Here is a 144,179-nt window from a genome sequence, read left to right as displayed (position 1 = left end):
AGAAGGGGGATAGAAGGACCAAATCATGGAAGACATAATAAACCACGTTTGAGAGTTTGGACTTTATTGTGGTAACACAGAAAAGTCATTGAAAGAGTTAAAGCAGAGAAAAAAATAAATAATTTAATTTTCTAAAAATGACTCTGGTGGCAATGTGAAGAGTAGATTGAGGGGGAGCAAGACTATGGGAAGAAACCAGGAAAGAGATGATGGACTTTACTAGGATAGCAGAGATGGACATGGAGTAATGGTTATATTTAAGAGATATTTAGCAACTAGAATCATCAGGGCTTAATGACTGATTCGATGATGAGGGGAAAGGTAGGAGGAGTCAGGGAGCACCCTTGGGTCTCTGATTTGGGCAATTTGAAACAGATCGTTGCCATTTACTGTGCCAGAAAAAGACTGGAAGGAGAAATGAATCAGGATGCTCAAGAGTTCACTTTTGCACATTTGAGGTTGACATACCTCAAATGTCACAGGGGGAGGAGGTAGAGATTCAGTAGCAATTGGACTTTAGAGATGCACATTAAAGTCATGTGAAAGAATGAGATTGCCCAGGGAAAGTTTGAAGACCAAAAGGGTTGGAGGCTTAGGATAGAGCCACGAGGAAAACCAATGTTTCAGGGTTGAGTAGTGAAAAAAAAGTCACAGATGCATTTGAGAAAGAGCAAAAAAAGAGGTATTAAGAAAACGAGGTGAATTTGTCTAGTAGAGATTGTTCACTGAGCACCAACCTGCTTACTTTTCTTTCTAGATTGTATTTCCCAGCCCCCGAGGCAGTTAGGTATTGCTATACAACTGAACTCTAATGGAATGAGAGCAACAGTGATAAATGTCACTCTCAAAGCTGATGCATAAGACCTTCCCATAACAATTGCTCTCTTCTTCATCTAGTCTGTTCATGTCAGCCTCCAAAAGAAGCCAGAAAACTGCCCCATCCCCTGGGGAAAAACACTTTTGGACTCAACATGACTGAGAAATAAACATGTTAAGCCACCAAGTGAAGCCACCTTCATGTACACAATGTTAAAGCACAGAAGCCAAGAGAAGAAGCTATTTCAAAAAGGAGTATTCAGCAGTGTCAAAAGGCTGCTTAGAAGTCAAACTACTACTGAAAACAGTCTTAGCATGGTCCTATGTGTATCAATACATAGGACAGTCTTACACTTAGCATGGTCCTATGTGTATCAATATTTAATTCAGAGGTTTCCTCTTCTGAAACTAAAGATTTTAGGATAAGTCTAAACCTATCTATGATCTTGCTGGTAGTGTTAGTCTTAAGATTATTTCTGCACTCATAAGTCAATTCGACTGTCTTGGCAAACTTTGTATATAGGTTGTTTACAATGTCATTTTTCAGTCAAACAAGACCTCTGAGATTGGTTGCACACTGGACTTTGATTTGTTGACCTGGTGCTCAGTCTTCAACTGACCAAGTAGATTATTTGACTCTCTTCATTTGGATTAAGAAATAAAGTCGGTCCAATCAGAAAAAAACTTGAGATCTGTAGTAACTAATCAATCAATGGCTTTTTTGCCTGGCTGCAATAACTATACCTATTGTAAATTCTCTGAATTTTCTAAATCAGTGATTTAAACCCAAATTTTACACACACAAAACTTTAGTATGTGTAAAAGCCATAAGAACTTTGTTAAAAATGTTCAGGTCTAGACCTCCACATCCAAATATTGTAATTTAGTAAATAGGACTGTGGTTTAAGAATTTATGTTTTTTTAACAAGCACTTGGGATGATTCTGAGAGACACAATCCTTAGCCTACATTTTGCTAAACACTAAACACTAATCTGTAACTACTGGGATCCCTTAAAGTCCAAATTTGTTCTCAAAAGAAGAGTGCAGCTAACCCTCAGGTTCTTGGCAGTATAACTAACACTCGGGTACTTGGCACCAAATGGAAAATTTTTAAATAAATCAGAAAAGCATCTTGTTACAAAGAATGAAACAGAGAATTGTAAAATACAATGTCATATTTTTCTTTCTTTGTAAATTCACATGCATTATTTTCCTATTTTTATGCATTCTCGCTTCATTATGAAGTGTCAAATAAAATGGTAATTCAATGATGGAATTTTCTTTTTCCAGAGTCCCAGAATACAATCAAAAAGTGATATGGTAAACCCTTGTCATTCTTTGTTGCATTATGAACTCATTATGGAAACAAGAATGGTTTTCAATAATCTTCAGATTCACAGAAAGGCAGCTGAGGATAATACGACCTACCATATTCTGCTTGCTGGTGCCTGAAGCCTGTACCATACACAGCTCACAAACAATGTCTGTTTACCATTAAAATTTCATTTACTCCCATTAAATCAATTTCTGAAAGAATTTCTTTATAAGCAGCAATTTCATATGTAGAAAAGCAAGCAAGTGAGCCTTTTAGAAGCTTACGTGCAAGAGATTTATGGGGTCTCCATATTCCATATCTGGCCTGACTTTGTGCTAAGCCAATCTCAGTAGATAATCTAACTTAGAGGCTAAAAAGGAAGGAATAGAAGGAGGGAGGAAAGGGATTTGCAGTTAATTAACTCCAAGTTACCATAATAACCAGTTTTAGAGATGAATTTGTGCAATCACTGTAGTTCATCACACATAGCACTACTTCATATAGAATACCTACTGACAACTTGATGAAAAGCTTGAAAAGAGTAATAAGTGCCTCATTGAATTAAAAAGGAAATGGCTTGTGCATCTAAACATATGTGGCAAAGCGTAAAAACCAGTTATCATCAAATGAGGTTGTATGCTACCTTCTACATGATAGTCTCATTCGAATGAAATCTTATTTCCCAATAAACTCACCTTTTAAGATAGCCCTCCCATGGGCATAACTTAAAGAATGGAACCTCCTCCTCCCGCCCATCCAGATCCACATCCTTTTAAAACATTCATTCTTTTGCTGCTCATTTATTCTCCCCAGGCCATATTTTTCCCATTCGTAAAAAAGAAGAGTAATAGAACCAACCTCATTAAATTGTTTTGAGGATTAAGTTAGTTAATGTATATAAAGTATTTTGAAAAATGTCTGGCATTTAGTGAGGGTTAAGCAAATGTTTAAGAAAAATTCTAGGCACAGGTTTTTATCCCATATCTATCTATCTATCTATCTATGCATTCTCACATTTTTTAAAAAAAATCATACATTAAATGTAGTAGGTTTCATGGGGAAAAGCTGTGTTGGAAACGGATCCCTGAAAACCTACAGCACTGTTCCACCAGGGTGCTAACAGAAGCAATGGCAATCCTAAGGCAAATACTAGCAGAGTTAAATCTCCACTTGCCTTTGCCTAGAACCTGAGTCAGTTTACTCTCTGGCGTCTAAAGCTTTCTCCTTGGAAATGGAGGTCTTTAAAAACAGTTGCTTTAGTACAGGCCAGTTACATCCAGAATAAAAATGTGATTCAGGAATGTATTTTGTTGTTGTTGTCATTTTGTTTTATCACAGGGAAATGTCTTTCCAGGTTCTAATCCTCATTTACACTACCCTCAGATAGTCTGGCACAATGGACAGCACAGCAGGTCTTAAAGCCATTAACCAGCTGCTATGTTAGACTAAACAGAAGACATTTTGAGACTTTTCAACTTTTTTTAAGATCTGCAAATATCATTACAGTTTTACTTTATTTAACTGTAAGGAAACTTACCCTTGATCATATCAAGTGAAGAACATACTGGGAAACATCATGTCTGGTTCAATTTGTCTGCCCTGTTATGCTAACATAGTTCCCCTAATTACCAATTGCATGTGAGTTAATTTACCTTTTAAAATACATGTTGTAGCAAAGCAGACTGTAGATGTAATTTTTAGAATCCAGAAGATTTCAGAATTGTGGTATGATAAACAGTGTCTTACAAGTTCGATTCCCTCCAAACAGTCTTTTCAAAAGTGAGTAAGTCTTGACTAGCCCAAATATTAAAGGCTAACAAACCCTGGTGATGTTAGAAGTTTGGAATAGTGTGTGCACTGGTGCACCCTGGTGGTAAGCAAAGGGCAGTTAGACTCCATGTACTTGGCTAATACATCAACCAGAAAAAGCAGCTCTGTGGTTTAAAATGCCCTTATATCTCAGCCAGTAATACACAAATAAAACTCAACTGTGACCTTCCTCAGAGGAAACTCTTTTGTTGCTGTTGCTTTTCTTCCTTTGCTCATTGCTCATTGCTTGATTTATTTTCCCCTTTTCTAATTTCTTCTTCTAAACTGTATTGGAAAAAAGTAAAGATTTCTACTGTTGCTCTGAAGTCAAGAACTGCTTTCTAAAAGAGTTTGGGCCTTGGATCCTTTGAAATGTGGATGTGATATGACAACAGGCAGCGGGTCTCAAGCAGCTTGTGGACCCCCTTAAAGATACCTGCTGCTTCCATGGATTACTTGTCACACCCATTCTTCCTGCTCTTCAGTATCACAGAAGAAAAGGAAAACCAAGGGCAGCTGTGGATAAGGCATCAACAGCTGTGCCAGCCAAAGGAAATGTCCCATTATAGTTTAGGCATTTGTTCTGTTAGATATGCAACCATAGCCTACATGAAGTATCCTCTAGAACCACACTCTGAAGGTCTCAGGGGTAAGAAAATCACAATGCAAAACCTAGCTTACTTCACTCCAGCTTTTCACAGCCTGGTGCCACACTATTTTCTTTAAAAAGTGAAGTTTTCTGAGGTCTCATATCTAATATTTCAATGTATGAACACTACTGAGACTAAAGTGAGGACTTTCTGAGTTTTACTGGTTTGTTTTGGTTTTTGTTTTTAAATTAGAGTTGGGATCTCACTATGTTACCCAGGATGATCTTGAACTCCTGGCCTCAAGCAAGCCATCACACCCAGCCCTTGCTGAGTTTTATGTAGATTAAGTCAATGGAGCATTACCAACATTAGCTGTGGTCATTAATAAAAGAGAAAGCAACACATCTCAGAAGAATGGAGAGAACTCATTCCTCAAATTAGGATAACCTGAGTGGAAGAAAGCTAAGGCCAATCCATCATAACACACTTAGAGAGAGGTGACCCATTTGGACATGCTTTGAATTTTCTCAACCTTGCAGCCATTTTCCATCACCTCAGTTGATAGGAAGTCATCAGTATACATTATACTTTATTTGCCTTATTTCACAGACACTCCATGTAGACTCAGAGCACCTAATAGTAAGTGTAGTGTCTGGATGCTGACATCAGGTTACCTGAGAACCCTTCTTTCTAAAGTCAGAAATAACTGTCAGAACCAATGAATGAAACCAAGTCCCCATCTAGCTGATGTCTCTGCTACCTCTGGCCTGACTGTCGAATCTCACACCCTTCTCCCAGATATGGTCTTCTCCTCATGGCTCTGTCTCACTCTAATTTTCATTCGGATCACATGGCCCTTCATTTCTGCCCTTCTCAGCACATCAGTTCCATTTTCCTATTCACAGACTCAACAAGGCCTGTAGCATTTCTACTGCCCACTTGATTGTGATCCTGGCTTGCCATGAAGCCAGAACTGACCTCATGCATACATAACCATTTGGTTCAGCATACTGTATGGCCAGGTACAGGCATTGATCTTATCTAGTAAGGCAAATGTCTGAGAGAGAAAAACTGCTTGGTCACATTCAAGTCAAAAGATGGACTAGTTGCAGGCCAGGTCTAATCAGTTGGGGGTGAAGGTGGGCATGCTAGCCACTCAGTAGACCCTTTAGGGAACACTGGGTAAATATTAACTGACTGTTGGCTCATGCCATGCGTTCTTCACTCTGTGCCCTCAACCCACAACTGTTGTAGTCCATTATTTATCTCTTATTATTCCCCGCCCTCCCATCAATCCTTTGCTATATTCATAATGGACGTTTTGCCATTTTGGCCTTACTTTCTCATGCTTCTGCAGATGTCATTCTCTTTCTCTGAAATGTTCTCTATTGTTTTCTTGTCTGCAAAATTTGACTTGCAAGTCCCAACTTTACCTTCTGTGGGATAACTTCCCTTACTTTTGTAGGCACTAAGTTCCCATTCACCTTTGCCCTTACTTCTATTTTAGACTTATTGTACCTTGTGGACACTGTGTATTAATATATTTTTCTTCTGTAATAGAATCCTCGTTCTTTGATGTACATGCATATCTCTTAGTAATCATACCCTTTTTGTAAGTGCCTAGGACTGTATTAGGAATGCAGGATTCAATAAAGATTTCCTGAAAAAAATCCATACATAAGTGAGTAAGGAGTTTTAAGTGAAAATGGAAATAGTAAATCAAGGATAAGGAAAGGGGGCAGAAAGGCAATGAAACATATATATATATATAACAGTCATTCTTTAAGGATTCTTTTGGCAAAATAAATACCTGTACTAAGACAAATTTTTACTGCTTAAATTGGCTTCTCTATAAAAGTTAGGGCTACATTTATGGGGAAAGAAATTGAAACTGTAGCTTATACAGTATAAATCACATTAAAATTAACTTTCTTTCTCTAAAATAAAGAAGCTAGATAGCTTTTCTTAATGCTGATATCCCAGATATATTCTTAACATAGCAAAGCTTGAAATTTGCATCATTAAATCTTTCTAACATGTATTCATTTGGGATAAGAGTAGGAGGTCAGCAAAATTTCACTTGTACAAAATGTAAAACTATATACTTTTTCAATAAAGAAGTGTTCCAGTTATTTACTGCTTCATAATAAACTACCGCAAAACTAAATGACCTAAAACAACCATCTTTTATTATATCTCAAGATTTTATCTGACTTGAATTCAAGTGGGACACAGCTGTATAATTTTTCTGCTCCTGGAGGCACTGACTATGGTCACTTTGTGATATTTAGCTAGAAGATGAGCTGTTCTGGAGGGTTCGAGACAGCTTTCTTCACATTCCGAGGGCCAGGGCGGTGGTGGCTGGAAGGCTGGGCTGAGATGGGCCTTGTTCTCTCTACATGTAGTCTAAGTACCTCTTCAGCACTGAAACTGAACTTTATACATGGTGGCTTTTGCCTCTGAGAGACCGAGGCAAAAGCTCTTGTACCCCGAAAGGTCAGTACTCTATTGATTAAAGCAGTTGCTATACTCTATGTTAAAGCAGTGGCAGGGCAGGATTCAAGGATGTGGTGGAATAAGCTTCATCTCTTGGTGAGGGAATAGCACGTAATATAGGCACAGAAGAAAGGAAGGCAGCCATCTTGGGACAGCTACCACATTAATATAATTTTATTACTTTTAAGAAGATAAGAGTAATTTGATTCATGTTTAAATCAATCAGTAAATAGTTACTGAACGTTTCCTGTGTGCCTTACTCTCTCCTCAGTTCTATTGGTCCTGCCTTAAAATCCTTAGAAGGTCTGTTTTTATAAATAAATGTTATTACTGATGATACTTTTTAGAAAAACTCACAATTTGACCTTAAGAAGAAACCAGCCCTCTCTGCATTGGGTATCAGAAGAGGGAGAAGTTTCACTCTAGCTATCTGTGTAACTTTGAAGTTACACAGCAGATCTTTTCAGGTTTCTGTTTCTTTATCTGCAAAATTTATTTAACTAATCTTTATTTAGTAAATATTCTATACCTTTACTGATATAAGCACTGATGATATGAAAAAACATGGACTATTTATGTCCTCAACAAACTTTCAAGGAGGGGACATATTCACAAATAATCATGACATGCAGTGAAGTAAGTGTTGAACACTCACCAGTAAGGTTTCTTTCATGTCTAAAGTTATGTGACTCTATGAGTTTTAATTAGCTCATAAATAATTCATATGTAAATAAGTCTTTGAAGAACTTACTAATATTTACTTAAGAATTTACACTATGCATTGTACAATTTGTTTATATTATTACTTTGTAATTGACCACATTTTAATCTGTTCTCAAAGAGTCATAAAACTCTGGAACTGAAAGTGACTAGGAAGATATTTGATCGTTTCTTTTACGAACAAGGAATCTGGGACACAAAGTGGCTAAGGGATTTGTTCACATCACATGGCAGGCCAGGCCAACATGTTCTGAGTCTCACAGATCTGCCTGCCTAAAAACACATTTTGGTCCAGCATCTCTTTTCCCCCTGAGGTGCTAAAACCCAGAGCCCTGTAAGTATTATTGAATTTTGTTTATCTTCTCCAAAATTCCTGTGCTATTTTAATGAAGAGACCTTACTTCACAAATTAGGCTGTTACATGTTGCTATATACTTCTTTGGGCATGGAGAAAAGTCCCTAACTATATACATACTAAGCATACCACCACAAATTCTATTTGTTTGGTAATTCCTAACTGGAGATTAGCATAGAAAACACAATTGCTCACAAACATAAAAATGTCTTCATTACTTAAACCACAATATTATCTTTATTTTTTATTATGTATAATCAACAGGACATGTACTAAAGACATGGTTTCTACGAGCCTCTCTTCTCTTTCTCTGAACTGTCAGGGAGAAATACAGATTTCCAAAATATTAATGCTGGGAGGAATCCTTAAATATCTCTAAATTAATCTCCATGTTTTACAGATATGAAAACTGAAGTCAGAGGATAGTAGTTTTTTCTAAGGTTCCACAGACAATGACCAGAGCTTAAATCACTCCCAGGCAATACCCATGTCTAAATGAAAGAGCTTAGCCAGAGCATCCTAAGGAAACTGTATTCTCATTTTTGATATAAACAAAAATGCGATTCAAGTCATTCTCTTCCAAAGGGAAGAAATGCCAGTATTTGGCATATATTAGAAAACAGCTTCCAATCCCTATGGGCCTCTTATTCATAAGGACATTTTCTTCTCGAGTGATTCACTTGGTCTACAAAGGTATGCCCTGGATAACAGGTAAACATTTTACTTGTCTTAAAAAAGCAAGACAAAGGGAGTGAGATTTCCATTTTTGCTTCGATAATTTATTGCCAATATCAAAATGGTTTGCTCTAAAAATTCCTTCAGCCATTGTTTTCTGCCCTCAGATGATTTCCTCAAATTTTTTTCAAATTAAGGAACTGCTGACATTATATTTTAAGAATAAATATTTGTGCAAACCAGATTTTCCCTTAACTTCAGCCAAGACTAGTGTGGACATGCTGTAAACCAAAGCAAAAACTACTGGGAGACGGCCACTCATTGCAGCAGTTGTAACTACATTTGTGCTCAGTGGTTGCATATGTGGTCTCTTTGTTACTTCTCTTGATTTAGCCCCAAGAGACCATTACATCTTCCTAAGTCTTATTCTCCTGTTCATTCCTTTTTCTAAACATTTACCTCTTAACTTACCATGGTCTTTCTGACACGTTCTTTCTTGCAAGTATCAGTACAAATCTATTAAAAGACAGAACAATATTCAGGCACCAGAAATGTTTATAGGATAGAAACAAATTATCCAGAGAAAGAGTAAATATTTCACTTTCATTCTCTATGTATTGATGTCATACAGACATAGCTTGACTCTGTGTATTTTTAGTTAGATAGAAAACATTTCATTATTTAAAACATAGGCTCCCAGTGAGTAGAGTTGATCTCTTTTAACCTAATCATGAAGAAACCATCTACACCTTTTAAAAAATATCCTGGGCTAGGGGCAGTGACTCACTCCTGTAATCCCAGCACTCTGGGAGGCTGAGATGGGTGGATCATGAGGTCAGGAGTTCAAGACCAGCCTGGCCAAGATGCTGAAACCCTGTCTCTACTAAAAACCCAAAAATTAGCCGTGCATAGTGGCACATGCCTGACATCACAGCTAATCAGGAGGCTGAGGCAGGAGAATTGCTTAAACCCTGGAGGCAGATGTAGCAGTGAGCCAAGATCACACCACTGTACTCCAGCCTGGGTAACGAGCAAGACTCCATCTAAAATAAAAATTTTAAAAAAAGAAGAAAGAAAGAAAGAAAGAAAGAAAGAAAGAAAGAAAGAAAGAAAGAAATAAAGAAAGAAGAAAGAAAGAAAGAAAGAAAGAAAGAAAGAAAGAAAGAAAGAAAGAAAGAAAGAAGAAAGAAAGAAAGAAAAAGAAAGTGTCCTGATTCTGACACCTAGACACAAATGCTCTTGGATGAAACCTGGCCATTGAGCACAAACCCCTGAGGCTCTCACTCACTCTTGTCAGTGAGATTTGCCGACATTTCCTTCTATTACTAATGTTAGCCTAAACTCATATCTTTAAGACAGTTTTTAAAAAATAAAGCAAAAAGCTAGCCTCAAGAACATAGGCAAACAGAGGTCAGATTTATCCTTTTGGTAGGCTGAGAAATCTCCATTCGGTTGTGGCAGCAGTCTTAATGAAAAGAAAGCCATTAATTAAATACAGCAAACATTGTAGTTTGGCCAGAGAAGGCAGTATAGGCACCAGCACATTAGCCAACTTTTAGGCCTTACTAGGACAGAATTACACATGTTCTAATGACTTGGTTTGGTTCAGCCTATGATAGGCACTTCCTGAGAAAGAACTTCAGAGTCTGTGCCCTTGAACCATCGATCACATCCTGTCATTTGGCTTTATCTAAGAGCCTGAAGTTTACTGTAACATCTTGGTCACATCCTATTCTTCCATAGTAACATGAGGAAGAAAGACAGAACTATCCCAATCTCTAGGTTTTAAGAGATAAATAACAACAACAGTTCTCTTGGCTCTTTTCTTAAATGACTTTTCTTGCTGGCTCTAACTCCAATCCCACCCCCAGTACCTCAATGCCAGCCCAGGGAAGTCAGGACCACCTCACTCTGAGTCCTGTCTTCTGTCCACTACACTCTTCATGGTATACATGGATAAGATGAAAAGCCTTGAATGCTGTTCTTTTTCTATTATCTGGTCCCTAGCACAGCTGTGGTACCTCACTGGACTCTGGCCTAATGGTTTTTATGGAGTCAGATAATTATTCACAGGACTTATCTTCGTTGAACACATGCTGGGGAGAAAAATAATAACAGGATACAGGAAACATTATCTGCTTCAGATTCAAAATTGGCTTCCAACTATTTGATTCTGGTTCATATTATGAAAGGGAAATAAACAGTCTGCTTTCTGTCGCTATTAATGCCTTTGCTGAACCCCATCCCATAACTTCAAAATCATACATCAGAAAAAGCAGGCATTTCATGCTGCTTTTGGGTGATGGGAATGGAAATAGATCCATCTATTAATATATTGCATCTTTTGGTCCTTATTGAGACCAATGGCATCTATTTGTGCCATGATATTGAGGGAGGGGAGTACAGTCTATATTTGAGCTTAAGTGCTCTGGTTCCAGGTGACCTCTATGAAAACATAAGAAAGTTACCTTGACAGGGGACACACACACCAACCTATTGACGCTCTGAAAGAGTACTTCAACAGGTTTGGTTAATATTGGGTAGCCCGAATCCAAAGCCATAAAGAGAAGCAAGATTGTCTGATAGAGGAGGAAACCAGGAAAGATTTCTAAGCAGGTCAGATCTTGTGTGTTGTAAAAATAAGGGCACTATACACTCAGTGGCTGTCACACATGCTCTGAGTACCTAGACAATGTTTAGAGAGAAACAACTGAGAAGTCTAGGAAGAGGGGAACTGCAGGCAAAGTTGAGAGTGATGGTGGTGACAAGAGGTAACGTAAGATGGAACCAAAAGCAATCTTGGCTGAAGCTTACCCTTGTTTGACCTTGAATTTTGAGGAAATCAAATGACCTTAGGAAGGAGTAGACATTGTTCAAATAAATTACTTGAAATTTGTATTTACAGTTCTTTAAAAAAGTCAAATAATCTTAAAAACAGCAAACGTCTTTTACCCAATCTACCTTAAGTTTTGACTCATCCTTCTCACATGGAACAGTCAACCATCTGCCCATAAATTACCTGCACGTGGTCATCTGTCCTATTGGTCACTGCAAAAACTGTCAGTACTTCCCACGGTAAATGCTGGGGAACAAATTCCATGAGATAGCCATGGCTTATATCCCAGTTTGGTCACTTTATACCCTTGTTAATGACGTCATGCTTCAATTCAATCCCAATTACATAAACAAAGACAAAAAATTACTGAGTCATATATTCATATTACAATAGCTTTCTTCCTTTGTAGCCAAGAAAAGATGAAAACACTTTATCGAAATTAAAAAATAAAACTAGTTATTTTACCACCTGATCTAAGAATAAAGAATCAAGTACGTTGAAAATCCCTCTGTTTGAAGGAATGCTTTTCAGATAGCAGGTAAAACTAATTTGTTTTGCAGCCTTCACCTTGTATTGGATGTTCAAACATATTACCAAGTTAATTAAATCTTTTCATAATATCATAATGCTTGTTTGCACAATGACTCCAAACAGTAGTCACGTATGAAGTTTGTCATAACCAAAAGGATGACAGTACACAGAAAAGCAAAATTTCTAATAATCTTAATTTTTCTAAATCAAAGAATGCCTTTCCATGTTTTCAAAGAATGGAAACAAAAGAAAGGGTTGAATTTCATTTCAAAGGTGGGAAATCAGTTATACAAGCCCTATCCATATAGATGTACACAGTCTTAAAAATGAGAATTTTAAGTAAATTAATAAATCTTTTGAATTACCCAGAAGACACAAACTTTCTGCTCACTATGCACACCTACAGGACCTCAAAGAGTTAGAAATAGTGAAATAACAAGACCTTTCTGTGGAGGCAGGAAATAGGAAGCAGCATGTGCAATGAAAAGGCACAGTGGTTTCACATGTTAAATTCCTGCTTGATCCTCACACCACAATGCAAATCTGAGCTCTTCTTCCTCCATTTTAAATTACTTCAAGCAGTGTCTACCATCTTGGAGTGTGACTGCAGTCTTTACCAATTGTTTGCTATAATTTTATACCTCTTTATTTTATCTTTTTATTTTCCCTCTCCTCCCTGCCCACCTTAGTTCTCAATTCCAGTTTTGTAGAACATTCTTCAGGAAAAGTTGATTTTGAGAGTAAAGAAGAAAGGAAAGAAGGGAAACAGGCAGAGAAAGAAAGAAAAGAAAAAAGAATTTTCTTGCTCGCTTTTATATACAAAGGGTTTTTTTCTCTGCCAGCAGTTTATCCTCCAAGGAATATGTCTTGCTTATTATATAATTCAGTACATTTCATTCAATAGAATGTTTTTTATTCATTTTCTGTGTAATCTAAAAGCCTGTCAAAAACATAGAATTTGAAAGTATTTTGAATGCAGAAAAAATTACCACTTCTGATGTACTGACATTGCTATTTCAAAAAGAAAATCAGTCTCATTAAAGATGAAGTCAAAGATAATAATAATAATTTTGGATTAATAAGTGACAATTTTTAAACTACTGTTTTTACCATTAGAAAATTTCAATTAAAAATTGATTTTAAATATTTGAGATGCAACTCTAATCTTTCTGAATTCATGATTTTTAAAAATTGAAATAGAAAGTTTTTACAATGTTTAATTTGTGTAAAAAAAAAGCACTAAAAGATAAAAATAAGCAGAAGATAGGGGTGGGAAGATAAAACAGAACAACACAGTTGTGTCTTGATTTGCATTGAGTCTCTATTACAATTTCTTTTAAAAAGGAAACTAAAATGTAGAGATTTTCAATCTGGTTTAGCATACATAGGAATTTCTCCCTAAAATATGCTCATCTCTCTTAATTTTATATGTCTTCAACTTAACATTCATTAAATTTTATTCTGAAACTGAGTCTTAATAACTGAAATACTTTTAAAGAGAAATGTTTTTAGCTTAAATATTTCGGCATATCATAAGATTCCTGCTGAGAGTTCATAATAAGAAATATGAAACTAGTTACTCTGGACTTGGATTTTGATATGCTGAAGTATCTGCTGGTATTCTTTCAAGGCATAGATGCTTGGTAAGTTTTCTACTTTTTTCTTCTTTTTTTTAATTGGTAGGCAAGCGTATGAGGGTGGTGTTTCTTGAAATGACTGGTTAAAAGATTTCCAGATGAAAGCTTATAAAGGCAGTAGTTCAGTTTTACAGAATATGGTTTTTGGTACATTTGTAATTGTGCTTTTTATAATGTGTAATTGTTGTGTGACAATGTCTTTGTGAAGTCAATGGAGATCTCACATTTGGAAAACAAACCATTGTGTAGTATGTTTTCATTACTAATTGGTGTAATTTTTTCAAATCTATTCATGTTTTCATTTTAATTTATTCTGTTATCCTTATCCACAATATCCATGTATAGGACTAGTGTGTTTAAGACTTGAGAAGTTGCAGCATTTTTATTTGTTTGTTTGTTTTGCGGGGGTGGGTTATTTGTTTTTACTGAACAATTCTGGATTTACTGAAGAGAAGGGATCTGAAAGCACTAATTATGATTTTGATATTATGTGTTTGAAACTCTATGCCTCCAATATTTGCAGTATGTCCTTTTCCTGAAGAAAGTTATGTAACTGAGTCACAAAGGTGGTGTGTGTGTGTGTGTGTGTGTGTGTTATGTGTTTAAGTTACTACGTCATTTGCCTGGGAAAATGAAAATTTAAAAACAGTCAACTTGTGTTTTATACCTTATAATAAGCTTGTAGTAGATGAAAAGCAAAATATTCATCTGAATTACTTTTGAGAAAAAAAAATTAAACTATAGGAAGCTGTGGCTGCAACCCATGAATAACCTAGAAATCATTATCCATAACTAGATAATAAGCAGATACATTGAATAAAGTAGTTCTTTCTCCTCGGAGGTGTTCAGATTTCCAGCTGGGATTGGTTTGTTCTCTAGAGGACATTTGGAAATGTATGGAGGAGGCTTTTAATTGTCAGTGACTGGGGACAGCCCCAGGCTTTTATTGGGTTCAGGCCAGACATGCCAAATAATCCTCAATTTCTATGAGACATTCTGGCTTAAGCAAGAACTGACACAGCATAATGCCAATAGCACCCCTATTAAGAGCTGATGGTGTCCCCATTCTTAATAGGTATGACATATGGGAGATATTAGGAAAACATAATGGATAATTTTCTTTTTTTTTTTTTTTATGTGCAGCCTCGGGCCAATAAAATGAACTAATTAGGAAAGAGAAAGTGCCTCTTCCTAAAACTAGAGTTAATGCCCACTTGTTAGCAATTGGTGATTTAAAGTCTCAATATTTGTGCTAAGGGGTTTATCGTTTTTATGTAAGGAGGTAATGTGCTAAAAACAGTTTAAATCTTATTGTAGGAAAACAGTACTATTATCTCAGAAAACAAAAGATTTTTTTGTAATTTCAAGGGCTCAAACTTGGTACAACTATGCAGTTTTTAATGGCATTGGACCTGACCTGAAAAAATAGAATTTAAAATTTAAATGAAGATTGTCAAGAGCCTGGACATCATTGCTTATACTAACAATGGAATAAAATACAAGAGACTCTAGAAACCCATGTACATACAGCGAGGAATGCAAGGTAAAATAAGCCATGCATTTAGTTCACGCTTTGCCAGTTATTTTCACTCTTTGCTTCTCCATTAAGAGCTAAGGTTAGAGTTCTATCTTTTTTTAAATTTCATCAAATGTTTGACTTAATCATCTTAAATTTGAATAAGTCAATGTTTTCAAGTACATTACAGCAAGATCCCCTAAAGGCAACACCAATTTATTACATTCTCTTTTTTAAAGATTTTAAAATGCAACCTCCCATCTGTGACAGTGACCCAGAGTCCAGTTCATTATTAGTGAACCTAAAATCTATAAACATGCTAGTTGATCTCACTGTATAGGTGACATGGTTTGGCTCTGTGTCCCCACCCAAATCTCACCTTGAATTGTAATCCCCATAATCCCCACAGGACAAGGGTTGGACCAGGTGAAAGTAATTGGATCATGGGGTGGCTCCCCCATGTTGTTCTCATGATAAGTGAATCTCATGAGATCTGATGCTTTTATAAGTGTCTGGCATTTCCCCTACGTGCACTCATTCTCTCTCCTGCCACTCTGTGAACAGGTGCTTTCTGCCGTGATTGTAAGTTTCCTAAGTCTTCCCCAGCTATACAATACTGTGATTCAATTAAACCTCTTTTCTTTATAAAGTACCCAGTCTCTGGTATTTCTTCATAGTAACATGAGAATGGACTAATACAATTTGTATAGATATGGTTACTTTCATTCAACAGGTCTTTCCCTCTAAGACCGGTTCAATGCAATTATTTGAGAGCTTTCAAAAAATAATTTTTGTACTCAAACAGCATCAAAACATTTAAATACTGGGTTTCAAGATCTGACATTTAGAAAAGGGAAGGTCTGCCTTCCAGTTTGAAGCTTTTTCCATTAACATATAACCTTCCTATTTTCATTTAAATGTGGTTGTCTCATATTTCAGCTAATAAAATAATTAAATAAAATTATGAAATTACCACAGTGTAGAGACTTCAGTCAAAAAAAAATTGAGTAAGTGTCAGAATCCTTCTTCACTTCATATAGAATAAAGAAGTTTATAAAATTTGACTTCACAAGTCTCCTTTGGATCTTTAGATCTGTATAGCAATGCAATAATCATGACTTTCAAATGTGTCCTTTCAAACCTTTCCTCACAACACATTAATAAGAACTTTAAACCAAGATTCGGATAATACCAAGACTACGTTATTAGAGAATAATGAGAGAAATTAAAGCTATTTCATTTTTGCTTGCAAGGACTGTGTCTGGTGGGTTTTTTTCTTTGTTTTTAAGTCATAAAAAGTGATTTTATGATTTGGTAGAAAAAAAGGAGTTAGTTATGTAAAAAGATTTTTCCTACGTGAAATTTTAAATTTGATTAAAAATTTTTATGCTGATGGTTGTTAAGCTTATTTCTTTCTTTTAAGTAAATCACATTAAATATATACATGTAGATGGGAACAATTCAGAAAAGCAAGAAAATTTGATAATTAGCCAAAAAATTAAAAGGGAGATATGTTAGAGGAATCTTCCTAATTCAGCATGAGCAGGCTCAGAGGTAGTACATATGTCAGCCTTAGATAGGAGAATAGACTGTTAACAACATGGAGGGCAAAGTATGTGTCCACAAAAGCAGGTAGGTGAGTAGATGTGGTAGAGTTGTTTGTGGCCATTCTATTTTGATAGCTTCTATTTTCATAATGGTAACCCTTTCTTAAGGGTTGTGCTGAGGAGGTAGCCTAGAAGCTTCCTTTTCTAGGGGAAGCAGTGTGGATTCTTTAGTGTGCTCTGATAGCCATGTGTCACTACACACTTTTCTGTCTTTACATCTCCTCCTGTTGCATTTTAAAGCATTTTTATAGTATGTGGTTTTGCCCAATAAAGCATTTTCATAGCAAAAATAAACAAAAGAAGCCTGAAGCCTACTCCCAAACACTTTATTCATATCAAAGTGCAATAACCATTCAACCCAGCAGTCCTATTGCTAGGTATGTACCCAAAAGAATATAAATCATTCTACCAGAAAGATACATGTACTCATATGTTCATCATAGCACTATTTACAATAGCAAGACATGGAGTCAACCTAGATGCCCATTAATGGTGAATTGGATAAAGAAAATGTGGCATATATATATATATATATATATATATATATATATATATATACACCATGAAAACCTATGCAGACATATAAAAAAAGAAATAATGTCTTTGGCAGCAACATGAATGCAGCTAGAGGTCATTACCCTAAGTGAATTAATGCAGGGACACAAAACCAAATACTGCATGCTTTCATTTATAAGTGGAAGCTAAACAGTGGTTACACGTGGACACAAAGACGAGAACAATAGATACCAGAGCCTACTTGAGCAAGGAGGGTGGGAGGAGTGTTAAGGTCAAAAAACTACCTACTGGAGGGTATGCTTATTACCTGGATAACAAAATCATCTGTATACCAAACCCCAGTGAAATGCAATTTACCAATGTAACAAACCTGAACGTGTACTCCCTGAACCTAAAGTAAAAGTTGAAAAACAATAAATAAATAAATAAAAGTTGGAAGTACTCTCTGTGGTATTTTTAGTGTAAATGAAGATGAAAGCCTCATCCAAATTGCAGAAAGTCTACCTCATTCAGACAACAAAACACACCCCATCGGACTTGGGGATGGGGAGTGGGTATGGGAACCTCCCACTGATATTGCACGACAAGGCAACTATTCCTTTACCCATTTGTAAAATGTGCTCCCTTTTATCAAGGAACTGGCTGGCCTTCAACCTCTCTAATAACACTCAATCTGCTTGAAAGATACATGTGTTCAAAAAAAAGAAGGTTGGTTTGGAATATGGCACAGTTGGTGACATTATTGAGGTCATTAGAGGCAGGATATCGTAATACAGAACCAGGCAAGCTTTATGCCAGAGAACTTAAATCCAACATTGAGAAACCCCTCTGTGATATAAACATTAGCTGCCATGAAACCACAAAATTCCCTCAGCAGTTAGGGGGCCCTCTGATTTCAGTCACTGAAAAGGTAACGTTAAGGGAATCTTAGCAGTCTGATGGTGCAATCCAGCCTGAGGCCTGTAGAATCTAAGACTCTTAACCCCAAATTACATCTAACAGGACATTTGCTCTCACTGCACAGCAACCTCATGATACAACTTTTCAAAAGTTGGGAATGCAACTCCCTACTTCCTTTCTGTTAGCACATCTCCACTCACAGATGCTTAGACATCTTTTCACAATGATTTTGCCTTACCTGGGAACTGTTCCCTCTGTAGAGGCTAACACCTATAAAGATAGGCTCTTTACAGTAATATAATTCCTCTTTGGACCACAGGTCAACTCCTGACCAAGCTGGCCACTCATATTCCCTTCTCTGGGAATTAAGAACTGGAACTGCCAAATTAAGTTGTAAAACATTGTCTTCTCTTCATAGACTACACACAGCAGAAGCCAATCAGTGCACATACAAGAATGCATATGGTAGGCAGATAGAAGTGGAGATGTACTCAGGCTTCACAGTTTCCTATTTCCTGATTAGAGTCCCTTCCCAAGGCTTGGCTTCATGACTGCCATGGTTTCCATCAGACACACTTATACTGCTATATACATTTCCTATAAGTAAGCTCTTGCCTCCATAACTTGCAGCCCAAAGAGTCCAGTTTCCCTTCTACCAAGAATAAGAAAGAATGAAAGTGGATTCTGTGGAACCATGTTAAAACTCTTATTAAAAAAAAAAACAAAAAAAAACAGAGTCTCACTCTGTCTCCCAGGTTGGAGTACAGTGGCATGATTGCAGCTCACTGTAACCTCCACCTCCTGAATTCAAGCAATTCTCATGCCTCAGCCTTCCAAGTAGCTGGGATTACAGGCACCCACCACCATGTCTGGCTAATTTTTTTTAACTTTTTGTAGAGACAGCACTTCACCATGTTTGTCAGGCTAGTATTGAACTCCTGACCTCCAGTGATCCTCCTGCCTTGACCTCCCAAAGTGCTGGAATTATAGGCATTAGCCACCATGCCTGGCCAAGACTCTTATCCTTTTTTAAAGGTAATTTCTAGTTGGCCCCTCAAAGAATTTATTCTCTGTGAAGTTGATGTGAATTACCAGGAATCAGACATGAGCACCTGTGCACTATACACCAGGTCTTCACCAATTTCTTGCAAAATTTAAAGTGACACAATCCCTCTATATCTATCTACTCATTTGCAAAATTATCTAGGAGACTAAAATATTTTCACTGAGACCCATAGTAGCAGAAACTACATAAATTCTTGTAGAACTAGTCACTGTGTGCTTCCTATAAATATTGCTTTCTGGATTGCAACTGTTCTTCAGTCAAAAATGTATAAAGATTAAACATTGTCAAATTGATTAAAGTCTATTCAAACACTATTATAATTTCCTTACTAAAGGGAATTTCTTAACATTTACATTGAGCTAAAATACATAGTGGTGATCTCTGATCTATCAGATAATGATTAGAATAATTATGAAGTTTCTGCAAATGGAGTTATCAAAGTTCTCTTCACTCTCCACTTGGTAGCTATATAATGAGGCTGGTGATATAATCTATAAGTAATATTTTAATTACACCTAAGAAGTGGAGGCTATAGATGTAGATACTTCTGTAGAAACTCTATTTTACTAGCTAAGGGAGAGAAAAAAATTATAAAACTATCCTTTCTTTTCTATGTAATAATTGTTTCCTATATATTGCAGCCAGAGACTTACTTTTATACATAAATCATCTCTAGAAACATGTACTATTAATAAATAAGGTCAACCATGTGAAATTTGCCCATATTTGCAACTTTTAAGGTTGGGATCAATACTTAGAACACTTAGAATGTTTTAAAATCCTAAATTACTTATTGCCTTTAGGCACAATTATCAATATATTTTTTCACTGCTGCATACAATGTATTTTTCACAACTCTAAAACACCTTTAGGAAGCACTATCATTTAATTACAGCTTTGGAGAAATAACAACAAAAATACTATATTTTAAAAAACCACTTTGTTGTTGATGTTATTACAAACAATAGCACAAATTATCTGTACGATTACATTCCACTTTGGATCAAGAAGGAGTAACAAGGAACATTCAAAATAACCTAAAAACAAGCTCTATAAAACAATGGTTTTCAGCCATTGGATCCCACACAGGATAGAGCAGTGATTCCTGGAAAAGAGAAAATGAATTTGGCTGGTCCCACAATTGCCCTAGTTTATAGCCTTCATAAAAGTTTTTCCAGCCTCAAGATAAGGAGGAAGAGCCCAAGTGGAGCCTGGACGTCTCCCAGAGTTAAGAAAACAGAGTTGGGATTGTAAGGACGTACAGCCAACTAGAGTTCACAGGGCAGGGTAACAAAGAGGAGAGAGCTACACAGGGAGACGTTTCTGAGATAAAAATTTGGTGAGGGCCCTCCTCTAGCCTTCAGGGGAGTATCAGTCAGCTCACAGGTATGAGGAAACCACCCGAGGCCCATCAAAGAGCCACCCAAGAGGCTGGATTAGAGGGTGCGAACCACAGAACTCAGACACGGTTGGGGATGTTTATATTCCTACCAGCCAGAAAGGAAAAAACCCATGCATGACATAAATGAAGAAAAGTACACCAAGGGACTTCATAATCAAACACTTACAACAATTATATGTCACTCTTAATATATAATTAGATTTCAATTCAAGCCCATGCCTTCTTCCCCCTTCAAAAATATTTGAAGAGGTTTATTCTGAGCCAAATATGACTCAAATATGACTGACCATGGCCTGGACCACAACCTCAAGATGTCCTTCAAACATATGCCTAAGGTGGTTGAGTTACAGCATGGTTTTATACGTTTCAGGGAGACAGAAGTTACAGGCAAAGACATAAATCAATAAATGTGAGGTATACATTGGTTCAGCCCACTCACATGCCAAAGGTGGAATCAAAGGTTTTCTGATTGGCATTTGGTTGAAAAAGTTAAGATGGGGGGATGTGGAAGCCAAGGTTCTTGTTAGGTAGATGAAGTCTCCAGGTAGCAAGCTTCAGAAAGAATACATGGTTAAATGCCCCTTATCAGAATGTAAAGGTATCAAACTTAAATTTCCCCTGCATCAGGAAAAGGCCTGGAAAGGGAAGGAGACTCTCCACAGAAGGTAGAATTCCCCCAAAAGAGATGGCTTTGCAGGGACATTTCAAAATATATCAAAGAATTACATTTTGGGGGTAAAATACTTTTCTTCAGGACCTGCTCTCTGTCATAAGATGCTATATGAGAATTAGGTTGAAGTTGGGTATCTTATTGCTATGAAGAGTCTGTCTGGTCAGCTGATGGTCTTTATTTTAATGTTAATGCTGGTCAGTTGTGCCTCAACTCCAAAGGGAGGGGGTATAATGAGGCATTTTTGACCTCCCCTCCCAATATGGCCTGAACTAGTTTTTCTTTTGAGATCCTCTTGGTCAAGGGGGGCCATCCATGCAAACTGGTGGAAAGCTAAGAATTTAATTTTTGGTTTACATCCCATTGCTAGAATCCCTACCAGCCAAATGCAGTTAACACATTCCTTTGAATACGCAATGCTCATGCTTTCCAGTACTTCAGGGATGCCTATTTATATTAGTTAAAATAGGGCCAAGTTTGAAAGTCAACCACAGAATATTTGCAAACTACCGTTAAATAGTCTTAGGTATCTGAATTTGCATATTACCTTAACAAATCTGTACACACACATGTGGCCCAAGCATCTAGAAAAGACTGCCACACTATACAATCTTTTGCCATAAGGTTTACTTAGGATATGGATTTAGCTTCTTGCCTCTCTGCTTGAGTTTTATGCATTTACAGCCCCTTTATTTCCCAAGCTCATCTTTTCTCTTAGCAGAGACTTTACTTGCTTTTTGCTTCATGTTTCTAACCACAGATACAATTTGCATCTCCCATATACCCAGCCTTGATGCAGAGACTCCAGCCCAGTAAGACCCCTGAGCTACCTAGCATCGCAGAAGGAAAGGAAGGCACACACAGCCTAGTCTGTCCTATATTGTAGCATCAAGAAGAGCATTTACAAAAATATATTTTGTATTTGCCTAGCAATAGTCATTGTTTTAGCTCTCTAGCGCCAGAACCCTGTTCTTAACTTGGGAGAAACCCCTTAGTGTATACATAAAGCTGAAAATGCGAGGACCTAAGTCCTTGACCTAAGATTCAGCTGATCCATACTTTGCTTCTGGGGCAAGGGACACAAAGAAGAGGATATTATGAAGAATTCTCTTTGGTCATGACTACAGGGTTGATGGCAACAAGATAAAAGTTTTCAAGGACAATATGCCTGCCACACTAATAACACTAATAACAGCAACAGCATTTAATATCTAGTGCTAGTGGTGCCAGTGATCCAACCTATTGCATCTGGTCCTTGGTAGAAAAAAAATAAAAACATGGTTCTGGGATGATGTGGGGTACAATTTCAGGCTGCTCCAGGTTTTTCAGCCTGCCTATTGCATATTTGGACTACTAAACTTTTTCTTAAATAAGTTCCTTTTGGCCTGAATCGGCTGTTGTCAATTTATTTAAGAACTTGCATGTAAACCTGATTCAACACATAATAACTAAAATACTTATGCCAGAGGCAGGAGAATAATATATAAGATCAACCTAGAGTTTCAATTCAAAACTCAGAGGTTCTGGATTTGATCACAGTTCTCCCCACTCAACATGGGTGATTTGCGTCCAGTAATAAATCCTCTCTGAGCTTGAAGGTCTTCAGATATAAAGTAGAGAAAACAGCCTGATCAAATGATTGAGAATTAAATAAAATAATGTGTCAAATTATTTTCTTTACACCAAATTGAGATCACTAAAGGCTTTAAACATAGAATGTTTTCACGTTAGACTAAAATTATTTCTGGGAAGATGACAACTCTTTCTTACTAAATTATAAGCTACTGTATTAGTCAGCTTCTGAGGTAGCAAGAAACAACTACACAATCTCAGTGGCTTACAACAGCAAATGTTTGTTCCTTGCTCACAAGTCTGAAGGTTTACTGTGGCTTACTTGGGCTTGCCTGGGGTCATCTGGGCTCAGGCTTGAGTATACTCTATGTGATCTCATTCTGGGGTCCAGCTAGAGGGCCAGTGTCTCTTGGGGATCATTTTGCATAGTGGGTATAAGTGAATAACAGGAGTGCAAGGAGCCAAATCAAACTCTGCCACCAGGACATTTAAATCCTGCTCAGATATGATGTACTTCAGGTCAGTTCACACTACATTGACTAGGCCAATATAAATGTGACAGAGAAGACAGTCAGAGACAATAACTTTCATTTTTCATCTTAGGGTCTCAAATATAACTGGATACAAATTAAGTGTTTAAAGGGTATTTATGGAGTGGAATCATGAATTCTAGGGCCACAGATAGACAATAGCTCTAAAAACGTTCTTAAAAATCATCCAGTCCTTGCAGGTAATTTTAAAGGATGGAAAGCTGAGACCCACAAGGTTATGTGACATATGCAAATTCCTGGAGAGTTTGGTGCCTGTGTTAGTAGTCTTTCTATTGGATTATATAACTTTCTTCTCAAGCCTAGGGTGAGAGCAGAGGTAGAATTTTCCATTCTGGAACATATAGTCTAGTCTGTTAAATAGGGCATGATGCTGTAAAAGTCAAAGACACATTAAATTCCCCTGTTAGTATTAATGGATAATTTGTCCCTGGTTAAAAGCTGCTGACCACAAGGCGAGAAAGAATTGACTCTGCATGCAGCTGAAAAAGTGCAAATCCAACCCCACCTAAAGAATTGAGAGCACATAATTATCTCCATTTAAAAGGGTAGTACATTATTTATTAAAAGCTGTCCATCCATGTTTTTCTTTCTTTCTTTTTCTTTTCTTAAACATGACTCTTTGAAACACATTTTTGTCAGTTTTCTTAAGAGTATTCCTGTAAGTTAGTCATTCTGTCCACAGCATGGATTGAATCTCAGATGGGCGCATTTGCTCTAAGAACTCAGTTAATGAGGAATAATCAATATCCATGGCTCTATTCAGTCTGATTCCTGACTTTCAGATAAAATATACTTTTTCCTCACACGTAAAGTTTCAGCTCATCAGCAAGGGAGAGCTCAAATAAAGCTGAAGGTATGATAGATTGAGCTATGAAAACAAATTAGTCGAGATTCGAAACACGTCTGGCTAATCCCTAACACTAATTTCTCTTATGCTTTGCTGGAGGTTATAGCAGTAAGATTATGGATGGAAGAAAAACTCCACTGTGGCTCTCAAAATTAGAACTTTAAAATTAAAGTTGATTTACTACATCAAAGTAAAGTAGAGGTTGGATATCTATAGGAGCAAATATAAATATAACAGTTCTACTATCATTCTCAGTATTCACAAGCATTTGAATTTTTATTATTTTTAACTATTGGGACAAAAAGAAAAGAAATACTCAGGTATTATTGTTCTATTTTTAAAAACTTGAATTGACTTTTTAAAGTAATTTCAACTTTTATTTTAGATTCAGGGAAAACGTGCCATTTTGTTACCTAGGTATATTGAGTAATGCTAAGGTTTGAGGTACAACTGATACCATCACTCAAGTACTGAGCATAGTACCAATAGTTAGTTTTTCAACCCTTGTCCTGCTACCTCCCTCCCTCTGCTAGTAGTCCCCAGTGTCTATTGTTGCCATCTTTATGTATGTAAGTACTCAATGATTAGCTACCACCTAGAAGTGGGAATATGCAGTATTTAGTTTTCTATTTCTGCATTAATCCTCTTAGAATAATGACCTCTAGCTGTATCTATTTTACTGCAAAGAACATGATTTTGTTCTTTTTTTGTGGCTATGTAGTATTCTACCGTGTACATATGCCAATCCACCATTGATGGCCACCTAGATTCATTCCATGTCTTTGCTATCGTGATAGCACTGCAATAAACCTGTGAGTACATGTGTCTTTTTAGTAGAATGACTTATCTGCTTTGGATATATACCCAGTAATGGGATTGCTGGGTCAAATGGTAGTAGTTCTGCTTTGAGTTCTTTGAGAAATCTCCAAACTGCTTTCCTCTTTAGCCTAACTACTTACATTCCCACCAGTAGTGTATAAGCATCCCTTTTCTCCACAGCTTCTCCAGCATCTGTTGGTTTTTGACTTTTTAATAGTAGCCATTCTGAGTGATGTAAGATGGTATCTTATTGTGGTTTTTATTTGCATTTGTCTGATGATTAGTGATGTGGAGCATTTTTTCATAAGTTTGTTGGCCACTTGCATATCTTCTTCTGAGAAGTTCATGTTCATGTTTTTGCCCATTTCTTAATGAGGTTATTTGTTTTTTGCTTCTTCAATTGTTTAAGTTCCTTATGGATTCTGGATATTATACCTTCGTCAGATACCAGTTTGTAAATATTTACTTACATTCTGCAGATTATCTGGTTACTCTGTTGATAGTTCTTTTGCTGTACAGAAGCTCTTTAGTTTAATTAAGCCCTACTTGTCAATTTTTGTTTCTGTTGCAATTGCTTTTGAAGACTTAGTCATAAATTATTTCCCAAAGCTGATGTCCAGAATGGTGTTTCCTAGGTTTTCTCCTAGGATTCTCAGTTTGAGTTGTTACATTGCAAATTTTAATCTAACTTGAGTTAATATTTATATATGGTGAAAGATACAGGTCCAGTTTCATTATTCTACATATTTTAGCCAGCTATCTTAGCACCATTTATTGAATAAGGAGTCCTTCCCTTATTGCTTATTTTTGTCAAAATTGTTGAAGATTAAATGGCTATAGGTGTGCGATATGGGTTCTCTGCTTTGTTCCATTGGTCTATGTGTCTGTTTTTGTACCTTCTCTGTTTTGTTCCATTGGTCTATGTGTCTGTTTTTGTACCTTCTCTGTTTTGTTCCATTGGTCTATGTGTCTGTTTTTGTACCTTCTCTGTTTTGTTCCATTGGTCTATGTGTCTGTTTTTGTACCAGTATCATGCTTTTTTGGTTACTGTAGGTTTATAATATAATCTGAAGTTAGGTAATATAATAACCTCCAAGCTTTGTTCTTTTTGCTTATTCAGGCTCTTTTTTGGTTTCAATATGAGAGGATGAAATATTTGTCCATTTGTTTGTCTTTGATTTCTTTCAGCAATATGTTGTTTTCACTTGTACAAGTTTTCCTTGTAGAGATCTTTCACTTTCTTGGTTAGATATATTCCTAGATATTTTATTTTTACTTTTTTGTGGCTATTGTAAATTGGATTACATTTTTTATTTGGTTCTCAGCTTGAATATTATTAATGTATAGAAATGTTACTTATTTTGTACGTTGGTTTTGTACCTTAAAATTTTACTGACATCATTTCAGGAGACTTTTGGAGGAATCTTTTGGGTTTTCTAGATACAGAATCATGTTGTTAGTGAGGAGAGATAGTTTGACTTCTTTTCCTATTTGAATGCCTATATTTTTTCTTTGCCTGATTGCTCTACGGCTTCCTTGAATTGGCTTATTTGGAGAGGTAGAATCAGCATAAACCTAGCATAAGCTAGGCCTAATACTGTGCCCAGTCAGCCTAATACTTTATATGGCAGGTAGGCACAAATGAAAGGACGGGTCTTCTCACATTTGATCTAAGTAATGATCAGAGTACAATATCTAACCAAAATTTTTAATATTAATATTTAACTGATATCAGTCATTATTGCATGTATTTAACTCTTTCTAAATCTGGTTTTATAACCATACAAATTTATTATGTTACTTCTAGAGGTAAATTTTTTTATTGAATTACTCCCCAGAAGGTAAAGACATACTGCTTTTATTTATCTCAAGTTCTCCTTTTCAAGCTCAAATACATAGTCATTATTTTAGTCCTCAGCAAATAACTTTGTTTGTCCTGTCCTCTTCTGAAACAAATAGGAATTGCATTTAGCTTCTGGAAGTAGACAGCTAACCACAACAGCATAAACACATAAGAATGTCTTTCTCATGCAAAGAAACAGCCTAGAGTTAGACTGCTCAGGACTGGTTTACGGGCTCCACAGCATCTCCAGGCTTTTTCAAAAATTCTTACTTCGATGCAGCCTGGTCCAATGAGTCACCTATGACTGAGCTGTCAAGCTGATGCAGCTAATGTTGTTTTAAGTGGTATGACTAATTTTTTTTGCACCTGAAGATGACTTTGGACACTCTCTGCCTACACATATGGCAGAGAAGCTTTTATGAGATCAGCACTCCCACTAAGAATAATTAGAATAGTTGGATGCAATTTCAAAAACATCTGTGTGAAGGCATCAGTGAGGATGTGAAAGACCAAGATCTTAGAAAGAAGCAAAGTGTGGAAATGAGTCCAGCATTTGGCCCAGCTTTTAACCTGGAGGCCTCTGTTGATTTACAAGCAATGGCCTAGAAACTGAGAGATCTAACAGCCAAGAAGCCAAGAGGCATGGAATCCAAAAGAAAAGTAGCACCAAGAGCCTGAGAGAGTAGCAGACTTTTAGACTGGGACTAAAATTTGGAGATCATGGCTTGTGAAGTGGAGGCCCTGGTAAACATCATAGGAGTCAAATTTAACCTTGTCAAAGACTAATTCTTCAAATCATCTCTACCTTCGAGGGTACTAAGATGATCTACCTCTACTCTAAATGCCTTCCTAAAGAAAACTTTCTACAGGGGGATAATTCCCTATTCATTTTCGGAGACCAGAATAATTGTGACATCCAAAGTAAAATGGCATTACTTAAAAAAAAGGAAAAGTCATAGGCCAACATCTCTCATGGGCCAACATCTCTCATGAATAAATATCCAAACTCCTAAACAAAATATCATCAAACAAGGATTTGCAATAGTTTAAAAGATAATACATGACAACTAGCCTAGGTTTATGCAGGTTTCCAAGTTTGGTATCACATTTCAAAAAATCAATTAATGTAATTTCCTATATTAATAATATAGAGAGACAATAATATGATTATCTCAACTGATGAAGGAAAAGCATTTGATAGAACTCAATAACTGATTGTGATTATTTTGAAAGCCACTTTGCAAATTAAGGTACAAAAATTGAAATCTTAACTAAAAACTTACCCATAGGAAATAAACCTCAAGGCCCAGATGGATTTACTAGTGAATCTTGTGAATTTTTTTTTTTTTTGAGATGGAATTTCACTCTTGTTGTACAGGCTGAAGTGCAACGGTGCTATCTCAGTTCACTGCAATCTCTGCCTCCCAGGTTCAAGCGATTCTCCTGCCTCAGCCTCCTGTGTAGCTGGGATTATAGGCATGCACCACCACACCCTGCTAATTTTGCATTTTTAGTAGAGACAGGGTTTCACCATGTTGGTCAATCTGGTCTTCAACTCCTAACCTCAGGTAATCTGCCCATCTTGACTTCCAAAATGTTGGGATTACAGGCGTGAGCCACTGCAGTTGGACATTAAATTTTTAAGGAAGAAAAAATGCCAATGTTACATGAACTGTTTCAGAAAAGTAGAGGAAGTGGCAAAACTTCACAACTTACTTTATGTGGTCAGTATTACTGTGATACCAACATAAGAAAAGATACTACAATAAAAGAAAAGCACAGACCACTAAGGAAAGTAGATACAAAAATAATTATAAAAAATGTTAACAAATAGAATTCAGCAAAACACAAAGAGGAAAATAAACCATGAACAGATGCAATAGTGTGAGGTTAGTTTAACATTAAAAAATCAGTCAATAAGATTCGCCATTTTAACTAAAAAAAATGAGAACCATACAATCATTTCATCAGCTGCAGCGAAAGCATTTAGAAAAATTCATTGCTAATTCATAACTCATTCATGATTTAAAACTTTTAGAAAATTAAGAAAATAAGGTAATATCCTGTACCCTTTTTATGTTCACTAGTTGAATTTCATGATATTAACTAAAGTTTAATATGTAGAAGAGGATCACATAAAGAAAAAAAAGTGTTTGATTTTTAATAACTTGGCTTTTAAGTGCTCTCCCTGTGGGACATCTAAGAAGAAATTCCAAGGGGGACAGTGGTTGACAGTTCTTGAGGTCATAGACAAGGCATGGATTAGAATTATAAATTTCAGAGCCATGGCTGTGCAGGTGGTTATTGAAACAACAGTTACAGATTAGATTGCATAGAAGCTGCATAACATGGTATTTATTAGTATGGGCTTTAAATCTCACTGCTTGAGTTAAACCCAGTCTTTACCCTTTGTGATCTATGATCTGGACAAGAAATTCAAAACTTATCACCTTTTCTCTGTATGCCTACCATTATGATACACCTACCAACCATAAAGATGTTATAAGAATTAACAGAATTTTATGTGTAAAATATTTAGAGCATATCCTGGCACATATGAAAAACCATAAAAAGTTTAGCTTTTGCTGCTGTTACTGTCGTTTTGAAAGAAAGAAAATATAATAAAAAGAAGAGAGGAACTTAATTTATTTGGTTTAGAACTTTCATATTTACAACATTGCTTTTGCATATTTATTATGAAACTGTTTATTTTTCATACATTAAGTTCAAAAGTATCTTTTATATAGTTTTGACTCCCTTACAATATTAGATTATGTTTTCTCAAAAGCAGGTCCTGAGTCAGAGAGATAAATGTAGTTTACATAGATGGTGATCCAAAAAACAATGGAGTAGAATGGAAGGTGATAAAATGGAAAAAAAAAATGAAGCCAATATTGTGTGTTATGATCTTGGTTTTTAGTGTAGGCAAATGTGACTTAATTCAACTGTGGCTATTTAGAAGACAATGTAGAACACATCTCAGAGTTACTCCAGCTGAGAAAAAAGAAAGTAGGAGCATTTTTCTACCAACTCCCCAACTGTCCAAGGTTGAGTGCTAATGTGGCATCATTAACTCTCTCTTATTTCTGGATTGCCTTTTACATATGCTAAGAGTTTCCCCAAGGCTATTAAGAAGCCCTCAGGCAGAGAGTAACAGAGACTTCATTAAATAGGCTTTTGGTGTGTAGAAATGAGAGCAAAGAGGATATGACAGACCACCTACAGCTATTGCTACATCCACAGTCTAGGTAGGATATGACAGACCACCTACAGCTATTGCTACATCCACAGTCTAGGTAGGATATACTAAATAATAACAGTCATGTCTAGTTCAGTAACTAGTTTCATTGCTCCCAAAGAAACTTTATAAATCAAAAAGAACTTTTAAAAAATGTGTAAAGCAGTCAATTCAAGAAACTGTGCTCAAAAAGCCTGATGTATTATTACGAAGCACTATGCAAGCTTAAAAGGCCTAGGATAAAAATTTTTTAACATAATGAAATCACTGTGAACAGTTATTTGCAATGCCTGTAATGGCACAAAATAAGAGAAAACAATGCACTCATAAATCATGAGATATGAATGTCAATATAAAAATCACACAATAAAAATTTTAATAGATAATTTATAATGGTATAAATGTATAGAGGTAAAGTGATGTTATGATTTATGAATACAATGTGGAATAATTAAATCAATCTAGTTAATCAATCTAGTTAACATGTCATCTCAAATACTTAATTGTTTGTGATGAGAACATTTGAAACTTAGTCTCTTTGCAATTTTGAAATGAACAATATCCTGTTATTAACTATATTCACCACACTGTACAATATGACTCAAAAGAAAAAAAATTTCTCCCACCTGAGATGTTGTATCCTTTATCCATTATCTTCTCATTCCTCCTCCCATCCCCAGCCTCTGCAATAACCATTCTACTCTCTGCTTCTGTGAGTTCCATTGTTTTAGACTACACATGTAAGTTAAACCACACAGTATTTGTTTTACTGTACCTAGCTTATTTCATTTAGCATAATGTTCTTCAATTCCATTTATGTTGTAAATCACAGAACTTCCTTCTTTTTCAAGGCTCGATAGTATTCCATTGAGTATACGTACATTTTTTTAATCCATTCATCTGTTGACATACTGTTCTGGAGGTGACAGGAAAGCCTAAATGTGGGATTTCTTTCCTCCCCTCCCCTCTCCTCCTCTCCTTTCTGCTCTTTTCTTTCCTTTTGAGATGAAGTTTTGCTCTTGTTGCCCAGGCTGGAATGCAATAACATGGTTTTGGCTCACCATAACCTCCACCTCCTGGGTTCAAGCAATTCTCCTGCCTCAGTCTCCCAAGTAGCTGGAATTACAGGCATGCACCATCATGCCCAGCTACTTTTGTATTATTAGTAGAGACAGGGTTAATTCATGTTGGTTAGGCTGGTCTCGAACTCCCGACCTCAGGTGATCCACCCACCTCAGCCTCCCAAAGTGCTGGGATTACAGGCGTGAGCCACTGTGCCCGGTCAAATGTGGCATTTCTAAGATTGTTAGAAACATGAAACAAAATTGAAAGAAAAATTTTGGCTAGAAATTTATTTTGAAATGAAACATAATTTATATAAAGATTTTTGAGCCGGGCGCGGTGGCTCACGCCTGTAATCCCAGCACTTTGGGAGGCCAAGGCAGGTGGATCACGAGGTCAAGAGATCGAGACCATCCTGGTCAACATGGTGAAACCCCGTCTCTACTAAAAATACAAAAAATTAGCTGGGCATGGTGGCGCGTGCCTGTAATCCCAGCTACTCAGAAGGCTGAGGCAGGAGAATTGCCTGAACCCGGGAGGCGGAGGTTGCGGTGAGCCGAGATCGCGCCATTGCACTCCAGCCTGGGTAACAAGAGCGAAACTCCATCTCCAAAAAAAAAAAAAAAAAAAAAGATTTTTGAAAGGAATTTCTTAATTAAGAAAACATTCTCCTTATAAGTGTGTGCTAACTACAGAGAAATTGAAACTCAGATGTGCCCTAAAATGTAAGTTTTGCTAAAACTCAGATATACATTAGTCTATTTTCATACTGCTATAAAGAACTGCCCAAGACTGGGTAATTTATAAAGGAAAGAGGTTTAATTGACTCACAGTTCCCCATTCCTGGGGAGACCTCAGGAAACTTACAATCATGGTAGAAGGCAAAGGAGAGGCAGGCACCTTCTTCACAGGGCAGTAGGATGGAGTGAGTACAAGCAGGGGAAATGCCAATGCTTATAAGATCTCGTGAGACCGAGTCACTATCATGAGAACACGATGTGGGAAACCACCCCCATGATTCAATTACCTCTGCTCCTTGACACATGGGGATTATAGGAGCTATGGGGATTACAATTCAAGATGAGACTTTGGGTGGAGGGACACAGCCAAACTTCTAAAAATGTAACTTTATTTTATCTGAGTTTTTCTTTCATTCCTTCTCCTATCCCAATTAATAAGGGAAAAAGTCTTAAACATTTCAATTAATATTATTTAAAGTAACTATTTAATAAGCTGGAAACTTAAGCTCCCTATTAGGGCTATTTTTTTTCCCTTATATAGGTTTTTTTATACACTTTAAGTTCTGGGGTACATGTGCAGAATATGCAGGTTGGTTACACAGGTATACATGTGCCATGATGGTTTGCTGCATCCATCACCCCTGTCATCTACATTAGGTATTTCTCCAAATGCTATCCCACCCTTAGCCCCCCACCTGCCACTATCTGTCCCCTAGCCCCCCACCTCCCACTATCTGTCCCCTAGCCCCTCAACCCCAACAGGCCCTGGTGTGTGGTCTTCTCCTTTCCGTGTCCATGTGGTTCTCATTGTTCAATACTCCCTTATGAGTGAGAACATGCAGTGCTTGGTTTCTTGTGTCAGTATGCTGAGAATGATGGTTTCCAGCTTCATCGTCCCTGCAAAGGACATGAACTCATCCTTTTTTGGCTGCATAGTATTCCATGGTGTATATGTGCCACATTTTCTTTATCCACTCTATCAGTGATGGGCATTTGGGTTAGTTCCAAGTCTTTGATATTGTGAACAGTGCCACAATAAACATGTGTGCATGTGTCTTTATAATAGAATTATTTATAATCCTTTGGGTATATACTCAGTAATGGGATTGCTGGGTCCAATGATATTTCTAGTTCTATATCCTTGAGGAATCACCACACTGTCTTCCACAATGGTTGAACTAATTTACACTGCTAGGAACGTGAAAAAGCATTCCTATTTCTCCACCTCCTCTCTAGCATCTGTTGTCTCCTGGTTTTTTAATGTTTGCCATTCTAAATGACATGAAATAGTATCTGAGTGTGGTTTTAACTTGCATTTCTCTAATGACCAGTGATGTTGAGCTTTTTTTCATATGTTTGTTGGCTGCATAAATGTCTTCTTTTGAGAAGTTTCTGTTCATATCCTTCGCCCACTTTTTGATGGGGTTGTTTCTTTCTTGTAAATTTGTTTAAGTTCTTTGTAGATTCTGGATATTAGCCTTTTGTCAGATAGGTAGATTGCAAAAAAATTTTTCCCATTCTGTTGGTTGCCAGTTCAATCTAATGATAGTTTCTTTTGCTGTACAGAAGCTCTTTAGTTTAATTAGATCCCATTTGTCTATTTTGGCTTTTGCTGCCACTGCTTTTGGTGTTTTGGTCATGAAATCCTTGCCCATACTTATGTCCTGAATGGTATTGCCTACATTTTCGTCTAGGGTTTTTATGGTGTTAGGTTGTATGTTTAAATATTTAATACATCTGGAGTTAATTTTTGTATAAGGTGTAAGGAAGGGGTCCAGTTTCAACTTTCTGCATATGGCTAGCCAGTTTTCCCAACACCATTTATTAAAGAGGGAAGCCTTTAAAAGCCTTCTAAAAGAAGCCATTGCTTCTTTTCATCAGGTTTGTCAAAGATCAGATGGTTGTAGATGTGTAGTGTTATTTCCGAAGTCTCTGTTCTATTCCATTATTCTATATATCTGTTTTTGGTACCAGTACTATGCTGTTTTTGTTACTGTAGCCTTATAGTATAGTTTGAAGTCAGGTAGCGTGATGCCTCCAGCTTTGTTTTGTTTTTTGCTTAGGACTGTCTTGGCTATGCAGGCTCTTTTTGGTTCCATATGAAGTTTAAGGTGGTTTATTCCAATTCTGTGAAGAAAGTCAATGGTAGCTTGATGGGGATAGCACTGGATCTATAAATTACTTTGGGCAGTATGGCCATTTTCACAACATTGATTCTTCCTAACCATGAGCATGGAAGGTTTTTCTATCTGTTTGTGTCCTCTCTTATCTCCTTGAGCAGTGATTTGTAGTTTTCCTTGAAGAGGTCTTTCACAACCCTTGTTAGTTTTATTTCTAGGTATTTTATGATCCTTGTAGCAATTGCGAACGGGAGTTCACTCATGATTTGACTCTCTGTTTGTCTATTACTGGTGTATAAGCATGCTTATGATTTTTGCACATTGATTTTGTATCCTGAAACTGCTAAAGTTGCTTATCAGCTTAAGGAGATTTTAGGCTGAGATGATGGGGTCTTCTAAATATACAATCATGTCATCTGCAAATAGAGACAATTTGACTTCCTCCTTTCCTAAGTGAATACCCTTTATTTCTTTTTCTTGCCTGATTGCTTTGGCCAGAACTTCCAATACTACGTTGAATAGAAGTGATGAGAGAGGGCATTCTTGTCTTGTACCAGTTTTCAAAGGGAATGCTTCTAGTTTTTGCCCATTCTGTATGATATTGGCTGTGGGTTTGTCATAAATAGCTCTTCTTATTCTGAGATACATTTTCCATCGATACCTAGTTTATTGAAAGTTTTTAGGATAAAATGCTGTTGAATTTTGTCAAAGGCCTTCTCTGCATCTATATAGATAATTGTGGTTTTTGTCTTTGTTTGTGTTCATGTGATGGATTACATTTATAGATTTGCATTTGTTGAACCAGGCTTGCATCCCAGGAATGAAGCTGACTTGATCATGATGGATAAGCTTTTCAATGTGCTGTTGGATTAGGTTTGCCAGTATTTTATTGAGGATTTTTGCATCAATGTTCATCATGGATATTGGCCTGAAATCTTTTTTAGTTGTGTCTCTGCCAGGTTTTAGTATCAGGATGATGTAGGTCTTATAAAATGAGTTAGTGAGGATTCCCTCTTTTTGTATTATTTGGAATACTTTCAGAAGGATTGGTACCAGCTCCTATTTATACTTCTGGTAGAAACTGGCTGTGAACCAGTATGGTCCTGGACATTTTTTTGTTGGTAGGCTATTAACTGCTGCCTCAATTTCAGACCTTGTTATTGGTCTATTCAGGGATTCAAATTCTTCTTGATTTAGTCTTGGGAGGGTGTAAGTGTCCACGAATTTATTTGTTTCTTCTAGATATACTGGTTTATTTGCATAGAGGTGCTTGTAGTAATCTCTAATGGTAGTTTGTATTTCTGTGGAATCAGTGGTGATATCCCCTTTAACATTTTTTATTCCATCTATTCAATTCTTCATTCTTTTCTTCTTTATTAGTCTGGCTACTGGTCTATGTATTTTATTGATCTTCTCAAAGAACCAGCTCCTGGATTCATTGATTTTTTTGAAGGGTTTTTTGGTGTCTCTATCTCCTTCAGTTCTGCTCTCATCTTAGTTATTTTTTGTCTTCTGCTAGCTTTTGAATATTTTTGATCTTTCTCCTCTAGTTCTTTTAATTGTGATGTTAGGATGTTGATTTTATATCTTTCCTCCTTTCTCTTGTGGGCATTTAGTGCTATAAATTTCCCTCTAGACACTGTTTTAAATATGTCCCAGAGATTCTGGTATGTTGTGTCTTCATTCTCATTGGTTTCAAAGAACATCTTTATTTTTGCCTTCATTTCATTATTTATCTAGTAGTCATTCAGGAGCAGGTTGTTCAGTTTCCATGTAGTTGTGTGGTTTTGAGTGAGTTTCTTAATCCTGAGTTCTAATTTGATTGCACTGTGGTCTGAGGAATGGTTTGTTATGATTTCCTTTCTTTTGCATTCACTGAGGAGTGTTTTACTTACAATTATGTGGTCAATTTTAGAATAAGTGTGATGTGGTGCTGAGAAGATTGTATATTCTGTGGATTTGGGGTGGAGAGTTCCTAGATGTCTATTAGGTCTGCTTGGTCCATATCTGAGTTCAAGTCCTAGATATCCTTGTTAATTTTCTGTCTCATTGATCTGTCTAATATTGACAGTGGGGTGTAAAAGTCTCTCACTATTATTGTGTGGGAGTCTAAGTCTCTTTGTAGGTCATTAAGAACTTGCTTTATGTATTTGGATGCTCCTGTATTAGGTGCGTATATATTTAGGATAGTTAGCTCTTCTTGTAGCATTGATCCCTTTACCATTATGTAATGTCCTCTTTGTCTCTTTTGATCTTTGTTGGTTTAAAGTCTGTTTTATCAGTGACTAGGGTTGCAACCCCTGCTTCCCCACCCCCACCACTGCCCCATTTTCTTAGTAAATCTTTTTCCATCCCTTTATTTTGAGCCTATGTGTGTCTCTGCACATGAGATGGGTCTCCTGAATACAGCACACCAATGGGTCTTGACCCTTTATCCAATTTGCCAGTCTGTGTCTCTTGATAGGGGCATTTAGCCCATTTACATTTAAGGGTAATATTGTTATGTGTGAATTTAACCCTGCCATTTTGATGCTAGCTGGTTGTTTTGTCTGTTAGTTGATGCAGTTTCTTCGTAGTGTCAGTGGTCCTTATAATTTGCTATGTTTTTACAGTGGCTAATACTGGTTGTTCATTTCCATGTTTAGTGCTTCCTTCAGGAGTTCTTGTAAGGCAGGCCTGATGGTGACAAAATCTCTCAGCATTTGCTTGTCCTTAAAAGATTTTATTTCTCCTTCACTTATAAAGCTTAGTATGGCTGGATACAAAATTCTCGGTGGAAAATTATTTTCTTTAAGGATGTTGAATATTGACCCTCACTCTCTTCTGGCTTATAGGGATTCTGCTGAGAGATCCACTATGAGTCTGATGGGCTTCCCTTTGTGGGTAACCTGACCATTCTCTCTCTCTGCCCTTAGCATTTTTTCCTTCATTTCAACCCTGGTGAATCTGATGATTATATGTCTTGGGGTTGCTCTTCTTGAGGAGTATCTTTGTGATGTTCTCTGTATTTCCTGAATTTGAATGCTGGCCTGTCTTGCTAGGTTGGGAAAGTTCTCCTGGATAATATCCTGAAGAGTATTTTCCAACTTGGTTTCATTCTCCCCATTACTTTCAGATACAACGATCAAACATAGATTTGGCCTTTTCACATAATCCCATATTTCTTGGAGGCTTTGTTCATTTCTTTTCACTCTTTTTTTTCTTCTTATCTTGCCTTCTTGCTATAGTTCATTGAGTTGATCTTCAATCTCTGATATCCTTTCTTTCACTTGATCGATTCAGCTTTGAAATTTGTGTATGCTTCACAAAGTTCTCGTGCTGTGTTTTTCAGCTCCATCAAGTCATTTATGTTCTTCTCTATGCTGGTTATTCTAGTTAGCATTTTGTCTAATCTTTTTCAAGGCTCTTAGCTTCCTTGCATTGGGCTAGAACATGCTCCTTTAGCTCAGAGAAGTTTGTTATCTCCCACCTTCTGAAGCCTGCTTCTGTCGATTCATCAAACTCATTCTCTATCCAGTTTTGTTTCCTTGCTGGTGATGAGTTGTGATCCCCTGGAGGAGAAAAGTCATTCTGGTTTTTAGAGATTTCAGCCTTTTTGCTCTGGCTCATCCCATCTTCGTGCATTTATCTACTTTTGGTCTTTGAAGTTGGTGATTTTGGGATTGAGTCTCTGAGTGGACATCCTTTCTGTTGATGTTGAAACTACATCTTTCTGTTTGTTAGTTTTCCTTCTAATAGGCCCCTCTGCTGCAGGTCTGCTGGAGTTTGCTGGAGGTCCACTCCAGACCCTGCTTGCCTAGGAATCACCATCAGGGGCTGCAGAACAGCAAAGATTGCTGCCTGTTCCTTCCTCTGGTAGTTTCATCCCAGAAGGGTACCTGCCAGATGCCAGCCAGAGCTCTCCTGTATGGGGCGTCTGTCAGTCCCTGCTGGGAAGTGTCTCCTAGTCAGGATACATGGGGGTCAGGGAGCCACTTGAAGAGGTAGTCTGTCCCTTATCAGAGTTCAAGTGCTGTGTGGGAGATCTATTTCTTCCTTCAGAGCTGCTGAGCAGGGACGTTTAAATCTGTTGAAGCTGAACCCACAACTGCCTCTTATCCCGGGTACTCTATCCCAGGAAGGTGGAGGTTTTATTTATAAATCCCTGATGGGCTTTTGCCTTTTTTCAGAGGTGTTCTGCCCAGCAAGAAGGGAGTCTAGTGACAGTCTGCCTGCAGAGGCTTTGCTGAACTGCTATGGGCTCCACCCAGTTGCTGTGTAAACTTCCTGGTGACTTTGTTTACACAGGCAAGGTTAAAACCTTCTACCCGAGCCTCAGCATTGGTGGACACTCCTCCCCACACCAAGCTCAAACATCCCAGGTTGAGCTCAGACTACTGTGCTGGCTGTGAGAATTTCAAGTCAGTGGATCTTAGCTTGCTGGTCTTTGTGGGAATGAGACCCGCCGAGCCAGATTACTTGGCTCCCTGGCTTCAGCCCCCTTTTACAGTGGAATGAGCAGTTCTGTCTCACTGGTGTTCCAGACGTCACTGGGGTATAAATTAAAAAAAAAAACTGCTACAGTCAAAATGGCTACCCAGTTTTGTGCTGGAAACCCGGGGCAGTGGTGATGTAGGCACCAAAGGGAATCTCATGGTCTGTGGGTTGTAAAGACTGTAGGAAAAGCGCAGTATCTGAGCCAGAGTTCCAGAGTGTCAGGAAAAGTCCCTAATATCTTCCTTTGGTGAGGAGAGGGAGTTCTCCAGCCCCACCCTGCTTTGGCTTGCCCTCCTTGGGCTGCACCCGCTGTCTAACCAGTCCCAGGGAGATGAACTTGCTACCTCAGTTGGAAATACAGAGATCACCCACTTTCTGCATTGCTCTTGCTAAGAACTGCACACCAGAGCTGTTCCTATTCAGCCATATTGGTGTAAATCAGGCTTTTTTTTGTTTGTTTTATCTTCTTCTTTTCAAGATTCATCCAAATATTCATGGAAGAGGTGGGATTGGGACACTGGTCCACGGTCAGTCATTTCACACTATGCTGGCTGATATTGTGGGTGTTTTGTCCTACCTAAGTACTAAGCATCCTCAAACAATATCATCTCGAACCAGTGTTGCTATCTGGTCTTTTCTTTTCTTTTCTTTTCTTTTTTTTTTTTTAATTTTTTATTTTTTTAAAGACGGGGTTTCACCATGTTGGTCAGGGTGGTCTTGAACTCCCGACCTCAGGTGATTCGCCCGCCTTGGCCTCCAGAGTGCTTGGATTACAGGCGTGAGCCACCACACCCGGCCGCTATCTGGTCTTTTGAGGCTTTATATGTAGTAACATCCACTTTGAAACCCATGTTTCCTATCATGGGGTCTAGTTAAGGTCTCTTTGTTTCATGAATTTTCTCAAAATTTTTTGTCACCCCATCTAGTATACTGAGCTTGTGGATACCACAGGTAGGCTTTATGCAGTTGGAAATATTACCCCAGACTCATTCACTTCTTCCAACTTTGCTGCTTTCTTGCTCTCCAACCATGTTGCTTGTGGTGCCATTCTGAATTCATGGTTTATCTGCAAGACTTGTAAACTCTTCAGTCTATGGCCAGGGAATCACAGTTCAATGTACAATATTTTCGGATTCCTCAAAATTTATTTGGATGTTTTACTGTCTCCCAGGGGTTCAACCCTGGTAAAGAGACTGAAGCCAAGATCCAATGGTGTGCTAGAGCCAGCTCATATAAGCTTGTAAAATTTTATTGCTAGGTTCTTCCCACCCACTATCATTGCTATTGCCACTACCAGAGAGCTGTAGCATGAGCTCCACAGAGCCTTAGAGCCACCTGCCTAGATTGGCTGCTACTGGCAGCAACCCCATCCTAACCCCAGCAGCAGGGTTGCCATGCACTTGTATACATGCTGAAGATAGCCTGCTACTGCTGCGGCTGCTGGGGCATACCAACCAGGACCTGGGAATTGCCCCATTTTGCCCACCACAGCCTGTACCTGTACGTGCCACTGGGGACCTGAGAACAGGCACACCTGGCCTAGCACTACCACCACTCCCCTGAGCACACTGCCCAGGAACCTGGGGAATTTTCCTACCCTGTAAGTCACCGCAGGTGTATACACATAGCATCAGGGGATCTAATAACAGCCCAATAATGCCTGTCACCCAAGCACACAATCTGGAGACCTAAGGACTGCCCTGCAATACCCACTCCTTAAGCCCATGCACACTATGGAGGGGGGACCTAAAGACAAGCCTACCTCACCTGGGATTCCTCACCTGGGTTGCCAGAATGCCACCAAGGGACCTGGGGTATCACTTCACCCCATCGGTCACTCTGGGCACATGTGTGCACCACCAGCGGCCCTAACAACAAGCCCAGAAAACCTGCTGCTGACACTCAAGCATGCTGTCTGAAAGCTAGAAGATTGCCTCACCCTGTCCACCACTATTGGTGCCTGTGCGGTCCTCCCAGGGGCGTGAAGATGGGTCAGCCCAGCTACTGCCACCACCAACATCAGCACCCACGTGTGCCACCTGGGAGCATGGGGAATGGCCCACCCAGCCCATCACAGCCACCACTAATACCAAGGAATGCTGCCTGAAAGCCCAAGAGTTATCCCACCACCCTACTTCAATGGACCATACTATGCATGCTGCTCAGGGGCCCAAGGACTCACCCATCTGCTTGATTCACAGCTGCTCCTACTGGCACCCAAGCAAGCCACTTGGAGGCTCAAGAATTGGTTTGCCTAAACCTGCTAACACCAGTGCCTGTGTATACTGCTCAGGGGTCCAAGAACAGGCACTCTTGGCCCACCACTAACACAAATGTGGCAATAAGACTGGACTGTTGTCCTGTTCCCAGCAAAACCTCACCAGAGCTCCCATTAACAATGCAGCCTGACCAATGAAGATCAATGGCATAGAAAACTTATTTAACAAAATAATAGCGAAAAGCCTTCTCAAGTATAGCAAGAGATTTAGAAATCCAGATACAGGAAGCTCATAGATCCCCAAAAAGTTTTCCTCCCTGACACATTATAGTCAAACTGTCAAAAGTCAAAGACAAAAAGAGAATTCTAAAAACATCAAGAGAAATGTGTCTAGTCACATATAAGAAAACCCCCACAGACTAACAGCAAATTTCTCAACAGACCCTACAGGCCAGGAGAGAATGGAATGATATATACAAAGTGATGAAAGAAAAATTGCCAGGTAAGGATACTATATCCAGCAAAGTTACCTTTCACAAATGAAAGAGAAATAAAGCCTTTCCTAGACAAGTAAAAACAGAGAGAATTTATCATCACTAAACCAGACCTTAAGGACACGCTTCAGGGAGTCCAATACCCACAAGTGAAAGGATGATATCTGCTATTATCAAAACATAGAACAATAAAACTCACTGATATGTGGGAGCTAAAAATCATTGAACTTACAGAGACACATAAAATAACGATCGCTATTAGAGGCTTAGAAGGGTTTGAAGGTGTTTTGAAGGGTTAGGGATGAGGAGAATGGGTATAAACATACAGTTAGATAGAATAAGTTCTAATACCAGAGTAGGGTGACTATAGTTAACAATAATGTATCATGTATTTAATAATAGCTAGAAGAGATGACTTGAAATGTTCCCAACACATAGAAATGATAAATGCTCAGCTGGGTGCTGTGGTTCATGCCTGTAATCCCAGCACTTTGGGAGGCTGAAGCAGGTGGATCACCTGAGGTCAGGAGTTCAAGACCAGCCTGGCCAACATGGCAAAATCCTGTCTGTACTAAAAATACAAAAATTAGTTAGGCATGGTGGTGTGGGCCTGTAATCCCAGCTACTGAGGAGGCTAAGGCAGAAAAATAACTTGAACCCAAGAGGTGGAGGTGTGTGAGCTGACATCACGCCATTTGCACTCCAGCCTGGATGACAGCACAAGATTCCATCTCAGAAAAAAAAAGAAAAAAGAAAGAAAGAAATGATACATGCACAAGATGATGAAGAACCAAAATACCCTGACTTGATAATTACATACTACATGCATGTAACAAAATGTTACATTTGCCTCATAAGAACATTGTGTATCAATAAAAATTTAAACAAGTTGACTTTTAGATTTTTAGGAATGTTGTTTGCCTGCTGTTAACACATAAGTTATTTTAAATTAGATTATATGAACCTACATTTAAATTAATTATATCAAAAACATAAAAACAAAGGTAATATAAACTCTCTTAGCATATTCTAATAATTTTAAAATATTTTTACTAATTTTTACTAACAAAATAGGTTTTACTAATATCTATGCCCTTCAGGTTATTTGCGTATATTGTATCTTTCTAATTCTACATTCAATGACATCAGGCTAGTAACTTGAAATTATTCATGATGTGAGACATCACACCATGAAAATTATCAAATGCTGCAATTGTTAACCATTTGTCAGCACATCACTGCTCATGTCTCACCCCTTGCCCATCACTTCCTGAACCCTTTGTCTCTTCTCTTACTCTTTTCTCCAGTGGTCTAAGGGTTTTATTACTTTCGCTTCAGATGTGAATAGACTTGCCCCATATTCACCTCTTCTTGTGGGTTAAAAAAAAGAAATATATTTATTATTTATTAATAAAGAATGAGAATATAGGACTTGGACTTTCAAAAATATTATCATCGTTTGACAACTAACTTGCTTTTCAAATCTCATCTTCACAATGAATAAGACAAATCTCAGCCAAGATTCCAAATAATCTCAAACTCCAAATTAATAAAGTCTCATTAGTAAGGAAATATTACAGCACCAGGTAAAAATAAATCATCTATCTCGTGTTCTGAATTTTTACAAATGTGCCTTCATATTTACACCTTGTACCTTCATATTTTATCACCTTGGCATTATTGGGTCCTCATATTTTTACATTGTGCCTTCACATTTTATCACCTTGGCACTATTGGCTCCTCATAACTTTCTTAGTTTCTTATGATTATAAAACTGATTTGATTTAACAACTTATTAGTGAACATGACTAATTGTGTTCCCTTGTAATCACCTTAGTACAGCAATCTCAAGGCAGAGGATTTTCTGCTCTTTTGTTTTCCCAAATTGCGCAGAGGAACTAGGTGACTGATTTATTAGTCATTAATAATCACTTATAAAATTGGAGAAACCATAGAGCAATGATATTTCCAGTTTTGTCTAGCTTCTACACTCAGTGCTAGTTCAATTACTTTCTAGATTAAATCTCTATTTTCTCACTCTATTGATTAAATGGCTACTTTGCCAGACAGGATTTACACGACGAAGCATGTAGGAAATATATTTATCGCCAAATTATCTGATGAAATGATTTCCATTCCCTGAGTTATGCAACATCTCCCAAAAAAAAAAAAAAGTTAGAATAACATAGTATCCCACGTTGGAAAATTCTAGGATTCTCCCCTGAACATTATTAGAAAGTGGAATTTCTTTTATGTTACAAGGAATTTAGTTCACCTGGAAGGTATCAATATTTATACATTGCAATTATGTAGTTATTTTCTACTTTTCTCTTTCAAAAGTAGTAATGTGAGGTCTGTCTGGAAAGAACAATCCCTGTGGGAAAGAATTCTGTAGGTAATACTATATAACTTGTTTTGTAAATTCTGTCTACCAAAACCTTGACTATGGTTAAGCAAAGTTCACCCATCTTGGTATCATATATAGCAATACTTGAAGGTTTTTAGTTTAACATTAGAAATTTATTATGGAAACAGAAATATTTGTGGAAATTATTTAAGCAATATTTGATACTATTAATGCTGTTATATATTTATTCTGACCAAAAGAAAATGATAAAAAACTTTGTGAAATAAATAAACTGTAAATATATAGACAGATGGAGTTCTCATATAGCCTGCCAATAATTTAACATGGCTAGAGGAAATAATCAGGTCTTATTTGGATTTTGCTGTTTGTTTCAGTGTTTTTCTTTCAAATCTTCTAAAATGTAATAGCTCTTTTTCGTTCTCAGCTTTTATTAATAACTGCAATTATTTTTTTGCTCATGCACTTACTTAGAGCAACTGAGTGCTTATTACATGTCTACAAATGTGCCTGCCTCCTTCCAAAGTGCTCTACAAAAAGCTTATTGTCTACTTTGCTGTATGAGAATAGCTGTATCTCGTTTTAGCTTTATTTTCTTACACAGTTGTTCCTGACAGTCTTCCCTTTGCCATCATGTAAATATTCTATATGTGAAGAGCTTCTCCATCTATAGTGAAAAAGAATTATGCCTTCCTTAGGGTTCTAAAGTGAATATGGATTTTACATAATATAGCCCATTTACACTTTTTGTAAACTAACCATCAAGAAACAATGGTAACAATAGCTTAAGACAGTATTGCTTAAGCATTTCACATCCAATATCTTTTATGCCACAAGATCCATGAAGATCAACGGTCTCATTTACTTTTGAAAATGACCAGAATGAGTAGTTAGAGCAGTTATCATTTCTCTATTTTACAGATAAGAAAACTGACTGCTAAAAATGTTAATTAAAATTTCCAAAATCAAATAATTGGTGACTGAGCTGATATTAGAAACAACATTTCATATGGATAAATGTTTATAATATGTTGTCAAATTAATTTTAAATATATAAAGTATAGTCATATGCATGAAAATTATATACATAATAGAATATTAGTTCAAAAGATACAAAGCAGAAATAATGGTAGTGACAATTATATAATATATAAATATATATCAAATAATATATAATAAATAAATAATATAAATATATAAATATAAATTACCTGTTATGTTTAAAGCTGTAATAGATACTGGGTTTACAGAAAAAGTAGACATGGTCCTTGCCACAACAAAACTAATAATCTAATGAAAGAGATAAATGCTAATCAAACAAACACAAAAAGAAACATATGACAACACATTATGAGAAAAAAAGAACAAAAAATAAGGTACTATAAATAGCATCTAATTAATATAAATGAGAGTTGATTTGACTCTGAGGAAGTTAATTGAGACTGAAAACAGAAAAATAATTAGAAATTAATCAAGTGAGGATAATGAAGCAAAAATATCATGAATTACTTTAATTTTTTTTTACTTTTCTGCATTTTCAAATTTCTAAGAAAACACACATTACTAATCAGACATAATGCACAGCTGATTTTTAAAAACAACCTTGTTTGATTCTGATTCTGACTAATAGAATACTTATTAGTACTACCATATTTTCTAGCAAAAGCAACTGTAAAAGCTAAAATTAAAAAAAGAATAACCAAGGCAAAAAGTACTTTACTAGTCAAGAAACCTGAAGAAGAAAAGTCCATGTATTTAAGACAACTTCTTTGCCACTTTTCTTTTAAGGAATTTACTAGCTGATAATTGAAGTAGACCAAAAAAGATTTAGCAGAAAGCAGCAGAACAGAGCTTTCCACTATCTCAGAGCAGTGTAGTAGGGAGACAGAAGTGAGTAAGAACTACTAAGACGGCCACAACTCAAGGAATAGGCAGAGGGGGAAACATGCGAAGAAGTAAACTCAGTATTTGATTCAGCTTTTTATCTTCAAATATGTGCTCATTTCTAAAGCGTTAAGAAACACTTCAAGCAGAAAGCAATATATGAAAAAGCTAAGAAGAATTTTTGAAAGTCTCATAGTTCTGGGGTTGCAACAAATACAGCTATGAATTAGGAATCCTAACAAGAACAACAAATTTTTGAGATTCTTAAAAGGTAAAACCCTAAGAAGACAGAAAAAAACAGATATAGTCATCTCCACAGACACTGAAATTCAGTAGAAATTATCCCAATCACTGAGTAAAGCAGTATTATCTGTCACTATTTTAACTGTTCCAGGAAAAATAAACTGTATTAAAGAAAATATATTAAAGAAATTATTATATTAAAGAAAATTATTAATTAGGAACATGTGATTTTTTCATGCACAATGTCTGTCATTTTCTAAAAAAATTACCAGGCAAGACAGGACACAGAACCAAATGTCAAACGAGAGGCAAATAACATGTTAGAAACAGAATCATAGATATACCATATATTGAACTTATCAGCCACTGACTTTAAAATAAGTCTAATTAGTACATTAAAACAATAAATGCCAAAATGGAAAATTTTACCAGAGGAAGAGAATTTATTTTTAAAAAGAATAAAAAATACTTGAAATGAAAAATATAACTTATTAAAAACAAATGATGGTTTTAACAGCATATTAGATTATAGATATTATATGTATTATGATTACATAAGATAATGGAGGAAGCAAAAGTGTAGTTTTTGTATGTGAGCAAAATTAAGCTATCAGTTAAAATTGACTGGTTTTAACTGTCACTGTAAGATGAATTATGTAATTTTAATTGGAACTGTAAGGTGAATTGTAAGCTTCATAATAAGCATAAAGCAAAGCAATATAGTAGGTACACTAAAGAGAAAAAGAAATGAAGCATACCACCATTTAAAAAACCATAAATATCACAAAGACAGTAAGAGGAAGAAACAAAAAATATCTGCAAAATAAGCAATTTTTAAAATGAAACAAGTCCTTATCATTCAATAATTAAACACAAATGGATTAAATTCTCCAATTAAAAGAGTAGCTAAGTGGATAAAAAATACATTTTAAGAAAACAAGATCCAACTGTATGTTGTCTACAAGAGAGTCATTTAGCATTAAAGACACACATAGATTGAAAGTGAAGAAATAGAAAAAGATTTTCCATGCAAATAGTAACCAAAAGTGAGCAGGAATGGCTATACTTAGATAAGACTAAATAGAATTTATTATATAATGAAGTGGTTAATCTCAAGGAGATATAACAACAGTAAATATATATGGAAACAACATCAGAGCACCAAAATATATCAAGCAAATATTAACAGAACTGAAAAAATAAACTGCAATACAATAATAGTATTGAACTGTAACACCCTATTGTTAACAATAACTACATTATCCAGATAGAAAACAAATAAGAAATCAGAAGATCTGAATAACAGTATAGATTAAATGGACCTAAAAGGCATATACAAGACATTCCATCCAACAACAAAATACACATTCTTCTAAAGCACACACTGAACATTATTCAGAATAGATTACATGTTAGGCCATGCACAAAAGTCTTACCACATTAAAAAAGACTGAAATTAAATTGCACCATCTTTTCTGATCACAATGATATGAAACTAGAAATCAATAATGGGGAAATTTTGAAAATTTATAGATATGAGTAAATTAAACACAGTTCTGAACAACTGACAGGTCAAAGAAGAAATCAAAAAGAAAAGTTAAAAATATATTGACACAACGAAAATGGTAACATAGCATACTGAAACTTATGGATGCAGCAAAAAAAGAAGTTCTGAGTGAAGTTTATAGAGATAAACACTTACATTAAAGAAAAAAGAAAGATCACACATAAACAAACTCTTTCCACCTCAAGAAACAAGAAAGAGAAAAACTAAGCCCAAACTTAGTAGAAGAAAGAAAATAACAAATATCAAATATAAACAAAAGAATTAGAAAATAGAAAAAAAATGTTAAAATGATCAACAAAATTAAGAATTGATTTTTTTTTTTTTTTTGAGATGGAGACTTGCTCTGTCACTGAGGCTGGAGTACAGTGGTGCCATCTCAGCTCATTGCAACCGCTGCATCCTGGGTTAAAGCAATTCTTCTGCCTCAGCCTCCCGAGTAGCTGGGACTCCAGACCTATGCCACCACACCCAGCTAATTTTTGTATTTTTAGTAGAGATGGGGTTTCACCATACTGGCCAGGCTGGTCTCGAACCCCTAAACTTGTGATCCACCTGTCTCAGCCTCCCAAAGTGCTGGGATTACAGGCGTGAGCAACTACACCTGGTTCCAAGTGTTGATTTTCTTAAAAGATAAACAAAGTTGACATTTAACTAGACTAGGAAAAACAAAGACTCAAACAAAATTAGAAATGTAAGAGATGACAATACAACTGATGCCACAGAGATAAAAAGAATTGGAAGAGATTACTCCGAATAAGTATATGCCAACAAATTGGATAACCTAGAAAAAATGTTAAATTCCTAAAAACATAAAACTACCAAGACTGAATAATGTAGAAATAGAAAATCTGAGTAGACCAACAAGTAAGGAAATTGAATCAGTAGTTTAAAATCTCCTGAGAAATCAAAGTCCAGGACCAGATGGCTTCACAGATAAATTATATCAAAAATTTAAAGAACTAATACCAATCCTCTTCAAACTATTTCAAGAATTGAAAAAGCAGTAATTCTCCCTAATTCATCCTGCAATGTGAACATTAACCTAAGAGCAAAACCAGACAAAGACACACAAAAAAAGAAAACTACAGGCCAATATTCCTGTTGAACATAGGTACAAAAGTCTTCCATAAATTATCTGCAAACTGAATTCAACAGTGTATTTAAACAATCATTCACCATGATCAAGTGGAAGTTATCCATGGGATGCAAGGATGATTTATCATATGCAAATTGATAAATGTAATACAGTACATTAACATAAGGAAAAACAAAAACCATATTATCATCTCAGTAGATGCAGAAAAAAACATTTGTCAAAATTTAACAAGTTTTCATCATAAAACATTTCAACAAATTAGATATGTAAAGAATGTATCTCAACACAATAAAGGTCATATATGACAAACCCACAGCTAACATCATACTCAGCTGCGTAAGGCTGAAAGCTTTTTCTCTACAATTAGGAATAAGACTAAAATATCCACTTTCTTCTTCTACTTAATGTAGTACTGAGAGTCTCAGCTAGAGCAATTAGGCAAAAGAAAGAAATAAAACATCCAAATGGGAAAGAAAGGTAAATTGTCTCTGCTTCCAGATGACACAATCTTATATGTAGAAAACTCTGAACACTGCACTTAAAATATTATTAGAACTAAGAAACAAATTTGGTAAAGTGGCAGGATATGAAATCAACATTCAAAATATCAGTAGTACTTCCATACACCAATGACAGATGTCCAAAAAAGAAATCAAGAAATATCACATTTTCTTTATCCATTCATCTGTCGATGGACACATAGGTTGATGCCATGTCTTGGCTATTGTGAATAATCCCACAGTGAACATAGGAAAATAATCCCATTTACAAAAACTACCACCATAAAAAGGAATAAAGTTAACCAAGGAGGTTAAAGAGCTGTATACTGAAAAGTATATATTAATTCTGAAAAAAAATTGAAGAAGATACAAGTAAATGGAAACATATCCCATGTCATAAATTAGAAGAATTAATATTGTTAAAATGGCGATACTACCAAAATCAGTCTACAGATTTAATGCAATCTGTATTAAAATTATAACAGCATTTTTCACAGAAAACAGAAAAAAAAAACCCTAAAATGTGTAAGGAACCAAAAACACCTCAAATAGCAAAGTAATCTGGAGCCAAAAGAGCAAAGCTGGAGACATCATATTACCTGATCTCAAAATGAACTACAAAGTAATATATTTCAAGCAGAATGGCACAGGCACAAAAACAAACACATAGACCAATGGGACAAAATAGTGAACCTGTAAATAAATCCATACATTTGAGGTCAACTGATTTTCACAAAGATGCTGAGATCACACAATGGGGAAGGGACAGTCTCTCAAACAAATAGTGTTGGAAAAGATAGATATCCACATAAAAAGAAAGAAATCAGACCCTTATTTCACATTGTATAAAAAATTAACTGAAAAGTTATCAAAGACTTACACATAAGATTTAAAACCATTGGAAGAAAACTCTGAAACTATAAAACTACTGGAAGAAACTAAGGGTTCATCTATGTTGCCCCAAAAGACAGGATTTCCTCATGTTTTAAAGCTAAATTGTATTCTTTTGCATATATATAGCATATTTTCTTTATCCATTCATCTGTCAATGAACACAGAGGTTGATGCCATGTCTTGGCTATTGTGAATAATTCCACAGTGAACAACATAGATGAACCTGGAGGACATTACACTAAATAAAATAAGACAGACAAAGAAAGACAAAGACCATGTGATCTCACTTACGTTCTATTTATGTAGAACCCATAGAAGCAGCACCTAGAATGGTGGTTAGCAGGGGCTGCAGGAAAGAAGGGATATGTTTGTGGGACATAAAATTTCAATTAGACAGAAGGAATAAGTTCATGAGATCTACTGAATAACATGGAGACTACAGTTAATCACAATGTACTATACACTTGAAAACTGCTGAGAGCACATTTAGTGTTCTCACCACAAAAAACAAAATGATAAGTATGTGAGGTATACATATATCAAAACATCATGTTGTACACTGTAAATGTAGACAAATGTGTACAGTTTTTGTCAATTAAAGAAAATGATTGTAATAAATTTATTGATATTATTTCCAGATACAATACTGTCGGACAAATCCAAAGTAAAGAATATTCTAAAAATAATTTGCTTTATTCTTCAAAATTGTCAATGTCTAGAATGACAATGAAAATTTAGGCACTGCTATCTATATTAAAGATATAGAGAGAGACGATAACTAAATGAAATGTGATCTTGGGCTGGATCCTGTACTGGAAAAAGAAAATAAATAATAATATTGAAACAATGTTGAAATATGAACAAAATAAGCCATATCTTGGATAAAACTACTGTATCTGTTGCCAACTTTTCTAAATTTATTGACTATACTTGGTTTAAGAGTATATTGCATAAACTATGAATTTCCTTCAATTACATGTATGTTTGTTGTCTTTCAAACATCTAAGCCTAATGGAACAGTTTTTATTAAAATAAACTGCTTCTCATCCACCTCCAACTTAACCAGTTAGAAAAGATTAACCCACTACAATCACACAAAAGCCCAATTAAGCACATTCCATGATGTCAAGAAAAGTTATTTCATTTTATCCTTTACTGTGGAGTAGGGATAGTAAGATATCATATCCAAGCCAGCTGGTGAGTTTTGCTTGGTTCCCTGGGACCTGAGATTGCCCACCCACCAAACCTATTATGTAATTGTTGTTCCCCACTGGTTTTCTCTTAAATTACTCCAGAGAGAAAAGCAGAAAAGACATTTTTATACAAGTACAGGTTTATTCAACCATCTAGTCCTTGTAGAATAATGAAATCATCACAGTTTTTTTATTCTAATTCTCTGGTGCTTTCTTTCTTTCCTGCCTCCTCTGACATATATTACCCCAGTGCTCAGTGTGGTAACAATACCTGTTAATCCCTAAATGTTAGCTATAGGAGAAACCATAGAAACCAAGCTTTTGTTTATTACAGTGGTACCGAGGTAAGTTCAGCTGCAGGCTGAGTACAAATCTATTCCTCACAATAACTTAAATTATATAATTTAGATCTGCGATCAAAACAAATTGGAAGGTTTTATTTACAATAGAAATTCCAAAGAATTTAAGCATGTTAAAGTTTAAAATGGGTGAGGGGATAGGGAAATTTTCTGGTTAAATGAATACAGTTAAGAGATTAAATTTATTTCCATTTAAAGGCTACATTAATTTCTATTGAACATAGTAATTAGCCATATGGACTTATTCATTACTCTTATTTCATTACTCTCATTACATATTCCATTACTCTTTCAATCCATGAGAAAGAAATAAAATGCTATAATCCCAAAGGACAAGGAGAATAGAGGAGACCACAATAAACATAATGTTTTACAAATTTTGGAAAACAGAAAGCAGTAAAATACTACCTGACTCATCAGAGCAGGGGAAGCTATATGCAAAAAAGTATCAGAAATGGTAAATATAGAGATATTCATAAAAATAAACTTTTTTCTTTTAATTTCTTTGAAAAGATACAGTAGTTTAAATTGAATCTTCAAACTTTTTTCCATTATTTCCCCCCCAAGGAAACTTGTTAAAAACTTTTCCTTGAAATTATTTGTTCCTTCCTTGACATTTTTGTACCCAAGACATGTTGTGCTCTGGTTTATATGATATAGGTATACCTGTGCTTTATACATTGAAATAAAAAATATAAAACTTATTTTTTTGTTTAATGCAAGTTTCAGAATGACTAAATTTTTAAAAGTTTAATGTAATGTTTAAAAATTTAAAAAGCTATTAGCATGTAACAACTTTGTAACTGCATGATTATTGAAAATTTTAATGTAATTTATTCACTTAATTATGCAAGTTAGCAACATATATAAATACACAGTAATAGTTTTCAAAACTATTAGTTTCGAGCAAAAGTAAAATAATTTAAAAAATTAAATTTCTTAAAGTTTATTTTTAGTGAACTTAACTTTTTTTTTTCTTTGAGATGGAGTCCCACTGTCATCCAGACTGGAACACAATGGTGCGATCGTAGCTCACTGCAACCTACACCTCCCAGGTTCAAGCCATTCTCCTGCCTCAGCCTCCCGAGTAGCTGAGATTACAGGCACCAGCCACCATGCCCAGATAATTTTTGTATGGTTTAGTAGAGACAGGGTTTCATCATGTTGGTCAGGCTGGTCTCAAACTCCTGACCTTAGGTGATCCACCTGCCTCAGCCTCCCAAAGTTCTGGGATTACAGGCATGAGCCACCACACCTGGCCAGCGAACTTAACTTTTAACTTTTGCTCAGTATAAGAAAATAACTTTTAACTTAATTAGCTGCCCAATATTCATTTATATATTGTTGATACTTTTTTGTTTTTAGCACCTGTATAATGATAGATTGAATAAATTTTATAGACTTGAATAACTATTGAATAATCATTCCAAATAACTATTGAATAACTATTAAAGTACTATTTTTATTTAATTCTCAAAGCCCAAGTCACACACCAAAACAATGAGGATCAAACATAAACAACATCCATAAGGTGGCCGATGGCAGCCAATAAACTTGAGTAGGCCACTTCTTGCAATCTATTAAGAAAAGAAAGTCATCTACTCACTGTAGCACTGAGCTTATATACATTTTGTGTGTCTTCCATGAACTCAATGTCAGTGCTGTTCAAGGAATAACCAAGAAAATCAAACAAGAGAAATCAAATTCTAAGGAATGAGATTGAGTCAGATAGGGTTGGGCTTTACAAAGTCATACACCATTGTAATAGCTGAGACTATTTCACCAACCCCACCAACAACTGATTTTCATACTCTTGGAGGGAAATATCATCCCTGTTGAGAATGTATAGCTTAAAGCAAAAATCATGACAGTGTATTGTAGAGTTTTCATGAAAACTATAGCATAAATGTCTGGGATCGGATAAATGCAATTACATAGTAGCAAGTACTACAAAATATGGAGAAGAAAAGCAACAAGAAAAGAAAAAACAGCTCTACTTTGAAAGTGACTGGTACTAGAAAGAAAACTGCAGGGCTGGGACAGGGTGGAGTAGTGGCTTTGATTTGCTGCATTGTGTTGTATTTCTTTTCTTTCTTTTTTTTTTTTTTTTTTTTTGTAGCTACGTATATTAGTTTAAAAAGATAATATTTTAATGAAATATTAAAATTAAACTGCCAAGAATGTATATTAGATACTTGCTCTTTTTAAAAAATCTGTTTATAATTGGGCACACATGGACATAACGATGGGAACAATAGACGTTGGGGACTATTGGGTTAGGGGAGAGGGAGGAGGGAAAGGGCTGGAAAACTACCCATCGGGCATTATGCTCACTCCCTGAATAATGAAATCATTTGTACCCCAAACCTCAATGACACACAATATACACATGTAACAAACCTTCATGTGTACCCCCTGAATATAAAATAAAAGTTGAAACTATTTTTTAAAAAATTAGGGATCCAAAGAATAAATATATATGGCCAACAGACACATGAAAAGATACCTAACATCCTTAATCACTAGAGAAATGGAAATCAAAACCGATATGAGATACGACTGCACCCCATTCATATGATTATCATAAAAGAGATGGGCAACAAAAAAATCAAAATAAAAAATAAATCTGGTTTACATAAAGGACTTCTTTCTGATTACACACAAAATCTTAGTAAGTTTGTTGAAGGAAAATAAGCAAAACAGGATGGTTTGAGGGAGCCAGGGAATACTAAAAGATAAAAAAGAACAAGGTAAAACAATTTGCACCAGAGAGCAGAAGACCTCGAATTCCTCTTCTGCCATTTATTTGTTGCATTAATTAGACTAATTGCTTAAGTACCTAGAGCCTTAGATTCTTCTTTTTAAGTAACACATTACCTTCCTAAAAATAAGGGCTGTCCCAAGAAGCTTTCAAAGACCTCTTGGGCTTGAAGAAAACAATTCTTTAATTTTTACTCTTTATCTATTGCCCTGCACTCTACTTAACTAAACTCTTTTTTATCTAATAGGTCTCAGCTTAGATGTTTGTCTTCCATCCTTTCCTCACTTCCAGATCTATTCCCTATACTCTCTCATAATACTCAATAATTTTTATAGCACTTATCAAATTTGTTATTATATACTTTGTGTGTGTGTTTGTTTAATAATATCAGTTTTACCTAATATACAGTAAGTACTCTTATGAGAAGAAGGATTATATATGTTTTATTCACAATTAGGGTTTTCAATGAACCTAAAAGATAGGCTTTCAAAGCACATCTAATTTGAAGGTGGGTTGGGAAATAGTTTGGGTTCATTTTCAGCTCTCTTAAGTTCAAATTTTGATAGATTGGTAAGAAAAAGTAGCTTTTTATCATAAAAAGAATAAACACAGCTAAATGGCCAGCCTCATTTTTGCAAGCGTTTGAAAAACATGGCAAGAAATCAGGAAACTGTTTGTCCTTGTATTACACACTACCCCATGTCAGTAGATGTTGACGTTTTGTTACTGTGAGACTAATTCTTTTCATCATTTATAAAAAAAAAATACAACTATTCATCAGAGTCTGATTATTTTAAAACATGACCTCCTCAAACACTTCTCAATTTGTTCCTGTTCTCTCATTTCCTGCTACTTTGGCCATAATCCTGATAATATGTAGAAAGATGATTGGAAACTGCTGTCTTCCCATGCAGGATTCGATACACAGAACCTGTGATATTAAGGGGATTGTAGGCCTTCAAGCATTTGACAGAGAAAATCTTTCTCCAGGAAGAACTTTTAAAAATTGATATTTATTTGTGCAATTCATGTCTCAAAGAGCAGCCTGTTCTACCTCTCACTGCCTTTCTTCCTTAGATGTTGTTAAAACTTGGAGTTGCTTACATGACTCAACACAGCAAGCCTTTCTTTGCCTTGAAACTACAAACTTAGCTAAGATTTCAATAATCTCTGACCTGGAATTATTTCTCCTTCTTATCATGCTTTAGGTACCGCCCTGTGCCCAGAGGATCACATCACTGCTATCATTAGTTTTTCAGTAGCTTCCCACAACCTCAGAATTAAGAATAAAAATGTTTTCTCAAAGCGCTTTACCAGAGTTATTTCAAGGACTTCGCATTTCCCTTCACTGCTTGCATTGCCTCATTTATTTATAATTCCCACAACCTCAGAATTCAGAATACAAATTTTTTCTCAAAGCACTTTGTCAGAGTTATTTCAAGGACTTCACATTTCCCTTCATTGCTTGCATTGCCTCATTTATTAGCTACTTACACACCAGAGAACAAAGGGTGCTCAATACAGCTCTCCCAAAGCTCTCTCAATAGCTGCATCTGAACATAGAACGGCCTTTCTTTCTCAGACTTCCCCCTTCGATCCTACAGACAAATCTAGATGACCCTACCTCAAAGAAGCTGTCCAGATTTGGAAGCATGATTTCCAGCTTCCTTCCTCTATAACCACCCTAGAATCTTGGTAAATGTTTAACTAATTTATTAATTTCTACAATTGCTGGAGGTTGTGTGACATAATTGTGCACCGGGCTCAGGGCTGACATGAGCCTGCATGCGTGGCTTGAATACACTGTACAGCATTCATTCTGATTAAGCAGTGCCATGCCATACAGTTCTAAAAGTGTTGGAATATCTTCTTTGAAATTGTTTGCAATTGTTTGAAAATCATAAAATACATTTAAGTTAGGATAACTTGTTTGTAAGTAACAAAAATGTATTCAAAGTATTATTTACTAAAAGGAAAAGGTGTACCTTATGAAATGCAAGGGAAGGATTGCAGCTGAGCTTCACAGGGACAATATTTACATTCTCTAGGATCACATGTTCTCACACTTATATTTCTTCAAGTCCTTACCTCATTCTTTTTTCTCTCTACAGAAGCGTTCTCTGCTTCTCCCTGCATACAGCTTAAGCAAGCTTCACATTCTATTTAACTAGTATGTCTGAGTCCCACTCCCCAATCTTGGCACATGAAATCCGACTGACCCATACCCAATCCTGACCTATCACCTTTGTCCAAGGGACAGAATCATGAGATCTGAAACCAGCTCAGTGGGCCCTACAGGACTAAATTTTCTGAGATCAGGCTGGACAGATTTTCTTCAAGAAAGCATAGAGCCAGAAAAAAAAGGAAGTAGAAAAAATGACCTGAATTTTAAGAAGATGCAATAGTTGAATAAATATTAAAGAAATACTTCTTTAAAAACTATATAATTCATGTCTTTATTTTATTTCCTCTCTCCTCTCTTTCTGGAGATCGTAAATCTCACAAAGTCAGGGTCTTTTTTTTCTGTTTTGTTCACTGCTCAAGTGCCTAGAATAGTCCTTGCAGTAAATATTTGCAAAATTAGTGAATAAAAACCTTTGGATAATGACAACAGTGGTAATTACAGTGAATGCAATGAAAAGATAAGAGAATAAGTGACTGCATGAACAAGGGAAGTTATAATTTCTGTGAATAGAAGCATTTCTTATAATTTTTAGTACTTCTTAACATTCATTTTCTTTTCTATCCAACTATTATTACTGTGAGCTGAAGTTCTTAAAAGAACTAACCGAAAGTATTCATCCTTGAGTCTTAAGTCCCAGTATAATGCTGGGTACATAAGCAGTAAATATTTGTGAATTGAGTGAAATGGATGAATCAAGATACTGTTGCTCCTATGGCACTTTGAAGACTGATTTGCAAGCCATAAAATGCTACCCAAATATTAGATTGTGATTTTCATTATAGTAGTGCTTTAGAAAAATAACCTTAGTAACAGTATTTAAGATGTCTGGGACAACTGGAGGGCAAGAAAGAAACTAGAAAGCTGACCCAAGAGTCTAGGTAGGATTCATGACCTCAATCTTCTCTTTTTTTTTTTTTTTTTTTTTTTTTAACTGCCTTTTCCCACAGATCTCTAAATTAGAATCCAATCTAGATTTCTCTATAATTCTAAAAGGAACAAAACTTGCAGAGGTTTGGCTTTATTGGCTCAAACTAGATTTCTATTACTATGTTAGACCAATTTTAGATTTCGAGACTAAATAGTAGTTCATTTTCTTTTCATTCAAAAGAATCACCAAAGAGTTTATTCCATTTAATATCATCATTATGCACTGTTCAACAATTCAAAAAACACATAAATAAAACCAATTCTTAGAGCATTTTGCTACAGGAAAGATTGTTACTTCTTATTGCCAAACACATGAGAATCCACGTAATGGAATTTAGCTAAGGGCACATTTGTAGAGGCATATTCAGCCATTTTCTCACAAACTCTTTGTGTGTCGACAACTCAATTCAATCAATATTGATTTAACTTTTATGTTTATCAAATATAAAGATTAATATTATACAGGCACAGTATAAAGGAACTTTGAATCTATTAGGTGGACTAAGAGTGGGTAATAATAAAGCACACAATGATCATAATATCTGGTAACAGTAGGTGAGTTTCATATGAAAGGTAAAAAGAGATTCATACATTTAAAGGCTGGAGGAATTATGTAGTATCTGATCTAATGTGTGAAAATGATTGTGAAATATAGAAAAGATGTAAGAAGGAAATACATTTGGAATGGCCCCTGAAGAAGAGATACACAATACACTACATTTGGAATTGAGGAAGGAAAAGTTTCAAGGGAAAAATACAATAGCAGGAGAAACTATAGCCCATTTTGCGGATCAGCAAGTTGTCCAATTCAGCTAGATGGTGGATTATGCAAAAGGAAGGAGAGAAAATAAGTCCCAAGGATAATATAGAATAAAGTTGCTCAGGGTTTCAAATATTAGGGACAAACTCTGTAGCCAGCTTGGTAGTTTCCTTAAAAAAATAACACTGAGGGCTGGGCGTGGTGGCTCACGCCTGTAATCCCAGCACTTTGGGAGGCCGAGGCGGGCGGATCACGAGGTCAAGAGATCGAGACCATCCTGGCCAACATGGTGAAACCCCATCTCTACTAAAAATACAAAAAATAGCCGGGCATGGTGGCATGTGCCTGTGGTCCCAGCTACTCGGGAGGCTGAGGCGGGAGAATCGATTGAATCCAGGAGGCGGAGGTTGCAGTAAGCCGAGATTGCGCCATTGCACTCCAGCCTGGTGATAGAGCAAGACTCCGTCTCAAAAAAAATAAATAAAAAATAACACTGAGATTTTGAATAGGATTGTGCCACTGAGAGGTGAACTCTAGAATACCCTTGCAGAGGAGATAAGAAGAAAATACAGGAGGAGTTCTAAAGCTCAGAGACCAGCTAAGCCACTGATGCAATCTTCAAGGTATGGGTTCATAAGGGCTGAAAGTGGAGCTGTAGCCATAGACATGATGGCAAGTTGGAAAAATGAGGAATGCACAGATGAGATACTTCAAAGATAATAGCTAAATAAAAGATAAAATTGCTTCATATATTTAGCATCTAAAAGGATAGGAGGAGTTGGGGAGTGAGGATGTGATCTCTGTGATATGGTGTTTCTATTACCTGTCTGAACATTAGAATACTAAGACAGGTGGACCAGGAAGCAATCGATACAAAGGTGATCAATAAACCCATGGAAGTAGATGAAATCTCAAATGAAAGGGGCTAAGAATAAAATCCTAGATGGACATAGGAAGGGAATCACAGAGGAAGGCAAAAGAGGAATTGCCTAAGTGTTCAGAGAAATACATGCATTATGTTTTGTCCAGGAAGCCAACAGTGGATTGAGAAGAGGTCACTCAGTTTGGCAATTAGGAAGTTAATGGTGGTCATTGCCAGCCGCACTCAGCGGCTTCCGTGTAAGCCGCTCTTATTTATCACATAGATTTTAGAGTGAAGTGAATGAGAAGTAGAAGGCAAAACATTAAATGCAGTCAATTTAGACTATCTTTCTAATAATTTTAGTAGTAAAGAGAAGACATAAAGAACATGGAAGACTGAGATCCAAAATACCTTTTTTTCCCTCCATATTTGAGAGTTTTGATTTATGATTCCCCAAGTGAAATAGTTCAATCTGCCATTTCAATTTATCTACTCACATATTGACTGACAAAGCACACTCTGAAGAGTTTTTGAAATACATGGGGTCATTAGCCTTAGCTTTAATGAGAAATTATAGTACTTTTGCTATAATGATAAGTTGGCATGTGACTATTTAGCATGTGAAAAAACCTTCAGATAACAGCTTCCATTGTTCATTATCTCATATTTGTGGTTATTTTCTTGGCAGAAAATACCATTTGGCTACAAATCTATTATTATTAAAAGAGGAATAATGGTTTTAAACAGAATACATATTCTCCTTCTGGTAAAATGATAATTGCTCCATCTTAACTCTCCATGTCCTGACCTGAAATTTCTTCTGCACTATTCTGTTTCTTTACAATTAAAGGCTTTCTACTGGTCTGTCAATAGCAACTATCTACCTTATGAAAATAGGAGATTTTGTGTGAGAGGGTATTCTGTGTTACCAGCCAAAACTTTAGAAGGTCTGCAGTTGCAGAAGCAACTCAGCCAGTAAACTGCATAGCAGACTTTGTTTTTCAGCAGCACACATCTAAATATTGTTTAGAGAACACCTATATTCTCTGCATGCACAGAGTCAGACCTGAGCACAACTACACACGAGTATTCACTTCCTAGCTCTGAAACAAATCACCTACTTATCAGTCCCAAGTAGACTACTACTACTTCCCGAAGCCACTGGACACTGTGTTCTTTGTATCAGACCAGAAATATCTCCTTCTGGGTTGCAACTATTCCTATAAAGGGCCACACAGTAAATATTTCAGGCTTTTCAGGCTAGTCTCTGTTGTCAGCACTTAACTCTACCACCGTAGTGCAAAAGCAACCACAAACAATGGCCAATTGTATCACTTTATTCCTATACAATGTTATTTACAAAAACAGGCACATACATGCCATGGAATACTATGCAGTCATAAAAAAGGATGAGTTCATATCCTTTGCAGGGACATGGATGAAGCTGGAAACCATCATTCTCAGCAAACTGACACAAGAACAGAAAACCAAACACTGGATGTTCTCACTCATAAGTGGGTGTTGAACAATGAGAACATATGGAAACAGGGAGGGGAACATCACATACCAGGGCCTGTTGGGTGGTAGGGGAACTAGGGGAATGATAGCAGGGGTGGGGAGATTGGGGAGGGATAACATTAGGAGAAATACCTAATGTAGATGACAGGGGGATGGACTCAGCAAACCACCATGGCACGTGTATACCTATGTAACAATCCTGCACAATCTGCACATGTACCCCAGAACTTAAAGTATAATAAAAAAAATTTTAAGTTATCTGAGGAATATTTGTTTTAGTTGTTTTTTCCTGCTTTGAAAAAAGTTTGAAAAACACTTATTTTACAAATGAGGAACCAGTTTTCCAAATAGGTAAAGTGATTTATTGAAGCTCACATAGCTGGTAGCTGCTTAGTGCAGAAACAAGACTAGAATACGAATCCACATTCTCAGTTACTATAGTTTTCTCTTTTCTATTGCACTATTTTGTTCTGCTTAACCTTAGGATGAAATCCATTTTAGTCAATCTCAAGTTATATTGCAACCATTTCAGAGAAGCATAATCATCATCACATATAAAGAGCTCATTTGATCATTATTATTTTAAATCTTTCCAAATTAAATTTTTTGTTTGCTTTTGCTGGCATATAGAAATACTTTATTTTCTATAATAAACTTGTCTTGAGAAATTTTACTAAATTCATTTATTAATTCTAATGTTTGTAGATTTTTACACTTTCTACATATACAATCATATTGTCTACAAATAACATCTATTAGTTACCAATAAATATTCTATAGTCAAAAAAACAAGAATCTATACATTCCTAAGGGGGACATCAATTTTAAGCAATTAAACTAAAAGATTCTTTAAAATGGAAACAGAGATTTCTATGCAGTAGTCCTTGAATTGAAAAATCACTGAAAATTCAGGATTCTGTGTAACATCCAACACCCAGTTTCAGGGTTACTGCCGATTGGCGTAACCATTTGCAAAGTTCAAGGTTCACAGAATGTTTATCTTGGCAACACTATAGATGTTTCTAGGCCTCTGAGATATGACAGCATTACCTTGCGTTAGCTAGCAATAAGAAAAGAAGCTTTGTTTGGATTAACATATATACACTCTTTATTGTGCATATCTATTTTTCCTCATAATTTGCAGGTTAGGTCCCAGGACACTACAAATGCTGCTTAAAGGTGAGTAATATGATGATTTCATTTTCAATCTTAATATTTCAAAATTGTTAATCATGTTTCCAATGAAATTACTGTTTCATGCATAAAAATACATAACTCAGACTATAATCATTTCTTTGTCTTTCTTTTTTGTAATCGCTTTATTTACATCTCAAAAGAATCAGAGGTCATGTTTTTCAAACAAATGTCATTCCAGAGGACATTTCAGATCAGGCTTCTCTATGAGTTAAACCACAGTTTAGAGTAAAGCAAACATATTTGTTAGCAAAGGTCAGTTGTGCGTCTGGACTACCCAGCTTACCTTGGCAATAGTAAATACCTTTTCTTAAGCCTCTGGGCATGCACAGAAAAAAATAATAAGAAATAAGAAATTCAATATTTACATGGAGATGTAAAGGAAGAACATACAGTTTGGGATAAACTAGAGCATCCTCTGAAATCTGTTGGGTAAGATGTGCTGAACTGGCTTGTAGACAAATGGTTCATGTGAGTATAATACATTAGATGGTGACTGGTTAGAATAAGATGGACTTCACTTTAATTGAACTTCTCTAAATGCTCCTAAAGCCATCATCAATGGTTCAATGGAATCACGGATTTTTGGAAAATTCAAGAGGGGATGGCAACTATGAGAAAACTGCAGAATTTCGGCTCTTCTACCATGGCACTGAAGTGGAAGATTTTTTTCCTATCTTCCTCTATTCAGCGAACCTTCTTTTATTCTATGTTTGTATGAAAATTGTATAGTAATGGGTAAAATGCCTGCGTGTAATTTTAGATACCTCCAAAATGCCTAGCAATGTAGAAATAAATAAGAAACCATATAATACAATATGCTAGGCCATCATAACAAAAAAACACAGAAGTAATCACTTTTATTTGAATAAAAATTGTTTTAACATAGAATAATTTTTCCTCCTAACAATAGAATATTAAAAAAAAAGCTACCAATTAGCTCTTTCATTAATACCTCATCAAATAAGTTTTAATTTGATGATATAAATTACCACCTTAATTTATATCAGGCTCCATATTGCCTCAGAACAGTTATAACTTAAAGAGAGATTAAAATATTTTATAAGGGTTCAGTTTTTACACTTTCTGATGATAGTTGAAATAAAATTCACCCATACATTTCAAGTTTTTTGAAGTTAAAAGACTGTCTGCTGAGAACTGAGAACATGTAATCTCTTGCAATTTAACTTCTTCAAATTATTTACATGGAAATCTCACAAGAAGCTTTGTTTTCTCTACAATTGAGAGAAATATTCTGGAAGATATTGGTCTCACCCAACATCTAATAAGAAAAAAAATAAACAACAAAGCATCTGTTTAGTTTTTCTTACTGAAAATGTCCCTGTACGAGAAGATTCTAATTTTGGCAGCGTGGGGGCAAGGGTAAAGGGTATAGGAGGTGGTTTCTCTAGTTTATCTACGGGTTGAAAGGAATGTTTCACATTATTTAGGAGCCTCAGCTCCCAAGGGCCCTGAAGCCAGTGAAACTCCACCCAATCTTAAACTCAGGTTGGATGTGTGGGACTCACATCATATGTCTGATCACAACCTAAATTCCATCTGGCTACTCTTGTCCAATATCCTGTGGTTCTGTGTTGCTGAGGAAAACCAGAAAAGATGAGTTACTTACCAGGAAACTAGAATCAGCTTGCAAGTGTAGTGGGAAAAAAAAGCCCCTTATTTTTATGGCTGAAATAGTCTAGAGCTGTAGCAGCATGAGTTGGACTTACAAGCTTGGTTAAAAAGCATAGGTAGGCCGGGCGCGGTGGCTCAAACCTGTAATCCCAGCACTTTGGGAGGCCGAGGCGGGTGGATCACGAGGTCAAGAGATCGAGACCATCCTGGTCAACATGGTGAAACCCCGTCTCTACTAATACAAAAAATTAGCTGGGCACGGTGGCGCGTGCCTGTAATCCCAGCTACTCAGGAGGCTGAGGCAGGAGAATTGCCTGAACCCAGGAGGCGGAGGTTGCGGTGAGCCGAGATCGCGCCATTGCACTCCAGCCTGGGTATCAAGAGCGAAACTCCGCCTCAAAAAAAAAAAAAAAAAAAAAAGCATAGGTAGTATTTTCAGTTTCTGTCTACTCTCCTAGACAATGATAAAGGCTTCTATTTCTTTGTGTCTCATTCAATGCCTAGCAGCACACAATGAATACCAAAACGTGTGTGGATTCCATTTTAAATTGAAAGACATATTCAGCCATATATCAATGGATTTGGTTACTTTTATTCGGGCATTGTTGTTTGAGCTTGTAGGAGAGTTGAAAAAGCTTACTGATTTATTAACAAGAAATACCCTAGTTTCTGAACATACTGAAGAAACAATTCTTCTATTTGATCTCAAGCTCTTGGCTTAAATCAAGATTTATCGAATAATGAACCCAATTATTTTTACTGAGGTATCCTTACATCAAAACTAAGAAATATAAACAAGCCACATAAAAATATAATCAGAAACTCATCCTCTGAGACATGAAAGAGCCGTATTTCAGCAGGGCAATTTGGAAATATCTATCGAAAATGTATGACCAACAGCTACTATTAAATTTGTAACATTCTTAAAAGTTATTACTAATTTGAAAAGCTAGCATTGAGTGATCATTCTATCCCAAAGACTGTTCTAAGCATTTTACATAAACCTTCTTACTGAATCCTAACAAAAGCCTTATGAGGTAGATATTACCTTTATTTTACAGATAGTGAAACTGAGACAGAAAAATTAGGTGAACGGCATTTGACTTTTTAAAGTAAATGTTACTACTATATTTACAGTAGCATTATTGATATGTACATATATTAATCATGCTGCAAGTTTCATTAGGAATGTAAAGATTAAACTGGCAATAACAGAGGGAAGGCATGATTTTGCAAATAACTCATGGATCCTCAAGACCATAAGTGGGAACCACTGGTCAAAGATTTTGCTGTTCAACCTCTTATGGCCTGGGTGGTGGAGCTCCAGGCATCTTGATGCTCCAGTAACACAGTACTTAGGATTCTTAGAAACTCAGTGAAGGACTATACCTCATTCAAGAAGCCGGGGTGGTGAACTCTTACTTGTCCTGCAGCCTCAACACTATTGCTCTGCCTTGAGCCTCATTTCATCTCCCTAAAATGAAGGAGTTTGATCTGGAGGTTTCAAAGACGCTTTCCAACTCTTATTTATCTGACTCTACAAGGAGTCAGTAAACTTTCTGTGTAGCAGGTTTCCAGCATGTCAGGAAATGAAAAAGAGCTTCCAGAAGAATGATCTAAACTTATTTCCCAGTTCCAGAAAAGTAGGAGCAACTGATATGATCTTGAGGGTATTGCCCACACAAAAGAAGCAGGTATTTTGAGAAGAATAAGATTGTATATATCTAAAATACTTTTAGGAATGAAATGGATTACAAACACATGCTACATACTTTGTCTTGTAGCCTATCACCAACCATTTGAAGAAACTTACTAGTACTGGGGGTTGTGCTATGGTAATCGCCACCCTAAAAATCTTTAAAAATAGGATTTGTACTTATGAGCATGTAAATTTATAGGTGTTGACTGCCTTAAGAAAGGCAGAAAAATGCATATATTTTCTAAAATCACATTTGAATCTGTGACTCAGGATGACCTGTGAAGGTTTACCCTCGAAAAAGCATTTGACATGTGGTATATATTCTTTTATTTTAGGGCCTGGAGGCTCCCGAGGCATGGCCAGACACTCCATCTTGTACTGCATCCTGCTGAGTGCTCTGATCAACAAGGGCCAAGCCTGCTTCTGTGATCACTACCCATGGACTCAGTGGACCAGCTGCTCAAAAACCTGCAATTCTGGAACCCAGAGCAGACAGAGGTAGGTATAAGCTTTGTAGCTTTTCTTTGTGCCCTGGAAGAACTCAAGGATGAAGTCAGCAATATCAGGAGTGCCACACAAAACAATGGGAAAAATGTATATATCTCAAAGTTAAAATTTACACATTTGGATAAAATTTGAAGTCTTTCTCTAATGAGGTTGAAAGGAAATCTACTTTTGTTCTCTCTACAAAAACAAGGGGTTTCAAAGAAATTTAATTAAGAATCTGTGCAACATGTCAGTTGACTAACTTGCTTAGAATCACTACTCAAGCTTTTTTTTCAATCAGCATATAACTCTGCTTGCCTACAGTTAGTGAGTTAATTATAGAGAATTTTCTACTCATTAAACCGAGTCTAACAGGACCTCAATTGAGCAGAACTGCTAGCTATTAGCTTGATTATTGGCTTATACAAAATGGCAACAAAACTATTCATTCTTGATAACATTTAATAATTCAGTCTTTTCACCAATTCAGACTTCTTATCCCCCACAGTTTCTTTAAATCTGTTAAATGTTTCTGTACCACTGAGACGCTCACAAGTTAGAGGAGAAAATCATATACTTAATGTGTTTTAACCATTACAACATTTTTTAGGATCCTTATTTTAGAAAACTATTTTTACATATGTAGTGTGAATCTCATTAAAATTACCAATTGACTTCCCCAATAAACCATCTACTAAGTATGTAAAAACAGATTTGTTTACAATATTCCTCTACTCAAGAGTCCTTCAGTAGCTCCCTGCTACCTACAAAGAACAGCAAATATTCCTGGCCAGTTACACAAGCTCCTCCCTGGAGAGCTACCTGGACATCCTCTCTTCCACTTCAAATCTTTGCACATGTCACTTCCTCTAAATTCCCTTCCTTCTGTGACCTGAAGAATTCATGTGAATTATTCAGGATGTTTCTTTCATGTCACTTTCTCTTTGCATCCTTAGTCCCACAGCACCCTGTGTTGTCCCCCTTTAAGCAATTTGTAGGATCTTTCTCTCCTTTCATCTTTCTTTGCCCTCCAGTCCATTTGAGGAGCTCCAACATGGCTGGCTTCATGGTGTAACATGTGCAGTCACATAGGACCCACACTTAGAAGGGCTTCATGCCCTTAATGATCTGCCATTGCTATCCTGAAGTTCTTAGTTTTGAGCAAGAGGTTTCCCATTTTCATTTTGCACAGGGCCTCACAAAATATGTCTGAGTTCTATTAAGTGGTGAGAACTGCATATATGCCAACCTGCCTAATTTTTCTATGAAAATTTTCTTTCTTTTCTATTTATTGTAGTTAATGCTCAATGATGCAGGATCCATGGTAAATACAATCATTCTAAGCAACTTTTTCTTCACTATTACAGGCAAATAGTAGTAGATAAGTACTATCAGGAAAACTTTTGTGAACAGATTTGCACCAAGCTGGAGACTAGAGAATGTAACTGGCAAGCATGCCCCATCAACTGCCTCCTAGGAGATTTTGGACCATGGTCAGACTGTGACCCTTGTGTTGAAAAACAGGTAGGTGACCATGCGCATGTCCAGGAAATATGGATCACAATAGAGGGCTCGGATTCCCTGACAAGCTTAACAACACAGTAATGCTGAATTACTTCAATTTCTGAAAGTCAATTGTCTCAGCTTCCATTCAGGGAAAATTCCATTTAGCACTTTTTTTGGGTGGAAGAAGGAATGTATTTTATATATTTTACTGTCTTTGATCACAAAAAAGAAATTTTGCTCCCACTATTGGTATTGTACTTACCCAGTTCTGAATTCTACTGCCTGTGCCTTCTGAGAATTCTGAAAGCAAGCAAAAGTGTTTATACAGATTGAGTGATCCTTATCCGAATTGTTGGGATCAGAAGTGCTTTGGATTTTGGATGTTTTTTAGTTCTGAAATATTTGTGTATACATAATGTAGTAGCTTGGGGATGGGACACAGTCTAAACATGAAATTCATTTATGTTTCATATACACCTTATACCCATAGCCCTAAGATAGTTTTATGCAATATTTTAAATCATTTTATTCATGAAACAAATTTATGATAAGTATTTACATACACAATACTCCACTGTGCCATCATGTTGGCACTCAAAAGATTATAGATTTTGGAGCATTTTGGATTTTGGGTTTTCAAACTAAGTAGGCTCAACCTGCACTAAAATAAAATAATAATAATAATAATAATAATAATAATAATAAAAACAGGGTTTCAGTCCAAGGTTTCAAACCAGACAGAAATGAGGGAAATGAATCAAAACCTTGACTCCTTGCCCATCCTCTACATTCCCTCTCTTCACAGCAGTCCCTCAATTTGTTTGTTGTTCCCAATTGCAATATTTACCCACCTCACGCTCATTCCTGTAAGGGGATTGGCCAATGTGAACCACAGTCAGGGCCGTGCTGAGCATCTGCACAGCAGAGAAGAAAAAGAAACTCATGTGTGGAATACCTACTTTCTAAGGGGAACTCTTCTAGGTCCCTTTCATGTGTCACCTTATTCAAACTTCACATTATATTGTGTTTCTCTACCCATTTTACAGATGAGAAAGTTATTGCTTATTTGGGGTTAAGTAATTTGCCCAAGAATATATCCAACAATTAATAAATTGAATTTTTCTGTCTTCAAAGTCAGTACATTTTAGTCCTATTGTATTGCTATTCTCCCTTGACTCACCATTTTACTACTCACCATTTAAAATCTTTTTAAAGTGTAGACTATGTTAGCATTGGTTTTCACAGGGACTTCCTTATGCAAAAGAACCTCAAAATTATTTCACATTTATCCCTTCACACTATCTTTGAGATACAGAAAGGCTGTTATTGCCTGGAGGAATTTACTATACTCAAGAGACTCTCAGCAAACATTTATACATTTTATTTTGAAAATGTATAAACCATCTGGTTTCAGAGTTATAAGAAGCCTTAGAAACCTTTTTGACCCACTTTCTCATTTTACTAGATGGAAAACAGAGGCCCACCGCAGCGATTATTTCCCTAAGGGAGCATAATAATGGAACTGGAAGAATCATTAGTAAAATTTAAGAAACATTACCATAGGAAAAATCACTGTTGTGATTGAGAAGTCCAGTTTTCTCAATACATTTTGACCTTGACCCTGCCTCAGAGTTATATCTTTCTCTTCTTTCTTTTCAGACTAAAGTTAGATCTGTCGTGCGTCCCAGTCAGTTTGGGGGACAGCCATGCACTGAGCCCCTGATGGCCTTTCAACCATGCATTCCATCTAAGCTCTGCAAAATTGAAGAGGCAGACTGCAAGAATAAATTTCGCTGTGACAGTGGTAATGTTTTTTTGTGAAATGCTAAGTCTCCACTAAAAATAACTTGACTAAATCAAAGTTACTCCAATTGACTAACAGTAAAATCCATCACAGAGAAATCCCACCACATCTTAAGCATAGTGGAATGGGAGTGTTATGCTGCCAATTACCACGATATTCCACTGTTAAGTTATGGCTTTCAAGTTAAACCATTTTGACCACTTATCTGATATGCACAACTCTATAATCAGGATAATTTAAAAAGAAAGGATGTATTTTAAAAGATTTTTAATATAATTTATTATGACAAGAATATTAAGATATCATGTTGGAGGATGACTGGAGATGATACAGAAAACTTTCTTGACTGGCTCTAAAATTAATTCCAAAAGACAAAGTCAAAAGCACATACACAAATGAGCATGGCTGTGTTCCAATAAAATTTGCTTTACAGAAACAGATGGCCATAGTTCAAGTTAGTTTTAGCCCACAGGCCATAGTTCACTGACCTCCTATCTAAGGAGTCAACTTGAAGTTACAATAAAACTAAATTTCAGATGAATAAAATCCATCACTTCTTGTACTCTGGGATATCCTGAAAAGTAAAGTAAAGTAAACTAAATAACAAATTCCAATTCCACAGAAAATTGACCCAAGACCTTGGAACCCATGTTTTCCCCTCTTACTCCCTGCTTCCTGCCTTCAGCTTTGCCAACTTTTTCTGAATGTCAGACAGGAATGCTGGGGTCAGGGTTTTCCTCTATCCACTTCCATTCCAAATCTGGAATATGAAGGTGGGATGTAGGTGGGGAGATATACTTTGTGGCTATATGAGTAAGGTCATGTCACAAATGGACAAAAGAGGCAATCAGAGCAAAATCCTGATGACAATGGCGGAGGGTAATACAGACCTGATCATTATATCCATAATGTCAAAATCAAGATCTAGAACTAAAGTATAACTATTTGAAGCTTGAAAGATGGTTTTTTTTACCACCAACAAAGACTCTTTTATTCAGTAGATGATAAATCTATGAAAAATTACAAAAGAGCTGCATTCAGGCCAAAAATACTCAAAGTTTGAGAAGCCTTGAGATGCATCCATAGGTCACCAATTCATAATGAATAATTTTAGAAAAGTTAGCAGTGTAAGCACAGCAGATTGTCAGTTCATCAATAGTTATGTCCATAACCATTGATTTTAAATTAGCTGCATTATAAAGATGTGTCTGTAATGGTTGGTAAGCAGCAGCAACCCTGTCCTCCCTGTGAAACCCATGCCCTGCTTCCCAGAGCCCAAAATCCCTAGATCTTTTCATGATCCAGAAACTGATCGGTAAATCCCTGGCACAGATGTATCTGGCATCCATTCTGACTGGGTGATGCCATAGCCTTTTGGTTGTTAAATATTCCGTTGAAGATGGTATACTATTTTGCTCTCCTAAAAGCATCTACTAATGCCACTGTCAATGGGAATAGGAGGTTGTATGAATGATTGTTTTTCTGACTCGAGATGCTTGAGTTAGTTGTTTGGCCCTCAATTAACGAAGAACTATCTCACCTGAAAAGATTAACCATCTTGCCTTTCCTCCCTTATGACTGAGGTTCAGAGTTTCCCAAGAGTCCTCAAGATGAAATGGATTATTTTGATGTATACATGGATTTTTAAGCATTACCCATTAGGTTAATTCCCATGCAATACACCAACTCTTCTTTCAAAGTCGTAATTTTAAGCATAAAAAACTAGAGAATTTGCAGCTGGTTTTAAAAAATAATACAGCATTTCAGTGACACAAATAGCTTCCAATGGTTAGGAAAAACGTGCGATTTCTGCATGATTGCGTGGTTCCAAGTGTAAATGTATACAGGCATGTGCTGGCTAAGCACGGTGACTCCTGCAAATCCTGCAATATTCAAACTGTCCTTTAATTTCTCATTCTTTCTTTGGTATGGAATATTTTTATGGCTTACAATATCTCTCCCCTTATGCTTTCTATTCCATAGAGTTTTTATGGCCTGGAACCATTCTCACCTTTGTCACATCAGGCCTATTCCTAAACATCACTCAAGAGGTATCCTCTTCCCTTCATCCCTGCCCTTGCTAATAGGCTATGATATTTGTCTAAGTACTAAATAGAGTTTCTTGTATTCTTACAAATCTGGTACTCTGCTCACAAAGCTAAGCTAATGAGAACTATACTCTACATGTGTATCCTTCCTTCTGTCTAATAAAGTGTGATGGAGTTTCTTGTATTCTTACAAATCTGGTACTCTGCTCACAAAGCTAAGCTAATGAGAACTATACTCTACATGTATATCCTTCCTTCTGTCTAATAAAGTGTAATTTTAGTGTAACCATATCAAAAATAAGCCTTTGCTTAAATTTATAAGTGCTAGGTTCAAAACTTTAAAAAAAAAATGTAATATGTATAGATGCGTATTTTAATAAATAGCCTATTTCAAACTAAAATTCCCATTCTGTTCTGCCCTGAAAATGAAACGAAACAAAAAACTAGAAGTACACTGTTTAAAAATAGAGCAGCTTTCAGGTCAAGTCATGGGATGAACAGACATTCAGTTCAATCTGTATTTTCAGTCCTGTGTGATTACAGTGCTTATAGCTATAATTCTTTATAATAATAGTCCTGACATAATGCAAGATGGAAGATGTAATTATTTTAATTACACTCCTACCTTCTAAGTGAAGATTATTAACCAAAAAAGTTGAAACCAAGTACTTTCTTGGGAACTCTCTATTAATTAAAAAAATTTTAATTCAACAGAATGCCCAATCTTCCTGAGCATTTTAGTCAAAATAGTCATGCATAATTGTAGTGAGATACTAATTACATCTTAAAATAGTCAACCAGATAATCTCAAGTAAAACCTTTCATCATTGTCAGTTGGACCTGTACATGCCAGTACAGATGCCAACATCATCAAATACAGGCAAGAAGGTGAAGGGCAAGAGAGGAGATATCTGTCATTGCACGTAGGCATTTCAATTTCTGTAATATATAGTTACACACTGATTTCAAGGATCCTTATGAAATTCAGTGAGTCAAAAATGGAAGGTAATTATTTGAGCACATGAAATTTGTACCATTTTCTAAATTTGCTCACTCAACTTGCTACTGTGGTATCTAGACACTTAACTTGTCCAAAAAATAGATATAGCAAACTATATGCAGTAAAACAATTACATACAGTAATTATATATAGTAAAATATGTAGTATATTTAATAAAATCTGTAATTATAAATAGTAAATATACAGATTCTAATTTTTCACAAATTATACAATCATGTAAACAACCCTATGTCAAGATATAGAAAGTACAGATTTCTATATCAAGATATAGAAAATTCCTATAAACCCAAAAAGTTCCCACCTTCTTTCTAGTTAATTCCCCCTCCTTCTTTCTGGACATCATGTAAAGGAATCACATAACATGACTCATGTGTCTGGCTTTTTTCACCCAACATAAAATTTGAGAGATCCAGCCATGTTATTGTGTGTGTGTGTCTGTGTGTGTGTCTGTAAATTACAGGTTTTTAAATAAAAACAGTAACCTTGATCTCCCATCCTGGATCAAAACAAAATTCTGAACCTCCTGTTAATTTTCTTCTACTGAACATGATCTCTATAGCAGCTCGCTGTAATGGGAATGGTAGTCTAGGATTACTTCTCCTTTTAAAGACAATCAGCAACTAAATAATTCTGTGGTGACCCCTGTAATCTTACAGGTGGAAATATCAGTTTATCACTCCATTTTTATGTGCTCCTAAAACTCTATCAAAAATAGTGAAGACTTGCCTTCAATTTTACCTTGAAATTTAAAGCATTTGTGTTTCAAACTAATAAATACTTTCTAAAATGATAATTTGTTGCAATGATGTTGTTTGCTTTTCTTGACCAGGCCGCTGCATTGCCAGAAAGTTAGAATGCAATGGAGAAAATGACTGTGGAGACAATTCAGATGAAAGGGACTGTGGGAGGACAAAGGCAGTATGCTCACGGAAGTATACTCCCATCCCTAGCATACAGTTGATGGGCAATGGGTATGTAACACTCTTTTTTATCATCTTGGGGAGAACAGGTATCAGAACAAATGAGTCAGAAGGAGCAATGAGATACATCATTGTCCATTTTCCTCATTAACTTCTTACTAGTCCGACCAGCCCTATATCTGATTCTTCCATGTTCAGGAAGCATATGGCCATGATCCTCACTCCTGAGAAGTGAAAGCTAGCGTTTTCACATATAGTTTGTGCCAGGCAATGCTATGGACCCTTCATAAACATGGCTTGTTTTAGTTCTCATGCATCTCTCAGAAAGTTTTGGAATGGATTAGAGCAGAATGGTAGAAAACCCACCAAGCCAGGAATTGCCAGGGTGGGGTCCTGGAGCTAGGCCTTGAATGGTTGAATAACCACTCAGAAATGTCAGAAGCAAATTGAGAAACAGGGTGTCATAAAAAAGTATGCCTATGAAGTCAAAACATTAGACAAAGAAAACCAATCTTCCAGTGTGAGAAGCAAGCCCAGAGTTCAATAATGAGCGATAAGGCCAAAAAGAAAGAAGTTAGGCAAATACAGAGAAAAAGAAAAGGCTAAGCAACAATGAAAACGTAAGAGAGTAAGAGGTGAAGTGAATATAGCTAAGTATTCTCTCCCACAGACTGTGTGATGTGTGAGTAGGTCAGTAGAGCCTAATGGCGGAGGCCAGACCTATATTATTATCCACTCTCAGCTTACAAACTGAGTCTCAGAAAGCTTAAATACCCTTACCAATTCTACCAACTAGCAAATGGTGGAACCAGGATTCAAATCCAGGCTTAACCCAGGCTATTTCCACTATTTCATGCTGATTCCGGACTACATCCACCTTACAAATGAGATAACCTGGAAGAAACCTCAGGAGATCACATAGCTCTTTCTTCTAGTGTCCCTATTTCAGGAATACCCAGTCATGAGCACATTGGGGGTTTCTCAAGAGGTCCTAAATTCATTAAACTGAACCAGTGTTCTTGAACGATATTAGGATATTATGAAAAAAGCGAGCCTTAATTTGAAACATAAGAAAAATCAGTAAAGATAATCTCCTATCCTCTTCCCTTGACATAATAAAGAAACCCCTTTTAAATTTTTGGCCAGAAGGCAAATAGTTTGCTATCAATTTCTGTTCCTTCATATTGGACTTTAAAAAATTAGAATCTTCACTTAATGCTGCCAGAGTTGCATAATATGAAACCTCGAGACACCTAAGACAAACAGCCACAATTGCAAATACAACCTCATTTGATTTAAAATAAAACCCAGAAAATATTGACCCAAACCCAAGGACACCATTAACATGGAAAAACCATTAGTCTGAAAGTAAGAGGAGCTGGGTTCTAAATAACTCAGCTGATTCTAATGTAGAACTAAAACCAGTTCTGCATTATCTCACTACACCACAGCTGAGTTATTTAACAACTCTGGGCCTCAGTTTCCTCATCTATATGTTGGATGACTATAAACTGATGTGAGGTTTTGTCCTAAGAATGTCTAACTAGTGGTGATCTCAATGGAAGTGCTACAACAACATGTTCTTATCCATGTGCAGAAATGGTTTCCTTCTCTTGCTTTGGCTGCAAGAAAACGTCAGCCAAAAACTCCCACTGATAATCCATTTTCTAATGTTCTGATTGATGAAGGGTGACATTTCAAAATCACCTTTTGTTCAGTTGATCTAGACTCGAGTTACAGATGGGGAGGACCACATGCTATGTGTACTTTGGCTGAAGGACTATGTGGCCCTCTGCCAACCAGAGCTGTTGTCCCAAGGATTCTCAGAAATGAGCAAAGCCTGCTGGCTCAGGACAACCAGTCCTGCCTCCCCAGGGACTAAGAGTTTTGAGAATTGCTTAACGTAATCCTGTTCTAATCTGCTGGCCCTAGAATCTCTGCCTCTCCTCTGTGCCCTGCTCCCCAACAGATTTCAAACCACAAGAGAAAAAGCTTCCTGAGTGGCTGTCCTTCTTTGTAAATGATACTTCTCCAAGAAAGAGATAAAATAATTTCTACATTGCCAACATCAGTCACTAGTTCTTAAATATGAAGCAAGAATCAGGCAACAATAGCACGCTATTTGTTTTTTTCTCAGGCTCATTGTGTATACAGATACACACACAGTTGAAAGGACACGTTCATCTATGTGGCGAATAGTGAGACCTGTGAGTAGGGATCACACACGTATATATGTGAAAATTCATGCATACACACAAATACATATTTTTGATTTACATATTTCTAGTTATATTCAAAAAGTTACAAAATATGACACATAAATCAGGTTAGATCAAAGCACTTTAGAAACCTAAAGTATTAAGGGCAACACTGTATGTGAAACACTAAATTATTTTACGTCAATATCAATATCTGAGAAGGGAAAGGAAAGAATAGAACTGAAAATTTCTTCTTAGCTGGCTTAGCCCCTAAAAGATTTCCTGGGCATGGCCTGCTGGAAACACCTCCATAAAATTCTATCTTCAGGCTCTCCACAAATAGCTGTCACCATTATAGATTCCTTGTGACCTAAGAGCCATTTTTCTCAAGCCCTTTTTTGCTTGTGACAAACATAAGTACATAGTACAAAGCAGTATAAGGTGAACAGGTTTGTAGTCTTCACTGTTAGGCTTTCAGCTATTTGAATATAATCTGCATCTTAGGTAACCCACAGAATTCACTCATTTTAAAAAACAGCCTTATTGAGATGTAATTTGCATGCCATACAGTTCACCCATTGAAAGTGTCTAATTCAATCATCTTTAGCATATTCACAGATTTACATAACCATCACCATGATATAATTTTAGAATGTTTTTAATATAACCAAAATAAAACCTTTGCACATATTAGATATTAGGCTTCATTTATTTTCCCCTTCTACCCAACTCCTAGCCCTAGGAAACCGCTAATTCACTTCCTGTTCACGTAAATTTGTATATTCTAGACATTTCATAAAAACGGGATTATACAATATGCAGCCTGTGTCTGCCTTTTTGCACTTACTATAATGTTTTTAAGATTCATCCATATGCTCATAATTGGTAATACAGAAATATAAAGGATCATTAAAGACTATTATAAACAACAATATGCCAACAAATTTGAAAACCTAAAGGAAATGAATAAATTTCTGGATACAAAAAAACTTACCAATATTGAATCAAGAAGAAATAGGAAACAGACCAATTGTGAGTAATGAGATTAAATCAATAATAAAAAGTCTCCCAACAAAGGAAAGCCCAGGACTGGACAGTTTCACTGCAGAATTTCACCAAACTTTTTAAGAACTAATAGGAATTATTATCAAGGTATCCCCAAAAAATCAAAAGGGAACTTTTCCAAACTCATTCTACAAGTCCAGTATAATCCTGATACCAGCCTGGCCAACACAGTGAAACCCTGTCTCTACCAAAAATACAAAAATTAGCCGGGTGTGGTGGTGGGCACATGTAGTCCCAGCTCCTTGGGAGGCTGAGGCAGGAGAATCGCTTGAACCCAGGAGACAGAGGTTGCAGTTAGCTGAGATCACACCACTGCACTCCAGCTTGGGAAACACAGCAAGACTCAGTCTCAAAAAAAAAAAAAAAAAAAAAAAAAAAAAACACACACACACCAAAGGCATCACACTACCACATTTCAAAATGTACGTCTTACATGTGTTACATGTTACAAAGCTATGATAACCCAAGCAGCATATTACTGGCATAAAAACAGACACATAGACGAATGGAACAGAATACAGAACCCAAAAATAAAACCATGTATTTACAACCAACTGATTTTTGACAAAGTTGCCAAGATTATGCACTGGGGAAACAAGAGTTTCTTTAATGGTGCTGAGAAAACTGGATATCCATATGCAGAATAATGAAACTGGACCCCCACCACTCACACTATACAAAAATCAACTCAAAATAGATTAAAGACTGACATGTAAAATTCCAGAACTATTAAACTATTAGAGAAAATTATAGGGGAAAACCCTTAGAACGTTCATGTGAGAAAATATTTTATGAATAAGACCTCAAAAGCAGAAGCAACAAAATCATAAATAGACATATGGGATTATATCAAACTGAAAAGCTTTTTGCACAGCAGAGGAAAGAATAACAAAGTGAAAAGACAACCTATAGAGTGGAAAAAAAGTATTTGCCAATCATTCATCTGACAAGGAGTTAATATCCAGGATATATAAGGAACTCAAACAACTCAACAGCAAAAATAAATAAATAATACAATTTAAAATGCACAAATGAACTTAATAAGACATTTACCAAAAGGAAACATAAAAATATCCAACAAATATGTTTTAAAATGTTCAACATCACTAATCATCAAGGAAATGAAAACCAAAACAGTGAGGTATCATCTTACCACAGCTGGAATGACTATTATCAAAAAGACAAAAAATAACAAATGCTGGCAAGGATGTGGATAAAAGGAAACTCATGCATTGTTGGTGAGAATGTAAACTAGTATAGTTCTTATGAAGACTAGTATGGAGATTCCTCAAAAAACTACAAACAGCACTGCCATATGATCCAGCAATCCCACTACTGGGCATATATCCAAAGCAAAGGAAATTGGTACACCGAACAGATATCTGCACCCCCATATTTACTACAGCACTGTTCACAATAACCAAGATATGGAATTAGTCTAAGTGTCCATCAACAGATAAATGAATAAAGAGAATGTGGTACATATACAAAATGGAATACTATTCACCCATAAAACAGAATGAAACCTTGTCACTAGAGAAACATGGATGAGCCTGGGGGTTATTAAGTGAAATAAGCCAGGAAAAAAAACATAAACACTACATGTTCTCACTCACCTGGAGAAGCTTAAAACGTTGATCTCTTAGAAATAGAGTAGAATAAGGGTAACAAGGGACTGGAAAGGGTAGGGGAAGGGAAGGATAGGAAGAGATTGGCTAAAGGATACAAAATTACAGCCAGATAAGAGGAACAAGTTCTAGTGTTCTATAGCATTGTAGGTGTCTACAGTTAACAATAATTTAGCACATATTTTCAAATACCAAGAAGAGAAAATTCTGACTGTTCCCAACACAAATGATAATGTTTGAAGTGATGAATATGCTAATTACCCTGATTTTATTACTATACATTGTATGTATGAAAACATCAGTATGTACCCCATAAATATGTACAATCATGTGACAAATTTATTTGTTTATTTATTTATTTTGAGAGGGATTCTTGCTCTGTCGCCCAGGCCAGAGTGTAGTGATGCAATCTCAGCTCACTGCAACTCCACCTCCCAGGCTCAAGTGATTCTCCTGCCTCAGCCTCCCAAGTAGCTGGGATTACAACTGCCTGCCACTGCACCAGCTAATTTTTGTATTTTTTGTAGAGATGGGGTTTCACCATCTTGGCTAGGCTGGCCTTGAACTCCTGACCTCATGATCCACCTGCCTCAGCCTCCCAAAGTGCTGGATTACAGGCGTGAGCCACCACACCTGGTGACAATTTTAAAAAACATACTGTTTTAAATCACCCATATAAAGTATATGCTAATACTTCATTCCATTTTATGAGAGAATAACAACCCATTGTATCATTCTATCACCTTGAGTTGATTCATTCATCAGCTAATGGACATTTGGTTTGTTCCTACTTTCTCTAATATGAGCAATGCTGCTATGAACATTCACCTACAAGTTTTTGCATTGATATATATTTTCAGTTATCTTGCATATATACCTAGCAATGGAATTGCAGAGCCTTATGGTAATTATATTTTTAATTTTTGAAGAACTCTCAAGTATTTTCCAAAATGGCTGCACCATTTTTCATTTCCCCCACTTACATATGATTGGAAATTAATTTCTCCTTCCTCAAAACTGTTTTTGTTTACCTTTTGGTTAAAGCTATTCTAATGGCTGTGAAATGGTATCTCATTGCCAGTTTGATTTGTATTTCCTAATGAGTAATAACATCGAGCATTTTTTTACATGCTGATTACTCATTTTCATATTTTTTCAAAGAAATATATATTTAGATACTCATTTGCTCATTAATTAATTTGTTTTTATTATTTAATTCTAAGCATTTTTTGTATATTCTGGGTGTAAGTTTTTCATTAGATATGTGATTTGGAAATATTTTCTCCCATTATGTGAGTTGTATTTTCATTTTTTAGTTGGTGTCCTTTAAAGCACTAAAGATTTTAATTCTGGTGAAGTTTAATATATTTATTTCTTTTGTTGAATGTGCTTTTAATGTCGTATCTAAGAAGGCTTTGCCTTACTGGAGATCACAAATATTTAGTCCTATATTGTCTTCTAAAAGTTCTAGATCTTTAGCTCTTAAATTTAGGTTATATTATCTATTTTGATTAATTTTCTTGCATTATGTAAGAAAGGGGCCCAATTTCATTCATTTGCAATATAACTATCAGGTTGTTACAGCACCATTCATTTAGGACTATTTTCCCCCATTGAATATGGATTTATTTCTAGATACAATTCTGTTCCATTGGTCTATATGTCTATCCTCATGCCAGTACTACTACTCTGTCTTGATTACCCTAATTTTGAAGCAAACTGTGTATCAGGAATGGCAAATTCTTGAACTTTGTCCTTCTTTCTCAAGATTGTCTTGGCTGTTTTAGGTCTTTCGACTTTTAGAATTAGCTTGTGAATTTTTACAAAAAAAGGCAGCTGCAATTTTGATAATTGTCTTGAATCTCTATCTTAACAGTACAAATTCTTCCAATCCATTAATATAGAATGTCTTTCTATTTGTTGAGATTTCACTTAATATCTTTCAACAATTGTTTATACTTTTCAGTGTACAAGTCTTAGACCTGTTGTTAAATAAATTCCTGAGGATTTTATTCTTTGAGAGGCTATTATAAATGGAATTATTTCTTTAATTTTATTTTTGAATTGTTCATTGCTATTGTATGGAAATACATTTGATTTTTTTTATTGATTTTGTTTCTGCAATCAATTACTTTTGAACTTAATATGCAACCTGTTAATAAAATTAAAATTTACTTTTTCTGGTAGAAAAATTGGGAGACTTAATATGTATTGTTTCTTCTAATAGGGCAGGCCAGTCCTGTGCTAATCACTGTTAATTTCCACAACTACTATAAAGAAGCAATTAGCTCCATTTTCAAGTGAAGAAACAATTTCAGAAACTTAAAAGTTGTGTGTGTGTGTGTATGTGTGTGTACTTTTACATTAACACAATTTTATTGGTAGAGAATTTACAGGTATTTATCTTAGCCTTACTTTATTTTCAGTATTTTAACATCACTTTACAATTTTCAAATTATCCTTGCTCCTCTTTGATAGATAAACATTGTGTTCATTGGTTAGAAGAAGTGCCTGCATAATTGATTGAATTTTCTACTTTAAATCCAAATGTCTAATAGCAGATCACGAAAATCTGGCATAGTGAACTGCTTCTTGATTCCCTCACAAATGGATAAGTCTAATTGTCTTTTTTCAGATCTCTGTGATAGTTATGAAATTTAATATTTCAGCTTCTGGTAAAGGTGGTGCCTTTCACGTACATTTTGTCTTGTGAGTTAACACTATAGAAGTACAAGGGAGGCTGGGCGTGGTGGCTCACATCTGTAATCCCAGCACTTTGGGAGGCCAAGGCAAGTAGATCACGAGGTCAGGAGTTCAAGACAGGCCTGGCCAATATGGTGAAACCCCATCTCTGCTAAAACTACAAAAATTAGCCGGGCATATTGGCACACACCTGTAGTCTCAGCTACTTGGGAGGCTGAGGCAGAAGAATCACTTAACTTGGGAGGTGGAGGTTGCAGTGATCCCAGATCGAGCCACTGCACTCCAGCCTGGGCAACACAGTGAGACTCCATCTCAAAAAAAAAAAAAAAAAGGAGTACAAGGGAAACAGACATGTTAGTCGTGGATGACATTTTTGAGGATGTTTAGAGTTCCCTTGAGCCCCCCAAACTATCAGAAAGGATGGGTGTACTGAAGGATCATGAGAAGAGAAAGGGCATGGATGCTATTCCTTCTCCTACATGAATTTTCCAATGATACTCTGTTAGAACTACAGTATATGTTCTATAAAAGACAAACTTATTTGGTCAAATGTATCTGGAGACTGACAATTTATATTTTTTAAGGCTGTGACATGACCTGTAGAAAACAATTTTTATAGTCTATGTAATACAGCATTACCAAACAGTTTGACAATAAAACTACATTTTTCACAGAATACATATCAATATCTCTCAGAATTTGAAAAAGTATTAGCATCTTGGAGAAGTTTTCTTTTTTATCTACAACAAAATAACTTCTTAAATACTTGATTTATGCTAAGGTAATTAATCTCTATGTGCCTCAATATCCTCATTTGTAAAACAGGTATAATAATTATATCTATACTATATGGTTATGATAAATATAAGTTACTATTAGTAAATATTAACTAAGTTAATATTTGTAAAGCACTTACTATTGCTTGGCTTATAGTAAATAGTATGTAAGCATTTTTTAAACAAAATAAATGTTAAATACTATAGTCAGCTATTAGTAAAACTATAATGTTATTACAATTCCATTAAAATATTGCTATTACTATTTATTATGAGCTCTCTATTAGAATTCCACTCAGTAAGAAGTGGACCCAGAATGGCATTTATTATATAATACCTTATTTCATAATCTGTTTCCAAACTTTGCACTGGCTTTGTAAGTCATAAAAAATTATAAATCAAGATTTTATTGTATGTTGAAAGACAAGAACAATTAAGTAAGTGGAATAGGAGAACTGAATAGAGCCAGAGAAGCTGAGTTTGAGCTTTCCAGCTTCCTTGTATGCCTCACCAAGGACTAGAAAAAAAGGCAGGGGTAGCAGGGCTTCCTTCAAGTCATTTGTCTTGAGTCAAAAATGTTTAGAAGAGGAATTCCTTTCTTATAACTAAGGTAATTTTAAAGATTGCTTTACATCTATTGAATTCTTAAAAACTACTTTGTTTCTAGGTTTCATTTTCTGGCAGGAGAGCCCAGAGGAGAAGTTCTTGATAACTCTTTCACTGGAGGTATATGCAATACTGCCAAAAGCAGTAAGACAAGTAATCCATACCGTGTTCCAGCCAATCTGGAAAATGTCGGCTTTGAGGTATGACAGCCTAGCATGGTGGCAACTCCAACATCATCAGTGATTATAAGCTAAATTTCTCATGCAAAATTAGTGATGAATGAAGGGACAGAATGAAAAAATAGTGAACGATTTTAATCACCTGTTATGTGTTTGCATGTTATCCATGCACACCCAATGAGGCCAGTGATATCATCAATTTACAGATGAAAAAACTAAGGTAACAACTTTTCCAGAAGTCAAACAGCTAGCAAGAAGATGATTCAAGATTCAAGGCCAGGTTTTCTTGATTCGAGTTGGTTCCTTCGCCAGTGAATATTCAGCTGTAAAATAGCTCCACACCGATAAACAGTTTGATTTATTCAGAATTTTCTCCTAACCTAGTTAGTTCTCTTAGATAACCACAAAATATAGACTTTTTTTTTTAAGTGCCAAGCTCATAAGAAAAATCATGATGAGTCAGTCTAATCAGATAGTTCTGCTTACTTTTCTTACTATTTTATTAGTTGGTTTGGTTTATTTGTTTGTTTTAGTCAATGATGATAAGCAGCATACTACCTACTCCCAGAATCTAACCCGTGCCTTACAGATAAGTGCTCCACACTCATTGCACTAAAGTACGAGTAATCTACTTTTTCAAATTTGTGATAAGAACAGGAAATATATGATTTTAATGGTGACATTCATGCATACAAATTTGAGAAGATAGAGAGAATTTCAGAAGGTGCAATGATTTCTGAGATCCACTTTATGGGTAAAATGAATTTAGCAAAAAGTCATTTAATCTTTTTTTAAAAAGACCTTTATATACATATAAATACAGGCATTTTTCAATTCAATTCACTCAATTTAAAACCATCTAATATATACAATAGGTGGGGAATGTCTTTGGGAAGTAACTGTCAAATTCAAATACCTCTGGGAAGACTGATAATGCTGCTCTTAAGATGTATTGTATTGAACAGGCTTTGTAGACGGAGCTAAAACCTGAACATTCGTATGTAATACTGTTCTGATGCAAGTTGCTTTCTAGTTCCAAAATAACCAATCCACAAGTTTACTTTCAAAATACAATCATTTCACAAAAGCATATTGCCTGTATCTTCAGTAAGCATCTATTTCATGTAGTTTTACAAGTAACAAATTAAAGGAAGTATATGAGATTGAAGCAAACTGAGGTTTAGGTAACACTTCACACTTATATGACACTTCAGAGTCTTCAAAGTACTTTCATATATTGCCTTACTTGATTCCCCTAACAACCTCCCCGGAAATGTAGAAAATTGTTTACATCAATATTGCTAACAGAAAATTTAGGCTTGACCAGTTGTTGTGGCTCATGCCTGTAATTCCAGCACTTTGGGAAGCCAAGGCGGGTGGATCCTGTGAGGTCAGGAGTCTGAGACCAGCCTGCGGAACATGGTGAAATCCTGTCTCTATTAAAAATACAAAACTTAGCCAGGCATGGTGGTGCACACCTGTAGTCCCAGCTACTCAGGAGGCTGAGGCACAAGAATTGCTTGAACCCAGGAGGCGGAGGCTGCAGTGAGCCGAGATTGTGCCACTGCACTCCAGCCTGGGTGATAGAGTGAGACCCTGTCTCAAAAAAAAAAAAGAAAGAAAGAAAAGAAAATATAGGCTTATTGGTTTATGGAAGTTAAACAACTTCCTCAGTTACAGAGCAAATAAATGGCACAGAAGAATAAGAACTCCTGGATTTTGGCTCCTACAGTCTGGGACTGCCTATGTTAGATGAGACCGTTATAGTGTATCAAGAAAGACAGTAAAACTCGGTGCAGTGGGTTTAAAGTCTGAGCACCTTCACAAACTATCAGTTAAAACGTATCTCTGTGAAGTTAGACAGTGATGTTCTGGAGCAAGCAATATGAATTCACAAGGTCAACCGTTAACTTTTCAGGAATTTTGCAAGCCAATTGCTAAACATAGACTTTTTTTTTCCTTTTTCAACTTTTATTTTAGATTCAGGGGGTACATAGGCACGTTTGTCACCTGGGTTTATTGTGTGATGCTGAGGTTTGGGGTACAAATGATCCCTTCACCCAGGTACTAAGCATAGCACCCCACAGTTTTTCAGCTCTTGCCCCCCTCCCTCTTTTCCCCTCTAGTAGTCCCCAGTGTCTATTCTTGCCATCTTTACATCTATGAGTACTTGATGTTTAGCCCTCACTTATAAACGAAAACATGTCATATTTGTTTTTCTGTTCCTTTGTTAATTTGCCTAGGATAATGGTCTCCAGCTGTACCCATGTTGCTGTGAAGGATATGATTTTGTTCTTTCTTATGGCTGCTGGTATTCCATGGCATATATATACCACATTTTCCTTATCCAATCTACTGCTGATTGGCACCTAGGTTAATTCCATGTCTTTGCTATTACAAATAGTACTATGATGAACATGTGAGTGCATGTGTATTTTTGATAGAACAATTTGTTTTCTTTTGGATATGTACCCAGTAATGGGATTGCAGGGTCAAATGGTAGTTGTTCTATTTTAAGTTCTTTTAGAAATATCCAAACTGCTTTTCGCAGTGGCTGAACTAATTTACATTCCCACCAACAGTGTATTAGCATTCCTTTTTTCCACAGCCTTGCCAACATCTGTTGGGTTTTTTTGACTTTTTAATACTAGCCATCCTGACTGGTGTGAGAAGGTATCTCTTTGTGGCTTTGATTTGCATTTCTCTGATGATTATTGACGATGAGCTTCTTTTTATATATTTGTTGGTCAAAACACAGTCATTATGAAACATCAAATATATTATCTCACAGGTAAACATATTAAAAACAAAGGTTATAATGACTCAAAATTTATCATGTTTCAATTGCGTTGCTACATTTTACCATTATCCATGCTCTTGAGGTTATTTACATCTATTGGATTTGTATTATTAAAACACTTTGCAACTTGCTACCATGCACCTCTTCCCAAGTTTGAATTCAGGGCATCACATAGGTAGCTTGAAATCAGCCATGGTAAGAATATACACACAATGGAAAAGGAAAATGTTATAGTAAATCGAGGCTTTCTTCCCCCTCCCAGAGAGCTAGTTGTTAAATACTTACTAACAGATCACTGGGTTAACCCACAAAGCTTGATAACTCAAGCCTGGATAGCAAGTTACATGAGGAAATATAGCCTGAAAATTCTTAGACAGACTAAACTCATTTCCTTATCAATGTAACTCTAAGACTTGTTCAAGCTTATGAATCTACCTGAGCTAATCTTTAACTATATATCATAGTGGTATGGCTAAAGTCATAGTGATAAGGCTAAACAAGGTCATAGTGGTATTTCTTCAAACAAAAATATGGCAATGACTATAGTCGAGGTCACGAGCTATTGGTTTTCTTTTAACTTATCTCTGCATAACTTCATTCTTTAGGCATACCTTCAGCAGGCAGCTGTGCAAACCTAAGTTATACATTATTGAAAATAACAGAGGAGGAGAAATTCAGCAGCCATCTGACTTCCCTTCTTTTGTAGTATTGTAGCTTACTAAGACAGATGAAATAATGGCTGGCGGGTACACAGAGACTAAAGAGTCACAAAAGGAAGAAAAGGCAAAAGGAAACTGGGCAGGGTGTTAGAATAGAAGATCTTAGAAAAACTACAGGACAGTTTTTGGAATACAGACACCAGACAGCATTTTATCAAGCAGGACAAGTTAGGTTACACTGCAATAACAATTCTAAGACGTCAGTGTCTTAAAACAGTGTCACTCATACTGTATGTTCTACTCATAGTAGTCACTTAGAAACCAAGGGACTTAAGGGATTCTGCTTTGATACATCCTTCCATGATGAATTTCAAAAGAAAAAAAAAAAGGGGGGAAATGGCATATTTCCCATCAACTCTTAAAGTGACAGATACCATTTATATTTTTGTTTTATTGGCCAAAGAGAGTAGGGATATGCATGCTTTTTATGTGCACAGAGAAAGACTAGAGTAGTTATAAACAGTGTAATGACTAACACAAAGGTCAATCAAGAGAAGGTCAGCACTGGGGGCTTTGGTAGCATGCAGTGGGATACCAACCTCAGAAACTGTGATATTGAAGTCAGACTTCAGTCTCTTGAAAAAGTATAAAACAAGGAATACCTGGTTATAAAGAACAAGTCAAGTTGTCAGAACTGAAAAGTATCTTAGTTAGATCACATGCTGCATCAAAATCACAGGCAGACTAAAAATAACCCTCGTTGCTTATCACCCTGTTAAGTCTCAGCTTAGATGGCATTTCCTTGAGGGAGGATTTCCTGATATTGCCTCTCAGGGTCTTATATTTCCTATGGGATCTCATAGGCCATACAATGCTTACTGCATTAAGTGTTTGTGATTATATCTTTCTATAACTAAACTATTAACCCCTCAATGTAGGAAGTAACACTATTCTTTGTTCTCTAGCAAAATGTGTCCTCAATAAATATTGGCTGAGTGCATAAATAAATAAATCGTCATTTCATTAGATATCTAAAAGTCACTCCAGTATTTCCTAAATTATATTTTATTTTACACGGATTTTTCTCCAGGTACAAACTGCAGAAGATGACTTGAAAACAGAGTTCTACAAGGATTTAACTTCTCTTGGACACAATGACAATCAACAAGGCTCATTTTCAAGTGACAGGGGGAGCTCTTTCAGTGTACCAATTTTTTATTCCTCAAAGAAAAGTGAAAAGATCAACCAGAATTCTGCCTTCAAGCAAGCCATTCAAGCTTCTCACAAAAAGGTAACAAAAATGGTTTCCAATCTTTTTCTTCTTTCTTGATAAGTAACACCAATTCTAGCAATCACGCAACAAGAAGGGGAGAGTTTTGATATTGTACCAGTGTAACTGCTAACACACATTTAAGTAATTTTCCCATTTTTTGTTATATCTCACTTTAAAAGTTATAGAAATACTATATATATTAATGCTTCCATTTTGCATGCATTTGACTGTTATTGTTGTTTTTTATCTTTACTTTTTGTTCATATGATTGTAGGTGTGCTTCTTATAAACTCCACAACAGAACTTTGTCCTTTCATGTAATCTTGACAGTCTCAAGTCTTTGCTAGGAAAATTTAGCCAATTTATATTTATTATATTCATGGACATGTTTGATCATATTTTTTCCATCTTTTCTTTTTCTTACTCATTTCACTTTGTTACTGTTTCCTGTTTTCTCTCATTTGCTGTTTGTAATCACATTTCTATCTACTCCTTTTTTCCTTTTGGTGATTTTGAAATTTCTACTATACATTTTTTTTTTTTTTTTTTGAGATGGAGTTTTGCTCTTGTTGCCCAGGCTGGAGTGCAATGGTACAATCTTGGTTCACCACAACCTCCACCTTCCGGGTTCAAGCAATTCTCCTGCCTCAGCCTCCTGAGTAGCTGGGATTACAGGCATGCACCACCATGCCCAACTAATTTTTTATTCTTAGTAGAGATGGAATTTCTCTATGTTGGTCCAGCTGGTCTCGAACTCCCGACTTGAGGTCACCTGCCTGCCTCAGCCTCCCAAAGTGCTGGGATTACAGGCGTGAGCCACTGTCTACTATACTTTTAAGTGCTGCTCATAGTTACTTTTCTCTAGTTAGGAAGCATAATTAGACCTATGTTTTTTCTTTTATCACATAAAATAATATCTGTAACTCCCCCCAAAAGATCTTTTACCTACCTAGTCCCCACATGCCAACCCCTCTATGTCCTTGAGAACATATTTACTTTTCTATTCCCACCATGAGGTTCCAACATCACAGTTTTAGTGAGATAGTTAAAAACCTTTGTGTTCCAAGCTATTCTTAAAGATTGTTTTGTGTATGTTTATATATTTTTTATGTTAGTGTGTATTTTATTCTAACTCCTATCTTTTCTACTTAAAGATTCCTCACATAACACTTATAATTTTCAAGTTCATAGTCTATATTTTATATTTTTGTTATATTTTATATACATATTTGTATGTCTATATATTTGTACACATACACAAATATGTATATAAAATATAAAATGTATAATATTTTGTTATATTTATATTTATACATACATATTTACCTATCTCCCTTTATTTTCCTCTTATTTCCTTTTCTTGAGATCCCTGTTCTCATTCAGTTGCCTTTTTTTTTGTATTTTCCTCATATAGGACATATGCAAGGTATATTCTCTAAATCTTTGCATATGAAACATTGCTTGCCTTTTCCCTGAACAATAAATATAAAGAATACCCGACTGTATAATAATCATTATGTCTTGATAGTAGATGTTATTCAACTGTCTTCTAATTTCCATTGGTATATAAGAAAAATCACATTCAGAGCAAATTTTTTTATTTTCTTTTCCCTGCTTAGAAAGTTACAATTATTTTTTTGCACTTGGAACTTAGGGTATGTCTAAGTATTGTACTTTTCCTGTTAATCTTGCCAGGGACTTATGGAACCCTTTTAATATACAAAGATACAGCTTTCCTTGTTAATCATTCTTCATATGCTCCTTTTTCTCTTATTATTTGCATTTTAAATCTCTTAGATATGTCTCACCGTGCTTAAACAATTTAGGAGACAGATTTCTCTCTGAAATTTTTAGACATTTACCAAGGTCTTTTAAAATAGTGTCTATTGCTCACTATAATCACCACCCTAAGTAGCATTTGCCCTTTCCCAAGAGATGAATGAAGAGAATGAGCCCTGAATCATGGAACTAGAAAGGGAGGAGACAGAGTTACCAATGTCAGAGTTAATGGGATCAGCAACTGGAGGACACCATATTATGCTTGCTCCTACCTTTATCATATTGCTCTTCTACTTTTATTTAGACAGACCTTTATGCACTTATATAAGACCCAACAGCACTGTATGGATAATTTTCCCAAATATTTCATTTATCCTCAAAAGAATTCTCGATTATTAGAGTCAATATCTAAACATCATTTTGCAGATGAATAAATTGAAGTTCATGCATGCAATTTTAATTCAACAAACATTTATCAGATACCTACCATAAGGCAAGCACTAACTAAAGTCCAAGAAGCTGAGAGAATTCCAGTGATCTTACAGTAAATAAATGCCAGAGTTAGGAACTGAATGGCCTGATTTTTATTTACTTTATTTTTTAATTTTTTTATTGTACTTTAAATTCTGGGGTACATGTGTAGCACATGCAGGTTTGTTACATAGTTATACACGTGCCATGGTGGTTTGCTGTACCCGTGAGCACATTATCACATTAGGTATTTCTCCTAATGCTATCCCTCCCCTAGTACCTCAACCCCCAACAGACTCCGGTGTGTGATGCTCCCCTCCCTGTGTGCATGTGTTCTCATTTTTCAACACCCACTTATGAGTGAGAACATGCAGTGTTTGGTTTTCTGCTCTTGTGTTAGTTTGCTGAGAATGATGGTTTCCAGCTTCATCCATGTCCCTGCAAAGACATGAACTCATCATTTTTTGGCTGCATAGTATTCCATGGTGTATATGTGCCACATTTTCTTTATCCACTCTATCATTGATGGGCATTTGGGTTGGTTCCAAGTTGTTGTTATTGTGAACAGTGCTGCAATGAACGTATGTGTGCATGTGTCTTTATAATAGAATGATTTGTAATTCTTTTGGTATATTACCCAGTAATGGTATTGCTGGGTCAAATGGTATTTCCAGTTCTAGATTCTTGAGGAATTACCACACTGTCTTCTGCAATGGTTGAACTAATTTACACACCCACTAACAGTGTAAAAGTGTTCCTATTTCTCCACATCCTCTCCAGCATCTGTTGTCTCCTGTTTTTTTAATGATCACCATTCTAACTGGTGTGAGATGGTATCATTGTAGTTTTGATTTGCATTTCTCTAATGACCAACGATGATGAGCTTTTTTTTGTATATTTATTGGCCACATACATGTCTCCTTTTGAGAACTGTCTGTTCATATCCTTTGCCCACTTTTTGATGGGGTTGCTTTTTTTCTTGTAGATTTAAGTTTTTTGTATATTCTGGATATTTGTCCTTTGTCAGATGGATAGATTGCAAACATTTTCTCCCATTCTATAGGGTGCCTGTTCACTCTAATTATAGTTTCCTTTGCTATGCAGAAGCTCTTAAGTTTAATTAGATACCATTTGTCTATTTTGGTTTTTGTTGCCATTGCTCTTGGTGTTTTAGTCATGAAGTCCTTACCTATGCCTATGTCCTGAATGGTATTGCCTAAGTTTTCTTATAGGGTTTTTATGGTTTTAGGTCTTACGTTTAAATCTTTAATCCATCTTGAGTTAATTTGTGTATAAGGTGTAAGGAAGGGATCCAGTTTTTGCTTTCTGCATATGGCTAGTCATTTTCCCAACACCGTTTATTAAATAGGGAATCCTATTGCATTTCACTTCAAGATATTTGACTTTTTATTCATTTATTTATTTATTCATAATTCTAGCAAATTACAGAAGAACACTGGTCTGGTGATATTGACATGTAAAAAATGACAATGAAATAGATTCATTTTATATATACATAATATATATACATTCATTTTATATATACCTTATATATATGTGTATATATATAAAATTTATATTACTACCTCAGTTTAGAATGGGCTATGGGTCCTACAGTGCCCTCCAAACCTAACAAATTATATTTGTAAGACAAGATAGTATCAGAATTTCTTGTAAGTAAAAATATATATCTCTAGTCCTCTCCCTTAATTACTGATTCAGAATATCTGGGATTGGGCATGGGAATATGGCCTTTTTTATTTTTAGCTCCCTAGCTCAGTATAATGTAGCATGCAGGATTGGAAATAACTGCTTATAGTCAAAGATGAAAGGAGATAGACGTGTTTGAATGAGTTATAGGTATAGTTCTATGTCTTGCTTCACATATGTGATTTATATGTATTTCAAAGATGCTAGAGAACATTTGTAAAACCCTTATATGTAGATAAACAGCTATTGTTTGATCCTCTAATAGTCTGTCCCAAAGTGAAAAAATTTAGAGCTCTTCACAATATCGGATTGGAACATATGAAACTACTGTTATTCAACCATTTTGGTTTACAAAATTGTTAGCCTCATACAGTTTAATCCAACATCATTACTGTCATCTTTCATTAGGTATGAACAGAATTAAGGAATTTCAGTCTAAATAGAAAATGAGGTTGGGCATGGTGGCTCACACCTGTAATCCCAGCACTTTGGGAGGCTGAGGTGGGTGGACCATCTGAGGTCAGGAATTTGAAAACAGCCTGGCCAACATGGTAAAAATTATTTATAGATCCTAAAAAAACTAGATACTCTAGTCTCTTTCTGTGCAAATAAAAATACAAAAATTAGCCAGACATGGTGGCGGGTGCCTGTAGTCCCAGCTACTTGGGAAGCTGAGGCAGGAGAATTGCTTTAACCTGGGAAGCAGAAGTTGCAATGAGCTGAGATGGTGCCACTGCACTCCAGCCTGGGTGACAGAGTGAAACTCGATCTAAAAAAAAAGAAAAGAAAAAGAGAGAAAGAAAAGAAAAGAAAAGAAAATGCTACTGCAGCTTCTCTTAGTCTTCAAGTAGAGAAAACAAGATACCACGAAATTGAAAATCAATCCAAGCCTTTCTGGAGCATAATGCTTTAGTTGTTTTGTCAATCACAGATCAAACTAGACATTTGTTGAGCAAACAGTCTGTTTCCAAGCAAAATATCAGTTAACTCAGTAAGAGTCACTACTTTCCTTATATACTTTACAACATTGAAATCACAAAAATACTATTAAAATAAAGCAAGACCTCATACATTGTTGAAATAGATTATATGTGGTTTAATAACCTATACTAATATATTTTTTAACTCTAAAATAGCCAGTTTCAGTTATCATGAACCAGCAAGCAGAACACCATGGAGGTAATTGTGCTAAGTTGAGCTACCAAAGTTTAACTTGTATTTTCCAGGACTGAGACTTTAAAGCATCCTGGAAATATTGAACCTTCCAGAACAGGCACTGCAGATACTCAGGGAATGAGTGTGCTTCTTATTGAAGGCACAAGGGCTCTCCAACTTTTGAAAACTATGGTTCTATGACAAAATTCAAGTATTATAGTTAAAAATAGAATTAATGAGAACCTACTAAAATGGAATTTCCACAAAGGCATGAACTTTGTCTGCCTTCTTCACTTCTTTTTCTATAGCATCTAAGACAGGTAGGCAATAAATGTATAAAAGTTCAGAAGGTAGAATGAAGGAAGAGAAGGACAGGGAAAAGGAAAGAAAGAAGGGAGATTAATGCTGATTCTTTTTCAATTTTGGGGATTTTTTTTTCTTTTGTATCAGCAGCCATCTTGTGCCATAATTATAGCAAAGAGGAATATGGTTAATAATTAACAGTTACAATAGTTATTTTGCGAAAATATGGTTCTTACTCTGTTTCTATTATTACAATTTATTAAAATTGAGAAATCAGATAAAGTATGTAAAAAATTTTTTCAACAATATACATAAAAACTTATAAACTTCAGTGGCTATATAGAAAGATAATCTGAGGAAATAAGATTTTAAGCATAATATTGATCAGCTAATTCTAAATTAATCTGACATAAAATGAAATGATAAACAAATAGGTTTGTAAACAAAAAAATCTCATATATTTCTGCATATGGGTGAAGGAGAGAGAATATAAATAATTTTACTTAAGTTCACCCCCTAAGTAATTTAGAATCAGCATTTTGGAGTTGAAAGGAGGTGTGAAATGTTTCCAGGTGCAAGCCCTCATCTTATCATTTGACAACTGAATTCTAGAGAATCAAACGCTTTTTTTCAGTTAGTGACAAAGCTGTAACTTGAATCTCAGTTATATAACCTCCATCTCAGTTGCATAACTTCCACTTCAAAATGCACACAATCGTTTTTCAACTATTCACATTAGCAAGCATTCTAAATAAAAACTCAGTAGAAATTCAGCCATGATTGACAATCAAGAAAGCAAGCTGACATTTGTGATCATTGATTTTTTTTCTTTCTTAGAGAGCACATGCCCCCTTTCTTAACTGGTATGATAGCATGCAATACATTTTATCTCTTTTCTATTATTTTAATTATTCTCCTTTGACTTTATTTAGATCCTGAAATGATATGAAGAATGATTTAAAAAACACATATTAAAATAAATAAAACAAAAATAGAAAACTAAGACCAAAAAACAAAGAAAAATAAGTAAGCTTAACCTCTGTGATTTTATGCATCACATTTGTCTCTAAATTTCCTGACATCTGGGAACATCATAAGCTTACACAATAGTGGTTACCCAAAAAGGAAGATGCATGCCAATATCTCAAGGGAAACAAAATTTGTACTGGCACTAAATTCTAAAAGATAATTTATGAATAGCATTTTTATAGGAGATAATTTCATAGAGCAATAATTTATAGCAAATTAAATAGCAATCTTTTACATTATTAAGATAATATTATCTGTTTTGACGTTGAACATTGGTATTGGAAAGTAAAATAAAAATTATAATTTTGTATGTGAGAACATGCAATAGAGAGTGAGAGTTGTAATACTATGGAGGGAATGAAACTAACGATAAATCAATGATATTTAAATGTGTGGTACTTCAAACTTTCATTACCTTTAATCATCTTTTCTTTTTACTTCTTTCTTCCATTTAGGATTCTAGTTTCATTAGGATCCATAAAGTGATGAAAGTCTTAAACTTCACAATGAAAACTAAAGATCTGCACCTTTCTGATGTCTTTTTGAAAGCACTTAACCATCTGCCTCTAGAATACAACTCTGCTTTGTACAGCCGAATATTCGATGACTTTGGGACTCATTATTTCACCTCTGGCTCCCTGGGGGGTGTGTATGACCTCCTCTATCAGTTTAGCAGCGAGGAACTAAAGAATTCAGGTAACTTTCTTCAGTCCTCACTCTTTTTAACTGATATGATAGCATGTAATACATTTTTTCTCTTACTATATTAATTATTTTTCTTTGACTTAAGATCCTGCTTTATTTCCAAAGTGATATATAAAGAATGATTTAAAAAATATATACACATTCAAATAAATAAAACAAAAATAGAAAACTAAGACCAAAAAATAAAGAAAAACAAGTAAGCTTAACCTCTGTGATTTTATGCATCACATTTGTCTCTAAATTTCCTGACATCTGGGAACATCATAAGCTTACACAATAGTGGTTACCCAAAAAGGAAGATGCAGGTCAATATCTCAAGGGAAACAAAGTTTGTACTGGCACTAAATTCTAAAAGATAATTTATGAATAGCATTTTTATAGGAGATCATTTCACAGAGCAATAATTTATAGCAAATTAAATAGCAATCTTTTTCTTGTAATAATTTTAACTAAAAGCCAAGATGAAACCTACGATGAAAGAAAAATTAGAAACTTGACAAGGGACTAAGCTAGAGTGGGCCCCATAAGCACCTACTGGTGATGAAACCTGAAACTAAATTCAAAAGGTTTGTGTTATTGTAGGCTTTCCACACTGCCTGCATGCCTTATGTTTCCTTTCAGTTATCCTTTCCACTGGAGAAATTCTTGCATGATGAATTTGATGTCTTCTGCTACTGCAAATAGTATCAACACCAATGCTGAGCAGAAATAGTTAGGGGAAATCTCTGATCTTTGACTTGGTTTTGTGTCACCCTCAGATGAAATTATTCTGGTCACTGCTGCTATAACTGAGACAATAATTTCCCACTGATGAATATAATCCTCACGCATGCAGAGCCCCTAAATGCTTAGAGATAAGGTCAGTTAAGAACTGGGTGAATCTTTAATCAACTATTCATCCTTTCAAGAGTTAAAGCCCCATAACCAAAATGAAGAGTAATGAGCTCTACTTTCCTACTGAAACATTCTTACATTCCATCTCTTCCTCTGTAGAGGTAGAGACTGACAGTTACATATAATGAAGGAAAGAAAAGGAGTTTGGGATGTGATAGGAAATTCAAAATAAATACCCATGCATATCTATGTATACATGCACACACACAATATATACATACACATGCATACAATGTATATATGTATTGACAGTGTGTCTCTATGTGCTTATGTGTATGTGTATATATATTCAATAAGATGTATTCTGGATATAAGGACAATCTGGCTGTGACATCTGTCAATTCACTGTTTGCCAGAGTTGATTTGGCTGATCTGGCTGGCTAGGTGGGTGTCTCCTTCCTCCCTCACCACTCCATGTGTGTCCCTCCCAAAGCTGCACACTCAGTCAAAGACGACCATCCCCAATAGAGGAGGACTGGTCTTCAGTCAAGGGTATACAAGTAGCTGCACTCTTCTGCTAGAACCTCCAAACAAGCTCTCAATATATGTATTTGATTTTTTTTTTTTTTTTTTTTTTGAGACGGAGTTTCGCTCTTGTTACCCAGGCTGGAGTGCAATGGCGCGATCTTGGCTCACCGCAACCTCCACCTCCTGGGTTCAGGCAATTCTCCTGCCTCAGCCTCCTGAGTAGCTGGGATTACAGGCACGCACCACCATGCTCAGCTAATTTTTTGTATTTTTAGTAGAAACGGAGTTTCACCATGTTGACCAGGATAGTCTCGATCTCTTGACTCGTGATCCACCCGCCTCAGCCTCCCAAAGTGCTGGGATTACAGGCATGAGCCACCGTGCCAGGCCCCTGTATTTGATATTCTTATATTCAGTAAGTTTATCTGTAATAATATATCTGTAAAATCTTAATTGTGGTTAAAATGAAGCACAATCTGACAGAAACAACTTCTCAAGAAAATGAAATTCTCCAGTTCATGTGCTTACCTGGCTTCTCCAGCTCTCTAGATAAATAGATATTCTGGCCTCTTCCCTTTTCTCTCCTCCTATTCTCTCTCCCTTTGCCTCATCATAACATGAAACTAAAGCATAGATTTAATTTTTGCTATGCTTCATTCAATAAGAATTATATCCCTTGTCATTAATTTTTGAAAAATAACTGAATATTTCATAGTACTTTATTTCCCTCAAGAAAAAAAAAATTAAACTGCCTTTTATTTGCATCCCTTGATTTATTTCTCTATTGTTCAATGTTCCACAGTCAAGTTAAAACCTTGAATAAAAGTTGACATTGCTTCAGTATGCTGTGGAAAAGAGTTTCATAAACACAGTGAAAACATCAAACAATAAAAACATCATAATATGCAAGAGGGTAATCTTAAACTCCTTTTGTTGGGAAGTCATCTTCTACTCTGAATTGGAGGTTAAAAGTTATTCACTATGCTACTTATTAATCTGACATTTTCAACTAACACTTGACTTTTGCACATCAGAGTAGCTAAAGACATTACTGAAATACTGATTCCTATGCCACACAGCAGAGGAACACTCAGGTTTAAGAGGTCAGGTACTGCAGTATCAAGTAGTTTCTTAGTTAATGTAGAGAGAGGTCCAGCAGCAAAAAACTGGACATACTGCAGGGAAGAAAAGGGTTGCACAGAAATTCATTGATAAAGTCCAGATATTTTAATCACTGCATGTCCAATGTCATAAAAATATTCATCATTCAAAACTTCAAAGATTCACCTATAGCCTTCAAAAATGAAATTGTTTATAATTAATTTATTATGTTATAGTTAATTAACTGAACACATACAATTTAATTATTACTTATAAATAATAACAGCCTACTGAATGAATAAGAAAAGAATAAGAATTAGGCATATATAAATGCATTACGTTCCCAGTATGGCCTAAATATTTGACTAACCGACTTATAAAAACAATCCTACCAGAAGCAAAATGAACCATATTTATTCAACCAGACTGAAACAATTATCTTTTTGTTAGAATTGAAGATGCAAACTAAACATGAGGGCTTCAAACCAAGAATTTTTTACTTCCAACTAACAATGCATCTCTTCAAATGTATCAAACTGTCACCAAATAATGAGGTAGACAGGCCCAGTTCACATGTACCCAGCCTCATTTCTCAGTGATCTATGCCTCCAGATTTCCATTTCAGTATCACACCTAATCAGAACCTCAAGCTCTGAAAACACCCATCCCTGCCTATTATGACCCACAACCCCAAATACTAGTATTTGATAACCCACTTTGCTTTTAGGTGCTTAAGAGCTGATATTAACAGCTCTATCTCTCATGTGCTCGTATTCTGCAAGGCAAATTTTAACTAAACATCAAAAGACCTGGATTTTAGTTTTGATGTTTCCAGCAGTGAGTCAGGTGGCTTGGAAGCTGTTAAGAAAAAGAAAATGTTGATTTCCCTCAAATTACCCCAGATAGTACTAACTCAGCCTACAAGGATACTAGATCTGTTCCCCTACACTCTTGCACTAACACACAGATTTTGAGGTCATTGAGAATGATCACAGGACTGTGGTGAGTGGGAGTGGTTCAGATGCCCATATCTTCAACAAATGATGCTAGGGAGTTTAGAAAAGGAGAACAGTGAGGACTAAAGGTATTAAAACCAGATGGTCTGAGCCTAGAGTATCAAGGTTTTCACAAGTTATAAGACCATGGGGAGTCATCCAATGAAAGCACCAGTGGGAAACTAGGAAGATATCAATCCCAGCTCCCATACATGAATGGGGTGAGAAAATGGCAGTATCAACTTCTGTTGGAGATGACAGTGGAAACAGTATCAGGCGCAGGCTTGAATTAACATGGGGACATGGAATAGCCAGGGAGGAGTTTGAAAATAATTCATAGGTCAGGAAGTCAGAATTTCTGAGATTACAAAAAAAAGGGATTTGGAGGTAGGGACTGAGTGAGTAGCTGAGTAAGGGAGAAGAAGCCCAGAGAGGTATGAGAATGACTGTTCAGGGAAGAAGCGCTGCCAAGAAGATTTGCATTTTAGATGACACACAGGGAAGCAACTGAAGTGGACTCAGGTCTCACAGAATCAGCAGTGGCCCAGAAACTAGGTCTTAGAATGGAGAACAGATCAGGTATGTCATGGTCTCTTTATTTGCAGGACTACACAGTACAGTGGCCAATAGAAAGGGAAAGCTTAGAGCTCCATTGTGTTAACTGGCAACGAGGGGCAGACAACAGGGACAGGCCATCACCATCCCCAGGAGATGAGCCACACTGGCTCATATGCACTTCTGAGGGTCAGTGTTAAAGGGAGAGATAATATACTTTCAAACATACTCTTCTGTTCAGAACCATCTCTGGGCCCATGCAGGATTGAATCTGTAGGTAAAGCTAACTTGAGCTGTCACTTAAGTTTATGGGGATTGGGGAAGAGAGGGGCTAATATAAAGTATCTGTAGCTCTGAAGTGACCAGAGCATCATGTTCCTCTTTGAATTGTCCATGGTGCATTCTCAGTGGTTTTTGTTTGTATTTAACTTCGCAGGTTTAACCCAGGAAGAAAGCCAACACTGTGTCCGGATTGAAACAAAGAAACGTGTTTTATTTGTTAAGAAAACAAAAGTGGAACATAGGTGCACCACCAACAAGCTTTCAGAGAAACATGAAGGTAACAGTACCCTCTCTTAGCAGCTTATCCAGTGTGCCCTGAGCCTAGCTGTCATTTACAGACCATATTGGACATGACTATGCTATTTTTAGCTTTTCATTTATTTCATTTCTATGCCTCAGAACCCTGTGTGTTGGGGCAGGAGATGCAAATAAAATACCATTAGCATTACCTAAAAAAGGAAATTGTTAAGGTTTTCTTTATCTCATACTTAGGTTGCTTAATACATAATTTATTGATTTTACCGATGGACAGAACTCAATATTAGGCATTGTGAGGTGCATATGGGTGTGAAACAGAACGTTACAAGGTAAAGAAACATACACATTCATTAAAAACACAGATTGACAAAGGTCTAAGAGAGGTATATTTTCTAAAAGGCTATAAGAAGAAAATGGGCAGAAGAAAATCCTGAGATTTAAATACATCAGACTTTGTGAAGAGAATTATTTTGGGGCCATGCTTTAAAAAATGGATGAAGACTTTGGCAAATGGGAAGAGTGAGAAAGAAAATCCAGGCAAAAATACTAAAAATAGAAGATACAAGTTATATTTTGCAGAATGATCTTACTGCTTCCCAATTTTAGCCACTGCTTTCACTTTTCTATCCAAATCTTCAACCCCAATAGGCTTTCACTTTTCTATCCCAATCCCCAACCCAGTTATCCCTTCTGAACTCCAGACACCTACTGTCCACTAAACATCTCTACTGGAATGTCTCTAGGCAGCAATGAGCCACATATTCTCTCGCTGCTGCTGTTGGTTCTCATTCATATCGAATAGCCTTTACTTTATAGCCTGATAGGACTGTTGTGAAAACTAAGTGGCTTGATGTTTATAAGGAGCCTTGCAGAGTGACCAGCAGTGGTTGGCTCCTTTCACCTTTCCTCTCCTTCAGCAGTCCCAGCCTTGATAATGGCATCACTATCAACTAAGTCAACCAAGCCAGAAACCTGGCTGTTGTGTTTGATTCTACCCTCTTTCTAGTGTCTATGTCCAATAAATAACTATGCACAATTCATTCCACCTCCTGAATGTCTCTGCAAGTTGTCTTCACCTTTTTATTTCCATGTATATAAAACTTTCCATGGAAGGCAAACCTTCCATTCATTATTTCCAACGTGGATTATCTCAGAAGTCCCCTAGGTGGTCTCCCTGCTTCTAGTCTGGTTTATTCCAGTCTATTCTACACATTTTTATGAGAGGAATCTTCTCTATGGAAAAAACCTGATTTATGAAACCTTCATACTTGGAACATGTCATGGTTCCACATGGCCTTAAACATAAGTTCCTGTCCTTCTCTGCATAGCTAAACTTTATGCAGCCTCCTAAACAAGTCAGGCTCTCTCCTACACCTTGCCATTATAAATAACTCCTTCCTCTCTGCAAAATTCTATTTCCTTATTTTGCCTGACTGCTCAGATTAAAAGGAAGCAGAATCACAGAAATTCCCAAATTTGAAGATTATCTTCTCATGGGGAAAAGAGACAAAAAAACAAATAAAATATAATATTTACTATAATAATAAATAGATAATTTTAAATACAGTATCAGAAAAGATAGATGGTCTACATATACATGATTTTGTTATGCATAAGCCAAATGAAAGAACTAGCTTGACAATTGCACATTCCCATTATAGCAAAAAAGAAAAAGAGGGCAAAAAGGTATATAGCATGCAAAACAAAGAATCTGGCGATATTAACCAAAATATGAATTCAGATTCTATATCAGTTTATCATGCAGTAGAATAATTTAATGAGTATGAGTTCAATAAATCAAGAACTCAGAGATAAAAAGATTCAATATAAGAATTAATTAAGGATGATCCAAGATGGTTGAACAGGAACAGCTCTGGATTGCAGTTCCCAGCAAAAATGCAGAGGGTGAGTGATCACTGCATTTCCAAATGAAATTCTACTGCCCACAGACCAGGAGATTCCCAGGCAAAAAAGCACCACGAGTCTCCAGTGCAGCTGTTTCAGCCAGCACAGTGGGGCTCCACTCAAAAACTCACACAAATCTAGGCGCCATTTCAACTGTTGACTGGAATGCCTGGGAGACAGAATTGCCGTTCCACTGAAAAAAAAAAGGGGGTTGAAACAGGGAGCCACCTCCACAAAGACCAGCAATCTGAAATGCTCTGGATTGAGAGCTTCACAGCAAACACAGCTGGACCTGGGATGGTCCAGATCTGTCAGGGGAAGGGCGTCTGCCATTACCAAGGCAGTCTGCCATTACTGAGGCAGTCCACCATTATCGAGGCAGTCCGCCTTTACAGAGGCAGTCCGCAATTACGAAGGTAGTTCTAACTATATCCCTAAAAAACAAAACTGAAAGAAAGTTCACACAGCAGCTGGGCAGAGCCCACAGCAGCTCAGCAACACCTCTGCTGGAAGACTGTGACTAGGCTACCTCCTTGCTGGGCAGGGCATCTCTGAAAAAAGGTAGAAGCGTGACAGGAACTTACAAATAAAGCCCCATATTCCAAGGACAGAGCACCTGGGGGAAAAAAAGGCAGTTATGAGTTCCACTGCAGCAGAATTAAACGTACCTGCCCAGCAGCTCTGAACAGAACAATGGCACTCACAGCTCAGGACTTGAGCTCCTATAAGGGACAGACTGTCTCCTCAAGCAGCTCCCCAACCCCCGTATATCCAGAGACACCTCATAAAGGAGAGCTCAGGCTAATATCTGGTGGGTATCCTTCTGGGACGAAGATAACAGAAGAAGAAACTGGCAGCAACCCTTACTGTTCTGCAGCTGCTGTAGGTGACCCCCAGGCAAGCAGGGTCTGGAGTGGACCTCCAGCAGTCCTACAGCAGAAGGGCCTGTTGGAAGAAAAACTAAGAAACAGAAAGAAATAACTTCATCATCAACCAAAAGGATATCCAGAGACCCCACCTGAAAGCCACCAACCACAAAGACCACAGGTAGATAAATCCACAAAGATGGGAAGAAACCAGTGCAAAAAGGATGAAAACAAAACCAGCACACCTCTCCTCCTCCAAGGGATCACAACTCCTCACCAGCAAGGGAATAAGGCTGGATGGATAATGAGTCTGATGAATTGACAGAAACGGGCTTCAGAAGGTGGGTAATAACAAACTTCTCTGAGCTAAAAGAAAATGTTCTAACACAATGCAAAGAAGCTAAGAACCTTGAGAAAAGGATTGACAAAATGCTAACTAGAATAAACAGCTTAGAGAGGAATATAAATGAATTGATGGAGCTGAAAAACACAACATGACAACTTCGTGAAGCATACACAAGTTTCAATAGCCGAATTGACCAAACAGAAGAAAGGATATCAGAGACTGAAGATCAACTCAATGAAATAAAATGAGAAGGCAAGATTAGAAAAAAAAAAGTAAAAAGAAATGAACAAAGTCTCCAAGAAATATGGGATTATATGAAAAGACCTAATCTACTTTTAATGGTATACCTGAATGTGACGGAGAGAATTTATCCAAGCTGGAAAACACTCATCAGGATATTTTCCAGGAAAACTTCCCCAACCTAGCAAGGTAGGTCAATATTCAAGTCCAGGAAATACAGAGAACACCACAAAGATATTCCTCAAGAAGAGCAACCCCAAGGCACATAATCATCAGATTCACCAGGGTTGAAATGAAGGAAAAAATGCCAAGGGCAGCCAGAGAGAAAGGTCAGGTTATTAGATCCATATCCTTTGAACCTTTCTCACAAAGAGGCCATGCCCTTTTTTGTCTACCACTCTTTCTCAAGACTCCCTTACCTTCTTGAGGCTTTAGGAAACCCCTGCCAGTTTTCTATACATCACAGTGAAATGTGAGGGCCTTGAGGCCACCACAGGAACCACTTGCTTGGGTGGCCATGTTGGATATAAAAGATTCTCTATAAGGCTTGCCATTCCCACCCTGCTACTTGAGAAGATTAAACGTACATGAGAGGACTTCAAAAAGTTCACAGGGAACTGGAATTAAAAATAGAAAATAGAAAATATAAACTTTATTTATCAACATAAGTTTCATGAAGCTCAAGACACATTTGTTAGTGATGATACCAGCCATCTAATCCATCCCTAAAGTACTGAGGGTCCTAGGAATTTAATGTTGTCAATTCACATTAATAACTGAAAAAAATGGATGCCTTTTAAAGATATTTTTAAGATTAGAAAACAAAAAGGACTGCAAGGTGGATATCTAATAATTTCCCATCTAAACTCTCACAAAATTGCCCTTGTTTGATTAGAGGAATGAGTAGGAGCATTATCACAGTAGAGAAGGACTCTCTGATAAAGCTTTCCTGGGCATTTTTCTGCTAAAAGTTTGGCTGTCTCAAAACACTCTCACAAGAAGATGTTATTATTCTTTGACCCTTCAGAAAATTAACAAGCAGAATGCCTTGAGCATCCCACAAAACCATTTCCATGACCTTTGACTAGGCCAGTTTTGCTCTGGCTGGCCCACTTCCACCTCTTGGTAGCCATTACTTTGATTGTACTTTGTCTTCAGGATCATAGTGGTAAATCCATTTTTCATCTCTTTTGTACATTTAAAAAAAAAAAATGCTTCAGGATCTGATCCTACATGTTTAAAATTTTTATTGAAAGTTCTGCTCTTGTGTGCAGCTGATCTGGGCACAATAGTTTTGGCAACCATTGAGTGGGAAGTTTGCTCATCATCTTTAATTTTTCAGATTGTGTAAACTGAACTAATTGAGATTTCTACAGTGTTGGCTGTTGTTTGCACTGTTAATCATTACTCCTCTTCAATTAGGGCATGAGCAAGGTAAATTTTTTCCTCATAAATTCATGTAGATGGTCTACTGCTAGGAGTTTTCTCTTCAAAATTATTTCTTCCCCTCCTACAATGAGTTATGACTCTGAAAACTGCTGACTGCCTTGCATTATTGTCCCCATAAACTTCCTAAGGCATCAGTGATTTCACTCTTCTTCCACCAAGCTTTACCATAAATTTGATGTTTTGTCTTACATTTACTTTAGAAGAATTCAAGTTGCTCTGATTAGGTACCCTTTTCAAACTGATGTCTTATCCTTCTTTGTGCTTCAAACTAGATTTTATTTAGCCATGTAATGGTAAGTTATTATGAATTTATTTTTGTGCAAAAAAAATTGAAAGCCATGCATTTTTTTCATAATACACATTTTCCATTAACTTATTGAAGAGACTCTTATGAGTTTCTATCAAATTTCTCTTGTCAAACTGTTCTTTCCAAGATTTTCCCCAAAGTGGTAGAATCTTAGGCCTGCACTAAGGAATCCGCCAAGTCTATATATAGTTACCACATGTCCAATATTCCCCATTCTCCCAGCTGCTCAAAATTTTTTCTACTTTCGAGAAGGAAAATGGCTATTTTATATATTCTTTATCATTTTATGGTCAATGTTACAAATGCTATGATTCTGAATCCCAAAATATTTGACGCTTGATATTTTAGTTCAAGCATTAAGAACTCAAGAATTCTTTTTCTCTCTCAAAAGTCTGGCCCTTGACATTAAAAACCCTAGCCTTCAAATCTATGACTTTTGCTAGCTTTATAAAAGTGTACTTGTGAGCTTAAAAGACAAAATTTTACTCTTTTTCTCTTTCAATTCTTTCCAGTAAATATAGAAAGCCCATGATTCCACTTCAGTTATGAGAGAAATAATAGAGATTAAAAAATATAAAAAGACACACAAAAATTAATATTAAAATATCAATCCAGGTTGGGCGTGGTGGCTCACTCCTGTAATCCCAGCACTTTGGGAGGCCAAGGTGGGCAGATCATGAGGTCAGGAGATCTAGACCATCCTGGCCAACACGGTGAAACCCTGTCTCTACTAAAAATACAAAAAAATAGCTGGGTGTGGTGGCATGCATCTGTAATCCCAGCTACTCGGGAGGCTGAGGCAGGAGAATCACTTGAACCCAGGAGGTGGAGACTGGAGTGAGCTGAGATTGTGCCACTGCAATCCAGACTGGCAACAGAGTGAGACTCCATCTCAATATCTATCTATCTATCTATCTATCTATCTATCTATCTATCTATCTATCTGTCTGTCTGTCTGTCTCTCTATCTCCAATACATAATTAATTAATCCAATACATAAATATAGAGCCCTGGAGTAAAGAAACATAAGCAAAGATGAGGCAATGAGAACTGGATTCATTTAATATATCAAACTAAGACTAAACAACAAGGGGAGTAATTATTGTGTTTTTCTGTGTTGCTTAAGTGTTTATATGCTAAAGGTGTAATAGCTATTTTGAAGTAACAAAATCTTGAAATTGTAATTTTTAGCAGACTGTCCAGGAAGCCTTACCTGGCACCCACCTATATGTACTCACTGCAACCTGCATCCACACCATCATAGCACTCATCACACTGTATTATGTTTGCTTTCTATTTCCTCCACAGTATGCAAATTCAGGACAGTGACATGGTCTTTATGTCCTCAATACTTCGTACCATGTCTAGCACATTATAAATATTTAATAGATGTGCTCAATGAACACATGAATGCTTGAAAGAATAAATGAATGGATAATTAACATTTATTGAACTCTTACTATGCTCTGGGCATTGTCCTAAGTGTTTTGTGTCTGTTAACTTCTAATTATCACAACAACCCCATAAGACTGGTACAAATTATTACCCCCATTTTATAGATGAGGAAATATAGGCACAGAGAGGAAAAGCGTGATTATGTAAATGAATAAATGAGTGTTTCTATTTGACTCGAGCATAAATTTTTTGAAATAAAGCTGAGAAGGTAGGTTTGGTCCATATTAAACAGGGCTTGTGTGCCTTGCTAAAAAATATAGACTTACTCCTAGTAAATATTGTCAGTATCCCACATTTAATCTACAGAATGTTAATAGGTGTTGCATATGAAAAGGGAGTTCCATCTTTAAAGTGAAAAACTTTGAGTATAACAGTGTTAAAGAGAAATTCTCAGAGCTTTTCAAATTATAAAGAGCATTGTGATTCTTTTTAAGAAGCTGAAATAGTATGCAGTTTTCCCCTAAAATACCTTGCCAAGAAATTCACAGACTTAGTATTGAGCAGAACATGCTAATGGATTGATTCAGTGGGAAAACAGTAAAAATTATTAAGCAGGAAAGTAAATGTTATTTATAGAAATTATTTCTAGCTGTGATATATTAAATCCATTGCATATCGACTAAATTTTCAGGCTAGACTATATTCAAGTGTTGGCTCTACCGTTGATCGGCTATGTAATCAACATCAAGAATTTAATCTTTTTTCTTGTAAGTAAAATAAAAATAATAGTATTTACTTCATATGCTTACTGTGAGAATTAAATAAACCATCCATATAAATTGATGAGCACAAAGCCCAGCCTATACTAAATATTCTATTCATGTCTGCTATAATTATTTTGTAGTTGCCCAAGTGGCATGTAGTAAAGACATATAAATAGGAAAATTGTATTTGAAATTGTAAAATAAGCAAAAAAATTGAACAAACATGTCACAAAACAACATATTTAAATAACCAATAAACAAGAAAAGATAATCAAGATAACTGGGAATCCAAAGGATAAAATTAAAACCATAGAATACCACCTAGTGCAAATGGTGAAAAAATTTACATTAACAAGTATTGGCAGTAGAACTTCACAACCTGCCATACATTGCTGGTAGGAGTATAAATTATTAGTACCATTTTGGAAACTATTTGGCAATATCCACTAAAGTGAAACATAAATGCACACACACTTATTTATGACTTAGAAACTCTATTACTATGTGTGCACCAAGAGAAATATGCACAAGCATGGAGCAAAAATAAGAATATTCAAAGCAGTATTATTCATTTATTGGATATAATTCAAATGTCTATCAAGAGTAAAATGGATAAATTATGATATGAATTAACTACTGCTACAAACAAGGTAGATGAATGTCACAAACATAAAACTGAGCAAAAGGAAGCAGCTGCAAAATGGTACATGTTTTAAAACTTGATGTATAAAGTTTAAAATATGCAAATCTAATCTATAGCAACAATAATAAAATTGGCATTTGCATTTGGGGAGGGAATAATGACTGGATGAAAGTATGAAGAAGGCTTTTGGGTGTTTAGCTAGAGTTCTATTTCTAGACATGTGCAGTGATTATATGAGTGTGCTCACTTTTTACAAATAATTGAGCTGTATGCTTAATGATTTGTGTACATTTGTGTCAATATTATACTTCAGCATAAAAGTTTACTTAAAATGTAAGAAAATACTAGGCCCGATCTCGTCTGATCTCAGAAGCTAAGCAGGGTCGGGCCTGGTTAGTACTTGGATGGGAGACTGTCTGGAAATACCAGGTGCTATAGGCTTTAAAAAAATAATAATAATAAATAAAAATTTTTTAAAAAAGAAAATACTGGGCTATAATCAGGGATACTTAGGAAACTGAGTTAATGTAGAGGAATTGACATGAGAAAATGTCAAATATGGACCCCAGTTTTCAGCCTGTAGGAACAAGAGGACAGTGCAAAGTTAGAGACTATTGCAATAGGCTCCAAACTGATTTTTCAAATATCCATTGCTACCCAGCTGACACAATACTGCTAATATTCCTGAATCATTTTAAATCCCCACCTCAAAAACCTTTCATTGTTTCTAGAAAATGCAACTATTTCTAAACCTGAAGAATGAAGTCTAATTTCTTTGGCTTTACATCTAGATTCTCTCAATTTTGCTGTTCGTCCCCCTCCCTGGACCTTCCACTTCAACTCTAACTGATGCTTATATGTACTGTCTCCAGAGCATGGCACATCTGCCCTGACTCCAAGTCCTTGTCCATGGTATGCCCATGGCTTAGAAGGCCATCATCTCCCTGATACTAGGGCCATCATCTCCCTAATAAGTCTCACCTTTCCTTCCAGGAACATGTTAGTCTTCCTTCAGAGCACCATCCTAATTTCCAAAGATGACAGAATTATTTCACTTTCCTAACTAGGTAATCATTGTTTTTACCACTAGGTAATACTTAGCAAAAAACTGTTTTATTGGTCTTCGATTTCCTTTCTTTTCTTCCATTTTCCCTCCCTCTCTACCTCCCTCTCCCCTTTCTACCTTCCTTTCTTCTTTTCCATCCTTTTTTATTTCTCCATAGTCTTGCTAGCATATTTATGTACCTATTCCATATACTCACTGAGAGTCTCAGTTCTTAACATGATATTTTATATTTATCTGGGCCTGGCATATAGAAGATCCTCAAAAAAAATGTTTATTGATAACAATTTGCCTAAAGTCAAAGACACAGACACATTGAAGAGCAAAACACATACAAGAACATAGATTTGCCTATTTCTAACCCTGAGCCAGTTCAATTAAATCATTAGACTTCAAACTTTTCAAATCTGTAATTATATCATTAAAATTTTTTGAGGTACCATGGAAACAACACAGAAAGAAAGAAAAAAGAAAAAAAAATTTTTTTGAGGATATATCACTAATATGTATATTTTTACTAAAGAATTATATAAATGTATCATTCAAAAATGTGCACTAAAATATGCAAATGTAAAAATTGACTTTTTAAAAAATAGTGTATATGAAACAAACAGAATTTTTATCTTCTTCATAGTAGTGGCTACAAACATTTAAAAACAAAGTTCATTGATAAATCCATATGTTACAAAAGCTTCTTGAAATTTTCTGACATGCTTTGATGAGCTTCGGTGTTCATCTTATGATGTGGCTTCTGAGAGGACTGCAGACGTAGAAATATTCATTCTGTCTTTTACTAGTTTTTTTCCTTACATTTGCATTATTGGCATTATCTTTGATCTGCATTTTCTTTCTGGAATCATTTTAAGCCGCTTGTTCACTTGTAAGAGTAAGCTAATGGGACAGTAAACAGATACCCTTTCTTCAGTATCCCATGCCCCCCACAGATAACCCTTACCAGTGTCAGTCCATTTGTGAAATACATGATATCAATCTAAATATGAAATAACATGGCAAAGCCACTGTCAATCTGTACATGATACACTGGCAAATCCTAATTTGTCTTCTACTTTTATATGACAAATAAAACAAAAACCTCTAAAACTTTCATTGTATACCTTTGTTTTATTACACCTTGTACCTGTGTTTTCTTACACCCTTCACTTTAAAAACAGGCATACTATTTTCTTCATAGGAAGAGGATTTCATCCATTCTTCCAATCATTCTAGACTATCTTACTGTAGAAGTTCTGAAGAGTGGGGGCATAGCTAATTCTTACTGGTAGACACCAAATTAATGCTACTAACCATTACCCATATCAGTAGCCTTTGTATTTGCTATTATTTCTTACTACCATTCCTTATTACTCAGTCTCTATCCATGTTAGTTAAAGTTACGATTTGGTTAGTGGAAATTATTTTGGAAATTTGTATGAAAGAATTGTTCTATATACTTTAACAGTAAATGTCATTGTGTCTAAAGAAACATTGTGCCAACTTTTAACCTGATGGTTAATTTTTTTTCTGTGTTACTTGTGCTTTACCTCTGTCTTTAAGTATAAAACCATTCTATCATTTTTTCCCTGTAACTGGAAGTTTCAGTATGACAGTCAATCGACTGGCTACCAGAAACCATGTGATGTAGGTTATTCTGGGCACCCAAAACATATGCTAACATAAATCAGAAGCAGGACAGTTGGCATGAAAGAGTAGGGGGCAGAGTAGTAAAGGACTCGGCGGTATTTGCATCCCAGTTAGTAACTACATGTTCCAGGACAAATTACTTTCAGCTTCAATGTTCATGTTTATAATAATATCTACTTCTCAGGGTTGTCATGAGAATTATATAAGATAATGTGTGTAAAGTGCCTGACATCTACCAGATGCCTAATAAATGGTAGATGTTAGTGCTGTTATTATTATTTCTATTATTAAACTTCCTACAGGGAGGAGTGTTACCTTGCTTTTTCACTTAGCTTACTTAATGTAGTTATATACTGTATCATCTACTTCTTCCTTCTGTGCAAATAGGTTGGTTTTTTAGAATAGGAGTTTGCACTAAAATTAAATGGGTATTTTTATTGAAACACCCTGCAGGTTCATTTTTGCAGGGAGCAGAGAAATCCATATCCCTGATTCGAGGTGGAAGGAGTGAGTATGCAGCAGCTTTGGCATGGGAGAAAGGGAGCTCTGGTCTGGAGGAGAAGACATTTTCTGAGTGGTTAGAATCAGTGAAGGAAAATCCTGTTGTGGTTGACTTTGAGGTAAGAATAAAAATTATTCCAGGTAAGAGACCTAAAGTAGTTCTCAAGCAGCCCAAATTGCACATCACACAATTTATTTTCCATTTTCATTTCGGACAATAAAGGAAATGTCGAAATGTCTTTCTTTAGCATTCATGCACAATGTACCTTTTTTTATTATTATACTTTAAGTTCTGGGGTACATGTGCAGAATGTACAGGATTGCTACATAGGTATACACATGCCATGGTGGTTTGCTGCACCTATCAACCCGTTATCTACATTAGGTATTTCTCCTAATGCTATCCCTCCTCTAGCCCCCCACCCCCCAATAGGCCCCAATGTCTGATGTTCCCCTCTCTCTGTCCATGGGTTCTCATTATTCAACTCCCACTTATGAGCAAGAACATGCGGTGTTTCGTTTTCTCTTCTTGTATTAGTTTGCTGAAAATGATGATTTCCAGTTTCATTCATGTCCCTGCAAAGGACAGGAACTCATCATTTTTATGGCTGCATAGTATTCCATGGTGTATATGTGCCACATTTTCTTTATCCAGTCTATCCTTGATGGGCATTGAGGTTGGTTCCAAGTCTTTGCTATTGTGAACAGAGCTGCAATAAACATACATGTGCATGTGTCTTTATAGTAGGATGATTTATAATCCTTCTATAAATAGAAGTATATATCCAGTAATCAGATTGCTAGGTCAAATGCTATTTCTAGTTCTAGATCCTTGAGGAATCGCCACACTGTCTTCCACAATGGTTGAATTAATTTACACTCCCTCTAACAGTGTAAAAGCATTCCTAATTCTCCACATCCTCTCCAGCATCTCTTTGTTTCTTGACTTTTTAATGATCACCATTCTAACTGGTATGAGATTGGATCTTATTGTGGTTTTGATTTGCATTTCTCTAATGACTAGTGATGATGAGCTTCTTTTAATACGTTTATTGGCTGCATAAATGTCTTCTTTTGAGAAGTGCCTGTTCATATCCTTTGCCTACTTTTTGATAGGGTTATTTGTTTTTGTTTTGTAAATTTGTTTAAGTTCTTTGTAGATTCTGGATATTAGCCCTTAGTTAGATGGATAGATGGCAAAAATTTTCTCCTATTCTGTAGGTTGCGTGTTCATGCTGATGATAGTTTCTTTTGCTGTGCAGAAACTCTTTAGTTTAGTTAGATTCCATTTGTCTATTTTGGCTTTTGTTGCCACTGGTGTTTCAGTCATGAAGTCTTTGTCCTGAATGGTATTGCCTATGCTTTCTTCTACGGTTTTTATGGTTGTAGGTCTTACATTTAAGTCCTTAATCCATCTTGAGTTAATTTTTTTATAAGGTGTAAGGAAGGGATCCAGTTTCAGCTTTCTGCATATGGCTAGCCAGTTTTCCCAATACCATTTATGAAATAAGGAATCCTTTCTCCATTGCTTGTTGTCAGGTTTGTCAAGGATCAGATGGTTGTAGATGTGTGGTGGTATTTCTGAGGCTTCTGTTCTGTTCCATTGGTCTGTATACCTGATGTGGTACCAGTACCATGCCGTTTTGGTTACTGTAGCCTTGTTTGAAGTCACATAACATGATGCCTCCAGTTTTGTTCTTTTTGCTTAGACTTGTCTTGGCTATGTGGGCTCCTTTTTCATTCAATATAAAATTTAAAGTAGTTTTTTTCTAATTCTATGAAGAAAGTCAATGGTAGCTTGATGGGAATAACATTGAATCTATAAATTACTTTGGGCAGTATGGCCATTTTCACAATATTTATTCTTCCTAACCATGAGCATGGAATTTTTTCCGTTTGTTTGTGTCCTCTAATTTCCTTGAGCAGTGGTTTATAGTTCTCCTTGAAGAGGTTCTTCACATCCCTTGTAAGTTGTACTCTTAGGTATTTTATTCTCTTTGTAGCAATTGTGAATGGAAGTTCACTCATGATTTGGCTCTCTATTATTGGTGTATAGGAATGCCTGTGATTTTTGCACATTGATTTTGTATCCTGAGACTTTGCTGAAGTTGCTTATCAGCTTAAGGAGACTCTAGGCTGAGGCGATAGGGTTTTCTAAATATACAATCATGTCATCTGCAAACAGACAATTTGACTTTCTCTTTTCCTAATTGAATACCCTTTATTTCTTTCTCTTGCCTGATTGCCCTGGCCAGAACTTCTTTAAACGTTAAATTGCATGTCCATCACTTCTGCTATTTAAACAAGCATTCTATAGTACGGTATTTAGAATTCCTGGCATGCATGAAGCACCAGGAAATGGAACTTAGTGAATAAAAATGCTCAAACTTGCCTTGGGTAGTACTTTTTATTTTTCCATGTGTACAATAAATCTGGTTTGTATTTTTCTTGCAACTCTTTGATGAACACCCCTAAGTCTTCATTTGTAGCTCTATGAGATAAATGAGATTTTAGATCCATTTGACTTCCTGTTTCTACTACTACTGATTGAATTTACCATTTTTGTATTTGTTGTAATTGCATTAAAAGGTGAGATTTGTTATTTATGGAATACTTTACCCACATATCAGCCATATGTCATTTAGAATCTGTTTTGCCCAAAACATATTCACATTTTTTAAATGGCCTCCAAAGAAGCCATTATGTTCATTTTATTTAAATGAAGATAAAATAGTTCAATCATTATGAAAATAGAATCATTTACATGCAGTGTGAAGATGTATTGAGCTCTACAGGTTGTGGGAGAAAAATGAGACCCAGCTGCCCTTCCGGGTACTTGCAAGTCATATTGCACTAGATGGTCATTTCTTTGAGGTTTTACAATGTTAATAAAATGAGCCATGATTTATCCATTAGCTACATTATTTGTTACTGTAATTCTTCCATTTACCCTACTGGCAAGTTTATTTCTTCATTTTCTCCCACTCCACATTTTCTCATCTAACTCCAACAAAAGCAAAAACTGTCCCTGGAAATAAAGAACATTGAAAGCCTCTCGATTCCTCTCTAGATTTTTGCTGCTTGAATCAAATTTAATGAGGTTTCAGTAGAGCAGTAAAGAGTTAACCTAACGCTTGGTCACCTAGCCCAGTGCTTTGATGCTTACATGGGATACTTAATAAATAACGTGACAGACAACCAAGTAAGCAACACCTCCCATGTAGCTTGCTTCATAGTAAAATTTCAGGGCAGGTAATTGCCATATACATCACACCTGTCCACAAGTAGAAGGCTTTTGCCTGCTAGTTCAACAAGTGGCAACACTATATTCTTCAACAGTCTCTTTGAAGTGTAGAATTTTCAGGCTGTCCCTCTCATTTCATGAGAACTGGGCAGTAATGGCAACCTATTACCAAAGGGGATGTGACTGGACCTCCTCTCTCCCATTTGCTCCTAGCTTGCCCCCATCGTGGACTTGGTAAGAAACATCCCCTGTGCAGTGACAAAACGGAACAACCTCAGGAAAGCTTTCCAGGAGTATGCAGCCAAGTTCGATCCTTGCCAGTGTGCCCCATGCCCTAATAATGGCCAACCCATGCTCTCAGGGACTGAATGTCTGTGTGTGTGTCAGAGCGGCACCTATGGTGAGAACTGTGAGAGACGGTCTCCAGATTATAAATCCAGTAAGTATCAGGAATCTGTGGTGAGGTAGACACGTTTTCCCCTCCAAAGAATATTCTAAGTTGGTCAATTAAAAAGAAACGAAACTTCTATTAGGAGCCTCCACCTTGTACAGGCTCACAAGGAAGATAAACCTGCAAAAAGTGTGAGTCTTAGCTGTAAACTACCAGCTATGTGACCTTGGGAAAGTTACCTAGTTTCCCTATGCCTCGATCTGTTCATCCATAAAATGGGGATAACATCAGTATCTATCTAAGGAATATAAATATATTATATATGTATCTCAAAAATACATGCACAATGCTCATAACATAAAAAATCAAACATAAGTAAAATATGTAATACTGATATTATAAGCCTCTTATGTATTGTAATATAGAAGAAGGATGGCCTTGTAATAAAAGATAAATTAAGTGACAACCAAAGTTTTCATACAGGACTAAGTAATGTTTATAGTTACGTCACATCCTCCTTAGAAACAGGGTAAGGCGTGAGAGTAAGAATATATTCTACCACAATTAAAAATGCAATTTAATATGTATCTATTAAGAAGATGTTCATGTTTATACATATATGAGTGTACATTTTTAAAAGGCCTCCAAAGCAAAGAGTACAGAGGTTAACAGTTGAAAATACTTCATAATGGTTGCCATTTTATTTAGGCTTGTGGGAACAAAGCCTAAAAGGAAATCAGGAAATGTACCAGGCCCCTTCCACAGGCAGTTTCTTTTAATCCTCAGAATAACCCTATCAGATTCCACAAAGGAAGTCACTCAGCTAAAAAGTGAGGAAACCAGGTTGGCCTTGCTTCAAAACCTAAATTCAGCTGCGCCATGATCCATGGGGGTGAGTCTTCCTTTGTTCCAGATGCAGTAGATGGACACTGGGGCTGTTGGTCTTCCTGGAGTACCTGTGATGCTACTTATAAGAGATCGAGAACCCGAGAATGCAATAACCCTGCCCCACAACGAGGAGGGAAACGCTGTGAGGGGGAGAAGCGACAAGAGGAAGACTGCACATTTTCAATCATGGAAAACAAGTAAGGCCGGGTAAGGGGAAAGAATGGGTCATTTCCCCCTAACTCTCACTAACATTGAGAATTCAAATGGCTGTTAGTCTACTGCTAAGTAAAGAAACAATTAGAAGTTTACCTGTGCCAGCACAGAATATTAATGAGGCATTGGGTCTGCTGCTCTGCCTTTTTCTGTATGTAATGTTTTCTGTTTAATACATATATGTATATAGTGTATATATATGTATACTCATAAACATATACACACATGTACATGCATATTTATGTTTCCCTTTTAGTGGACAACCATGTATCAATGATGATGAAGAAATACAAGAGGTCGATCTTCCTGAGATAGATGCAGATTCTGGGTGTCGTCAGCCAGTTCCTCCAGAAAATGGATTTATCCGGGTCAGCATCCTAATCCTCAATTTTGTTTGTAGTTTTAAAAACCTCAAATCGTATAGATTGCCTTTTAATTGGAGTTATTGTTTTCCTATTTGAATAATATCCTGTTGACTTTAAAAGTACAAAATAATATTTAGAAACACTTTGCCACTCTTCCATCTTGAATTTCCTAGAGATGTCTTCATAGCCGGTTGTTAGACTAACGGAAAGCAGATTGCTTAGGTTTCTTGGAAAGAGAAGAGAACTTCAGCGTAATATAAGATTGTATGACTTGTGAGAATTTGCAGGTAAGATCTGGCTATTTCAGAGTCTGAGCAGATACCCTTATCTAAGGAGTGTTTAGAGAAACACACTGTACATTGGCTATAATCATAGGACGTGTTTAGTCTATACTGTCTTATTAGGTTGGAAACCTGTAGAACTCTTTAAGTTTCAACTTTTTTTATTAAGCCACAATATGTTTCTAAGATTTTTTAAAAAGCTGAATACTTTCTGTCAGACAGATCTGTGACTTTAGACATAAAGTTTTCAGGTGATACATGATATCTAAAATTGATCACAGAAGGCATACTTCCTATTTCATCTTACCTTTCTTAAACTTAGTAATATCTTTACATTAATCTTTTCCCAACTATATCATACTTATGATAAAAAATCAATAGCACTCAATTCTCTAAGGCCAACAAATAGTTTTATTCATGGAGTGTAATCTGAGCTAATGTATCTTCCATATTCACTTATCTTCTGCCCATGCATAAGGACAATGTCTAAAAGTTGATGAGGAGGAAATATTTCAGAAGGAGGTAATTTTATTTAGTCTTTACTCTAGAAAAGAGGTTCTCAAACTCAACAAAGCATTGAAGGACCTGTTGAAACACAGATCACTGGGTCTCACTCGAGTTTCTGATCCAGTAGGTCTTGGGAAGCGCACAGAAATGTCCATAGCCAATACGCTCCCAGGTAATACTGATGCTGCTAGTTTAGGAGCCATGCTTTGGGAACCAATTCTTTTGAACAACAGTCAGCAATCTGTGGCCCAAATCCCAAATTTGACCTACCACTTAAAAGAAATAAAGTTTTATTTTGATTGGAACACAGCAACATTCATATGTTTACATATCATCTATGGCTACTTTCATACAATAATGGCAGAGGTGAGTAATTTCAACAGACACCATATGGCCTACAACTGACTATCCAGGCCACTTGTAGAAAAAGCTTGCTGGTCCCTGCCCTAGAACATTATCCTTAAAATCACATATTGGCAGATCCAGATACCAAAATAACTTTTAATCTATTTATGACAGCTGCATACAAACACCATTAAAATTATTGACATTCTCATTTTAAAAACACATGAAGACTTTCAACAGTGATTCATTATCCTTCTAACTCGTTTTATAAGGTTAGATTATATATTCCCATTTTCATGGATAAATTCATTTCTTATTTTACTTTGCTCTTTACCAAATGCCTGGTCTCTGTCTGGCAATAGTTTTCACTCAAATGTAATAAAATTTTAATTTTTCCTGATAAGCACCTTCTGGAATTTCTAGTGGCAAAATGTCCTTTGTATAGATTCAAATAGAAGCAGATATGCCTAATTCCAGGCTACAGCAATGATGTTATTGCACAAAAGCGTATTTATTTAATGAGTAACACACAAGTCCAACCTCTGTAGGCAAGTGACAGGGACTTTTGGCAAGGTTTTCTGTTTAGTCAGTCTACCAGATGTACTTGCCTAAGGTTGATTATTGCAACATATATGTTACAGATTAAAATAAGAAATACAAACAAAATTTTAAGGCAATAATTTCAGAAGAAATGTAAGAAAAAATGTGCAGCCTTTGAATAAAATATCCAAATCATGAGTCCATTTCCCTTGGAAACAAAGCATACCAGTAATAACCAACAGTAGGATAGTAGTTTTGCATCCAGATAATTAAGAATCTTCTAGGAGGCAAGTTTAACTGTACGACCAAGTAACAACATAAGCCGACAATTGAACTTTCACTGTTCTCAAAGTTCCCAACTTCAATTCTCAGACAACTTCCTAGTCAATTCTTGGTACTCTTACCCCTCTCAGTAAAGGAAAATTGTATGCATTACTAGCTCCTTAAGAAGGATAATGCTTTGTGTTATTTCAGCAAAGAATTGAAGCCTGGCTGTGCCAAGATTTATGAGACAGAGATCTGGTTGTGGAGTTGCCACTAAAGGGTCAGGATGGGCTGATAAACATGATAAGCACCATAAAAAACAGAGTTTTGCATGAGTTTCCTTCAGAACTGGAAGGACAGTGTGCCTCATGAAACTAGGGAAGTCAAAGATTTTTGCAAAGGACATTCTATTTGAGCTGGGTCTTGAGAGAAGGGAAGAGAGAAGGTGTTGATGATACATGGAACAGCCAAGTGGAGGCATGAAAGAGAAGTTTATGTTCAAAGAATGGTAGGGTTTTGTTTTGCTAGGGCATAGGTTTTATGGGAGGAAATGGCAGGTGAGGGTGGTAAAGTAAGTTAAAATAAATTATTCCAAACTAAGAAGTATAAGAACCACTTTACCTTGAAAATTTTAGTGAAACCCCTCCCCCCACCAACATGATGATAGTTGTACAATCCATTCATTAATTGGGAAAATATGTAATGACTCAAATTGAGTAACATTTTTAAATGATCTGCACTCAGTCACAATAGCAACTGCATATGTTTGCTTTATATGTAAGACATATTATTTATTCAGTTTATAGTGACTACATGGTGAGTATATGGTTTCTCTGTTCTAGCAAGAGTAGAAGGTCCCGTATATAAAATTTTTTGGTTTCTTCTTCTTTTTTTTTTTTTTTTTTTTGGTGTTTTGTTTGTTGGTTGGTTTTTGTTTTGAGATAGGGTTTCACTCTGTTGCCCTCATGCTGAAGTACAGTGGCACAATCATGGCTCACCACAGCCTCAATCTTCTGGGCTCAAGTAATCCTCCCACCTCAGCCTCCCAAGTTGCTGGGACCATAGGCACATGCCACCACTTCTGGCTAATTTTTTGTATTTTTGTGGAGACAGGGTTTTGCTATGTTTCCCCAGCTGGTCTCAAATTCCTGAACTCAAGTGATCCACCTGCCTCAGCCTCTCAAAGTATTGGGATTATAGGCATGAGCCACCACTCCCAGCAGGGGAGCAAGTTTTCAACTAAACAAACAAACAAAACCCTAATCAATTTAGGGAGATGGATTAGAAGAATGACCGGTTATATAAAGTTGCCCTGGTAAGAAACAATAATTACCATGAAGAAACGCAATGATGGCAATGGGAAGGAGAGGACTTCAGCAGGGTTTTTGGAAGTAGAAATTGAGAGGGGTCAACGGCTGAGGAGATCCAGAAGTGAAGGATAGAGAGGATCAGTGTGAGCCTAAAGGGCGTAGAGAGTGTTATTCATAGCATTAATAATTTCTGGTTTCTGTTTTAATGTAGAATGAAAAGAAACTATACTCGGTTGGAGAAGACGCTGAAATTTCATGCCTTACTGGCTTTGAAACTGTTGGATACCAGTACTTCAGATGCTTACCAGATGGGACCTGGAGACAAGGGGATGTGGAATGCCAACGTGAGAACTGGGCAAACCATTTTGCTTGACTACTTTACAGAATGAATGTGCCCAATATAGAAACAGTAAAATCACACTCTTAGATCAATACATTTTACTAGTTTTTAGTAATTCTAGTGAAAGATTTTGTGAAGCAGAAAATAAAAAGAAGGGCTCGTTTGCTGAAACTGGATTTCCAGATATCTCCATATTTCCATGTTCCTGCTCCTACATATCACTGTCACACACACAGGACTGTGCAGTATGCACTTCAAAAGAAATCCAGAAAATCTGCAAACTATATCCAACCACAGACATCTGCCTTGCCCAATGTTCAAATTAACGCAAATTGTTGAGCTGCAAGATGATATTTACAGTATTTATGTATCAGAAATGGGATTGTGTATAAGATGTTGTTTTCTCGAAGACGCTACTCCTTGGAGCATGTTCACATTCTTTGCTGAGAAAAAGTGAATGAGCTTTTAGGCTCTGCACATATCTGTGCTAGAGTAAAGTAAACAATGAGATTCAAACAAGGCTTGAATGGGGACTCCAAAGACTTATTGTGGGACACCATGAAGCAGAGTTCAGACCAGTGTGAATTAGAATGCCCTGCCTCTGCATCACTCACAGTGTGGTAACTTGCACTGGAAGAAATCCACTGGGGCTAAGAGAAAAGAAAGTTCTTGAAAGGAAAAGGTCCCAATGATTTCATAAAAGTTGGATGTGTGTGGGGTCAGTTCTTTAGCAAGGGAACCTCAGATAATGAAACTAAAGGGAATTTTTCAATGAAATGTCTGAGGGAAAACCTGGGATTCTTATCCCCCAGGTTTTCTGATCAAAAGGAGGTGCCAAAGCTGAACAAATAAAGTGAATCTCATCAAAATCACCTCTTCACTTGCATAAAATTTGCCTATATTTGTTGTTTTTTTCTGTGCCACTAAACACATCTGAAATGTTGCTCTCCTGCAGGGACAGAGTGCATCAAGCCAGTTGTGCAGGAAGTCCTGACAGTTACACCATTTCAGAGATTGTATAGAGTTGGTGAATCCATTGAGCTAACTTGCCCCAAAGGCTTTGTTGTTGCTGGTCCATCAAGATACACATGCCAGGGGAATTCCTGGACACCACCCATTTCAAACTCACTCACCTGTGAAAAAGGTGAGTAGCAGCTCAGTGTTCTGGGGTCTGATAAGGTGGTGTACCCTGAGATTGGTAGTATGGCTTCTACAGCCATGCTATTTCTTAAGCACAGAAATGCTAAATAAGACACAAGTTTAGACAGTGTGGGTCAAACAGGAACTATGCAACAGCTCTGCTAATTTCCCAAGCTCTTTGCCACCCTGCCTCCTTTATTCTCTTCTGGGGTTTTATAATATGTAAAAGAAAGGGGGGAAGTTAATCTTTTGAATAACCTTAAATAAAATTATCCATAAAGAGAGCTCATAGGAATTAAAGAGAACTTCACGTAAGTATTGTGTCTTGGTTTCACTAGACTCCTGATCATAATGATAAATTACAAGGAACCTAAGTGTCAGTGGAATGAATGTATGTGGAAGCCATAGACTTTAGAAAGTTAAGATCTTTTAGACACCGTAGGCAGTATCCTCTTCATAGAGCACATGTGTATACCACACACATGCATGGATGTGCACACATGTGCCCTTAGATAAGAAATTGAAATTATAATCCAAACAAAGAAATAGGAAATGTTCCACAGCCAAAGGAAATAAGTAGCCTATTTCATATACTTTGCCTCCATTAATATTGACAGAAAGACCAATGAGGGGAGTCACAGAGAAAGACAATCATCAATAAAACTGGACATGTGAGGTAAAGACATTTTCAGACAGGGAAACATTATTAGTTCTTTCGATATGAAAAAGCTCTGCTTCATGAAGATGTGAGATGCTACAGTTACTTTTTTCCTTCCTACAAGAATTGGATACCCCCAGTAGCCCTTCAGAGGATCTTCTTGCCCTAAGCACTTTACTGACTGTGTGGAGTATTGTTGCTCAGGTGCTGGGCAGTGTAGGCAGCTGAGTCCCAGCACTGCTTCAACCTGAGTCTGATTGGAAGAGCAAATTCCTTACATAAGATCATTGACAATTGCAAACCTGTAGTGATAGTGCAAGCCTCTGTGCCACTTGATAGCTGATTGATTCTCTTTGGAAATAATGTATACCTTGCTGCTCCTCCCTGGCCTAAATGTAGAACTACAAAGGGCAAAGAGGCATAGGTAGACAAAACCAATCCCACCTCAATATAAACCGTAGTAGCTAAAGCCTAACCAGAACTACAGGTCTCCACGTTCATGAAGGTTCTGGGCCAAGTTTTACCAGATAGAATGCGGATAATGGAAGGAAATGAAAACAGCTGTGAATAAGAAAACCTAGACATTTTTTATATCTTTATTTTTGCTTCTAACACAAACCACCTTTCCTTATCAAATCTTCCACTTCATAGGCTAAGAGGAGAAAGTGTGAGCTGAGCCTCCAGTTCTGCCTTAACAATTAACTTGCTCACAAGGCCATTTTGGTTCTGGGGATGCCTGAATGTCAGATCCGGATCAAAAAAAATTGTTTTATTCAATAGACTCAGGAGTTTGGCTCCAGGTCCAGGTTCTCTAGGTGGGCCTCAACATGAGCAAAGAAACAAAGGTTCCCTCTTTCATAAATATACTCCCAGTTTCGCTCCCTCTATTTTCATCCCCCTCCCTCATCTACACGCTATTCAGGTCCTCATCTTGGTTCAAGCGTCATTTCCTCATGGATCCTTCCTTACTCTTCCCAATTGGGATCTTTATGGTTGTGGGGTCTCCTATAACCATGTTCCTTTTCTTCAGAATACTTGTCTCAGCCCTTAATTATAAATCCATTATTATAAGTATTTGATAGATATGTTTTCTCTTTCATTTTTCCTCTCTTCTCCTTTCCTGTTCTCTCCTCTACTTTCGTCCTCCCATCCTTACTATTTTTCCCACCATAATGTCCTAGTGCCTAGAATGTCATGCAGGGATTAATACCTACATTTAGAAGCTGCATTTCTCCCTTGATTCTTGTAAGAAAATCTGACTTTCAAGTCATTCACATCCATATCATTAAATCTAATGGACATTTTTTTCCTTATCTTCTTTGACCTCTCAGCAACCTTCAGCAATGTTGACCTTCTGCACGTATGTTCTTCCTTGGCTTCATATTCTTGTTTAGCTCCAACATCTCTTGCTGTTGCCCTCTATTTTTGGCAGTGTCCTCCAGTGCTTGGACACTAATCACTGCAGTTTCCCAAGTCTTGGATCTGTCCCCTTGCCTCACACAGCACTCTCCTACTGAAGAATCTCACCCATATGCATAGCTTCAGTGATTTCCCCATAGACTAATAACAGATTTAAATCTTTAGCACAGACTTTGCCACTGAGATTTAGACATGGATATCCAAATTCCTATATATCTACATTGTTTGGATGTCTTAAAGATACCATAAATTCAACATGTACAGAGGAGAACTCTTAAGTTATCACCCTTCGTTCCTAAAACTAAGCATTTTCTAATATTTTCTATTTCAGGTAAGGCACCAATGTACATTTCCTTATTCAAATCAGAAACCCAAGAAACATAATTGACAGCTCTAATAACTTACCCATAATATGTAATATCACTTTTTTTACCTGCTAGATGTGTCTCAAGTTTATCCACCTCTCTCCATTTCCACCTCTGGAATTTTGGTCCAAATTATCAACCTCTTTCACCTGAACTACCACAATCACCTCATAGATTATCTCCCTGGGGCCCTATTGACCACCATGCCTCTTCAAATCCATTCTCTGCATGAAACTAGAATTAATTTCTTTTTCAAAATCCAGGGCTGATTTTGTCACATGATTCCCTGCTTAAAACATCAGAGACTGTCTCCTATTTATAAAATGAGACCCTGTTAGCCCCCTGCACAGCCTACCACACAACCCACCTCTGTGGCCACATCTTGTTCCTTACTCTCCTTTTTCAGCACTTCAACCACACTGGATTCTTTCAATTTCAGGAAACTCACGTGCTGCCTCCTTTTTGAACATTTCCATTCCTTAAGTTTCCTCTGCATTGAACAGCCTAACTTTTCTTTCTTCATTTTACCTTTCCTAATCTTTCTAGCTACATCAATTTTTTATTATATGCTTCTCTTTAATAGCACTAAGAACAACAGCAACAATTCTATATGTATATTAGTGCGCTTGTTTGATTAATGTCTATCTGTACCCACAAGACTGTAAGCTTGGTGAGCACAGGATCTGGGTCAGTTTATGCTCAATCTACTGTCTCCAGAACCTTACAGAGTCCTGGGAATATCATTCATACTCAATAATATTTGAAAAACAAATGAACAGAAGTTTCAACTGTTCCATTTTCTTTAGTTATCTGAACATAATAGCAATTTTAGATTGGAAAATGACACCTCATGTGCACTGGAAAGGACCTTTCAGATGGAATATTTAATGACAACATATTTAGAGAAGCCAAAATGAATGCTGTAACTCCAAGAGATAAATATGAATCCTTTACCACCGCCTCTTCTCTAAATTCAAGCTTACCACTCAAAATCCATGCTGTGCACTTCTTTTCTCCTTTTTTCTTTTGTTTCAGATATTCTGACAAAATTAAAAGGCCACTGTCAGCCGGGACAGAAACAATCAGGATCTGAATGCATTTGTATGTCTCCAGAAGAAGACTGTAGGTAAGAGATACCCTACAGACTGTGTCTGGAAATTGGGAAAACCAGTCTAGTGTAACCAGCTTGATGGAATTGCTGAGCTTCTTGAAGCACAAACATGAAATAAATGAATTTTCCACATAACTGATATTCCTGTGTTCCACTGAATTCTTCCTTCCCCATTGGGTAGCAAGTTTTTTAATTCTCAGTCCAGTTCCCTAAGTTTGCATGGCTTTGTTTATTAAAATAATCTAATTTTGGTTATAAAGACTTAATTTCTGCACACTTAAACACTTTAAATTCAGTTATATCAACACCTTTATTTTCCTCCCACTCAAGCCCAGGGCTTGGAGGGGGGCGGGGAAAACAGGCGAAAGAAAACTTGTTAGTGAGTTAACATACTACATTGGTTACGTGCCCCTGTATTTTTCTGGTCTTCATATGGAAATGCTTGCTTTCCTCTCTTGTACAGCCATTATTCAGAAGATCTCTGTGTGTTTGACACAGACTCTAATGATTACTTTACTTCACCCGCTTGTAAGTTTCTGGCTAAGAAGTGTTTACATAATCAGCAACTCCATTTTCTACATTTTGGTTCCTGCCAAGAAGGCCGCCAGTTAGAATGGGTTCTTGAAAGGGCAAGATTTTCATTCAATAGCACAAAGAAAGAATCCTGTGGCTATGACACCTGCTATGACTGGGAAATATGTTCAGGTAAGTTCCACTGGTGATCATACTAAATGTTCTCACTTAACCTTCATCTCAGCTTATTTGTGTTTATACATCATCTTTCTTAAAAATAACCTATCCTTAGTCAAAAATAATTCCTTTTCATTATAAAAATAATCATTAAATGATTTAAACAGAAAGGAAAATTATAATCACCCAGAAGTAGAAATAACTACTGTAGTAATGTGGATGTATATCTTTCCAATACTTTCTCTGTGCATATTTGGAAATATCTTTTCTCTGTGCATAATCAGTACCACCTGATTATGCATCTGGAAATATTACTACAGTAATGTGGATGTATCTCTTTCCAATCTTTTCTCTGTGCATAATCAGTACCATCCTGAGGCCCCAGTGGGAAGAACACCTGTCCTGATCTCATGCTTCAGGCATCCCTCCCAGTCCCAGCTTTGGAGGGTCTTCACCAGAAGTGTCTAAGTTTTCTTCTGGTGGTTGGGACTGTCTGGGACCAATAGTGCTGTCCAGGTAGGTCTGGATTTTGCAATGCCAAAGCACCTTCCTTAAATTTCTTTAAGTCCTCTTTCAGTGCCTGGGATAAGCCAAGGCTGACAATACTATTCACGTAGGACACCCTGAGCCCAGACAGTGTCCCACATAAACCCAGGCACTGTTACACTTTCTGACTCCCTACTGTTTCTCCTCCCCACCATGCATGGGGTCAGCCAGATGTCCCAAATAGCTCTGGAGCTCACACCTGTGGAGTTATCTGTGGCCCAGAGCTAGACCCTCATTCTCAGAAAACAGCTTGGTGAACAAATTGCTCCTGCTAGCCAGCAGGGCATTCTTGCTCAAGATTACTTGAAATTAGAAAAATAGTATGATGCTGACACACTAATTTGGGGTGACTGCAATTGTTTATAGGTAAGCACCCCATAAAAAATTTTATCCCTGGGACTCAAACATCTCAGGAGTGGCCTTGCATATGATGCAATTTTATATAAAATTGGATCATACTCTACATGTTATTCTATATATTACTGGTTTTCACTTGCTATGTCATGGAACTAATTTCATGTCAACATATATTATTCTGCCACACAATTCTCAATGCCTGTGAAAGTCTATATGGGTATTCTGATTTATTTAATCAATCTTTGGTTGGGCATTTAAATTGTCTCCTGCATTTTGCTATCATTAATAGTGCCTTCATATATAAATCTGTCACAAATCAATCTGTGACCTAAGATTACTTACTTTGGATATAGCCTAGAAAAGGAAATTTCTAGGCAAATATAATTTTTAAATATTAATTTTTTATTGATATAATATATTGGCTCCCTATCCAGAAATGTTTTGCCATATTATATTTCACTCTAGAACATATAATAAAGACTGCACTCCCACACTTGGAGTTACCACTCCTTTGTAACTCTGCCAATTTGATACTTAAGGAGTGGCATTTTATTTCCATTTTCCCTAAGTTTACTGGCCTTAGACATTACATTTGTGAATTGTTTAGAGGCAGGGACTTCAGAGCAGTACTTTTACTCCAAGATGAAGTTTGACCCTGAAATAGCCCAACTAAGCTTTCTATCTTTTACAAAAGCTGGATTGGAGATTACAACTTAACAGGACCCAAATAGGTAGAGATATTTCCTTTGTGGAACATTTTCCAAAAAGGCATCTTAAATTGGGGCATAAAGTATACCAAAGAATCTTTGCTGAAACCACCTTATTTTTGCGAAAGAAAGATAAAAACGATATGTTCCCCTCAAGTAATTTCGACTTTGTGGCCCAGTGGTCTTCAGCTCAGTCCTGGAAAGAGGAGAGATCTTATTACTCAAAACTAGGTCTTTCCTGATCCACGTAAAGTTGATTATCAAGATTCAGCTCCCTTGACAGGCCACAAGATTGAAACCAGAGAGAGGGTAGACACAGCTGGCATCTGATGGTGACAACTCAGGAGCCCAGTGTCTGGGGTTTTCAACCTTCATGCCATGTCTGAACAAGGCAGTTCCACATAAGATACAGCAAACCAGGCCCTGATATGTATGTTGCTTAATTCTAATAACTATTACATAATCTTTTAGACAAAAACTCTATTTTTTTAATGCTTGACCAACGCTATTACCCAACTGATGTCTCTCTTGCAAACAATAATTGTGGTAGAAAAGTGCTGAAAGTATTATACAACATCATTTTCAATTTAAATATAAACTTTTTCTCTGAGAAATATAGTGTAAGAACGTTATTGTCAAAAATACATAGAGAAAATAAAAGAAATTTGGTCATCAGGGAACTAGTCCCTGACTATACTGTAATAGATAAGTCAGGCATTTGGGGCTGTATTTAGTGTTACCTTCCATTCTTCCTTATTTATCATAGAGAAGCAGTCTCTTCTATTGCAAAGAATTTATTTTTTTTTTGCTATTTTTCCACAAATTATTCTTTTCAAATATGCCTGAGTGAAAAATAATCAACAGTTTACAATTTTAACAAAATGCCTGTCTTTACTATTACCCCTTTGCTGTACACATATCTAAATCCTCACGTACTTGAGGAGTCTAAGTTTGTTTTTAAAAAGTACTAACTGTGACTACTTAACCAATATTGTTCAAAATGCTTTGGGTAGTCAAACTAACACATGAACATTTCTTAATAGAATATTATCTAGGCAATTTAAAATATTTTTTGGTTCTGCACACAATCAGGAAACTCAAAGCATTTTTTTCTCCGAAGATGTGATTTGCCTCTGCTAGCTTTCTTTAATTGGTGAGCAAAAGTAAATGCCACAGAGGGTTCTGTTTGGATTAGTACTATAGAAAAGTATCAGTGATGGCATTTATGAAGACAAAGAAAGCTAAAAACGTATTTTATACCCAGGCCACTCATGGCAAGTTGGAATATTAGTAATTTTCAGTTCAATTGAACGTCACTTTCATTAAACTGTGTTCTTGATTAATTGTGCTCTTAGCTACTCTTTTCCTTCTCTATCTGCAATGAAATTTTTTTAAAGTTTAAAATAGAACTTCAAAGTAACATGAAGGTCACTATTCAAAAGTTACAACATGAATGAAATTCCCCTGAAAGCCTATTTTATCAATATTAAGTATTTGATCTAAATTTCAGAAATATCTACCACCAACCAACAGGAAGGGGAAATTTGTTCAGCCAACATCCATTTAGCAGCCAATGTGGAAGTCACTATTCAAGGCATGACGAGGGTTTTTAAATGAGGGACTCTTTTTACCCCTCAAATTTTTAAGGAGTAACATTAGAAAATAATTACATGAATCGCTTTAGTACAAGGTAGAATGTGATAAGAGCTCTAAGAGAGAGAAATATCTTCTGGTCTGGAAAGGTTTCTTAAGCATAGAAGCATGAGAACCGAATGTTAAAGAATGAATTCGTGGAGGTGGTGAGAAGGGCCTTCTGGTGCTGGTAGTCTGAAAATTTAAGCATGGCTATAGCTTAAATGCTCTTTGATTAAGCAAAGAGCATTTAAGTTATACCCATACTAAAAGAGTAGTGACCGTGGCCCTTCCAAAAACCTAAGGAACTGATTTCCTAACCAGAGGTGGAACAGTCACCTGTCTTTCACCAAACTCCATCCCTTCCAACAATGGACAAGAACATTCTTTCCAACAATGAATGACAATTTTCCCTAGCTGTTTGACAGAGAGAATAGTAAGGAAATAAGTTGTTTTTCATAAAATGTTTCCTACCAAGGGCAAGATGCCCAGGCATGTGGTGCATATGAGTATCTCCCTACTTCCTTTCCCTATTTTTTCCCTTCAGTTGAGATAGATGGGAAATAATTAATGTCTGCCTAAAATAAGCAGTTCATTCATGACCTCATTCCTGATACTCATGCTGACTTAGGTATTTTGGCATATGAATTCTTCCAGATCCATTACATAATTTAGTTTTTGTATACTTATACCTGTACCCACAATTCAGAATTTGAAATCACTTGATCCGGAGATTTAACTGAGTACCTTGTTAAGAGCTGAATAGAACACACAGACGGATGAGCTACACTGCTCTCCAAAAAAGCACTTAACAATTGTCTTGGGGAAAAGACATATGAAATGCTAACTAATAAGAATCGTTTTTTAAAAGTCAGATATGGTACTGACAAGTTTACACCGCTGAAGTAAAGATCTGCTTTACTTCAGTCATTGTGGAAAGCAGTGTGGCGATTCCTCAAAGAACTTAGAACAGAATTCCTCGAAAAACTTAAAACATAATTACCATTTTACCCAGCAATCCCATTACTGAGCATATACCCAAAGGAATATAAATCATTCTATCACAGAGACACATAATACACATGTATTTTATTATAGCACCATTCACATTAGCAAAGGCAAACTTAACCTAAATACCCATCAACAATAAACTGGATAAAGAAAATGTGAAAACGTGATACAAATACAACATGAAATACTATGCAGCCATAAAAAACAGTAAGATTATGTCGTTTGCAGCAACATGGATGGAGCTGGAAGCCATTATCCTAATCAAACTAATATAAGAACAGAAAACCAAATGCCACATGTTCTTACTTATAAGCAGGAGCTAAACAATGAGAACATATGGATGCAAAGAAAGGAACAACAGACACCAGGGCCTACTTGAGGGTGGAGAGTGGGAGGAGGAAGAGGATCACAAAACTACCTATCAGGCACTATGCTTATTACCTGGGTGATGAAATAATCTGTACACCAAACCCTTATGACATGCAATTTACCTATATAACAAAGTTACATATGTATCCCTGAACCTAAAAGAAAAAGAAAAAAAGAGAAAATCTGGTCAGACACTGTGGTTCACACCTATAATCCCAGTACTTTGGGACACCAAGGCAGAAGAATCCGTTGAGCCCAGTAGTTTGAGACTAGCCTGGACAACATAATGAGACCTTGTCTCTACAAAGAATAATAGATTAGCTGAGCATGGTTGGGTGCACCTGTAGTCCCAGCTACTTGGGTAGCTAAGGTGGGAGGATCTCTTGAGCCCAGGAGTTCAAGGGTGCAGTAAGCCATGATTGGGACACTGCACCCCAGCCTGGGAGACAGAGTATGACCCTTTCTCAGAAAAAGAAAAGAAAAGATCAAAAGATCTGAGTATGGGTATGTTGCTATGAAATGCTTCATTGAGGAGGCAAGACTTAGAGAAACTGGACACATGGGGAGAAGTAGGAAAGAGCACATCAGTCTGGCAAAAAAGGCAGATGGCATGGGGGAAAGGACAAAAACTAGAACACATTTGGGGTCTTGTTGGAAAAACAGAGTTAATCTACTTGAAATGAAGAAAGTTAAAAAGATAATGTTGGAAATGGAAGTTGAGGCCAAACTGTGGAGGACCTTGACCTTTGACTAAACATTCATATATAATAAATGAGCCTATAAACCTTTGTTCAAAATTGATTTAATATACTCGGCTTTGGTAACTTTATCACTAAATGATTGTTTTAAACCTGTTTCATGAACATAAGACTTAAATGAATTATGAAGTGTTTTCATGATTCCAAAAGCAGGCCTCATAGGAGAATCACCCAATTTAACTATTAAAAATACAGATTCCCAGGTATAGCTCAATAATATTCTTTTTTTCTTTTTCTTTTGAGATGGAGTCTCACTCTGTAGCTCAGGCTGGAGTGCAGTGATGCCATCTCAGCTCACTGCAACATCCAGAGGGTCCCAGTTCAAGCAATTCTCCTACTTCAGCTTCCCAAGTAGCTGAGATTAAAGCTACTTGGAGCCACCATGCCCAGATAATTTTTGTATTTTTTAGTAGGGACAGGGTTTCACCATGTTGGCCAGTCTGGTCTTGAACTCCTGACCTCGTGATCCACCTGCGTCGGCCTCCCAAAGTGCTGGGATTACAGGCGTGAGCCACTGCACCCAGCCCCCAATAATATTCTTGAAAGAAAGAAACAAATATGATATAGTGATATAGATATGGTTACAGATATCATTAAAGAGCTCAGTACTGTGAGTCATGTATTATTTAAATCCTGCTTCTACCGTTTACTAATTGTGTAGCAATAGGCAAAGGGCTTAACTTCTTTGAGCTCAGTTTCCTCTTCTGTAGAATTAGTATGACAGCCTAGTTCATATGTTCGTTGTAAGAGTTCAACAAAGTAAAGCATATAAAGTGCTTGGCATATTGTGTGGCCTCACAGTACACACTCTTCAAATGATAACTATAAGTGTACTTAGGCAATGCCAATGATTAAAAAAAAAAAACAGAAAGGACAAGCTGAAGATAATGGAAAAATGGATTGATAGGACTAGTGCCTGATTGAATGTAGGCAGTGAGTGAGAGTGAGGTGCCAGAGATAGTTCAAATCCTCTCATTGGATGTGGACAGTGAGACAGGGGTAAGTGCCAGAAATAGGCCAGCTCTTTAACCTTACTGGCTTACTAGTGCCCTCTAGTCTCTTACATACAGATCTCTCTATTCAATCACAGTTGGGTCTTTGGGGTCATTGCCTTTGGTGGGATGTTTTGTTGTTTTTAATTCTTATTTTCTAGCTTTCTCATTCATTGGAGAAAGCTTTAGACTAAACTTAACACCATCAAGGAGCTCGACACCCTAGGGATGAGTTGAGCAAAACCAAACCCTAATGTACTGTGGTGAGTCACACTGTCTCTCTCTCTCATTACAGCCTCCACTTCCAAATGTGTCTGCCTGTTGCCCCCACAGTGCTTCAAGGGAGGAAGCCAACTCTACTGTGTCAAAGTGGGATCGTCAACGAGTGAGAAAACATTGAACATCTGTGAAGTGGGAGCTATAAGATGTGCAAACAGGAAGGTGGAAATACTGCATCCTGGAAAGTGTTTGGCCTAGCACAATTACTGCTAGGCCCAGCACAATTAACAGATTCACCATCCAGAAGAAACAACTTCTACCAATGAGAATTCTTGTACAAACAGCAGACTGGCATGCTCAAAGTTACTGACAAAAATTATTTTGTGTTAGTTTGAGATCATTATTCTCCCCGGCCTCTTCTGTTTGGCATATCTTATTCAGTTCCAGCTCATGACACCTTGCAGCATATCTCTAGATACCAACTTCCACAGAAGTCTGGTAAACTCTCCTGTTCACATTGCACAAAAATAATGGGACTCCTGAGGTCCTTAAGAAGCCTGTGACATTAAGCATTTTCACAGTTAGAAATAAGAATAAAACCATAATTGTCTTCAATAAATCAATAAACAGAAACCTCTAGAACCTCTAAAACACATTCTTGAAACCCAACTTTCATGTCTTCATTCAGCAAACAGTTTGATTATGTATACGGGATGTCAAGTACTGACCCAAAGTCCTGAGAACTCAGCAAAAACAGACAAAAGGCTTTGCCTTCATGAAGTATACATTCATCCAGGGGGAGACATACACACAATGAAATAAACAGGTAAAATATGCAGTATGTTTTATGGTGATCATTGTTTTGGAGAAAATACAGCAGGGAAGGGTGAGTCCCATTTTTAATTATCATCTTATGCAAGGAAATATTCCATAACAACAAACATCACTGTAAGGATGATTGAACTCCAGTGGAAATTACTTTAGAGTAGTTAAGAATAAACTTCTGGAGTTCTATTCTCTCAGAAAGTAGAAAAGAGATTCTCTTTGCCTTAACTAAAGTGCATTATAAAGTTTTAGGGTGAAGTGTGTGATGGATGGAAAACTGTCAGAGAATTTTGAAGGAATGGTTTTTTCAGGTAAGTCATATATTTTCATTAGACCATACAAAGCAGAAACCAGTTTATTAGAGAGGCTAGGGTATCAGTTTGAATTGGAGAAGAGAGGCACCTTTGGAGCAGCAGTTCTCAAATACCAGGGTGCATTAGAATCACCTAGAGGGTATATATGTTCAGATAGATGCCTGGAACCACCCGTTTCTAACTCAGTAGTTCTGGGATGCGGCCCGAGAATGTTTCTAACAACATTCCAGGTGGTACTGCTGATAATCATTAGGGCATCACATTTTAAGCACACCGAATTTAGAGAAAGAGTCATCACACAGCTAATCCTGATTAAGTAATTGACCTCAAAACCATAGCCAACCTCCAAACAGGTGAGTGGAAGCAGATTCTCTTTCAGCAAACCTCACAGGGATCCCCACCTCTTGGAAGAAGGCTGTGAGCCACAGCCACTCACCAACCCTCTCCCTAGACCTTATACATGCAGCTCCTTCTCCATCTTATTAATCATAGGATGTCTGCAAAATCTAACATATATCATAATATTAAAGAAGAAAAATGGGGAATGAAAACACCTATAAACTAAAAAACATTTTCCTGGTGTAACAGAGGTTGATTGTGACTTTTCCCTTTCCCAGGAGTCAGTAACCCATCTTTTTCCCAGTCATACCACCCTACTCCCTTCTCACTCTGAGTGGTACAGGCCACTCCTGTAAGCATCATAAGCCTTCAGCACATCCGAGACACCAGCTAAGGGCAAGGAGGTATTAAATACTCCCACATCCTAAGGAGAGCCACTAACAATTGAATCAAGAAACTTTTCGTAAGATTGAATTGGCTCTGTTCGACCCAACTCTCATGCCAGCCCTACAACTTTCCAGGCTATAAAATGGGACTAGATGAGTAGGGAAGGGAGTCATGGGAATCTGCAGCCACAGGAATGCGGAGTTGAGAGTGGGAGTCCTGTTCTTCCCCTAAGTCCATTCTCTCCCTTTGGTGAGGAGGAGGAGGATGCTGAAAATGTCCACTGAAGCCAGGCAACCAAAGACCCAAGACAAGTTGTAGGGTGTGATGAAACCACCTTTGCTGAAATTCTAACAGGGAGGAAATTATGTCCGTAAGAGAGATCTGATTTAACCAACCCCTATCTTGCCTTTAGCCTTCAAACTACTCTTAATTATCCCTGAGCTTGGGCCAAGCTAACTTTGGGAGACAAACATTTAATTTATAGTTTAAATGATAATAGCCCCTCCTCCAAACTCAATGGCCCTTATAAAACTAATGAGAGACCACCACACTAGAAGGACGAGTGGAACCTGAATTCTGCTAAGGTGTAGACATACATGATTACCCACACATTATTCCAGATGCACAAGATGTGCAACTTCCACTAGTTTCTCCTGCATCACTATTGTGGAACCTAAGATTGGCTTTTTGAGATATCTTTTCAGGTTTTTTGCATATGATGACCAATGGCTCCACCTGGATCCGCCAACTGCTCCTGCGGCCCCACCCATAAGTGACTCAGTGAGCAAGAGGACCATTTCCCACACTCCTATAATTGCACTCCAACCAATCAGCAGCAGTACCCATTGCCTAGCTATCTTCCTTCTTCCCCTCAACTATCTTTGAAAAACCCTGGCCTTTGAATTTTAGAGAGACTGATTTGAGTAATAATAAAACTCAGGCCTCTCCTTCAGCTGGCTCTGTCTGAATTAAGCTTCTCTATTGCAATCCCCTGTCTCGATAAATCAGCTCTCTCTGGGCAGTGGGCAAAATGAACTCATTGGCAGTTCCAGTGGTGTTACCTACACAATGGATAGATATATGGTGGTGTCCTAGCTGGCTGGATGCTGTGGAATCATAGCTGCCACTGGCAAGGTTTAAGAGCTAAGACCACTTACTGCCTAGCAAGTGCTGAAGGCAGGATGCTTGCAAGAGGGGTCTGCCCCTGTCTCATAGTTGCAGCCTGACTGGGGAGAATATGGATACAGCCCTTTTCTCCATCTGCATCCCATGGCACAGGGAAGTAATGGAAACTTGGTGGCTTGCGTGGAGCACAGAGAAGAGGAAAGGCCAGCACTGGGACTGGAGGGAAGAAGGAGATGGAATGAAAATCAGATATGAGATTAGGGACTTAAACTGGACCAACTTTCAAAAAACAGAAACTGACTAGAAATCTGTCTGATCTGTGCCAGAGATAAGGAGAATGGAATTTGGCAGACTCTATTGAAAGTAGGAGCTGCCATAACAAAGCCAAACAAACAGAAACTTTTTGTCTCACAATTCTGGTGGCTTGACACCCGAAACCAAGATGTTGGCAGGGCCATGCTCCCTCTGAAACGTGTAAAATAGAATCCTTCCTTGCCTCTCGCAGCTTCTGGTGCTTGCCAGCAATTTTTGGCATTCCTTGGCTTATAGATGCATCACTGCAATTTCTGCCTTCATCACCACGTGGCCCTTTATTGTCTTCCTTCTGTCAATGTCTGCCCAAATTTCCCTTGTCTTACAAGGATGCTAATCTTGTAAATTAGGCCTATGCTAAATGAGGCAGGAGAGTAGGGTCTGGAGATAAGAAACATAAGGATAATTCACAATTCATGCTGACTTCCTAGAACTAAATCAAATAGAAACACTTCAGCTATGACAGGAAATATCCTCTCCATTTACCTAGGGCATACACGGAGTAAATGATTTTGTAACTTTACTTCATCCTCTTCATTTCCATAGGGCATACACCAAGTAACAAATGGAATCCTCTAGAGGGTATTTAAACCCCAGAAAATTCTGTAATGGGGCTCTTGAGCCCCTATCTTGGGCCTGCCCCCACCCAGTGGAGGGTACTTTCAATTTCAATAAATCTCTGCTTTTGTTGCTTCATTCTTTCCTTGTTTTGTTTGTGCATTTTGTCCAATTCTTTGTTCAAGACACCAAGAACATGGACACTCTCCACCAGTAACATAAAGACCTCATCTTAACTTGATTACATCAATGAACACTCTATTTTTAAATAAAGTCACATTCCCAGGTACTGGGGTCAATTTTCAGTGGACAAAACTCAACCCACAACACTGTGATTGGAAAAACATATTTTCTATTTACAGCCAATGGAATAATCAAAGGGTCATACCAGCTATTACATTCATATTGTTTAATTAAAATCAGTCACATTGGCTATAAAGTATTTTATTCTTCATTTGTAGCAATCTTCCTTTCTAATGGTGATTACTTGGTCGTTTTACCACTTCAGCTACTTTTGTTTCAAAGAATTTTTTGAGTGCACTAATCCATTAAAGTTTGCATTAGGCTGATTTGCATACCATTTACCAGTTGAATGTTTACACTCTGATACTGAGATAGCGATTTAGTACAATAAGTGTTAAGAGCTAGTGATAAAATTATCAACATGAAGCAGAGAACAAAACTGAAACAGATTAAATACCTAGAATTTGAACATGATGTCTCCAATTCTGTCCTAGAAGATTTAATAAATTCCAGATCTAAGGTAAAAGTTTTATCTCTTTGGCTATTAGAGATGAATTCTAAGTCTTTATGCTTGCAGCTTAAGTAACTGAAAATCAATTCAAGTCTTTTTAAAATATGGATTTGAATTGTTGATGGTTCTGCAATATACTGACAAAATAAGTGAAACCCCAGCTTAAAGAACTTTATGAATAGGCATGTTATATATTTCTGATGTCCTGGAAGCAAAGACACAAAACAGTTCTTAAGACTATGATTTTAAAATTCCAGTCCTCTGTATATTATGAGACATTCAAGCTTAATGAAAAGTTGCCACTTTGGGGCAGTCTTCAATAAAGCTCACTAAATTTTAGAATATGTTGTTGTTTTTTCTCTTTCTAACAAAGTCTTCAACTCCTACAATCCACACTTCTTAAAAGATTGAGCTCCTCTGTTATTTCCAAAAGAGCACCTATGAGCTACACCTAAACCACATTCCTTCCTAAAATCTAATTCTGAGTAACAAGAATCTGACAGATCATGATGTTTCTGGTTGGTGTTGGGTATGAAACTACCCTGAAGCTTGATTCATTGGATTCTAAATGGCTGGCTCTCGCCAAGGTCACCTTCATTCCTCTGGACATCATGTGTGGAATCAATGAGGCACTAAGCTTCTAACCAAACAAATAGCCTGCAAAATTATAGTTGTATCCAGTCTATTTTATGAACATGAGACAGGCCACTGCTACCCTATTTGTCTTCTTGACAAGTTCTAGCTGCATGGTTTCAGTTCCAAGTGTCAAATATCAGTTAACGGAGGTGTGTGTCACCAACCACGGGACTCCAAGGAACAGATGGTGCACTGAAAGTCATGCTCACAAAGATTTATATAGAAAGATGCTCATCACAACATTATTCATAATAACAAAAAGTGACAGACCCTAACTGTCCAGTAATAAATTATGGCCCCTCAGTATAAAGGAAAGTATGACAAGTATCATTTTAAAATGATTTTAAGGAACATAATGAAAAGTGAAACAACAGACTGCAAAACTGTATGTGATTACAGCTATAATTGTGCGTTTATATAAATGGCTTTAAAAACAATGACTGGGAAAACAGTATTTACTGTCGGAATTTGGAGTGACTTTTATTTATATATCTCTGTATTTCAAGATTTTCTTCAATCAGTATGCAGTTTTTTTTTTTTACATTTGTGTATGAAAAGTCATTTTAAAATGTTTCTCTTCTACATAGGTAAGAAGGGCAGATAGTTAATTCTACTTGTATGGACGCACTGATGGCTTATATAGCAGAGATCTCCCTGGTCTGAACTGGACCACATGGGGAGGTTTGGCAGTTTTCAGTGAAGCTTGTGAACCTCATATGCATCATTCATTCATTCACAAACACTTACTGACTACCTACTGAGTCCCAGGAGTTAGGGCTCTAATCATGCAGAGGTTTTGGAGGCACGTAGAGCATGATGAAAAGTTTATAAAGGTATACTTAAAACAGTATTATATAAAGTAGAAAGCAGTGAGTTACTGTTAAAATAATTGTAGGTACAGATAATGTCTTAAATAAATTTTAAGAACCAGACAGTTAATAAAATCAAGCCTAAATCTTCAAAGTTTGATAGCAGTTGGAGACACTTAGAAGCTGTTTAAATTTGGACAAGTCTCTCTGTGACTCAGTTTCCTCTGATGAAAGATGGGGATAATACCAGCTAACTCACTCTATTTGTTCTGAGGACTGAGTGGAGTAAAAAACAAAATTATATATATAAAACATCTGTATACATCACAATTACCAGTAGAGAGCCTAGAATGAGACATGCATTTACTACTTGGGTGTTGTTTATTATTATTAACAACAACAATGGAGAGTAGTGGCTGCAGTTTACACTTTATTTTCTATTTCTTGACACATTTCCTCTACTGCCAATCTTGCAATTTAAACCTGATTTATTAAGGAGCCCATGGTGGAGTCCTCAGGGGAGAGAAATGGCTGGACTATTCAGAATTCATATCAAACAAAGCAGATAATGTGCTTGTTCACTGTGCTCATATATCAACAACAGCAGTAAAAGTTTTAAATTCTTTTAGCATATTCATCATCTATGCCAAAAAATGGACATGATCAAATGTTTGCAAATGAAACAAAAAGGAGGAAAAACCTAAAAATCAATGATGTAAAAGCAATGTGGACAGAAGACTCATGAATAGAAAATGAGGAAAAAATTAGATTGAGCAATTGGAAATATACTCCAAGGATTACGTGCTTGGTATTACCTCTCCTTGTCCCATAGGCAAGGACGTTGTCTATTTAGAAAAGTCTCCATTTTACTAAAATGTGACCCTTATCATGAGGGTAAAGTGACATCACACTTCAAAGCCATGAGACTAGAAGCTGTTGTCCTTCATAAAACTGTATTTCTGATAATGCCAGCTTCTAGAGAAATACTCTAACTAAAGAATTTTCATTTTATTTATCACAACTGAAAACTAATTGTTGGGACATGTCTTCCCTTCTGTTGAAATGCAGTGATGTACACTGATACGTCTCTGCAATAGTCAAAAATACTGCTTACCAATATTGGTGGCTCTCCATCTCCCAGGATCCTGGTTGGATCACACTTCTGGCTCTTGGAGGTTGGAGTGCTATGCAATTGGTACAGATCGATGAAATGTGAGAAGATATATGTGTGGAGCTTCTTGACCAAGCATTTAATTACTGGAATGTAGATTCCCCCAGTTTCTCTTTCTCTATGGCATAGTTGAGATGGTGACTTCTTCATCAGTCTGAGTTCCTCAGTCACTAATAGGAATGGATCCCATTATATTCCACTGAACTTCTTTGTATGTAGCTTAAGCAAAAAATAAACCTTTCTTGTTTTAAGCCACTGAGATTTAGGGGTGGTTATTTGTTATATCATTACCTAGCCTACATGTCTAATATTAACTGTAATGTAACAAATGACATGATGCCATTAAAAGCTGATCCCTTCCACTTCCCCAAATTGCATTCCAGAACAATTTCACATTTCTCCAGGCATTTCTGAGTTAATAAGTGAGAGCTGCCATTGCTTCAAACATGGTCTATAATCACTAATATACTTGGATGGAAAATTCAAAAACAAAGTAAAATTAGAAGAGAAAAATGATAATGTTTAGTTTTAAAATACATTTTGAATTGTATCCATTATTTTATAGGGAAACTGAATAAGAGAAATTAAAGTCACAAAGACAAAATAAATCCTTGTATATAGAGTTCACTTGCTAGGATTAAAAAGAAACATAAATGCAAAAAATGGTGAACATTTTCCTAAGAAACACTTTATTATATTTTAATAATTTTGTACTAGCTTGGAGATGTTTATTTTTAAAGGCCTTGCAAAGTTGCTTGAACCTGCTCCATATTTCTTGATTACCAAATCATCTTCATTATATTTCATACCAATTGCTTGTCAAAACTGCATTCTAAAGAACTTCAAGCATTGAAGAACTTCAGCATACAAATGATGCTGATATTTAAAAATTGATTCTTTATTCCAATCTCTAATGCTTGAATAAAATATAAAATCTAATTCATATATTTTGTAGCAGATTCTATTTATTTCTCCATCCCTCCCAAAACTCATTCAGCTCCCTCCTAATGGGCAATATTTCAGGAGAAGTTAGTCCCAATCTTAACCCCAGACCCAAAAAGTGAATTCTAATTGATTTAAGTCAGTCAGTGCAGTCCCATTTCCTTTCCCAAGTGGATTAGACACATGCATGTGGTGCAAGTCTACTGAATGAGAGGTGAGAAGCATCTTCTGGAGGACTTCTGAGAAGGATTTTTCTCACCCTCAACAGCTCAGAGGAATAAATCATCTCTTTTTGTGAATGTTACCTTATCTGAATATGATGCTGGCAGCTGCTTCTTAACATGAGATTTCCGTTTGCGGTCCTGGCCAACATGTGGAGGTTTCAGCAGAAACATGGAAAGAATTGGACCACTGATGAAATCACTGAGCTACTGAATTAACCAGCTCTGGAGTGTTCATGCTTCTGGTCTTTTCATTATAAAACAAGAAATTTTCTTCATTGTTTAAGTGATTTTTGAGTTGACTTTTCTGCTATTTGTAGCCAAACATACGGTGATTCTGAAATTTTTCATGTTCTTTTCTATTCAACAAATGGTGCTGGGATAATTGTCAAGGCACATGTAGAAGAATGAAACTGGATCCTTACATTTCACCTCATACAAAAATCAACTTAAGAAGTATCTAGGACTTAAATCTAAAACCTGAAACCATAAAAATTCTATAAAGTAACGTTGAAAACCCTTCTAGACATTGGCTTAAGCAAAGATTTCATGACCAAGAATTCAAAAGCAAATGCAACAAAAACAAAGATAAACAGATGGGACTTAATTAAACTAAAAAGCTTCTGTACAGCAAAAGGAACAGTTAGCAAAGTAAACAGACAACCCACAGAGTGGGAGAAAATCTGCACAATCTATACATCTGACAGAGGACTAATATGCAGAATCTACAAAGCACTCAAACAAATTAGCAAGAAAAGAACAATCCCATCAAAAAGTGGGCTAAGGACATGAATAGACAATTCTCAAAAGAAGATACACAAATGGCCAACAAATATATGAAAAAATGCTCAACATCACTAATGATCAGGAAAATGCAAATCAAAACCACAATGCAATACCACCTTACTCCTGCAAGAATGACCGTAATTAAAAATTTTAAAAACAATAGATTATGGCAGGGATGTGATGCAGAGGGAACACTTCTACATTGCTGGTGGGAATATAAATTAGTACAACCACTATGGAAAACAATGTGGAGATTCCTTAAAGAACTAAAAGTAGAACTACCATTTATCCAGCAATCCCACTACTGGGTATCTACTCGGAGGAAAAGAAGTCATTATACAAAAAAACAGTTGCACATGCATGTTTATAGCAGCTTAATTTGCAATTGCAAAAACATGGAATCGGCCCAAATGCCCATCAACCAGCCAGTGGATAAAGAAATTGTGATAGATAGATAGATAGACAGACAGACACACATACATACACACACACACACACACACACACACACACACACACACACACACACCATGGAATACTATTCCGCCATAAAAAGGAATGAAATAATGGCATTCAGAGCAACCTGGATGGAGTTGGAGACTATTTTCTAAGTGAAGTAACTCAGGAATGAAAAATGAAACGTTGTATGTTCTCACCTAAAAGTGGAAACTAAACTATGAAGACACAAAGGCATAAAAATGATTCAATGGACTTTGGAGACTCAGTGGGAAAGGGTGGGAGAGGGGTGAGGGATAAAAAGACTACAAATTAGGTATAGTGTATGTTACTCAGGTGATGGATGCACCAAAATCTCAGAAATCACCACTACCGAACTTATTCATGTAATCAAAACCACCTGTTCCTCAAAAACCAATAGAAATAAATAGAGAGCGAGAGAGAGAGAGAGAGAGAAATGTAATGTTAAAAATTTTTTAAAGAAATTAATCATGTTCTTGAGGTTTGTACTTTCGTGATGTTGACAGATAAATAGCACAGTTTTTCTCTTAAAATGGCTATAATTTGTATTAAAAAACGTTTGAGGGATTCCCTCTCCTAGTTGAAGATACTAATCTAGCATCAAACAAAAGATGAATCTTCAGAAATAGAACTTAATAAGGCAACATTTTAATTTTGTAATGAATCTCTCCATTATTTCTCAGAAAGCCAGTCACCTCTAAAGCTTCCCAAATAACCATAATTAATTATAGGTCTTTGAGCACTCAGTACCATGTTTATTTCTCCAAGGAGGAAGACCTAACGCTTACTAAGCCACTACCTCCTGTCAGACTTATCATATAATTATTTATTTAGCCCTTGCAGCAGCTCTAAGAGACATAGGTGTTACTGGCCTCATTTAGAGATGAAGAACCTGAGGATTTGGTAACCAGAGTTACCTGCCAAATGTCATATATCTCGTAAGAGGCAGAGACAGAATTCAGACCTGGTCAGCCTGACTGAAGAACTCAGGAGCAGACTGTATTGTATCAAAGTTAAATTAATTGACGTTATAATTATGCTGTTGATTGCAGTGGTTACAAAGATGACTGTGAATTATTACTCTTCCCATTGAGATGCGGTTGCAACTCCCCTCCTCCCCCGTGAGTCTTGGCAAGCTTGTTACTGCTTTGACTAATGGAGTACAGCAAAAGTGACACTGTGTGACTTCTGAAGCTGTCAAAAAAGGCCTTGAAACTTTCACCTGATTTACAGAAACACTTGCTCTTGGTGCCTTGAATTGCCATGATAGAAATTCAATGACCCTGAGGTCACCATACCACAATAAAACAAAAGACACATGAAAAAGCCACATGTAGAGGTTCTGGCAAGAGGTATATCTTAGCCTAGATTTTGACACATCCAAATCCAGACACCAGACATGTGAATAAAGAAGGCTTCAGATAGTTCCAGAATCCATATGTTTAAAACACCTTTTGAGGTTTGAGTCTTCCAAGTTGAGGCTCCAGACAGTATGAAGCAGAGACAAGCCATCTCAGCTATCCTCCCTCTAAATTCCTGATCCATAGACTCCATGAGCAATACAAAGTAACTGTTATTTTACACAATTAACTTTGGATTAGTTTATCGTACAGCAATAAATGGCCAAATAGTTATGTAAGAGAATGTCTGCACTCTCAGAAAATATACACTGAAGTATGTAGGATAAAAGGTTATAATATTCACGTCTCACTCTCAAATGACTCAGAGAAAATAGTATAATACACATATATATCATAATTTTATACATATATATATACACACACATAGCCAATACTCTGGCCATGTAAGGTAATATATATTTCATAGAGAGAGAAAGCGAAAGAAGAAGGAAGAAGAAGAAAAAAAAGAATAAATAGAAGAAAAGAAGAAGAAGGAAGAGAAAGAGGTGGGGAAAAACAGAAAGAAGGAGAAGAAGAAATGTGGCAAAATGTTAATAATTGATGAATCTGAGTGAACATATATATGGAGTTCCTTGTATTATTCTTGAGACTTTTCTGTAGGTTCAACATTATTTAAAAATAAATTTAAAAAGAGAACTCATGGACTTTTCACTGTAACATGAATGAGATGTCATACCTGTGTAAAACCATCACTATAACCCAATGTAGTATCTAGTTTTCTGCCAAGCTACATGTTACAGACCATATCACTTCATTTCTACACATCAATATTCATCTGGGAAGGATATATTGAGAAGTAAAATAGAGTTCCTCTTCATTTCAAAATGTAAGAAAAGAATCACAACAGCATTATGATTTTTCCAGGAATAAGGACATATTTTAACATGTACTGGTTTGCAATCTGCAAGATGGCATTGCAGCTGTAAGAAAACTATGGTTTCCTCTCCAAAACACCTGTTTGTATAATTATTTAAAAGACAAGAGGCACCCAAGAAGCTAGGTAGAGTCGATGGCTCTTCAGAAAAGTAATCAATTGGACAAGTTTCATAATCTTGCAAATTCAAAAACCTAGGTAAGAGCAAATTAGAAAAAAAAAATACAATAAAAAGTCTCTTAGGAACTGGGTTTCATTGAACTATGAATGAGAATTGTTTTGTGTTCTTTGCCTGGCTGCATGTGAGAGCTGAAAGCAGCTGATCATGCTGCACTGAACATTGGTAATCACAGCACAATTGATCACAAGCCTGTCTTAGGGAGCCTGAACAGACAGAGGTTAACAGCAGAGCTATGAGGCTGAGTTTTCTGTTGTGGAGTGGCTGTCTTCTTTATGTGATCAATATGCCATTTTATCACGAACAGAAACTTCTTTTTCAGATTGTTGCGACTTTTTTGCTCTTAGTTCAAAACAATGCCCTTGACCTTTGGAGGACCTTATTGCTTGCCTCCTTTCTCAAAGAGTAACTGGGCAGGAATAAAAAAAGGAAGGCTGATCTGGGCTCAATGCCCTCTGCCAATGCAAGGTCACCAAAATTAATGACCATAGGACATGCTCTCATGGAACTGTGGTTAACTGAATTGAGAGTAACAAAGGAGTGTGCTTCTGGGCCCGCAGCTACTGGAAACCACGCCCTTAGCACCACAAGGCTGACCACTGACTAACACTGCGAAATTCCTAACTGTGCTTTTGTTTTTGCCTGGTGCATTAGTTTCCTATCGCTGCTATCACAAGTTAGCAGAAACTCAGTTGTTTAAAACAACAGAAGTTTATTACCTTATGGTTCCGGCAGGGGCAGGAGTTCAAAGTGGATCTCACTGAGCTAAAAGCAACATGCCAGCAAGATTACAATCTTTCTGGAAGTTCTAGGGGAGAATCTTTCTCCTTGTCACTTCAAGCTTCTTGAGGCCTTCTGCATTCCTTGGCTCATTGGCCCCTTTTCCCTATCTTCAAACCCAAGAATCACATCCTCACAACTATGCTTCCGTCATCACATCTCTCCCTCCATCTCTTATGCTTTTTCTTCTTCCCACTTTCCCTTGTAAGAACCTTTGTTATTACAAACACTCACTAGGCCCACTCAGATAATCTAAAATAATCTCACTATTTCTAATCCTTAACTTAATCACATCTATAAAATCTCTTTCCTCACGTAAGGTAATATATTCTCAAATTTGGGAGATTAGGACTTGCATATGTTGTGGGATCATTATTCTCCCTACCATATCTGGTATACTTCAGACAACATTAGATTTAGGGTCTCTAGGAAATTGGGAGATTTTTAAAAAATTAATTATAAATGATTTACAAAGCAAAATACCAAGTATCAAATGTTAAAATATCAAATATCTACTAATACTAAGTGTAAGGCCGGTCGCCTGGCCGGGAGCTCAGACACACCCCCTCCCTCCTACCAGGAGCTCAGCCATGCCCATCCCCCCTCCACACCTAGAAACAACATCACCCCAAGCCCACTTTTGCACTCGGCACTAGGCTTTGCACTCAGCACTTAGCCAGCCATTGGAAAACCCCACCAAAATGCAAAAGAAGCCTCGCAAATCTGCCCAATAACATTGTGCATACCGCTTACCTGCCAATAGCAGCTTGCTCCACCCACGTCCTGCTCTCCCACAGCCAATCAAATGCCTCCACTCCCTATAAAACCCCACGTCTGAGAGGAGTCTGTGCAACTTCTCCGGCCCCTCCTGTCGGACTGCAGAACCTCGCCCAGGAGCTGATTAAATTTCTTCATTCCAATAACTGGCCTCCGTTGCCTCTCATTTAAACCTTACACTAAGGGCATCCTAACCTCTTTGCTTCTAACTCCAAAGGATGGGGCCAGAGCTACCAGAACTTTCCAAAATACTTG

At 36.6% G+C, this 144,179-nt stretch overlaps 1 protein-coding gene and 1 long non-coding RNA gene across 4 annotated transcripts in view; one reads left to right on the top strand and one right to left on the bottom strand.

Annotated features, from left to right (window-relative positions):
* Positions 1–10,721, bottom strand: part of LOC135274777 (uncharacterized) — a 14,949-nt gene extending 4,228 nt beyond the window's left edge. Inside the window, exons 1-2 of the long non-coding RNA XR_010342527.1 lie at positions 10,652–10,721; positions 9,249–9,293 (exon numbers count right to left, since the gene is read on the bottom strand). This is a non-coding gene — a long non-coding RNA (uncharacterized LOC135274777). The remainder of the gene's footprint in view (positions 1–9,248; positions 9,294–10,651) is intronic.
* A 50,853-nt stretch (positions 10,722–61,574) lies between these two features.
* C6 (complement C6) lies at positions 61,575–131,080 on the top strand. 3 transcript variants are annotated; one of them, XM_064375939.1, is made up of 18 exons: positions 61,575–61,731; positions 65,416–65,578; positions 66,934–67,090; positions 68,732–68,876; positions 72,775–72,916; positions 81,903–82,041; positions 86,570–86,770; positions 93,655–93,895; positions 98,354–98,476; positions 109,530–109,696; positions 113,035–113,260; positions 114,126–114,297; positions 114,570–114,681; positions 118,137–118,269; positions 119,221–119,409; positions 122,883–122,973; positions 123,422–123,663; positions 130,316–131,080. In XM_064375939.1, exons 1-18 carry the CDS (start codon positions 61,719–61,721, stop codon positions 130,495–130,497), a joined length of 2,838 nt encoding a protein of 945 aa, XP_064232009.1. In that variant the 5' UTR covers positions 61,575–61,718; the 3' UTR covers positions 130,498–131,080. The 3 variants fall into 3 exon arrangements, with proteins under 3 accessions (XP_064232009.1, XP_064232011.1, XP_064232010.1); XM_064375941.1 differs by lacking the exon at positions 130,316–131,080 and adding an exon at positions 124,015–124,324; XM_064375940.1 differs by lacking the exon at positions 61,575–61,731 and adding an exon at positions 62,028–62,178.
* Positions 131,081–144,179: the final 13,099 nt, after the last annotated feature.

Source organism: Aotus nancymaae, unplaced genomic scaffold, assembly GCF_030222135.1.
Source record: "Aotus nancymaae isolate 86718 unplaced genomic scaffold, 86718_ANA_hifiasm-v0.15.2.pri h1tg000014l, whole genome shotgun sequence".
In the NCBI taxonomy this organism is placed as follows: domain Eukaryota; kingdom Metazoa; phylum Chordata; class Mammalia; order Primates; family Aotidae; genus Aotus; species Aotus nancymaae.
This window is presented reverse-complemented; position numbering and strand designations above follow the sequence as displayed.

Bases quoted from the DNA above. Each gene is read 5' to 3' on its own strand.
- C6 (XM_064375939.1), top strand. The intron at 93,896-98,353 runs GTAACTTTCTTC...TTAACTTCGCAG, and splicing joins CGAGGAACTAAAGAATTCAG to GTTTAACCCAGGAAGAAAGC. The intron at 113,261-114,125 runs GTAAGTATCAGG...CCTTTGTTCCAG, and splicing joins GTCTCCAGATTATAAATCCA to ATGCAGTAGATGGACACTGG.